The following is a 138,966-nucleotide window of genomic DNA, read 5'->3' on the forward strand; positions in this document are numbered from 1 at the left end:
CAGTCTGCCTTCCAATGTCCTGACTGCTTGCAGATGAAACACTTGTCCTTCGGCTTCTTCATTCCAGCTTTTGGTCCTATACCTTGAGGTTTATTTACCTTCTTTGTTGAGACAACCTATTTCTTCTTCTTCTTGCCTTTCGACTTAGACGTAAAACCATTTTTAACATAGTGAATCTGAGAATTATGACGAAATAGCCCTTCTGCTGCCTGAAGTTCTGTCAGTAGTTCCGCCAATGAATACATCCTTTTATTCATATTCTAGTTCAGGCGAAATTGCTCAAAACTTCTAGGTAGCGTTTGGAGAATCATATCGATCTGGGTTTCCCCATCAATTTCTCCTCCAAGGATTTGTATTTCATTCAAATAAGTCATCATCTTTAGGATATGATCCCTTACGGGAGTCCCCTCTGTCATGGTGGTTGTCATTAATTTTCTCATAGCTTCTTGCCTAGAGGCCCGATCCTGGTGACCAAAGAGATCCTTGAGATTGTTCATTATATCATAAGCTGTTGGTAAATCCTGATGTTGATATTGCAGCACATTTAACATTTAAGCCAAAATGTAACACCGCGCCATCTCATCTGCCTTTACCCATTTCCTATATATGATTCTCAATCTCCTCTTGGGTAGATTCACCATTAGGCATATTAGGGCAAACCTCTGACAGTACAAACTTATAGCCCTCAGCAGTTAGGACAATGTCCAGGTTTCTTTTCCAATCTATATAATTTGGACTAGTAAGTTTGTTCTCTTTCAGTATAATGAACAGTGGGTTGAAAGTCATCCTAATAATCACAAAATAAACTTTGGTCAATACTCTAAATTTAGAATAATATTGATTCCTCAAATAATACTATTTAAATTAACCAACACCTCAAATCATCGTGAATTTTGTATGCCACGATAGTGTGGACGTATACAAAATCAAACATTTGTAAGAGGAGGTTTTACCCATTAATTTTATTCTTGTCAACCTAACTTTATGATAAATAAATAGTTAGTTTTCCTTTGATCACACAAATAATAGCAGTGATTCCGATGGGGAGGATACTATTAGACGTGCCTAAGTGTATACCATTACTTGACACTTAGTCCATTAAATAAGATTGTGCCCCTTCCGATGGGGAAGATCACACGCTCCTAATTAATTTCCTATAGTAATCCAAAATGGAAGTTTGATCTAGTGATCCACAAACAAACTCATCCGATATGGAGGAAGGCACTCAGAGCCAACGTGCAAGTTTGTTTGCATCACTTACAAACTAGTAATGGAGACCGTGGAATTTATTAAAAAATCCCTCTCCCACTTAGTTATTTAAGGTGAGGAATTTTAACCTAATAAGCACACATGACACACATAACAGTAAATAAAAGCAATAAATATGGAAATTATTTTCCAACTATTATGACATTTTCCATCACTATCCTTCGCGTGCTGCCAGCCCTAGGGTTCATGCTGTCGGGTCTATCGAGCTTCCTTTTTCCACTGCGCTTCTGGTCCTCCAATAGTACCACATCTTGCAAGGATACGATCCGCGACAAAAATAGAATTTTACATATATCGATCCTATATTCCACAAAGGAAAGTACATGTAATCTAGATCGAAATAAAAATGTAAAATCCTAATAACTAATACAGCTCCTGCTGTATTTAATATTATAATCATGCACACACAATAAAATGCCCTTGACATGTCCAAGGGTCCAATCACATACAATATCTATAAGTCATAATAGTAGGAGCCTGCAACCACAGAGTTAACACATCCTACTATTATCCTGCGTAAATTATGTATAACATGTGCATAATTAAACTGAAAACCAAACACACAAAGGCAAACTCTAGCTCTGATACCAATTTTTGGTTGGTCCTAGGAAGATTGTACCGGTTCCACTGTACAAAAATTTTGTACAAGTGTCGAACCTTTCCTAAACAACCTATTGTGTTCTTTAGAAATTAAATTAGGAATCGCAAACGGAACTTAACATTATTGATTCCAAATTTAACTTATCTATTCTTAATGGTTTAGACTTGGATCGCAAACGATACTTAACATTATTGATCCAAATCCACCTATGTTATAAATTCAATTAAATATTAATTCCTAAAATTGGCTTCTAGGACTGTATGACGAGGCACTAGTCCTTCTTGGATATGGGATCATCCACCACCGCCTAGACAAAGCCTTTTAAAGAAATATAATATTTAATTTCCTTATATAACTCTAGGTTTAACAAAAAAGAACAATCAAATCACAAATTCGAAAAACAAAAAAACACAAACTCGAATCACAAATTCGTAACTCTAGAATCATATGTCTCTTGTGTTTGGAATTCATACAAAGAAAAACTAGCATGATGTGGAAAATAATTACTAGTTATACCTTTCTTTGTATGCAACGATCTCTTGATCTTCTGCCATATTCCTCGCCTCCTCTTGGACGTCGTGTGGGCGACGATTCTCCAAGACGAACACCACCCAAAAGCTCCTCCTCCTTCTCTAAGTTTCGGCCACAACCACCACTAAGGAACAAAAGAGAGCAAGGGAAAAGGGAAAGGGAGAGAGCCGACCACAAGAGAGATCACAAGCAAGAGAATAAGAATTGATGCATCATGAGGCCTCTCCTCCCCTTCTTTTATAATACTTGCCCAAGGCAAATAAGGAAAGATTTTTACAAAAAAATTAAAATCTTCTTCTTGTTTTCCTTTTCTACTTTTTAATTCCTTTTTCTCCTCTTAATTGATTTAATGGCCGGCCCCTTGCTTGGACACCAAGCAAGGGTGGCCGGCCCTTAAAAGAAGAAAAATAAATCTTGTAAAAATTTTATAAGCAAAGAAGGAAAGCTCTTATAAAATTTTACAAGCTATCTTTTAATTTCCTAACGTGGATGTTTTAAAAAAAGAAAGTTTTAAAAATTAAAACCAAGTTTTAAAATTTAAAACTTCTCTTCTAAAATTTCCTTTTTTAACATGGTTACAAAAAAAGGGAAAGTTTTAAATTTAAAACTCTCTTTTTAAAAACCATATGGATGGTTAAAAAAGGAAACTTTTAAAACTTTTAAACTTTATTTTAAACCATGTGGCCTAATTCAAATAAGGAAAGTTTTATAATTTTAAATCTCTCTTTTAAAACTTGTAGATATCTACAAAGAGAAGATTTTAAAAATTCAAAACACCCCTCATAATTTGAATTATATGGTCGGCCCCCTTCAAATTGCTTGTGGCCGACCCTTGGCTTAGTCACCAAACCTTGGGCCGACCCCCTCTTGGACACCAAGATGGGCTTTTCATGGGTGGATATGAGACATTAATGAGGCTACGACAGGGACCTAGAGGAGAAATTGGTTTTGGCCTCCCGACGAGCTCGAGTATCTCGTGTTCGCCCCGAACACACAACTCAAGTTCATCAATAATAACTCATTCTACTATAGAGTTATTATTGTACTACCGCACCAATCCCAAATTACATTACAGACTCCTTCTTATCATGAGTGTGTTAATCTCCCTGTGTTTAAGATATCGAATGTCCATTAATTTAATGAGTTACTGACAACTCATTTAATTAATATCTAGCTCCGAGAGTAGTACCACTCAACTTTCACTACAAGAAAAACCCTCATAGACATTGGTGGAACAACAGCGATTTTAAGCAAAAACCGATGTCTTTGAGTATTTTACACCAGTTTTTCCAAAAACCGGTGTCTATGAGCGCAGATTCTCGCTCATAGACATCGGTTTTTTAGGCGATGTCTATGAGCGCCTTTTTTTCGTTAATAGACATCGATTTTAATAGCGGTTTTTAAAACCCGATGTTAATGAACCAAAATAAAATATTTTAATTTTTCCCACTAGCCAAAATTTGCAACACTTCACAAAGTTCCCTCCAAACCTAAACCTATATCACGCCCCTTCCTCCGACCATCTCTCTCAGCCTAAACCTAAACCTAAACCTCCGACCATCTCTCTCAACCTCATCTCCCTCTTCCCCTTCCTAGATCGACGCCCCTTCCTCTCCCGATCAGGATCAAGACACGACGCCCTTGCTTCTCCGTCCAACCACACCGCATCTCCTCCAACTCCTCCCTTTGGGTGAGAAGAGGCTGCCTGTGTGGCTTGGAGTCGTCTCCGGGTCGCTAGAAGTCGTCCTCCTCCACCCTTTCTTGATCCCATATCTGGTAACCTCGATTCCTCATCTCCTTCTTCCGATCTGATCCCTCCTTGTCGATCCTTGGGTGGCCAGGATTGATCAGAGCTCCTTGCTCGCTGATTTTGCTGCTTGCGGTAGGATTCGGTGCTGCCTCCGGGTGTGTTATCGACTTATCGGTCGACATGGTGAGGGGGAAGACGCAGATGAGGAGGATAGAGAACCTGGCCAGTCGGCAGGTGATCTTTTCCAAGCACCGGAGAGGCCTTCTGTAGAAGGCCTTTGAGCTCTCTATGCTCTACGATGCCGAGCACCAAATGTCAAGTATTCCCCAAGTACTCCTTATGGTTATCGATTTGTGAACTAGGTAACAAATGTCAAGTATTTTTGTCTTTCATCTGAAATGAAAGTACCTGCAGTGCTTCCATACTTGACCAATTTGAGCTTGATCAGGAGTTAAATGCATATTTTGCATTTTTGTTCGAACTTATTGCTGAGAGGGGACCTTCTGTGGGTTTGAATGTTAACCTTAGCCAATATGATCTGTTTCATGGTCATCTCTTCATTGGTCGACTCTAGAAGACTTGGCATTCTGTAAGTAGAAAATGATCTTCCAATTTCTCAGTAAAGTTATAGCTTTCTTATTGTTTGAAATGTTGTGTTCTTCTGCAGTGCTCACTCTATTTTCATGCTCATTTTGTCAGAGTGACAAGTGTTTTCAAGGAATAGTAGCAAACATAAAACGTGTCTTAGTGTTGTGATGCCTATACAAATTTAAGTAGAAAAAAAAATTAAACAATTAAACTAAAGTGATTTATCTCTTGGTAAATGATCACAGGGTATTGAAGTCGCTACTGAAGTCCTTCCTCATCTTCGACAGTTTCATCTTCTTGATCTCTTGATTGCAAGTAGTAATTGATTGATGCATGCAATGTGTTTGATGAATTTCCTCAAACACTACCCTGAGTTGATTTTATCATTTTTGTTTGCATGATTCTCTTGAGTGGTAAATGCTAGCTACTGTCACTTGTGGTATCAATTCTAGTTTGCCCCTAACACAATTTCATATGCCAATAGTAGTTTTTGTGGTTGTTGTTGTTGTGATGTAGCTCAAGGAGCGGCTATGAGGCTACTTGTGAAAATGACACTTCCACCAAAATCACATGAACAAAGAAAATCCGACAGATTTAGTTCATTTAAGATGCAGAGAGGGTGCTATACCCATCAACAAGATGAAATGATGACATTTAACTTTTCCTTATGAGATGAAATATTCTAGTTGGTTGGTTAGTTATCTTGAAGTGTCGTGTTAATTTTAATTAATTAGATAGTTGAAACTGGAAGGGTTTAAAGAAAGTTTATTGGTGTGTTATGGAAGAGTCTTGACAAAATGAAATTTCTCAAGTTAATGGGATATTTTACCAGCTCACTGTTGACTCAATTAATACCCTCAATAACACCATGTCAACCTCATGCCAAGGTATATATCTCTACTTAATTATTGAACAATAGTTCCCTTCCAAGTATTCAATTCTCTGTCTAACCCAGTTTCCACTTGCAAATTTCAGGTGCTCATGGTGGATTTTTTCATGGCTGATCAACTTTGCAGCCAGGTATAATAGTATATTAATCAATCATTCAAAAATGACATTATCAAATTTCTATCCATTAACCATATCATTTGTGGAAAATTAGGTCCCAATGCTCAGAAACATGAAGTATGTGGCATGCTACTACATAACTGGGAGTTATAGAACACAAGACTATGGGCTTTGCATGAGATCCAAGCATTACAGGGACTTAGCGTACGTTGTCTCCTTTCTTCCTTACTACTGGCGAGCCATGCAGGTTTAATTAGTTTCGCACACTCTCCTCCTTTCTATGCATCTAGATTCTGATATGATCTGGGCGTACAGTGTGCTATAAGATGGTTTGATGAAGGAGAAACAAGCCACTTGATCAACCTGGGAAAGTATGTTTCAGCCATGCTGGCTGCTGGTGCCAAAGTAGCTTATGAAAAGGAGAAGAGTGCAGGCTGGCTTGCACTTCTTGCAGTAATCTCAAGTGCTGCCACTGTGTACCAACTGTACTGGGATTTTGTTAAGGATTGGGGATTGCTCCAACTCAACTCCAAGAACCGATGGCTTCCGGAATGAATTGATCCTCCGGTGCAAGTTTGTTTACTACTTATTGATGGTATGTCATGAGATCATATACACTAATCACATCTAATGAAGTCTTAAGTATGATATCGGTTTGTTTATCTCAAACACAAAATTACCAGACCATAATTTTACTCATTAGATCAACGAAGATGTTCCACAATAAATTTGCAGGCTTTGAACTTTGTTCTACGGCTCGCTTGGTTGCAAACAGTTCTGCACTACAACTTTGCGAGTTTGGATTACAGAGTGACTTCATTCTTCTTAGCAGCCCTCGAGGTGATTCGGCGAGGGCATTGGAATTTTTATAGGTAGATTTTTTAGAAGAAAAAAAACTTTTCTTTTCTATTGTTGTTTTCTTTCTTAAATGTTAATCTCTACTGATCGATGTTTCAGTTGGAGAATGAGCACCTGAACAATGCTGGAAAATTTAGGGCTGTTAAGACAGTTCCACTGCCTTTTCATGAAGTGGATAAGGAAGGATAGATCTATCACTATATGATATGGTTAAGATAATTGATGAACGTTTCTTTTTTAAAACATTTCAATTAATTATCTTGTTACCTGGTGCTCTTACTACTTTTTTAACTATGATTTTTTGTCTTGATTTACTAATATATTATTTATGTATTTTTACAGTTTACAAATCTCAAATACTCCAGAGTTGAAATTCATGAAGTGCGGTTCGAGTGGGCTGAATGCATGCTAATTACATTTGAGTAGGAAAAGTATTTGATTTTTGAAAACTTTGGATGATGCATGCATTTGCATGGAATGTAAATTATGGATACTACCTTGATGTGTACAATATCAATTACCTTTTGAAGTTGTAAAAAGAATATTTGTATATTTTATGAATATAAAAAGAATAATATTAACTAAATTTTGTACTATTAAAATATTGTATCATATCGGTTTTTCACTGTTTCGAAAATCGAATCGGTGTCGTTAAACAATACTGATATTACATCGGTTTTCCACCGCTGCCAAAATCGGTGTCATTAACTGATATTACATCGGTTTTACACCGTTGCTAAAATAGTGTCGTTAAGTGATACTACACCGGTTCATAACCGATTTAAAAACTGGTGTCGTTAAGTGATACTACATCGGTTATAACCCGATGTCTAAAATGGCAAACCTTTTACATCGCTTTCATAGACATCGGTCAATTTTGTAATAGACAGCGGTGGAAAACCGATGTCTATGAGGGTTTTTCTTGTAGTGTTTATTATCATGTCGGACTAAGTCCACATGCAGGATTTAAGATGACAATCCTTATGAGCTCCTCTTGGGGACATTATCAACTTAGATTACTAGGACACAGTTTCCTTCTATAATCAACAACACACACTATAAGTAATATCATTTCCCAACTTATCGGGCCTTTTGATTTATCGAACTAAATCTCACCCTTTGATAAGTCAAAGAAATAAATACTAAATATATGTGTTTATTATTATATTAGGATTAAGAGCACACACTTCCATAATAACTAATGTCTAGTTCTTTTATTAAGTCAGTATAAAAAGAACTTACCTTAAATGATCCTACTCAATACACTTAGAGTGTACTAGTATAATTTATTAGTCAAGATAAACTAATACCTAATTACACTACGACTATTCCAACGGTTTGTTCCTTTCCATCTTAGTCGTGAGCAATTGTTTATAATTTATAAAGAACTGATAACATGATCTTCTATCTATGTCTCCACACACTATGTTATCTACAATATAAATTAATTGAACAACTACACTTAGTAAATAAATGTAGACATTTGACCAATGCGATTCTTTTATTTCAAAATAGATGTTTACAAAAAACTAGACTTTTAGTATACACTCTAACACAGATAAGGACAAGCAACAAAGATCAATCACAAGAACAATATAGAGTGGATATAAGGTAAGCAAGCAGTTACTGCATAATCAACACATAATAATAAATAATCATGCACTAAGATCAAAAAGACTATAGAGGACAAAACAAGAACTACCCACCTCTAATGTAGCTTGTGTCAGACAATTCCCACGTCGAGATGCTCGTCTCGCATCAGAGTCCTGCATTAAAATGTACAATTTAACTAATTCCATCATGCATCAACCAACTAATGCTAAATCTCAAAACCAATTAAGGTAACCCTAATCGAAATGATCATTAGTTAACCCTAATTATTGATTAATTTCAATTAACCTAATACCTTGATTGAATTAGGTCTAGGCCACATTAACCCTCATTCTCACTAATTCATCCAATAATCGGAATCCACGGTTAATTAATACCTCCATGAATCTCTTATCACCTTAATTAATTAAGTATCATGAATCATTAACCAAATAAATTCTCAACAGTATCTAATTAATCTAAATGAAAAAATCTAATTAGGTAACGAAGTTTGTTACCCTACGACTTCTCCTTATCTCCGGCGGTGGTCCACTATTGCACACAGGAAAAAAAAAAGAGCAGCATCGGGTGGTTCAAACAATGGCGACCTCGTTGTGGCAGCAGCAACAGCTACTCGCGGTGACCGTCATGGAAGAAAATGGTAGCATTGACTCTCCAACAATGTCCCAGCCCTCTTGTGACAGCCCACAACAACCGGCGGTGGCCCTTAGTCCGGAATAAGAACTCTAGGGGTGGGAGGTGTGGCGGTGCAACGGTAACAGCGACACCGGCTTATTAGGCGGTGATGGCTCCAAAGACGCGATGGGATTGCAAGAGAGTAAGGGAGATGGTGATGGCGGCTCCCACACGGTCGGCAGCGGGATAGGCACGGCTAAAGGGGGCGACGGCTATAGTGTCACAGCACTAGACTCACAAGGAAGGGGCGGCTAATACCTCTCGCAGTCGGTGGGGAAAGCGTCGGGAGGTGGCCATGAGTAGGGCGACGATGGATCGATCGATGTCGCGGTGAGGTCAACGGTGATCGATGACAACGAACGGGGGGTAGGGCGAGTGGCGGTGGAATCGGGAGAGGAAGAAGGGATCCGACGAAAATAGTAAGGAGAGAAAAATCAAACTTAGGGTTTAAATTAAAATCTTATATTAATAATTCCAATCAACTTTCAACTTAAATAGATTATCCAAATAGGCTTTCATAAACCATAAGCAATTCATCCATTTAAACGTGTCATACGATTTTGGTTTAAATCTCGAAAATTTTCAAAAAAATCCTATATAGGATTATTTCTTAATTTATATTCCTTATTTTTATATTTATATTTTTATTATTAAATTATCGTATCTCACAAAATCAACAGAAAATAGGATTATGATGTAAAATTGTCTCACGTAATCCTTCAAAATCATCACGAATGGCCATCAAGAATGGGATAAGGCATTCTTTTTTACGAGTGACATAAGCTGGGAATGCTTGCAATTCCGAGGATTCTATGAGTGTCAACTGCCATAGTTATGACATGGAAGAATAAAAATCTTGTACGCCTATATATTTTTGCCAAAGTGCATAGATGTTTGCTTCCAATTGATATTGTTTAGCAAAGTTAAACTACATATATAATTTTGCTAGATTATCCTAAATCTCTTTGACTGTCTCATACTTGGCTAACTGAGCACCAATGGAGTATATAATAGAATTATTGATCCACTTAATAATCTTCGCATTATTGACCTCCTAAATATCCAACGACTTTGCACAATCAGTAGTTTTGTTGTCCGTAGGTTTAACTCGCACACCTAAAACACATCCCCACATATATTTTTCCCGCAAGAAGTTTTTCATAACATATTCTCAATACGAATAATTTTTTTCATCCAGTTGGATACTAATTGATTGAAGTGAATCATCTGTATGACTAGTTAAGGTGACAGAACGAATAGTGTTCACGAATAACTAAACAGTAAATAAAACCAAGTTGATGCGAAAACAAAAAATGAAAAATTATACGGATGCACCAAAAACATGAAGATGAAGGCCCCCTGCACCGCCAGCAAACTCACCGCGGAGTTCGATCCGTGAAAGCTACGGATGTGATTAACAATTCTTCAATCAAACTATTAAAATCATGAAGATGAAGGTTCTGATACCATATAAAAATAAGAGAGAAGAAAATTAGGGCTAGCTTTATTATGTACGTCAATAAAATAAAAACTACACAATAAAATATTTATATATTTGGGTTAAAGATCAAGAATTAGAAAAATACTAATCTATCCTTAATAGGTAATAAATAGAAAAACCTAATAATAATAATAATCTAACATGGCCATAGGAAGATCATCCAGTACTACAAGCATGATAATTTTTCCCACAAGTTCAGAATGCAATGGAGAAAACCCAAAAACGGGAGTAGGTTTGAGGAATTTTTTCAAATTAGGGTTCGAATTGAGACAGGTATGAGAATACTATCATCATCTTCAAACCCACCCGATATGACATGATGGGGGACAGGGATAGAAATTCCCTAATATCCTTTTAAATTTATTCTCGATAATGGAAAGCAGGAATGTGGATAAGTATAGGGGTTTAATCTCCGTGGGTCGGGAATGAGGATTCCCCGATTAAATATAACCGAGGATAGGAGCGGGGATGTAATTCGGCGACGGGATTGGGAATGGCAAATCGGCCTCCGTCTTGCCCCATTCCCAACCTTACTCCATTATATATATATATATATATATATATATATATATATATATATATATATATATATATATTATTTTTGGTATTCAGTTTTTGAACCGATTAATTTTAGAGGTGTACTCTACTTTAAAACTTTTTATTTGTCATTAGAGTAAATTAGGAAGCATTTATAGAGATTTATTTAAACGATCAATGTTCTTAGATTTATTGTCTTATCAAAAAAAAAATCTTTACTGTGCGTTGTAGCTAGAATTTGAATATTAAATATTTGATTAACTGTTTGAAGAATCTAACTAACTAATCATTTGAAGTACCTAAGTATTGCACCGTAGCCCCAAGTCCACCAACCCTCTTGTTCGATCTTTATGTCTATAGGATGATAAATCTTTAATTACTTCATCCTTAGACAGAGTTAAAATCATTAGAGAAAAGAAGAAAAATCATTCTCATGCAACTACTCAAAACGATCTCAATCTCAACTCTAAGTGATCATTCCTCTACGAAAGTAAGACGAAGCTTTTGGAATCTCTAACAATTCAGCAATTTTTATAGATTTATATTTTTTTTAATACTCTTCGTTATTTAAAAAAAAATACGTTATGTCCATAATCCCACGATTTTAATTAATTATGAAATAAACCGACTTTATGTAGAAACTCCCTGGAAGTGGGGACTCAAGTCCTAAAACGGTCTACATGAAATCCAAATTTCCTCGATCAGACATCATAAAGTCCTGTTCGGCCGTTGACTTAATCGATGTCATATTAAAATGCATTATATTCGACGCTTTGTTCAGCCGTTGACTAAATGTTATATTAAAATACGTGTTTGCCATTGACTTCTTAACCGAAAGAAATAATAATTAATAAAAGATAATTATATTCATCTAATTAATATTTATTGTCAAAACAAATTTGGACACTTACAACCATTTCCAAAGCACGCCAATCTAACATTTGACTTAACCATAACATTTTAAAAGAGTCATACATCACTTTTGCCTATGTGTTAACTCTATTTGACAATCAACTAAATATATTATTATTTTGTTAATATTCAACCAAGGTTTAATTAAAACGTAGTAGAGTTATAAATTATAAATCCCATTTTGTTTAGGAGCAATAGTAATTTAGAAATGAAGATCCTAAAAAACCTTGGCCGCTGCCGACTGCTTCCAACTTCCACAGCTCGTAGTCAAAACATACGAATTGCGGCTGCGTTGCTTCCAATGTGTTGGAAGAAATGCCATCCCGTTCCCTCATCCCTTACCATGTCAAGCTCCCATTTGGTCGTAAAGCCAACCATTTTTCAAATCTTTGATTTGTTTGATCGAAGACTTTTTTGCTTTCGCAATTCACCCACCGCTCCTGCACTTGCATTATATGCTTCTCACGCAATCCAATTCTTCCTCCAACTTCAGGATTATAATTCTTCTTCTTCTTCTTCAACCAGAGTAAACTTGCAGGATGGCGGTTCGAAGGACTCGCATGATGCTGTTTCTCGTGGTGGTTTTTCTCATCGCCATTTCGTCAAGCAGTTGGTGCGCGGCGAGGCCGGTGCCCGAGTGTTCCGAGTTCTGCGAGGAGGGCCCTCTGGCGGCGTACCCGAGCGTGTACGAGAAGGCGAAGGCGACGATGGAGACGTTGATAGCGAGGTTGCCGTCGGGGCCGAGCCCCAAAGGCCCTGGACACTAAGGCTTCCGGCCATGTGCATTGAAGACACCAAAGTTCTGTAAAATGAGAATAAAATTATACACGAAAAATAAACAGGAAATGTAAAGGACTCTACTTTTCTTTATTCTTCTTCTTTTACGTGCTGATTATCCATCCAATCTGATGTAATCTTCAAAGGGGCTGCTAATCGATTATAATTAAGGTTATTTGATTTTTTTGGTTTCTCCCTCAGCATTAGGAATTTTAAATTAACATAAATAATTGGAAGGTACTTCGTTCCTTCTCCGATAATCAAGATCTAAAGGAACATATTGTGTGTGGGAATAAAAAAGAAGTTTGAAACAATAAATCCTTGAAACTCACCTAGTTAATGCAATATGAACAATTGAAATTTCATGTAGATACGTTCTAAAAAAGCAAAAATATAATTTTCTATCCGCTACAGTATTAAAGCGACAGATCAATTAAACATGGAGCTTTCAAATTGCAGATGCACCACCACTAGGCTTCACCTTTTCCCTCAAGAACTGTTGAATGTGTTCACGCTTCCAATTGTCGATTCTGTTTATTGATGGGAGAAATAAGGAAATGAGTTACAAATCTCCACAGGGAAAAAAAATGGTGCACAAATAATTACTAAACCAAACAGAATAATGTTTTACTAAAGAAAAATCTTATATTGAATTTCTACGCTTGCATCATGTAAATGGGAGCAGATCTCCTGGTCCGCAAATTGCGGACCAGGAGATGGTCCACTACATGTGGACCTTTGATTTGAATGAACCCCACTTATTTAAAGATGGGGTCCATTCAAATCAAAGGTCCAGATCAATGGACCATCTCTTGGTCCGCAATTTGCGGACCAAGAGATCCCTGCTGCATGTAAATAGGCAACTAGTTGGCACGGAGAACAGGGTACGATTCACCAAGTTAACCAGGCTGTGATGTTATATAATTTTAAATTTCAGTATCTAGAGTCCAACAACAGTCCCAAACTTAGCTCGAGAGGAAAATATCAGGAATTCAGAGGAATCTAACCAATTGGAATTTCTGCTGATACTATGAAAGCAATAAAAACAAGTATGCAACACGTTCTCTAAGGGCAAGTAGAAATAGAACCCCTATTGGTTGAGATAAGAGACAGTTTTGCATGCCTATCATCCTCTCCTGAAAATAAGACACAATCATGGAGAGTTTAAGGCAAAAACAGCCTGTTCAGAATTCTTAATATGAGGTCATATAAACTGGCTGACTTAACTATCTTGGAGATGATCACTTTACATAAATATACAAATGGTCGGTGTGATTTAATGACGTAGCTTGGCCCAAAAACTTTCATAATTGGAGATGTTGATAGGTCAGTTACAGGTACATTCTTGTAAGCTAATGCATAATAATTGCTTGATGGAATAATATCGAGTGTGAAGAAATATTGAACATAGATACCATAAAAGCAAAATATAGCAGAAATATGAACAAGTGTCATGTCTGAGTCAGGGAGGATGAGTTACATCCCCGCTGATATATGGCAGAGCACAGACAAAATTGTACCAAATATGACAATGCATGGGCATTATAGAAGGCGGTTACTAAGAAAGTATATGGATGATCTGATGAAAAATAATGCAGATGCCTATGGCCTGAAATGTTTTCTCGTTCAAGGAAAAACCAAAAAATATTCAGAATAATAATGAAAGTTACGAGATATCTCATATGACACCATTGTGCAATATGATAGATCCGCTGGTTTTACTAGTTAGTGGACTAGATATTTCTCTAGTGTACAAACTCAAATGGAGTGAAATTTATTAAACTGACCTTATGGTTTCCTTAGGATTATTATCACTGTCCAGCATGATAAGTTTTGGTGGAGATGCATAAGCATATTGGATTTTGACATATGGGAATTTATCCTTTTCTTCTTCTATGAATGATACAACTTCAGGATAAAAAACCAGCTTCCTCATGCAGACCTCTAAAATTGCACCGGAAAATGTAACCTGCAGTCCAATTTTAGCAAAAATTTGAGTTTATGAAGAATGTTGCTTATCTATGACTTAAGAAAGAAACCATGCCCATGCCATACAATTTTCAGTATGATACTAAATAGAAAGAATCAGCATGGATAAACATGACATATGCTACATAAAGAAACATTGGAACACAGTATATTTGATTAAAAAACCCATTTCTATTGGGTGAATTATATACATTAACAAAATGTATGTAAATTCTTGAGGAAGCACTTAGATTCTTTAAACAGGCTATGAAATCCCATGGATAAAAAAGTTCAAAACTCTTTTATTGTAACGTTCTGCAGTTCCTTCAACTTCATTATGCATCCACCAGCCACATAATCCCTATCCTTCCTCCAGAATAGGTTCTATGTTCAGATGTTATCTTTCATAAAATTCAAATCTTAGTATGAGTCAACCTCCATTTTTTTTTCCTGGGAAATGGAACAGAGACTTACACCACTTCAGACCATTCTTTACAAAACAAACCAAACAATAAACAATTGATTTTTCAATGAAAGTAGTAGTGAATGATCCACAAAATTTAAAATTCACAAATAATTTATTACAGTACAAAAGAAATTTTAATTCGTTGATGATATGCCAATGTGTATCAAATGGCATTTATTAATTCCTAGCCACAGCAAGACGGTATGAACTCTATGGACAAGCATTTCCAGAGTGGAACGGCAAGGATAACAACTCAAAAGAGCTCCAAGTGCCGCCTTAAATTTTGAACTCACTTTCAATCATACATTTTAGGCAATCTAAATCGAAAAAGGTGTGCCGAATTGTCAACAGGTAAGTATGCAGAAAAAAGTAAACAAGAAATCAATCATATAGTAGGGGCACAACTTTTAGGAAAAATGTATAAACTATAGTGTTAGCCCGATATCCATAAAATTTTAACAAAAAGAGGTTTGATTTATATTCATACCTTACTGATGGAATCATCAGAATCCTCTGAGCAGCATTTACGACAATCAGATACCAGTTCTGCAGTAAGAAACAGATCACTTGGCATGCCATCTTAAACCATTTGGCTTTTTAGGAGCCATTTTAGTCTTAAAGTTTGCAACCTAGCTTCCCAAACAATGCACTTAGGATCTCAGCTGTTTGCGTTTATCCAAGGGAATTAAATCGAGAACTTACAGAGTGAAACAAACAAGCCTAGTAAAAGAAAACCCTTCAAGCGAAACTAGAATGTGTCTTGATCGAAACAACAATGTGAAGCATGGAACAAAGCTGGAGACTTGCACTGGCTGAGAACGAATTGAAACTGAAAACAAGTTAACGACGACCTAGATCCAACAATTCCCCAGCAAAAGACTGACTCTTAACATACATACACAAAATAGAGAGAGGGATCAGGTTAACAGAGGCATGCAACTAGGGGTCGCTCGATCTGACCTCCAGGGTCAATAGAAAGGAAATGAATCTCGGAAGATTCATAGATCCAATCAAAACAGAGGCCCGAGATTCAATCGGGGAGGAGGATCTAAAAATGGATGATGGTCAGGGAAATACCTTCGTCCTTGACGTACTCGGCAAGGGTGTTGCAATCGGAGCATAGGGCAAGGCCAGTGAACCCTAAGTCCTCACATTCCTTGGCGCCTAGGCGCTCGTCGGCGCTGATAGCGGCGCCGGCGAGCAAAAGGACGATGAGCGGGCACAGGGCGACGGAGGATCGAATCATTGCGCGTTCGATTGAAATGGCTATTGTAACGGTGTTATGATGTTAATATCAGACCCTTGCCCCCCGGGGCTACTGAACCCGGTTCGATTCCAGAATTTTCCTCTAAATCCATGCCATCGCCCGTCGGCTCCTCCCTCCATGGACATCGTGATCGGTGATCCCCCTCTTGCGGAGATGCAAATCCATGGGCCAGTTCCTCCAAATCCATGCCATCGCCGTCAAGATCGTCCAGGACCGCCACGCCCTCGTCCTCTTCAATCTGCTCCGCGTCTCCTCCTTCCTCTGCTCCCTCGAGTACGTCACCCAAATCTTCGACAAACAAGTCTCTTTTATTGAGAAAAACAAACAAGAAAATTATTGTATTTGAAAGGTGACAAACAAATGTATGGTTTGCAGATGCAACCTTTCAACACTTCCAATCTATAAACTCACAGGATGTTGATCAGAAAAGCATGTTGTTTTCTGTATGACAAAACATAGAGAGTTATGAGGATTTGACATGGATCTAATTGTTGAACTAGCAAAACAAACTAAACAAACTAAGAATTGTCATGAAGCATACTGAAGGAACAATATACAGAGCCACTTCCTGTTCCCTCATTTTAAACTTTAAAGTAGCTCGGTCCTTGTATATTTGAACTTGAATTAGAATGTTGTGGTTGGAGCAACAACCATCTGAAGAAATTTAAAATAATCCATCACCTTCTCCACCTAGATGCGGATTATTCATCTAAACTGCTGAAGTCTTGTAGGCAGCATATATTAGAAGTACTGGAATCACAAAGCAATAGATAGGGGAATCGATAATAGGATTCATATCATAAGCCCTCACCAAATCTCTGCAATTCTGCAAATGAATTAAGAGGAACAATGAATGAAAACTATTTAACAAAATTACTAATTGGATTGCAATAGGCACACTTTTTTTCTGCACAAAGTTCTGGCTTAACCAGCTGCAGCGACAGGTTAGGACCTACTTACATCTACAGAATGATATGGTTTTTATGTTTCAGTTCACTGATAACTCCAAAGAATGAGAGAACTTTACCTTAAAGTGCTTCCACAAGATTAAAGCAATGACCAGAAAAAGTAACTTTCTAATCCACCTTCCATGACATATTCGGTGTGAATAGCAAGAAGTCACATTCTTAGGCTGCCCATTTTTGTCTCTAGAAAAACCATCATCCTTCTTCCCAGATAGTAATAGGAAATACCTTCGATGTGTTGTTCTTTCTGCAACCATTGCTCCGACAACTAAAATAGTTGGTAGAACAACAAAGCAAAGATGAGGTAATACAACCACCATGATATCAGGTACCCCAACATAGCGGAGATCAGGATTTTTGTCAGATTTTGGAATAAACCAACCTTGATAACTCATAGAAGCTTTAGCGTCAAGTTCACCAAATACATGTCCAAAGAACCAAGGGAAAAATGACAAGTAGAGCAAATATAACAGGAACCCCAACCATACTATGGTCATCCTGGGGAACTCCATCAACGCTAATAATGCAGCATCAACTAAATGTTCCTTGTTACTCCTTGCATTTGTAGGTCTAACATACTCATAAGTGAGAAGTTTATTCCAGAATAGAAATAACACTTGTGGAATAACAAGTAACAAGAACATAAATGAGAGGACAGACCAAAAAGCAGGATGGTAAATCGATGGCCAATGTAAGCCCATTACGCGGAACTCTTTCCAGCTCCAACTAACTTGTGCAGCAAGACCATTGATAGAGAATGGTCTTAATTCGCTGAAACTGGTTTTACCAAAATTGTCTAAAGCTGTTATTTGCAGCCAATAGCGGCTAGGAGATGGATCTGCAAACGCTCTCCAGTTCCATGGAGCCACATAGAGATCTCCTCTAGTTCTATTGCCTTCAACCTTTTCCATGTTGGAATCTAGAACGATATTAGGAGTTCCATACTGAGTGTCATATATCTTCACAGATACCAACACAATTTTCTGTCTTGAAAACACTAGAGTTCTCACCAACTCATAAGATGAGCCTCTCTCAGGTTGACATTTGAAATCACGGACTGATGAAATTCTTTGCATGAACCTTGAGTCCAAAGGAAAAGTAGGTAATATAATGGTATCCTTAGATCCCAATCTGAAATCTATATCAACATATGAAACATGTCCAGAATCAATAGCCAGTACTCTCATAGTTCTACTCCTTCTCCAGTCACCCATCTCCCATTCCCAAAATTCATTGAGGGGAACACTTTTGCTTGAGCAATTATGATTATCATTATTACTGAGAAATCCTTCTTGATGAATGTTTTGAAAATAATTTACTGAATGGTCTAATTGATGATGGCGCTTCAAGTTGCCAAATTTTGTATGAAGATGCCCACAGAGATAAGCTGACAAAGAGTGCTTAAGGAATACATCTCTTAAGCTTTTGCCTGCATCTGTTAATGTTGAGAAAGATAAAGGGAAGTGCCCAAAGGAAATTTTTGTTACTAATGATTCAGCATCCCATTGTGAAAGTTCGAAATCTATATCTACAAGTAATTTGTCGGTTGGATGCCCAAACACATTTGTTGGCCCACGGAGACTAGTTTCCATCGTGCTATCAAATCCAACAAAAAGATGCCTCCATCTTCCATTCTACATTTGAATTAGAACCCGTTTGTATTAAAATATATCAAGGGAATATGCGATATTATGACTATTTGACAGGAAAACCCTTATGAACTTTGACACTATCTGAATTTGCATGAATATATAAAGTTAAAAAATTACAATACATTGAAAAAATCTTTTGATATATTGAATATTTGTCATAGTTTCATGATTTCAATGTTCTCATTAACCATTTCTATAAAAATGTCCACTGTATAGAAAGAACAACAGAAGTGTTCAAAATTTTGCTAACACTGAAAGGGAAAAATGAGGAATCTCAAGTGACCAATGACAATATTGGTTGACATATGCCCTTTATGAAAGTAAATAGGAAGGGAAATTTTTTAAAAGGTGAAAGCCAATGCTGGTGATCTAACCTGTAATGTAATGCTCTGGACATTTCCTTTTCGCCCTGTTCTTGCATTTATACTGTACTTGTGATAGTAGTCATAAGCACCACCAGCCTTGGGAACACCAAAACAATCATGGTTCCCTCTAAGGTCATAGAAGATGTCCTTGTTAAGCCCACTTCCTTGAATAATATTATCAACAACGTTCTGATACTCCTTCCACTCCACCTCATCAAGCTTCATGGTCAATAGATCTTTACTCTTCCCATCTGACAGATAAAGAGAAACAGATAACAACTAGTTAGTTGGAAAGGCCATGTTTTGATGTTAAATCATTAATTTACCTAAAACCACCACTAGGGATGGCAACAAGTTAGATACCCTACAGTTTTTACTACTATGTGAACCGTTTGCATTTAAATATCCATTACTCAAACCATTTAAATAAACATTTGGGATAATAATGGGTACTGAGAAACATGAAAACACCAGATTGAAATGGGTAACAAATGTAGGGCCTTCCACAGGTACCCACAAACTAAAGCAAATCCAAACCCACCTCAAATCAAACTTAGATGGGTTAAGTATCTGCAAATGCAGATACCCAATTATTAAGTACTCATTCCCATCCCTAAACACCATACTTCTAGTCCCACCCCAAATCAGGATCAAGATTTGGGCAATGAGGTTAAATCTCTTCCCCACCATTTTGAATCAGCATTTTAAACCTGGAACAGACTGACTGATTCAACAGAAAATCAGGTGTTACATAAACCATTAAAAATGGATTAGCCTAGTTGACTGTTCTCAATTTTCTTTAACCAGTTGCCCATTGTTTGAAAGCTAAGGCTACCGATTGTATTTTATCGAAAAAAAAGTTTGATTCAATACAATTGCCAAAAAAAATACATGTCTTAGCTATATGATATATATACCATTGTTGGGTTCTACGAAAAGCCATATATTGTTAGAATGTTAGTAGTAGTCAAATAATTCCAATCTTTTTTAATTATGTTGAAGTGAGTTCTCCATAGCCTCCTTTTACCCTCATACCTTTAACTCAATTGATTTATCAGTCATTATTCATCAGGGTTATACTGATCTTCTTGCTAACAATAGTCTAAAATTTTAAGAAGTGGGTTACTTAACAGAAGCTAAAAGGCTTCTTTGATACATAAATTTGATAGTTGACTCACTTTGAGTTATGATGAATATCATTACCAAGCCGGTTGAGTCTCACATTTTTACATTTGATTGAAAATTTTCAACCTAAAAAGCCACAGGTCAAACTAAAACCAGCCAAATCCAATCCAACTTGTGAACACCATAAGAGATAAGTGAAGTTGAATCACATTATTTAATGAAAACAAAGTCTAAGTTAAAAGTGGGAGATAATTGGACTGATGACTTTTTTTGGCCACTTTTCATCTCTTCTTTCCCTCTTACTTTGTACCAACTTTTGGGGGAAAGTGTTTGTGAGTTTTGAGTGACATGAACTCTCTTCTATCCTTTTTCTTGATATTTGTTACTCAAGCAATGATCCTTGAATTCCTTTCTCTCTTAATTATAACCAAAAAATGTGAAAGCACTCCCTTTCACCTACTCTTTCCTATCTAAACAGAGCCCAGGTTACTGATACAGTGATAGTGATAAGTTATACATTAAAGCACCCCTGGAAAAAAAATGCAATAGAAATGTGCCAACATATGCAGGAGTTATCACCCTCCCTCCAGATTCACATTTGAGGAGAGATTCAAAGTGATGAAGGAAAAGCTTTCATAAATAGAAAATGACAAATGAAGTTACAAAGGAATTTGTAAAAAAAAAAACACCAGAGAAGCCAATTTTTCACACATACATACTTACATTTTTCATTGCTGAGAAACACTAGCAATCAATTTGCATTTGACGCATTTAATTGCAGAGAAACACTAGAACTAAACTTTCCTTCATTACAGTAGAAATCAACTTTAATTTTTATATATCTAAAGCATTTGAGCGTTAAGCTATTTAGAGTCGTAATGGAAACAAAGGTTTTTATGCCCACTGCTAGACTCGGAGCTCGGGTTGCATTGGCGTACTGAATACAAACAATTTGTATCTTAATGCTAATAAATTAGTCGAAGCAAATAGTTGTGGACACTGATCTGATCAAAATATATTCACTGTAATTCCAGGCCCAAATGAACACTGCTGCAATAAATCTGGTAATCTAGGACACCACTTTGAAAAACGGCACACAGTGTGATTCAAAATCACAGTGTTCTAGAAGCAATACCGCATGATGCACCATCAAAATTCCTACAACTTGGAGAGAGAGAAAAAAATCCGGGCAAAAAAAAAAATACCGGTGAGATCGCCGGTGATGAGGACGAGGGAGGGGTTAATCATGGCGAGGGCGGGACCGAGGTAGCGCTGTAGGTCATAGGCCCTTTCCGGGTGGTGGACGCTTATGTGGAGGTCGGAGAGCTGCACCACCCACACCACCGACTTGGGCCCCTCTTCCACCTCGATCACCCGCCCCCTCGGCGCCGGCGAGTCTTCTCCGGTATCCATCGGAAGCGTCTGCGCCGCCGCCGCTACGAGCACGAGGAGCAGCGCCCATTCTAGCGCAGCCATGGAGGGAGGAATCGGAGAGGAAGCGGAAAAGAATCGAAGAAACCGAAACCCAAGCTTGGGTTCATGTTTGTGCGGTGACGTCACGCAAGACGGGTGAAGTGGGTGCTTGTGTCGATGGCAATCAGATAAAATCAAATATATTGACGAGACTTATTCCGTGTAATGAATTGTTTCATAATTAATCTAACAATATTGGATTGGATGATGATTGGAAGTATGACTATTAAAGTTTGAATTAAAAAAATAAATTTAAATTTAAACTTTTGAACATGTATAAATTGTATTTATCCGGTAAACAAAGGAGAAGGCTACATAAAAGATATGCTAAAATTAGATAAGTACTATGTATTAACCTTACGCTTTTGGTAATTAGAGGCGTGATTAACTTTCTCATTAATCTGATAAAAATGTTGGTAAACATCCTAACCAACAATGTCAACTCCTCCGAGCTTGACGTTCGAACGAGCCATCAACTCCTCACCTGAATGTCAAGATATCGTATACATAAGAGTATACCTTCAACAATGCCATCCCCCATGGCTAAACTCTCCTGACCAAAGACCTTTCAATTGGCCAGAGACATCAACCTTGCAAGGCAAATGAAGGCTGTAGCTGTAAGATCGATCTCTCTTCTTCTCATCTTGCAATTAGTCATCTTCTTCGCCTCCGGCGAGGGACGGCAGCTGAGCGAGCGGCGGCGGCCTTGCGACGAGTACTACGTGGCAGAAGAAGGTGACACACTGCAAACCATCAGCGTCATGTGCGATAACATCTTCATCTTGGAAGACAATCCGCAGATCGATGACTCAGATGATATCGGACCAGGGACGGTTCTGTATATGAGGCAACCATGAACTGGCCGATTGGTGATGATCTCCTCTCTCTCTTTAAGGAAAAAAGATATACAAATGTTGTTCTGGAAATAAATCGAACTGGTGTCTGGAATACTTATACAAATTAATGTTTGTTCTATTTTGTATGTTGTCAATGTAAAAAAAAGTGAATGAAAAATTTATTAAAATTGATTAATTCCACTTTTGATTATACGATAGGATTAATTTATATTCGACTGTCAAATGACTAGAGGGTAGGACAATTCAGTCACACAATGAATCCCACATTTATTGAAGTTGATGGATGATAAATATGGACTCCCATATGAATGGAAGATTAATCCAAGTTTCGTAACAATAAAGATAATATATATGAGTGGGTCCAGAGAGAATAAAATGTCTCATCATTTCCCTTCTTTATTGTAAAATTTAGGGTGCAAGCAACAGAGATGGTCGAGTTGCCAACCGAGACAGGCGACCTAAAAAGGATTTTGTTATATGATAATAAACAACAAACACTTCAATAGACTTAATTAATGCATGTTTGTTTAATGCATGTTTGGGAGGATATGACGGTATCCCACTAACGAATTTGAATTACTTTTGCCCCATATAGGATGATTCTCATGTTCGAATTATTGGTGACACTGGGATATCATGTTAAGACCTGTGCTTTCCGGATTTAATTAGGGTCAGGCCGATCATTCTAGTAGAATTAATGGTGATACTAAGGTGCTATATTAGGACATGTGCTTCCGAATTTATTCTGGTCAGAACTTGTGCTTCGACCAAGCCGGCTTGACTGATTGGACTGAAGGCATTTGGATGGAAAAAAAAAACAAATAATAACAAAGGAGGAGGTTTGAGCTGCTCGCCTACAACAGAGAAGGCTTCCTCACGTTGGCTGCCGTTGGTGCCTAAAACATGCTTGTGTATAGTAAAATAGAAATACAGCAAGGGTGAAGAACGTGGAAGCACATTGTCATGGGGGTAGGCGAATAAGTGATTATTAAATAGAAAAGAAAGGTGGGATGAATTACATGAACATTTAAATGGTAATTAACTTAATGGAAAAATGAGATTACTTACAAGTCAACACTTGTTCATGAACATAGAAATCCTTCTGCCCAATCTGGCTATCCACTATAAATTAACCTTATAATTTATCTTTTTTTTCATATAATTTAAGGACAAATAATGAAAAATATCTAAAGTGAGTTTAATCACATTTGATATAAAAGTGAAGAGTGAAACAATTCTCTCTAAGGGAGTGCCAATTAATTAGAGTATGGTAGATTTATGGGACAGATCAATTTTTAGAAGATGTATGTCTTGAAAAAACTCCCTTGATTTACATCCCTTCACGTACGACGTCGGGGTGAACACAAAGAAACAATCAATCGACCCATTTATAAAGGTCCAGCCCGCTTAACGTGAAGCCCTGCCCTTTGTATGCTATATTAAGTAGACAGTGCAACGAGGGCAGTGGTGTGCTGCGAGCAGCCAGGGCTATAAATAAATCGAGTTGAGTTGAGCCGAGTATTGGGATGTTCAAGTTTATTTGATAAAATAATCAAGTCAAGATGAGCCGAGTTTAAAATGAACCAAGCTTTTAAAATGAGTGTTAAAGTTTGACTTGATTTAATTTTTATAAGTTTGAGCTTATTTGAAGTTTAGCTCGAGTTTGATTTGTTTAGATATTATTAAACTTGGTTTGAACTTGGTTCGAGCTTGATTTGTTGAGATGTTATCAAGCTCTCAATTCAATTTTATTTGATTATTTAAAACTTTTAATTATTTGATTGATTATTGTACTTAATAATTTAAATTTATTTATTTTATTATTTATTTAGCATATTGAAAAGAGTTTTATTAATGAATATAGTTTATGAAAATTGTTCATGAATATTTATAACGAGACTTATTTATTTAATTAATCTTATGTATATTAAATAAACATAAATAAATTTTTATCAAATCAAACACCAAATTTATTCACCACCACTTGATTCATTTACCGTCCTACGAGCAGCAAAGCAAATGAAATCGGGCCCCTAGCCGCCACCGCCGTTGCTCAACCCAGCCTCCAATCCTGATCCAGGTCACTCTGACCCGCTGCCACTTGCCGGTGCGGTGGAGGACGCAGCGCTTCTATCCTCGGAGTTCCTATCCCGGGAAGAGGTCCTCCGCCGCCGCTCCCGGCGGGCGAAGCAGCTCGCCAGATACTACAGGGATCAGTATTGGGCGCTCGTGGAGGAGGTCCGCGTCAAGATTAGTGACTACTACAGGAGCTTCGGCATCGGTCCCCGCGTGGTGGACGCGACGCCGACGCCCGCAGTGGCCGAGGGGAGTGGCGATAACGACGAAGGGGCTATGAATAAGGTCTTTTGCCGATTCTCCGACTGCCAATCCACGGCGATGCCACTCACGAGGTACTGCTATCTTCACATACTCTGCGACAGCAAGCAGACGCTTTACAAGCCTTGCACGTTTGCTACCTGCAGGTTTGACCTTGTTCTTAATGTTGTTTTGGTAGAAGCTTTTGGGTGACGGATCATCTATTTTTGTAATGTATATTGAATGCTCTCAGGACGTAGTGCAGACGATGGGCGCATTGTATCTCTGGCGTAATGGTCAGGGATCGATTCTCAGAAACTGACGACCTGAAATTTAACCCGCCATACGCCTATGACTTGTGTACCTGTATGAACCTCCCTCCATATCCGTGGAGCCGATATTAGGAGGGTCACTAAGGTAACGGATCTACTTTTTTTTGTAATGTATATTGAATTGTAGTCAAAATTCATGATTCTCCTTCGACATAGCGAGATTGATGCAATTTTTTCAATATTGGCAGTGGACATCCTTGCGGGAAACCAGTTCTTCGAACTGCAGTGCCTTCTTTCTGCACATTTCACATTCATAAGCCTAAGAAGCATGTCTCAGAAGCTGTCAATAAGGCAGCTCTCAGGTTCTGTTCTTCTGGCAATTGTGCTCCCAATTTTCAGGTTTTAGTTATTGAATATATCCACCAGATCCAGATCAACAGAGGAAGAGCACTGAATGCTTCTAATACGAATAATATAATATAGTTAAGCTCGATAATGCTGGTTGAAGACTCTTGTGTTTATCAGTTTAAAGAATGAAGTGTCTGATTTTTCGGTACAGAAGCTTATCTAATTCTATAGATGGAGATGATCTCATGAAATGAGAAGGTTAATTGTACAAGGTATGACAATGATGTTCTTGTTCTTCAAATAGACTTTTGCTTATTTTTCTATACTATTTGTCTCATATGTCCATTGAATGAACTTGGCTAAGGTTAGAGTAAAAAGAGGAAGAAAGTGTAGTTGTTAGCAAGGATGATCATTAACATTGCATTCTCAAAGATTTGTAGTCTAACAAGACATGATGCTATCCTTCTCTACGCAACAATCACCCGCACATTGAAGACGCGAGAAATCACAAAGAATATGAATAAGAATAAGTGAGATCTAAAGAGGGACAAGACTGGTTCCACAAGCTTGTCACCTTGTTTAAGATATAACATAAATTATAATACATATCATTGCCTAATGGTAGGAAGTATATACAGCCAACACAGAGTAAACACATCCAGAAGTACCCTTTAATATTCATAATATCTTTTTTATCTAGAGTTTCTTTTATTGAGAAAGAAACAAGAATGAGACAATCCATTCCATTACAGCATTATCAACCAAAAGAGTTTGAGCTAGTTCTCAATCAGTCAATCTTCTCAATGAGCTGCAGTTAATTTCCATGTGAACTCTTTGAGCTCATCAAATTATTGGGGAAAAAATAAATTAAAACAAAAGGCTTAGACACAGACGACATGATGAAAGTTGCTACCTCACTCAGTAGCCCCATATATAAGAACAGAGCATCTGTTCCATATATAAGAACAAGCCGGGAGTCCTACCTAGTTAGGATTACAAACTCCTGCAAATGCTAAATTGGTAACTGATTGACCATTTCAGTAGCCACATTCTTGTTCTACACTCATCAATTCTCTTCATATGCTTTCATTTCGAAATTCAGCTTCAAAGCAACACATGAAACACTGCTCCTTATTGCAAAGGATGGCCAAGCAATGGCTGCTCTTGGATGCAAACTTAATATTTCTGAAATTATTTCTCATAAAAAAAAGATTTAATTTGTTCAAGATGGAACCACTGATCATGAAAAGAGAAGACAATTTTACAAGTCTGGGAACTCATCTGTCGCAGTTCTTAGGTTTTTCCTGTGATACTGTGGGAAAAGCATTTTTTTGATCTTCTTTTCTGCTCCACTTTCAGAAATTACCTGTGTTGATAAATGGATCAATTATAGATTGATACAGACAATTAAAAATATAAAGTAGTTAAGCAGAATATATAAAACTAACTAACCGAGAGCATGTTGAGTGAAATTGGGATGGAGTAGGGATTCTAAAAAAAAATTGATTAACGTCGAGCCTAGGGTGCCCCACCGAAATTTTCCACTAGCCACCAGTTGAAAAAAAATCCATGTAAATACGTCATAGCTGGGAATCAAATCGGCTTAGAGTAGGGATTCTAAAAGTCTATGAATGGAGACTCTTCGTACATGAATCAGTTTGGCATTTTTCCAACTCAAAGCAAACTAACATTAGAGGAGATTGTAGTTGCCCATTAACATGGATCCTCTTGCGTTTTACCAATATTGGATAAAAAGAATCACTATCCATATCCATTTAGATGCTTGAATATCATCACTAAAGAATGCTACAAGACTGCATAATTGTATAAATCTATGCAGACTATCTTTGACATGAAATAAACCCTAGGTGAAAACATCATCACATTGATTGCAATTTGCACAAATTCAATAATACAAGCACAAAGGAGGGTCATTCAGGATATAGTATAAAGTAGTAAAGAAAATGAAGAGATCGTATGGCTAATGCAATTAGTAAATATTAACTCGACTTGAAGAAACATACATGGAAAAACAATGTTACGACAAATAAATAGGTCCCCACTATGAAAATGCTTACTCTAGCACTAAATGGAAAACGAAGAGTGTGAGCTTCCATCCCACAGTATACTCTTACATCTATGCCAAGACTATCAACGCCGATGAGATTTGCTACCTGGAAATTAACAAAAGGTTAATCAAGAGAGATTCAGGTTCATCCAGAACATGATACTCAAAATAGTGAACAAACTTTAACATAAAAAAGATTCAAACTCCATCTTTATAATATGTCAGGATGACCTTGTAAATATAAATGGAGTCATGTGATAGTATGAAAGAGAACTCCCAAGATAAAATTATCGTTGAACATCATATACTCTATGTAACTTGAGACCTATTCTCACTCAGCAACCATTTTACTAGTTAAAGGACAGCAATCTAACAGACTTATATCACCCGCAAAAAAAAAAACAATGCCAAAAAAAGAAGCCAACAGCTACAAATTCAATCTGCCAAAGTCAAAGGATATGTCTTTCGTTCAAAAAAGGAGTCACCTCAACATTAAGCCCTTTCCTCCTGCGACAGAGAGCTTTCAGAGCAACACTGCTCTGTGCTCCATATTCGCTAATGCGTTCCATAATTGCTGATGCAGAATTTGCAAGCAGATCAGGTTCTGCATCTTGAAAATCTTGCAGATTAATTGTTGACTGCAAGAATTGAACAGCTGTGTTGTTTAAGAATATGGACCATGGACTTGCAAAGATAATTGTTGTAAAGATAGGTTTTGACAAATCCAAGAAAAAATAGCTCATCTACCAAACTTATAAGTGATCATAGATGATAAATCAGTATTAGAATTATTAGAGTTATTAGGAATTATGTAGAGTGGGTTCAGCCCCACAGCAAATGTTTTTAGGATTTAAGCAGTCCTATATATACTATGTAATAGGGCCAATTCATGCATCTAACTTAAATTTTAATAATTATTGCTACCTCTTTATTTGTAAATCATCCACAAGTAAAATCCAACTGACTGAAGATATTTCATTTTTAATTTTTTAGAATATGTAGAGATCACTTTTTCTACATTCAATGTGACCTTTTTTATACCTTATCCAAACACAAATGTGACCTTTTTTTTATTATTTTTCATTTAACGGAAATCATAAAGAAAATTTTCCCATTATAAATATTCCACATGTTTGGCACTATTTTTTGCCCTAATCAAAGATTTATAGTACTCAAATGTAATTAATGACAAGAGTTGCACCTGCCAAAATTCTAGTTCCCACATATATAATAAAACCTGATTTCGAGGGGTGAATTTGACAAAGGTCACCACAATTGAATTGTCAATCTTGAATTATTCGCTTCAAAGTGGAGGGTTGAATTTTACCATGTCCTCTAATCATTTGAAGGTGATTAAAGATGAAGTTTCCGCCCATCAAAAGGCCCAGGATCAACATCAAGTAAAGCTCCATACGAGGGGTAGAATTTGCAATATCTTAAATTCCCCAACCCTTTCTGGAAAGGAGATAAGGTTGAATTCCCTATCTTGCATTCCTTCACCCATGTGGTCATCTCCTGTAAGATTTCAAGTAATCACCCACTACAGCATAACACCGTGGATGCCTTCCTCATGCTCATCTTCCTCATTGTTTTCTTCTGTTGCTGCTTTAACAGGATCCTATCATCCTCCATCCTTTGAACTGACAGTTTCCGGTCCTCCCATATTAATCTAGCCTTAAGCCTTTCGAGCCCATTCTCCTTGATAGGCAAAAGATATCCTAGCTTCCCACTGCCAGCTTCTTCATTTGATATAAATCCCAATCCTCCATTTATTCATCCAGAGCTCACAACTTTCCAGGCACTGTAAAACTTCTTTAGTCTTTTAACTCTTGGGAGTCTTTCTGAAACCTCCTCATCTTTCTTCTCTATGCATTTCATCTGCTTAGCAAACAACCTCCTCGCAGTTTTCTTTCCTACTTACATCTTCAACTGTGGAGTTTCCTGATTGCATTTTCAGCTGAGCAACTTCCACTGTGCCAATTATCAAGCAGTTGTTGAGCCTCTCTTGTTTGCTGTTGGCATCATTCAGACCTCACCTCATCCTGTCTATAAATGTGTGGATCAATCAACACATTGATCTGAACTACATTGTTTTATTTTTTTTATATATATCATTTCTTAGTCAGTTTATGTTCTTGTAATTCTAGTTTATGTAACAAATCGGACACAAATAATTTCTATCCTCCAATTTAAGGGGCTGTAGAGTTATGTAGTAGGTTTACTCTCCCATTGAATGTGAGTTTTAGAGTCATGTTTAGTCCTACATTTTTTATTTTTTTTTAATTGGCACCAGGTATCTTTTAAACGAAAACTAAGCAATAGGTGTCTTTTAACAATAGCACCAATATCATTATTTTTTCATCCCACTTGACACAGAAAGGATAACTTGCCTGATCACCATATACAGAACTTAAATCCATTGTCATGATCTCCAGCTTGTAAAATGTTGAGCTTATTGTTCTGCCGACATGTTTTGAGTTAAAATTCAGCAAACCCACATCTACATATATATATAGCAGATCAGTTCATACAGCTAGTAGATAGTTGAAAGAAAGGCTTTTTGGAATATTACACTGATGTTGTGCTCACTATATTTTTTACCATAACATCAAAACTAAACTATATTAGGAATAATACAAGAAAATAACAACCATATTTTTTTATCGGAATATTGAATTCACCACCAACCAAAACTTTGAATGAATTACCTCTCCAATCTGAAATATAGTTGTCCTCATCATGGTAAAATAACCTCCTCAGATAAGATTCTTCATCTATAAAAGCAGGTCTTAGACAGCCAAGAAGTTGAAGCCCATTTGATGGAAAGTCCACCTTCTCAAATTTTGTCTGCACAACCTATAGATAATCATATAAAAAAATTTATTGAGTTTACCCTTGATGACATTCATCAACAAAATTCTCAATGTAAGCAATGTGATAAATCTACTCCTTGAAAGAATCAAGTTACTAAGGTTTTCTAAGATTATACTAAGAATTTGATCGCATCAACTAATCTACTTAATCTTGCCAAGGAAACCATTGGAACACATGCAATCACAGTATTACAATTTGTTCACAGAGAATATCAGCACATAATTAAATAAACTTGATAACTACAGATACTATGACTCAAGGAACTTCTTGAATGAACCTATTGGTGAACCCATTGGAAGGTCACTTCATTTCAAATATCTACAGATTAAGCATTTGCAGCACATCTATGACAAAATGAATTGCTCTGTTACAAATAGAGGGGAGAAAAAGTAACACATGGCACAATGTTACCTATGTGATTTGTTTATTGAGTACTTCTGTCAGAGATATGTTAACAATGCTCCAATGATCCATAAATAAGTACACAAACCGACATGAAAAGGCATGTCTGAGTGAGTAAAGGGTCAAGAATCAGGTTTGCAAGGTTGGAAAAATAAATTCCACTTATGAACTAGGCATCCATTTTTTACCTTGGTTATACATTTCGCAAAAAATAGAGGATGTGTGTAACGCAAAGTATCTGGCATGCCCCAACTTATAAGAGTATCAGTTATTTCTGTATCGTCAATCTGTAATACATGCCGAGAAATGAGACTGAAATAGTTTTAATTATTCAGATTTAGCAACAAAATATTAGTCAGTAAGATTGCAGGCAGGTATTTTGACTGCATAAACCTCCTTGAACTCGGGCAACTCAATACCATCTTCTTCATCCATTTCAAAGGTGTCAAAAAGTGCATTGTTTGCTCCATATATAAGGGAATCATAGCCTATCAGAACTATCTGCAAACATAATTCAACTGGGTAAATTGTAGCATGCCCTTTCCAAATACAAATTACAAAACAGTGATCTATTAGTGCCAGAAAAATTGCTTACCACTGGGCTGCTTGCACTGCGATCTTGCAAAATATTTTCATCATCAAATAACTCAAAAAATATATCTGGAACAAATAGAAGAAAGATGTCAAAAAAAATTGTGTACCAGCTAGGAAGGATGTTAATCAAGAATCCAACCTCCATAGTCATCAATGACATAATGAAATTCTGCCCATGAAACATGGCTATGCGGTTCATTATGTACCCCTCCAGGAAATATTAGCAAAGCCTTGTTATTAGCCTAAAAAAACAGAAATCCTTAGACCTTGGAAATCATGAACTTTCTCCAATCGAGTAGTCAGATCAGCACATCTAAAGCATTCACACAAAAATAAACTTTACAATTGCACTTTCCAGTATTAAACATCTTTTTAAATGTGCTAATGTGCTAAAAGAAGAAGAATCAGAACAAACAATATGATACTATGGTAATGGAGAACATTCTGCCTACCATGCATTCACCATAAGAAATGCACATGTTTGGGTAAAAAAAAACCTAGCACATCCACAATGTGGAAATTTCCACATCCAAAAACTACAGAGTACCTCAACTACTGTCCTAGCTATTTCGGCATCTGAAAGCTTCATGTTCTTGTTTTTGTTCTTCTTACGTTCTTTCAATTCTTCAAGTGGGTGGTAACCATAATTTCTGTTATCCTTAGATGAATCAGGTACCGAGTCCGAGAAATCTGCAGCAACCTGGACTCTTGAAACAGAAAATTCATTTGTCGTGTGCAACCAATAAGATTGCATGGATGTGAAGTAGGTCCTCCTGCATCTAAGATTAAAAAATATATATTTAATATTTTTTTGGTGAATTAACATGAATATGTGGAAGAACTCCATGCCAGCACAGCACAAACTTTTTTGAACAAAATAACAAGCAAATATAAATGAACCTAAGTCTTAGATCAAAAGGAAGCTGTAGCTCGAGAATATCTTGTAGAATAGTTTATCAATGCTTACAGACATCTAAATTACCCAACGATGAAAATGATTACTTAGAAAGAATCTCAAAATTCAATCTAAGTAAACAGAAGAGACTAGTTGAAGAGCCCAAAGGGGGCATAATAATTGCTACAAATATACTATCCGGTTAGACCAAGAACAGATATCCTCAATTATGCGCCAGATAAGTTAAGAACAGGCAAATCCAGAGAACCTAAAGAAAATCTTTGAACTCAAGCCACATTAGTTGAGAAAACTTGCTAAACTTTTATTTTTAAAATTTTTAATTTGATCTGATTGAGTCAGTTGAAGAAGAAACTATCAAGTTCAAAACTAAAAAAACATATAAGATAGAACAGAGTAAACTGGATTATCATGAAAAAATGCATAATATTTACAACAAGAGTTCATTGTAATTCTAGGTTTTAAAATCTCTTTCCAAACCTGAGTTTAGGTGATCAGTCAGAGTAAGATGACTTAGGTACCATATTGGATTACTGACACATGGTACCAGTGGCAAATTGGAGGTGGAGGAAGGAAGAAGACGAAGAAGGGAAAAAAAAACAAACTCCCATGCTCATGCAGTCCTCCCAAAGCTATTTGCGAGCTAAAGAAACACTCATAGAGCTACATTGCAAGTTGTCCAGTCTATATAGTGAGTTGACACGATGTCCACAAAGTTGTACTAAGTAGTAGCAGAACCAGCCTGTATAGTGAGTCGACATGATGCTTACAGAGTTGTACCCTGTATAGTGAGTCAAGATGATGTTCACAGAGTTGTACAGAGTAGTAACAGATCTGGTCTGTATAGTGAGTCAAGATGATGCTCACAGAGTTGTACCGAGTAGTAGCAGAGCTGGTCTGTATAGTGAGTCAACATGATGCTCACAAAGTTGTACTAAGTAGTAGCAGAGCTTGATGAAGCCCCCTCTGCTCATAGAAGATATTCACGACTCACGAGTTATGTAGGGTTATTCTAAGTTATAATAGTGGAAAAGACGTTACATGTCCTCTCGCTCACAAAAAAATTGTTTCCAAAGTGCTCACATGTCATGGAAGAAAAATGATTCCATCTTTTGAAATTGTTGCATATTTATTAGATTGTCAACTGTTTGGACCTATGACTGACATCAGATATGTACAAATAATGGGTTCAATTATACTTCTTTAATTTCTTTACTTCATACTTTGTTGTTTTATTTCAATCCTGCAGTGCAATTGACAACATTTTAACTAAAGAGGCATTATGTTGGACCTGCAAGACTTTTTGAAAATTCTGCAATATAAAAACATGCTATTACTTAGTGACCATGTAAACTATCCCTAGATTCAAAGTTCTTAACATGGTCAGTCATTTGGTCAAAGAGAAAGACAAATACATTTCTAAAGAAAATTTTAAATGGACAGCCTCGTTAATGTAAAATGTCCCAGCCACAGAAAGTGAGCACAATAATTCTCAACATAATAGACAGTTCTTGCCAATTCAATTTAGAGGAAGGAAGAAACCTCAACTAGGCAAAGGAAACCTAAACAGTCAGATGCATTTTATTTTCTACTGTGGTTGTATTGCAACAATAAATCTTAACAGCCGTGATGTTTCTTTTACTATTACATTTTTGTATACAATAAATCTATTACGAGATAGTGATAGAAAACAACAGAAGTTATAGCTTGCTAACTCAGGTGGTTCAGCACCCAGATGTCTATGACAAAGATCAAGGGTTCAATCCTGCATTAATCTTAAATATTGTACCATTTAATATAGTACTTTCTTTTAAAAGCAAATAGCACACCTGAAAAGTGAATAATCAGGTCCTCTTCGACCATCTAAACTAGTGTTGATCCAGCTAGCTGAAATCCCAGCTGACATTGAGCATGAATGCCTTCCAAACCACAGAGGGCAGATACTGGATAAACATGAGTTATGACTTATGAGAAAAAAACGAGATGGAAAATAAATTACATTACGCGCAGAAAAATTTCAATACAAACAACAAAATGACTAACGCTTGAAGTAAAAAAACCAAATCAATAACTTAAGAAGTAAAGTTTCATCATATCAATCATCCATAGACAAAAAAAAAATGTATCTATGAAGAAAGTAAAATAGCTCCATTACATCTGTTCAATTTCTCAAATTGTGTTGTGTCCTATGAATTGTGTCATAAATATGTCATTCATTTCAATATAAAATCACGTACAATAATTATATAAAAACTAATTAAGCTTTTAAAGAAATGATTTTACATTATAAACAATTAATTAATCTTTCTAAAAAAAATGTTTTCTATAACATAAGAGATTAAAGATTACTACAATTTTAAAATTATTAATTTTAAGTGAGTTGAGTCACCTATTTACTATAATCAGTTTGTGCCATGTCATTTCTGGGTTTTCTCTTTGTAAAATATATTTAAGTAGGGTCTTATTATTGGTTGCAAATATTGTAAGCCATACTTACATGAGAATCAGTTACAAACTGACTGGCACTTTCTCACGGTGCCTAATAAGAATGTTAATTTGCATAGATTTTGTGTGCATCCTCCAAAAGGTGCACCTAGTAGCAAACCCACCTATTGTTGTCTGATAAGTGGATAAATATCACTTGAAGCTTCAAGCCTAACTAAGAAGAGCACTGCCAACTATCACAAGATCAACTGATTCCCCCAAGGATGGCTCACCACCCACCAGCATGCCTGCTTAGCAACTCCAACTCAAATTCACCAACTCGGGCCACTAATCGATAATTTCCTTCAGGTGACTTACCTAGGCATCATCATTAAGAAGTGCAAGGCTCATCCATTGAGACAGCAAGTCTTGATATATAACAGGAGGGACGGTGGCAGACAACTCATAAATGTTATCTCCTCCAATTGTCTCCAAGCACTCCAAGTACAAAAATGGGCTTGACTTCTCTATATTATGTTGAATAAAACATTGTGTCCTAAAGATTCCTTATTCTAATTATCTTTGTGCAGTATCGTCTTCTCAATGGCTAACCCATTCTACTATAATCTGATAATATCAAATGCCAATAAATTATAAAAAACGTCAGCTCAGAAGAAATGGATTATTTTTTCTAATCCATTTTTAATCAACCACAAAGGATCAGACAGCTCCATCCCGATCATATCGAGTATCAATGAATTACAAAAGTTCATTACTTTCTTTTTATTTTCGTTGGCTCAGAAAAAAAAATGGAAATTAGTGCAGAAGAAATTACATCTCATCGATAGAAAAACAGAGTAGACCAAAGGAAAAAAAAAAAAACTTGTTTTAATCAACTGCAGATGGATCGGCCACGGAAAACTTCCAAAGGACGCAAAGTGGAATCTTTTTTCATTCCAGCAAGACTCTGGAAAGTAAAGGCTCTGACTTCAGCCCTTCGTTTCGGGAGTCATTAACAATGGCTCGGGGTGGCCCTAGAAAGATAGAGAGGAGCCATTACCGAGGTAAACGGATCCGGAAAGAATCAAAGGAAGGAAGAGAGATCAAGGGCATCCGCGTTCGCCTCAGCCGCCGGAGGAATTCGCCCGCCACTGCACTGCAGTGCAGTGCTGCCGCCGTTATCTAGCATTTGGGTTTTTCTTTCTTTCTTTTTTAGTAGAAAAGGACGATGGACAACAGGAAGTAGTTTCCTTTTTAGCCCTTGTTTTTTCTTGTAGACTTTTTTGCATATACATCCCCCTAAGTTTTGTTATATGTAAAACAGACGATTCTATCGTCATTTATTTTTCCGCATTTTACTGCTGGAGGAAGTTTTCATATTATTCTTCATCGTAATTTGAAAAGCACATGTCATATTCCAGTTATACCCCTTCCTTGTTTCTATATTTATTTTTTTATTAGAATTCATTATTCTTAGTTTCTGAGGTCCAATTCAGTTACAAGAGCATGAATAATAAAAAAATAATAAATTTAGTTAATCTTATTAACTAATTATAAGAGTGATTAATTTAATTTTATAGAATTTTTTTATTGGTCATTAGAATAAATAAAATGGGAATTTATCCTTTTCTTCTTCTATAGATGATACAACTGAGGATAAAAAACCAGCTTCCTCATGCAGACCTCTAAAATTGCACCCGGAAAATGTAACCTACAGTATTTTAGCAAAAATTTTAGTTTATGAAGAATGTTGCTTATCTATGACTTAAGAAAGAAACCATGCCCATGCCATACAATTTTCAGTATGATACTAAATAGAAAGAATCAGCATGGATAAACATGACATATGCTACATAAAGAAACATTGGAACACAGTATATTTGATTAAAAAACCCATTTCTATTGGGTGAATTATATACATTAACAAAATGTATGTAAATTCTTGAGGAAGCACTTAGATTCTTTAAACAGGCTATGAAATCCCATGGATAAAAAAGTTCAAAACTCTTTTATTGTAACGTTCTGCAGTTCCTTCAACTTCATTATGCATCCACCAGCCACATAATCCCTATCCTTCCTCCAGAATAGGTTCTATGTTCAGATGTTATCTTTCATAAAATTCAAATCTTAGTATGAGTCAACCTCCATTTTTTTTTCCTGGGAAATGGAACAGAGACTTACACCACTTCAGACCATTCTTTACAAAACAAACCAAACAATAAACAATTGATTTTTCAATGAAAGTAGTAGTGAATGATCCACAAAATTTAAAATTCACAAATAATTTATTACAGTACAAAAGAAATTTTAATTCGTTGATGATATGCCAATGTGTATCAAATGGCATTTATTAATTCCTAGCCACAGCAAGACGGTATGAACTCTATGGACAAGCATTTCCAGAGTGGAACGGCAAGGATAACAACTCAAAAGAGCTCCAAGTGCCGCCTTAAATTTTGAACTCACTTTCAATCATACATTTTAGGCAATCTAAATCGAAAAAGGTGTGCCGAATTGTCAACAGGTAAGTATGCAGAAAAAAGTAAACAAGAAATCAATCATATAGTAGGGGCACAACTTTTAGGAAAAATGTATAAACTATAGTGTTAGCCCGATATCCATAAAATTTTAACAAAAAGAGGTTTGATTTATATTCATACCTTACTGATGGAATCATCAGAATCCTCTGAGCAGCATTTACGACAATCAGATACCAGTTCTGCAGTAAGAAACAGATCACTTGGCATGCCATCTTAAACCATTTGGCTTTTTAGGAGCCATTTTAGTCTTAAAGTTTGCAACCTAGCTTCCCAAACAATGCACTTAGGATCTCAGCTGTTTGCGTTTATCCAAGGGAATTAAATCGAGAACTTACAGAGTGAAACAAACAAGCCTAGTAAAAGAAAACCCTTCAAGCGAAACTAGAATGTGTCTTGATCGAAACAACAATGTGAAGCATGGAACAAAGCTGGAGACTTGCACTGGCTGAGAACGAATTGAAACTGAAAACAAGTTAACGACGACCTAGATCCAACAATTCCCCAGCAAAAGACTGACTCTTAACATACATACACAAAATAGAGAGGATCAGGTTAACAGAGGCATGCAGCTAGGGTCGCTCGATCTGACCTCCAGGGTCAATAGAAAGGAAATGAATCTCGGAAGATTCATAGATCCAATCAAAACAGAGGCCCGAGATTCAATCGGGGAGGAGGATCTAAAAATGGATGATGGTCAGGGAAATACCTTCGTCCTTGACGTACTCGGCAAGGGTGTTGCAATCGGAGCATAGGGCAAGGCCAGTGAACCCTAAGTCCTCACATTCCTTGGCGCCTAGGCGCTCGTCGGCGCTGATAGCGGCGCCGGCGAGCAAAAGGACGATGAGCGGGCACAGGGCGACGGAGGATCGAATCATTGCGCGTTCGATTGAAATGGCTATTGTAACGGTGTTATGATGTTAATATCAGACCCTTGCCCCCCGGGGCTACTGAACCCGGTTCGATTCCAGAATTTTCCTCTAAATCCATGCCATCGCCCGTCGGCTCCTCCCTCCATGGACATCGTGATCGGTGATCCCCCTCTTGCGGAGATGCAAATCCATGGGCCAGTTCCTCCAAATCCATGCCATCGCCGTCAAGATCGTCCAGGACCGCCACGCCCTCGTCCTCTTCAATCTGCTCCGCGTCTCCTCCTTCCTCTGCTCCCTCGAGTACGTCACCCAAATCTTCGACAAACAAGTCTCTTTTATTGAGAAAAACAAACAAGAAAATTATTGTATTTGAAAGGTGACAAACAAATGTATGGTTTGCAGATGCAACCTTTCAACACTTCCAATCTATAAACTCACAGGATGTTGATCAGAAAAGCATGTTGTTTTCTGTATGACAAAACATAGAGAGTTATGAGGATTTGACATGGATCTAATTGTTGAACTAGCAAAACAAACTAAACAAACTAAGAATTGTCATGAAGCATACTGAAGGAACAATATACAGAGCCACTTCCTGTTCCCTCATTTTAAACTTTAAAGTAGCTCGGTCCTTGTATATTTGAACTTGAATTAGAATGTTGTGGTTGGAGCAACAACCATCTGAAGAAATTTAAAATAATCCATCACCTTCTCCACCTAGATGCGGATTATTCATCTAAACTGCTGAAGTCTTGTAGGCAGCATATATTAGAAGTACTGGAATCACAAAGCAATAGATAGGGGAATCGATAATAGGATTCATATCATAAGCCCTCACCAAATCTCTGCAATTCTGCAAATGAATTAAGAGGAACAATGAATGAAAACTATTTAACAAAATTACTAATTGGATTGCAATAGGCACACTTTTTTTCTGCACAAAGTTCTGGCTTAACCAGCTGCAGCGACAGGTTAGGACCTACCACATCTACAGAATGATCTGGTTTTATGTTTCAGTTCACTGATAACTCCAAAGAATGAGAGAACTTTACCTTAAAGTGCTTCCACAAGATTAAAGCAATGACCAGAAAAAGTAACTTTCTAATCCACCTTCCATGACATATTCGGTGTGAATAGCAAGAAGTCACATTCTTAGGCTGCCCATTTTTGTCTCTAGAAAAACCATCATCCTTCTTCCCAGATAGTAATAGGAAATACCTTCGATGTGTTGTTCTTTCTGCAACCATTGCTCCGACAACTAAAATAGTTGGTAGAACAACAAAGCAAAGATGAGGTAATACAACCACCATGATATCAGGTACCCCAACATAGCGGAGATCAGGATTTTTGTCAGATTTTGGAATAAACCAACCTTGATAACTCATAGAAGCTTTAGCGTCAAGTTCACCAAATACATGTCCAAAGAACCAAGGGAAAAATGACAAGTAGAGCAAATATAACAGGAACCCCAACCATACTATGGTCATCCTGGGGAACTCCATCAACGCTAATAATGCAGCATCAACTAAATGTTCCTTGTTACTCCTTGCATTTGTAGGTCTAACATACTCATAAGTGAGAAGTTTATTCCAGAATAGAAATAACACTTGTGGAATAACAAGTAACAAGAACATAAATGAGAGGACAGACCAAAAAGCAGGATGGTAAATCGATGGCCAATGTAAGCCCATTACGCGGAACTCTTTCCAGCTCCAACTAACTTGTGCAGCAAGACCATTGATAGAGAATGGTCTTAATTCGCTGAAACTGGTTTTACCAAAATTGTCTAAAGCTGTTATTTGCAGCCAATAGCGGCTAGGAGATGGATCTGCAAACGCTCTCCAGTTCCATGGAGCCACATAGAGATCTCCTCTAGTTCTATTGCCTTCAACCTTTTCCATGTTGGAATCTAGAACGATATTAGGAGTTCCATACTGAGTGTCATATATCTTCACAGATACCAACACAATTTTCTGTCTTGAAAACACTAGAGTTCTCACCAACTCATAAGATGAGCCTCTCTCAGGTTGACATTTGAAATCACGGACTGATGAAATTCTTTGCATGAACCTTGAGTCCAAAGGAAAAGTAGGTAATATAATGGTATCCTTAGATCCCAATCTGAAATCTATATCAACATATGAAACATGTCCAGAATCAATAGCCAGTACTCTCATAGTTCTACTCCTTCTCCAGTCACCCATCTCCCATTCCCAAAATTCATTGAGGGGAACACTTTTGCTTGAGCAATTATGATTATCATTATTACTGAGAAATCCTTCTTGATGAATGTTTTGAAAATAATTTACTGAATGGTCTAATTGATGATGGCGCTTCAAGTTGCCAAATTTTGTATGAAGATGCCCACAGAGATAAGCTGACAAAGAGTGCTTAAGGAATACATCTCTTAAGCTTTTGCCTGCATCTGTTAATGTTGAGAAAGATAAAGGGAAGTGCCCAAAGGAAATTTTTGTTACTAATGATTCAGCATCCCATTGTGAAAGTTCCAAATCTATATCTACAAGTAATTTGTCGGTTGGATGCCCAAACACATTTGTTGGCCCACGGAGACTAGTTTCCATCGTGCTATCAAATCCAACAAAAAGATGCCTCCATCTTCCATTCTACATTTGAATTAGAACCCGTTTGTATTAAAATATATCAAGGGAATATGCGATATTATGACTATTTGACAGGAAAACCCTTATGAACTTTGACACTATCTGAATTTGCATGAATATATAAAGTTAAAAAATTACAATACATTGAAAAAATCTTTTGATATATTGAATATTTGTCATAGTTTCATGATTTCAATGTTCTCATTAACCATTTCTATAAAAATGTCCACTGTATAGAAAGAACAACAGAAGTGTTCAAAATTTTGCTAACACTGAAAGGGAAAAATGAGGAATCTCAAGTGACCAATGACAATATTGGTTGACATATGCCCTTTATGAAAGTAAATAGGAAGGGAAATTTTTTAAAAGGTGAAAGCCAATGCTGGTGATCTAACCTGTAATGTAATGCTCTGGACATTTCCTTTTCGCCCTGTTCTTGCATTTATACTGTACTTGTGATAGTAGTCATAAGCACCACCAGCCTTGGGAACACCAAAACAATCATGGTTCCCTCTAAGGTCATAGAAGATGTCCTTGTTAAGCCCACTTCCTTGAATAATATTATCAACAACGTTCTGATACTCCTTCCACTCCACCTCATCAAGCTTCATGGTCAATAGATCTTTACTCTTCCCATCTGACAGATAAAGAGAAACAGATAACAACTAGTTAGTTGGAAAGGCCATGTTTTGATGTTAAATCATTAATTTACCTAAAACCACCACTAGGGATGGCAACAAGTTAGATACCCTACAGTTTTTACTACTATGTGAACCGTTTGCATTTAAATATCCATTACTCAAACCATTTAAATAAACATTTGGGATAATAATGGGTACTGAGAAACATGAAAACACCAGATTGAAATGGGTAACAAATGTAGGGCCTTCCACAGGTACCCACAAACTAAAGCAAATCCAAACCCACCTCAAATCAAACTTAGATGGGTTAAGTATCTGCAAATGCAGATACCCAATTATTAAGTACTCATTCCCATCCCTAAACACCATACTTCTAGTCCCACCCCAAATCAGGATCAAGATTTGGGCAATGAGGTTAAATCTCTTCCCCACCATTTTGAATCAGCATTTTAAACCTGGAACAGACTGACTGATTCAACAGAAAATCAGGTGTTACATAAACCATTAAAAATGGATTAGCCTAGTTGACTGTTCTCAATTTTCTTTAACCAGTTGCCCATTGTTTGAAAGCTAAGGCTACCGATTGTATTTTATCGAAAAAAAAGTTTGATTCAATACAATTGCCAAAAAAAATACATGTCTTAGCTATATGATATATATACCATTGTTGGGTTCTACGAAAAGCCATATATTGTTAGAATGTTAGTAGTAGTCAAATAATTCCAATCTTTTTTAATTATGTTGAAGTGAGTTCTCCATAGCCTCCTTTTACCCTCATACCTTTAACTCAATTGATTTATCAGTCATTATTCATCAGGGTTATACTGATCTTCTTGCTAACAATAGTCTAAAATTTTAAGAAGTGGGTTACTTAACAGAAGCTAAAAGGCTTCTTTGATACATAAATTTGATAGTTGACTCACTTTGAGTTATGATGAATATCATTACCAAGCCGGTTGAGTCTCACATTTTTACATTTGATTGAAAATTTTCAACCTAAAAAGCCACAGGTCAAACTAAAACCAGCCAAATCCAATCCAACTTGTGAACACCATAAGAGATAAGTGAAGTTGAATCACATTATTTAATGAAAACAAAGTCTAAGTTAAAAGTGGGAGATAATTGGACTGATGACTTTTTTTGGCCACTTTTCATCTCTTCTTTCCCTCTTACTTTGTACCAACTTTTGGGGGAAAGTGTTTGTGAGTTTTGAGTGACATGAACTCTCTTCTATCCTTTTTCTTGATATTTGTTACTCAAGCAATGATCCTTGAATTCCTTTCTCTCTTAATTATAACCAAAAAATGTGAAAGCACTCCCTTTCACCTACTCTTTCCTATCTAAACAGAGCCCAGGTTACTGATACAGTGATAGTGATAAGTTATACATTAAAGCACCCCTGGAAAAAAAATGCAATAGAAATGTGCCAACATATGCAGGAGTTATCACCCTCCCTCCAGATTCACATTTGAGGAGAGATTCAAAGTGATGAAGGAAAAGCTTTCATAAATAGAAAATGACAAATGAAGTTACAAAGGAATTTGTAAAAAAAAAAACACCAGAGAAGCCAATTTTTCACACATACATACTTACATTTTTCATTGCTGAGAAACACTAGCAATCAATTTGCATTTGACGCATTTAATTGCAGAGAAACACTAGAACTAAACTTTCCTTCATTACAGTAGAAATCAACTTTAATTTTTATATATCTAAAGCATTTGAGCGTTAAGCTATTTAGAGTCGTAATGGAAACAAAGGTTTTTATGCCCACTGCTAGACTCGGAGCTCGGGTTGCATTGGCGTACTGAATACAAACAATTTGTATCTTAATGCTAATAAATTAGTCGAAGCAAATAGTTGTGGACACTGATCTGATCAAAATATATTCACTGTAATTCCAGGCCCAAATGAACACTGCTGCAATAAATCTGGTAATCTAGGACACCACTTTGAAAAACGGCACACAGTGTGATTCAAAATCACAGTGTTCTAGAAGCAATACCGCATGATGCACCATCAAAATTCCTACAACTTGGAGAGAGAAAGAAAAAAATCGGGCAAAAAAAATACCGGTGAGATCGCCGGTGATGAGGACGAGGGAGGGGTTAATCATGGCGAGGGCGGGACCGAGGTAGCGCTGTAGGTCATAGGCCCTTTCCGGGTGGTGGACGCTTATGTGGAGGTCGGAGAGCTGCACCACCCACACCACCGACTTGGGCCCCTCTTCCACCTCGATCACCCGCCCCCTCGGCGCCGGCGAGTCTTCTCCGGTATCCATCGGAAGCGTCTGCGCCGCCGCCGCTACGAGCACGAGGAGCAGCGCCCATTCTAGCGCAGCCATGGAGGGAGGAATCGGAGAGGAAGCGGAAAAGAATCGAAGAAACCGAAACCCAAGCTTGGGTTCATGTTTGTGCGGTGACGTCACGCAAGACGGGTGAAGTGGGTGCTTGTGTCGATGGCAATCAGATAAAATCAAATATATTGACGAGACTTATTCCGTGTAATGAATTGTTTCATAATTAATCTAACAATATTGGATTGGATGATGATTGGAAGTATGACTATTAAAGTTTGAATTAAAAAAATAAATTTAAATTTAAACTTTTGAACATGTATAAATTGTATTTATCCGGTAAACAAAGGAGAAGGCTACATAAAAGATATGCTAAAATTAGATAAGTACTATGTATTAACCTTACGCTTTTGGTAATTAGAGGCGTGATTAACTTTCTCATTAATCTGATAAAAATGTTGGTAAACATCCTAACCAACAATGTCAACTCCTCCGAGCTTGACGTTCGAACGAGCCATCAACTCCTCACCTGAATGTCAAGATATCGTATACATAAGAGTATACCTTCAACAATGCCATCCCCCATGGCTAAACTCTCCTGACCAAAGACCTTTCAATTGGCCAGAGACATCAACCTTGCAAGGCAAATGAAGGCTGTAGCTGTAAGATCGATCTCTCTTCTTCTCATCTTGCAATTAGTCATCTTCTTCGCCTCCGGCGAGGGACGGCAGCTGAGCGAGCGGCGGCGGCCTTGCGACGAGTACTACGTGGCAGAAGAAGGTGACACACTGCAAACCATCAGCGTCATGTGCGATAACATCTTCATCTTGGAAGACAATCCGCAGATCGATGACTCAGATGATATCGGACCAGGGACGGTTCTGTATATGAGGCAACCATGAACTGGCCGATTGGTGATGATCTCCTCTCTCTCTTTAAGGAAAAAAGATATACAAATGTTGTTCTGGAAATAAATCGAACTGGTGTCTGGAATACTTATACAAATTAATGTTTGTTCTATTTTGTATGTTGTCAATGTAAAAAAAAGTGAATGAAAAATTTATTAAAATTGATTAATTCCACTTTTGATTATACGATAGGATTAATTTATATTCGACTGTCAAATGACTAGAGGGTAGGACAATTCAGTCACACAATGAATCCCACATTTATTGAAGTTGATGGATGATAAATATGGACTCCCATATGAATGGAAGATTAATCCAAGTTTCGTAACAATAAAGATAATATATATGAGTGGGTCCAGAGAGAATAAAATGTCTCATCATTTCCCTTCTTTATTGTAAAATTTAGGGTGCAAGCAACAGAGATGGTCGAGTTGCCAACCGAGACAGGCGACCTAAAAAGGATTTTGTTATATGATAATAAACAACAAACACTTCAATAGACTTAATTAATGCATGTTTGTTTAATGCATGTTTGGGAGGATATGACGGTATCCCACTAACGAATTTGAATTACTTTTGCCCCATATAGGATGATTCTCATGTTCGAATTATTGGTGACACTGGGATATCATGTTAAGACCTGTGCTTTCCGGATTTAATTAGGGTCAGGCCGATCATTCTAGTAGAATTAATGGTGATACTAAGGTGCTATATTAGGACATGTGCTTCCGAATTTATTCTGGTCAGAACTTGTGCTTCGACCAAGCCGGCTTGACTGATTGGACTGAAGGCATTTGGATGGAAAAAAAAAACAAATAATAACAAAGGAGGAGGTTTGAGCTGCTCGCCTACAACAGAGAAGGCTTCCTCACGTTGGCTGCCGTTGGTGCCTAAAACATGCTTGTGTATAGTAAAATAGAAATACAGCAAGGGTGAAGAACGTGGAAGCACATTGTCATGGGGGTAGGCGAATAAGTGATTATTAAATAGAAAAGAAAGGTGGGATGAATTACATGAACATTTAAATGGTAATTAACTTAATGGAAAAATGAGATTACTTACAAGTCAACACTTGTTCATGAACATAGAAATCCTTCTGCCCAATCTGGCTATCCACTATAAATTAACCTTATAATTTATCTTTTTTTTCATATAATTTAAGGACAAATAATGAAAAATATCTAAAGTGAGTTTAATCACATTTGATATAAAAGTGAAGAGTGAAACAATTCTCTCTAAGGGAGTGCCAATTAATTAGAGTATGGTAGATTTATGGGACAGATCAATTTTTAGAAGATGTATGTCTTGAAAAAACTCCCTTGATTTACATCCCTTCACGTACGACGTCGGGGTGAACACAAAGAAACAATCAATCGACCCATTTATAAAGGTCCAGCCCGCTTAACGTGAAGCCCTGCCCTTTGTATGCTATATTAAGTAGACAGTGCAACGAGGGCAGTGGTGTGCTGCGAGCAGCCAGGGCTATAAATAAATCGAGTTGAGTTGAGCCGAGTATTGGGATGTTCAAGTTTATTTGATAAAATAATCAAGTCAAGATGAGCCGAGTTTAAAATGAACCAAGCTTTTAAAATGAGTGTTAAAGTTTGACTTGATTTAATTTTTATAAGTTTGAGCTTATTTGAAGTTTAGCTCGAGTTTGATTTGTTTAGATATTATTAAACTTGGTTTGAACTTGGTTCGAGCTTGATTTGTTGAGATGTTATCAAGCTCTCAATTCAATTTTATTTGATTATTTAAAACTTTTAATTATTTGATTGATTATTGTACTTAATAATTTAAATTTATTTATTTTATTATTTATTTAGCATATTGAAAAGAGTTTTATTAATGAATATAGTTTATGAAAATTGTTCATGAATATTTATAACGAGACTTATTTATTTAATTAATCTTATGTATATTAAATAAACATAAATAAATTTTTATCAAATCAAACACCAAATTTATTCACCACCACTTGATTCATTTACCGTCCTACGAGCAGCAAAGCAAATGAAATCGGGCCCCTAGCCGCCACCGCCGTTGCTCAACCCAGCCTCCAATCCTGATCCAGGTCACTCTGACCCGCTGCCACTTGCCGGTGCGGTGGAGGACGCAGCGCTTCTATCCTCGGAGTTCCTATCCCGGGAAGAGGTCCTCCGCCGCCGCTCCCGGCGGGCGAAGCAGCTCGCCAGATACTACAGGGATCAGTATTGGGCGCTCGTGGAGGAGGTCCGCGTCAAGATTAGTGACTACTACAGGAGCTTCGGCATCGGTCCCCGCGTGGTGGACGCGACGCCGACGCCCGCAGTGGCCGAGGGGAGTGGCGATAACGACGAAGGGGCTATGAATAAGGTCTTTTGCCGATTCTCCGACTGCCAATCCACGGCGATGCCACTCACGAGGTACTGCTATCTTCACATACTCTGCGACAGCAAGCAGACGCTTTACAAGCCTTGCACGTTTGCTACCTGCAGGTTTGACCTTGTTCTTAATGTTGTTTTGGTAGAAGCTTTTGGGTGACGGATCATCTATTTTTGTAATGTATATTGAATGCTCTCAGGACGTAGTGCAGACGATGGGCGCATTGTATCTCTGGCGTAATGGTCAGGGATCGATTCTCAGAAACTGACGACCTGAAATTTAACCCGCCATACGCCTATGACTTGTGTACCTGTATGAACCTCCCTCCATATCCGTGGAGCCGATATTAGGAGGGTCACTAAGGTAACGGATCTACTTTTTTTTGTAATGTATATTGAATTGTAGTCAAAATTCATGATTCTCCTTCGACATAGCGAGATTGATGCAATTTTTTCAATATTGGCAGTGGACATCCTTGCGGGAAACCAGTTCTTCGAACTGCAGTGCCTTCTTTCTGCACATTTCACATTCATAAGCCTAAGAAGCATGTCTCAGAAGCTGTCAATAAGGCAGCTCTCAGGTTCTGTTCTTCTGGCAATTGTGCTCCCAATTTTCAGGTTTTAGTTATTGAATATATCCACCAGATCCAGATCAACAGAGGAAGAGCACTGAATGCTTCTAATACGAATAATATAATATAGTTAAGCTCGATAATGCTGGTTGAAGACTCTTGTGTTTATCAGTTTAAAGAATGAAGTGTCTGATTTTTCGGTACAGAAGCTTATCTAATTCTATAGATGGAGATGATCTCATGAAATGAGAAGGTTAATTGTACAAGGTATGACAATGATGTTCTTGTTCTTCAAATAGACTTTTGCTTATTTTTCTATACTATTTGTCTCATATGTCCATTGAATGAACTTGGCTAAGGTTAGAGTAAAAAGAGGAAGAAAGTGTAGTTGTTAGCAAGGATGATCATTAACATTGCATTCTCAAAGATTTGTAGTCTAACAAGACATGATGCTATCCTTCTCTACGCAACAATCACCCGCACATTGAAGACGCGAGAAATCACAAAGAATATGAATAAGAATAAGTGAGATCTAAAGAGGGACAAGACTGGTTCCACAAGCTTGTCACCTTGTTTAAGATATAACATAAATTATAATACATATCATTGCCTAATGGTAGGAAGTATATACAGCCAACACAGAGTAAACACATCCAGAAGTACCCTTTAATATTCATAATATCTTTTTTATCTAGAGTTTCTTTTATTGAGAAAGAAACAAGAATGAGACAATCCATTCCATTACAGCATTATCAACCAAAAGAGTTTGAGCTAGTTCTCAATCAGTCAATCTTCTCAATGAGCTGCAGTTAATTTCCATGTGAACTCTTTGAGCTCATCAAATTATTGGGGAAAAAATAAATTAAAACAAAAGGCTTAGACACAGACGACATGATGAAAGTTGCTACCTCACTCAGTAGCCCCATATATAAGAACAGAGCATCTGTTCCATATATAAGAACAAGCCGGGAGTCCTACCTAGTTAGGATTACAAACTCCTGCAAATGCTAAATTGGTAACTGATTGACCATTTCAGTAGCCACATTCTTGTTCTACACTCATCAATTCTCTTCATATGCTTTCATTTCGAAATTCAGCTTCAAAGCAACACATGAAACACTGCTCCTTATTGCAAAGGATGGCCAAGCAATGGCTGCTCTTGGATGCAAACTTAATATTTCTGAAATTATTTCTCATAAAAAAAAGATTTAATTTGTTCAAGATGGAACCACTGATCATGAAAAGAGAAGACAATTTTACAAGTCTGGGAACTCATCTGTCGCAGTTCTTAGGTTTTTCCTGTGATACTGTGGGAAAAGCATTTTTTTGATCTTCTTTTCTGCTCCACTTTCAGAAATTACCTGTGTTGATAAATGGATCAATTATAGATTGATACAGACAATTAAAAATATAAAGTAGTTAAGCAGAATATATAAAACTAACTAACCGAGAGCATGTTGAGTGAAATTGGGATGGAGTAGGGATTCTAAAAAAAAATTGATTAACGTCGAGCCTAGGGTGCCCCACCGAAATTTTCCACTAGCCACCAGTTGAAAAAAAATCCATGTAAATACGTCATAGCTGGGAATCAAATCGGCTTAGAGTAGGGATTCTAAAAGTCTATGAATGGAGACTCTTCGTACATGAATCAGTTTGGCATTTTTCCAACTCAAAGCAAACTAACATTAGAGGAGATTGTAGTTGCCCATTAACATGGATCCTCTTGCGTTTTACCAATATTGGATAAAAAGAATCACTATCCATATCCATTTAGATGCTTGAATATCATCACTAAAGAATGCTACAAGACTGCATAATTGTATAAATCTATGCAGACTATCTTTGACATGAAATAAACCCTAGGTGAAAACATCATCACATTGATTGCAATTTGCACAAATTCAATAATACAAGCACAAAGGAGGGTCATTCAGGATATAGTATAAAGTAGTAAAGAAAATGAAGAGATCGTATGGCTAATGCAATTAGTAAATATTAACTCGACTTGAAGAAACATACATGGAAAAACAATGTTACGACAAATAAATAGGTCCCCACTATGAAAATGCTTACTCTAGCACTAAATGGAAAACGAAGAGTGTGAGCTTCCATCCCACAGTATACTCTTACATCTATGCCAAGACTATCAACGCCGATGAGATTTGCTACCTGGAAATTAACAAAAGGTTAATCAAGAGAGATTCAGGTTCATCCAGAACATGATACTCAAAATAGTGAACAAACTTTAACATAAAAAAGATTCAAACTCCATCTTTATAATATGTCAGGATGACCTTGTAAATATAAATGGAGTCATGTGATAGTATGAAAGAGAACTCCCAAGATAAAATTATCGTTGAACATCATATACTCTATGTAACTTGAGACCTATTCTCACTCAGCAACCATTTTACTAGTTAAAGGACAGCAATCTAACAGACTTATATCACCCGCAAAAAAAAAAACAATGCCAAAAAAAGAAGCCAACAGCTACAAATTCAATCTGCCAAAGTCAAAGGATATGTCTTTCGTTCAAAAAAGGAGTCACCTCAACATTAAGCCCTTTCCTCCTGCGACAGAGAGCTTTCAGAGCAACACTGCTCTGTGCTCCATATTCGCTAATGCGTTCCATAATTGCTGATGCAGAATTTGCAAGCAGATCAGGTTCTGCATCTTGAAAATCTTGCAGATTAATTGTTGACTGCAAGAATTGAACAGCTGTGTTGTTTAAGAATATGGACCATGGACTTGCAAAGATAATTGTTGTAAAGATAGGTTTTGACAAATCCAAGAAAAAATAGCTCATCTACCAAACTTATAAGTGATCATAGATGATAAATCAGTATTAGAATTATTAGAGTTATTAGGAATTATGTAGAGTGGGTTCAGCCCCACAGCAAATGTTTTTAGGATTTAAGCAGTCCTATATATACTATGTAATAGGGCCAATTCATGCATCTAACTTAAATTTTAATAATTATTGCTACCTCTTTATTTGTAAATCATCCACAAGTAAAATCCAACTGACTGAAGATATTTCATTTTTAATTTTTTAGAATATGTAGAGATCACTTTTTCTACATTCAATGTGACCTTTTTTATACCTTATCCAAACACAAATGTGACCTTTTTTTTATTATTTTTCATTTAACGGAAATCATAAAGAAAATTTTCCCATTATAAATATTCCACATGTTTGGCACTATTTTTTGCCCTAATCAAAGATTTATAGTACTCAAATGTAATTAATGACAAGAGTTGCACCTGCCAAAATTCTAGTTCCCACATATATAATAAAACCTGATTTCGAGGGGTGAATTTGACAAAGGTCACCACAATTGAATTGTCAATCTTGAATTATTCGCTTCAAAGTGGAGGGTTGAATTTTACCATGTCCTCTAATCATTTGAAGGTGATTAAAGATGAAGTTTCCGCCCATCAAAAGGCCCAGGATCAACATCAAGTAAAGCTCCATACGAGGGGTAGAATTTGCAATATCTTAAATTCCCCAACCCTTTCTGGAAAGGAGATAAGGTTGAATTCCCTATCTTGCATTCCTTCACCCATGTGGTCATCTCCTGTAAGATTTCAAGTAATCACCCACTACAGCATAACACCGTGGATGCCTTCCTCATGCTCATCTTCCTCATTGTTTTCTTCTGTTGCTGCTTTAACAGGATCCTATCATCCTCCATCCTTTGAACTGACAGTTTCCGGTCCTCCCATATTAATCTAGCCTTAAGCCTTTCGAGCCCATTCTCCTTGATAGGCAAAAGATATCCTAGCTTCCCACTGCCAGCTTCTTCATTTGATATAAATCCCAATCCTCCATTTATTCATCCAGAGCTCACAACTTTCCAGGCACTGTAAAACTTCTTTAGTCTTTTAACTCTTGGGAGTCTTTCTGAAACCTCCTCATCTTTCTTCTCTATGCATTTCATCTGCTTAGCAAACAACCTCCTCGCAGTTTTCTTTCCTACTTACATCTTCAACTGTGGAGTTTCCTGATTGCATTTTCAGCTGAGCAACTTCCACTGTGCCAATTATCAAGCAGTTGTTGAGCCTCTCTTGTTTGCTGTTGGCATCATTCAGACCTCACCTCATCCTGTCTATAAATGTGTGGATCAATCAACACATTGATCTGAACTACATTGTTTTATTTTTTTTATATATATCATTTCTTAGTCAGTTTATGTTCTTGTAATTCTAGTTTATGTAACAAATCGGACACAAATAATTTCTATCCTCCAATTTAAGGGGCTGTAGAGTTATGTAGTAGGTTTACTCTCCCATTGAATGTGAGTTTTAGAGTCATGTTTAGTCCTACATTTTTTATTTTTTTTTAATTGGCACCAGGTATCTTTTAAACGAAAACTAAGCAATAGGTGTCTTTTAACAATAGCACCAATATCATTATTTTTTCATCCCACTTGACACAGAAAGGATAACTTGCCTGATCACCATATACAGAACTTAAATCCATTGTCATGATCTCCAGCTTGTAAAATGTTGAGCTTATTGTTCTGCCGACATGTTTTGAGTTAAAATTCAGCAAACCCACATCTACATATATATATAGCAGATCAGTTCATACAGCTAGTAGATAGTTGAAAGAAAGGCTTTTTGGAATATTACACTGATGTTGTGCTCACTATATTTTTTACCATAACATCAAAACTAAACTATATTAGGAATAATACAAGAAAATAACAACCATATTTTTTTATCGGAATATTGAATTCACCACCAACCAAAACTTTGAATGAATTACCTCTCCAATCTGAAATATAGTTGTCCTCATCATGGTAAAATAACCTCCTCAGATAAGATTCTTCATCTATAAAAGCAGGTCTTAGACAGCCAAGAAGTTGAAGCCCATTTGATGGAAAGTCCACCTTCTCAAATTTTGTCTGCACAACCTATAGATAATCATATAAAAAAATTTATTGAGTTTACCCTTGATGACATTCATCAACAAAATTCTCAATGTAAGCAATGTGATAAATCTACTCCTTGAAAGAATCAAGTTACTAAGGTTTTCTAAGATTATACTAAGAATTTGATCGCATCAACTAATCTACTTAATCTTGCCAAGGAAACCATTGGAACACATGCAATCACAGTATTACAATTTGTTCACAGAGAATATCAGCACATAATTAAATAAACTTGATAACTACAGATACTATGACTCAAGGAACTTCTTGAATGAACCTATTGGTGAACCCATTGGAAGGTCACTTCATTTCAAATATCTACAGATTAAGCATTTGCAGCACATCTATGACAAAATGAATTGCTCTGTTACAAATAGAGGGGAGAAAAAGTAACACATGGCACAATGTTACCTATGTGATTTGTTTATTGAGTACTTCTGTCAGAGATATGTTAACAATGCTCCAATGATCCATAAATAAGTACACAAACCGACATGAAAAGGCATGTCTGAGTGAGTAAAGGGTCAAGAATCAGGTTTGCAAGGTTGGAAAAATAAATTCCACTTATGAACTAGGCATCCATTTTTTACCTTGGTTATACATTTCGCAAAAAATAGAGGATGTGTGTAACGCAAAGTATCTGGCATGCCCCAACTTATAAGAGTATCAGTTATTTCTGTATCGTCAATCTGTAATACATGCCGAGAAATGAGACTGAAATAGTTTTAATTATTCAGATTTAGCAACAAAATATTAGTCAGTAAGATTGCAGGCAGGTATTTTGACTGCATAAACCTCCTTGAACTCGGGCAACTCAATACCATCTTCTTCATCCATTTCAAAGGTGTCAAAAAGTGCATTGTTTGCTCCATATATAAGGGAATCATAGCCTATCAGAACTATCTGCAAACATAATTCAACTGGGTAAATTGTAGCATGCCCTTTCCAAATACAAATTACAAAACAGTGATCTATTAGTGCCAGAAAAATTGCTTACCACTGGGCTGCTTGCACTGCGATCTTGCAAAATATTTTCATCATCAAATAACTCAAAAAATATATCTGGAACAAATAGAAGAAAGATGTCAAAAAAAATTGTGTACCAGCTAGGAAGGATGTTAATCAAGAATCCAACCTCCATAGTCATCAATGACATAATGAAATTCTGCCCATGAAACATGGCTATGCGGTTCATTATGTACCCCTCCAGGAAATATTAGCAAAGCCTTGTTATTAGCCTAAAAAAACAGAAATCCTTAGACCTTGGAAATCATGAACTTTCTCCAATCGAGTAGTCAGATCAGCACATCTAAAGCATTCACACAAAAATAAACTTTACAATTGCACTTTCCAGTATTAAACATCTTTTTAAATGTGCTAATGTGCTAAAAGAAGAAGAATCAGAACAAACAATATGATACTATGGTAATGGAGAACATTCTGCCTACCATGCATTCACCATAAGAAATGCACATGTTTGGGTAAAAAAAAACCTAGCACATCCACAATGTGGAAATTTCCACATCCAAAAACTACAGAGTACCTCAACTACTGTCCTAGCTATTTCGGCATCTGAAAGCTTCATGTTCTTGTTTTTGTTCTTCTTACGTTCTTTCAATTCTTCAAGTGGGTGGTAACCATAATTTCTGTTATCCTTAGATGAATCAGGTACCGAGTCCGAGAAATCTGCAGCAACCTGGACTCTTGAAACAGAAAATTCATTTGTCGTGTGCAACCAATAAGATTGCATGGATGTGAAGTAGGTCCTCCTGCATCTAAGATTAAAAAATATATATTTAATATTTTTTTGGTGAATTAACATGAATATGTGGAAGAACTCCATGCCAGCACAGCACAAACTTTTTTGAACAAAATAACAAGCAAATATAAATGAACCTAAGTCTTAGATCAAAAGGAAGCTGTAGCTCGAGAATATCTTGTAGAATAGTTTATCAATGCTTACAGACATCTAAATTACCCAACGATGAAAATGATTACTTAGAAAGAATCTCAAAATTCAATCTAAGTAAACAGAAGAGACTAGTTGAAGAGCCCAAAGGGGGCATAATAATTGCTACAAATATACTATCCGGTTAGACCAAGAACAGATATCCTCAATTATGCGCCAGATAAGTTAAGAACAGGCAAATCCAGAGAACCTAAAGAAAATCTTTGAACTCAAGCCACATTAGTTGAGAAAACTTGCTAAACTTTTATTTTTAAAATTTTTAATTTGATCTGATTGAGTCAGTTGAAGAAGAAACTATCAAGTTCAAAACTAAAAAAACATATAAGATAGAACAGAGTAAACTGGATTATCATGAAAAAATGCATAATATTTACAACAAGAGTTCATTGTAATTCTAGGTTTTAAAATCTCTTTCCAAACCTGAGTTTAGGTGATCAGTCAGAGTAAGATGACTTAGGTACCATATTGGATTACTGACACATGGTACCAGTGGCAAATTGGAGGTGGAGGAAGGAAGAAGACGAAGAAGGGAAAAAAAAACAAACTCCCATGCTCATGCAGTCCTCCCAAAGCTATTTGCGAGCTAAAGAAACACTCATAGAGCTACATTGCAAGTTGTCCAGTCTATATAGTGAGTTGACACGATGTCCACAAAGTTGTACTAAGTAGTAGCAGAACCAGCCTGTATAGTGAGTCGACATGATGCTTACAGAGTTGTACCCTGTATAGTGAGTCAAGATGATGTTCACAGAGTTGTACAGAGTAGTAACAGATCTGGTCTGTATAGTGAGTCAAGATGATGCTCACAGAGTTGTACCGAGTAGTAGCAGAGCTGGTCTGTATAGTGAGTCAACATGATGCTCACAAAGTTGTACTAAGTAGTAGCAGAGCTTGATGAAGCCCCCTCTGCTCATAGAAGATATTCACGACTCACGAGTTATGTAGGGTTATTCTAAGTTATAATAGTGGAAAAGACGTTACATGTCCTCTCGCTCACAAAAAAATTGTTTCCAAAGTGCTCACATGTCATGGAAGAAAAATGATTCCATCTTTTGAAATTGTTGCATATTTATTAGATTGTCAACTGTTTGGACCTATGACTGACATCAGATATGTACAAATAATGGGTTCAATTATACTTCTTTAATTTCTTTACTTCATACTTTGTTGTTTTATTTCAATCCTGCAGTGCAATTGACAACATTTTAACTAAAGAGGCATTATGTTGGACCTGCAAGACTTTTTGAAAATTCTGCAATATAAAAACATGCTATTACTTAGTGACCATGTAAACTATCCCTAGATTCAAAGTTCTTAACATGGTCAGTCATTTGGTCAAAGAGAAAGACAAATACATTTCTAAAGAAAATTTTAAATGGACAGCCTCGTTAATGTAAAATGTCCCAGCCACAGAAAGTGAGCACAATAATTCTCAACATAATAGACAGTTCTTGCCAATTCAATTTAGAGGAAGGAAGAAACCTCAACTAGGCAAAGGAAACCTAAACAGTCAGATGCATTTTATTTTCTACTGTGGTTGTATTGCAACAATAAATCTTAACAGCCGTGATGTTTCTTTTACTATTACATTTTTGTATACAATAAATCTATTACGAGATAGTGATAGAAAACAACAGAAGTTATAGCTTGCTAACTCAGGTGGTTCAGCACCCAGATGTCTATGACAAAGATCAAGGGTTCAATCCTGCATTAATCTTAAATATTGTACCATTTAATATAGTACTTTCTTTTAAAAGCAAATAGCACACCTGAAAAGTGAATAATCAGGTCCTCTTCGACCATCTAAACTAGTGTTGATCCAGCTAGCTGAAATCCCAGCTGACATTGAGCATGAATGCCTTCCAAACCACAGAGGGCAGATACTGGATAAACATGAGTTATGACTTATGAGAAAAAAACGAGATGGAAAATAAATTACATTACGCGCAGAAAAATTTCAATACAAACAACAAAATGACTAACGCTTGAAGTAAAAAAACCAAATCAATAACTTAAGAAGTAAAGTTTCATCATATCAATCATCCATAGACAAAAAAAAAATGTATCTATGAAGAAAGTAAAATAGCTCCATTACATCTGTTCAATTTCTCAAATTGTGTTGTGTCCTATGAATTGTGTCATAAATATGTCATTCATTTCAATATAAAATCACGTACAATAATTATATAAAAACTAATTAAGCTTTTAAAGAAATGATTTTACATTATAAACAATTAATTAATCTTTCTAAAAAAAATGTTTTCTATAACATAAGAGATTAAAGATTACTACAATTTTAAAATTATTAATTTTAAGTGAGTTGAGTCACCTATTTACTATAATCAGTTTGTGCCATGTCATTTCTGGGTTTTCTCTTTGTAAAATATATTTAAGTAGGGTCTTATTATTGGTTGCAAATATTGTAAGCCATACTTACATGAGAATCAGTTACAAACTGACTGGCACTTTCTCACGGTGCCTAATAAGAATGTTAATTTGCATAGATTTTGTGTGCATCCTCCAAAAGGTGCACCTAGTAGCAAACCCACCTATTGTTGTCTGATAAGTGGATAAATATCACTTGAAGCTTCAAGCCTAACTAAGAAGAGCACTGCCAACTATCACAAGATCAACTGATTCCCCCAAGGATGGCTCACCACCCACCAGCATGCCTGCTTAGCAACTCCAACTCAAATTCACCAACTCGGGCCACTAATCGATAATTTCCTTCAGGTGACTTACCTAGGCATCATCATTAAGAAGTGCAAGGCTCATCCATTGAGACAGCAAGTCTTGATATATAACAGGAGGGACGGTGGCAGACAACTCATAAATGTTATCTCCTCCAATTGTCTCCAAGCACTCCAAGTACAAAAATGGGCTTGACTTCTCTATATTATGTTGAATAAAACATTGTGTCCTAAAGATTCCTTATTCTAATTATCTTTGTGCAGTATCGTCTTCTCAATGGCTAACCCATTCTACTATAATCTGATAATATCAAATGCCAATAAATTATAAAAAACGTCAGCTCAGAAGAAATGGATTATTTTTTCTAATCCATTTTTAATCAACCACAAAGGATCAGACAGCTCCATCCCGATCATATCGAGTATCAATGAATTACAAAAGTTCATTACTTTCTTTTTATTTTCGTTGGCTCAGAAAAAAAAATGGAAATTAGTGCAGAAGAAATTACATCTCATCGATAGAAAAACAGAGTAGACCAAAGGAAAAAAAAAAAAACTTGTTTTAATCAACTGCAGATGGATCGGCCACGGAAAACTTCCAAAGGACGCAAAGTGGAATCTTTTTTCATTCCAGCAAGACTCTGGAAAGTAAAGGCTCTGACTTCAGCCCTTCGTTTCGGGAGTCATTAACAATGGCTCGGGGTGGCCCTAGAAAGATAGAGAGGAGCCATTACCGAGGTAAACGGATCCGGAAAGAATCAAAGGAAGGAAGAGAGATCAAGGGCATCCGCGTTCGCCTCAGCCGCCGGAGGAATTCGCCCGCCACTGCACTGCAGTGCAGTGCTGCCGCCGTTATCTAGCATTTGGGTTTTTCTTTCTTTCTTTTTTAGTAGAAAAGGACGATGGACAACAGGAAGTAGTTTCCTTTTTAGCCCTTGTTTTTTCTTGTAGACTTTTTTGCATATACATCCCCCTAAGTTTTGTTATATGTAAAACAGACGATTCTATCGTCATTTATTTTTCCGCATTTTACTGCTGGAGGAAGTTTTCATATTATTCTTCATCGTAATTTGAAAAGCACATGTCATATTCCAGTTATACCCCTTCCTTGTTTCTATATTTATTTTTTTATTAGAATTCATTATTCTTAGTTTCTGAGGTCCAATTCAGTTACAAGAGCATGAATAATAAAAAAATAATAAATTTAGTTAATCTTATTAACTAATTATAAGAGTGATTAATTTAATTTTATAGAATTTTTTTATTGGTCATTAGAATAAATAAAAAACTACACACAATAGGTAGCCTAAGAACACAGTATCCTTTAGTTGTGCATTCCATTTAAAAACAAAAAATCAACAAATACGTCATAACTTAAGAGCGAACTGTAGATACCTAAATGACAATCTGGATGTCTTACCATAGCACTATAGCTCTCGAAGGGCGAGACCTTGAATGATTCAAGAGACTTGTAGAAATATATTAAATTGATTTGAAGTTAAGTTTTCTACATCCATCAATCAATTTCAAATAAAATTGATTAATGGACTTAGAAAACTCTTAATATACTCCTTGTAAATCTATTGAATTTATCCATACCTTCAAATATGAATTCCACATAAAGAGTTAATAAAATTTATCATAAATTATTATAAAATTTAAGACTGATATTTATTAACTAACACCATCAATAAACTTCTAAAACTCTCTTCAGAAAATATTAAATTTTTAAATGATATAAATTCATCAACCAATTCCTTTCAAAATTGACAATCTAAAATTTTTTAAATTATTTTAAATTAAAACTAATATATTCTTGTAATTTTTTTTTAATATATGTCTTCGTATTTAAATTGAACAGTGTAAAAAAAAACAATAAATTTTTGAATAGGTAAAATAAAAATTTAAGAAATGAGGGGTTTAATAAGATTATGATCCGTACTTTTAAAATTATGAAAGTTGAATATGATAAAATTTTCTGACTCGATTAACTAAATTTCCATTTATTTTTTAAAAAAATCAAAGGAATTCTTTGTTTTAATAAATGCATTGCATTTTTTATTAATATCAATATTCCCAATTCATAATAATATATTTTCACATATGTACTATTAAAATATCGAATTTTCTTTATAATCTTCAATTCTCAAGATTGGCTTTGCCTTTTTAATTTATCAAATAAATCTTTAGATTTCAAAGGTTTAAAATTTTAATTATATCAAAGAATCAAGCAAAACAATCCACTGTGTCATTATAATTTTTTTAGCCAAAAATTAAAAAGAAGCCTAGTTTTTTTATGGGAAGGATGATTACCCTTATAAAACATAAAGAAATAAATTGTTTTACTAGTCCCATTCGCAAAAATTAAAAAAAAAATCTTAACATAAATTATAATTTTATAAAAATAAATAGTTTCGTAATCTCCAATTAGTCCAATTAGAATAAAATTTTAAATTTATAAAATAAAAAAATAAAGAATTCTATTTAGCACAAAAGAATTCAAGTCCATTAATTAAACAAAAGTGTGGGGGATTTTAGTGATTTTAAAAACTATAGGCGTTTCTTGGCTTACTATTTGTTTCTTAGAACAAAGAGGTTCTTTAAAAAATAAACAAAAAAGGACAAGGAAAAAGTTGGCTCTTGGGATATGAACAATTGGAGATTGGATAGGGGAAATTTAATCCAGCAAATGAGAGCCATTAAATCTGCACAAAGCTCACCTTGAGGAACCGTTGTATGCCATCCGATTGCACTGTGTGACATGGCTTGCTCTTAAACATCTTCTTGATTTATCTGCTTCCTACTCTGACAAATAATATTTTGAATAATAATAATGCATCTTGTATCAGTGATATGGAATACTGTAGGACATGTCCTTGATACTTCGTTGGATAAGGTTCCAAGTTCTTGGAACCCAATTTGAGCATTCTAGATACAATGAACAAGGTCTGGATTACCTGAAGATATCATGAATTGATATAAGCCATGTTGCCTAGGCATGTGCTTGTTGTCTGCCATTGTTCTTTTGGATTCATTGGCAGTATCTGAGTTGAGGATCCTGAGAACATTTACTTGATTAAACAAAAAGTATAAATCATTAGTATTCATAAAATGGTTGTGATTTGAAACATGATTTCTTGAGAAAGGACCTAACAAAAGCATCAATTTTCTCACCTGGTAGAAATTACAGCTTTTTTGAACTACTAGCAGAAGATAGCTGAGAAAACTGATACACACTAGCATAAGGCCTGTACATCTTTTCTATTCAGGGAGGCAAAGGGAAAATGCCAATTCCCCTTGATTGAAAAGAAAAAGAAAAGAAATGAAAGAGAAAATGCTGACAGAAATTTACATGATTGAGGATGACCAAGGACTCTAGCATTGATATATGGAGAAATTCTTCTTCTTCCAGATCGAACTCAGTGTCCTTCCGAGCTTCTTTGATCTTGATTTACAGAACTTGGTTTCTACAGTCACTTGAAGACCACCGTTGCTGTCGATTGGCTGCTGTTGCTGCTTCAGGGTCGGTGGCTCTTGCTGCCGCTGGTCTCTGAAGAGCTTCAATAACTTCTCAGATTTCTCCCTGCCTTTTACTGTTCCATTCACTGATATTGAAACAAGGGATGGTATCACCCCTTCTTGCAAGACCATTTGACTGCACTTCTCATCATCGCAGCACAGAATCAACAGGCAAGACAAGGCCTGCTCTTGTTCTGCGGGCTCACCGAAGTCCAAGACTCCAGCAAGAGCTGAAAATATAGCTGGATCCGAAACAATCTCTCTTCTTCCTGCCTGGCTTGATGCTAAATTTATCAAGACTGCTAGGGCCTTCTCGGCCCACATAATGCCTTCAGATGCAGAAGGCAGTCCGAGGAGTGGATGAAGACTCGTGATGATGCCTGACGATACGAGGATAGTGATGTTGGGTGGATGCGTGGAAAGATTATATAGTGTGTACAGCGCATCATACTTGCAGGTGCTCCCATGGTTTCCATCATCTTGTAAAAGATGAATGAGGAATGGAACAGCTTTGCTTGAGCAAATGAGGGGCTTGGCTTCGCTGAGACGTGAAAGATTGAGGTAGAGAGCTGCTACACAATCACACATTCCAGAATTTGAGATCATTTGTTCTAGCAATGGTATCAATCCAGCTGCTATGAGCATTTCCTTGTTCCTAATATGAAAGGAGCTGTATCAGTGCTTGAAACCAATAACCAAAATAGGCGACCACAATTAATGAGGATATGCCCAACAACCAAGGTGCAATCTGAGATTGCAATGAACATGCTACTAAGATCCAGAAAAATACTGGTACTTAATGGCAAACGGAAATAGCCACAACTAGAATAGCAGGAAAAAAAACTACTATACCAAACTAGTATATCAAGGAACAACCAAATGAGCTTTAGGCTTTAGTACCTATTGCTGTTGACTGCCAGGTTGAAAAGGGCCATGGCAGCAGCTTCTTGAGCCTTTTCATCACCATCGTATATGGATGTTCTCAGGAACAGAATGAGTGGATCCACGGCTCCATTAGCACCCATGAAGATCCTAGCTTCTTCATCTTCCTTCAGTAGATACCTTATCTGCTCCACCACTCTAAATTGCTTCTGTGTACTTTTAGTCTCACCAAGTGCATCTAGTATTCTTCGGTATTTGTCAAACTCATCTGTTCCACAATCCTGATAATAGTTGTTTAAAATTTCAGAATCATTCTCCTTGGTCTCCTCTGGGATGCTACTGCCATCATAAGGAGAAACACTAATACTTTTTGATTTACAAGAATTTGAACCAACAAAGGAACTTGAATCCATAGCTTCACATTGAGAGAGAGACAACCTCCAATAGGTAAAATCCAAGGACCCAGGGGGGGCATTAGGAATGGGAAATCCATTCTGCTCACACCAACTTCCAATCAAGCCTTTGACACAATAGTTTGGCGTTAAACACAAATGAGATAGCTGCTGCTGAGTTTTCGGACAGGTACTATGACCATCATTGAACCATTTCTCAATGCAGATACGCTCATAGGTCTGTCCAGATGAAATAATGACAGGATCAAACATGAGCTGCAACGAAATGGGGCATATGAATTCTTCAGGAGGGATTGGTATATTGCCAGACTTTCCATTTTGTTTGAAATTGAAAGACCGTAATTTAGATAGATGTCTATCAAACGTCTGACTGCTCTTATCAAATGTGTAGCTGTTCCGATGTGGACTAGACACCTCTTCAAATCCCAGTATGGAAGGAGAGCGTGGAGTCGATCCCTGAGAGTCAGTATCATCAGCATACTCACTTCTGAAAAGCTTTGAATACTTTCTCATTAGGTGATATAAGTAAGATACAATAGATTCCTTCCGTTTGTCTTCTTGAGCGCGAGCTCTCTCGATAAGTTTTTTTAGAGATCTCCTTTCGGTCAATGCTGCTCGAGAAGAAGTAATCCCTAGCCTTAAAGCAGCTTGGTGGAAAATTTCAAGCTCTTCACTATCGCTTGAATTACTCTTAAATTTACTGTCTTTCTGAAGCAATGATATGACTTCATCACCTGCCTGCTTCTCTGACTGGTCCAGCTCAAATACAGTTTCCTCCAGCTCCCCAACAATTTCCATGATCTGATATGAGAGGGGGAAAACAATACAACCTTTAGACAAAAAAAAAATTACCATCGGTAAACAAAATACTTGAATTCAATAATTCTCTGATTTTGCAAGTGTTGGGCTCATATTGATATGTTCCAATGCTCAGCAGAATAATCCATGGCCTATGATAGGTAAATAATCAAAAACATGATAATAGACAAGGATCAAATGCAGAACGTAGAACAATATTGCTTATTTCTTTATGTGCATGTAGACATGGACATGCAATCTTTTTGTTAGCAAGTGAACTTCAAATTCAAATATTCAACGGAACTGTCATGTCTTAGATTGAGAATGAAAATGTACGACAACAAAAAAATAGAAAAGAGAAATGCCCGCAATTGATAAAGGACCACGACACCAAATAAGCATAGAGGGAATGAAGGCAAGAGAATAGCGCAACCATTAATTCTTAAAATCCAGAAGGTGATGGAAGTGATCTAATTATTTTCCAACCTATTTTAGAATAATATTTTATAATTGAACTGACAGTATTTTAAAGTTTACATTCTCTACTGTAGTATGAATTATTTCTTCAGAATCTGCAGCTCAAACTGAACTGTATAGAACTTCTTTTTTTTCAGAAAAGAGTTGTATAGATGACATCAAATTTCAGAGGCTTCTATATAAAAATCCAAAGTTCAATATTGTTTTCAAAATGACTCTCTACAAGTTGAACTTCAATTCGCTCGGCCAGATTAGTTTTATTGTTGCAATAGAAAGCAAGGCAGATCCAGCATAAAAAGCCATTTCACATATAGCATATGGTCACAAAGCCTTCAGGAGATGAGGAAAGGAAAGATGGAGAGTACTAAAGATAAGGGTGGGACCCAAATTTCCTCCGTTGTTTCTCAACAATGTGGAGGGAGGAAGGGAAAAAAGCAGGGAAACATTTTTCCCAGTTTTGAAAGCCCGGACTGGGCAAAATGATGCTAATATTATGCAGAAAAAAATCAAAATTAAAATATTTTTTGTTTATCTTTTTTTTTAGAAAAAAAATCAATTTCACAAAATTATTCCTTCTTTCCCCTCTAAGAAAACAGAATGAGCAAAACAACCATGAGTTTAGATCCCTCCCAGAAGCACAGATGAGGGATTGATTTACATCTCTCCCTCTATATTTCTCTTCCCTCAGTCACTTCTCTTTATGATACTTTGCTTCCCTTGTAGGAAACATGACCAAAGAGATCTTATGCATGTGGCTATATATGAATACTTTGACAATAATAACGAATGAAATAGTTCGGACTAACATGGTTTGGCATGATGATGTTCATATTTTGACAATGAGAGAGCAATTTATAAAGTGTGCAAACATGGCTGGAGCATACCTGACAGTTAATTGGTTCTGGCACAATTTCTTCAACTCGTCTAAGACTTTCTCCAAGAGCACATTTTACCTTTTCAAACTTTACTAGAATCGATTCTCCAGTAATTGCCTGTGGGTTCAACACATATGTGTGAAAACAAGTAACAACATCATCAAACAAAAGCTAGCTTATTAACCTGATATAATGTACATTCACAATCTAGTACTTCATGAAGGAAATGCATATCCAGAGAGATGCTCATGATGGCAATTCTGTTTTGATTTTATATAAAGTAGCTATGTGACAGACAGAAAAAGCCCAGTTTGAGCAACCATAAACAGAGCATGTACAAGGTAGAAGATTGCAGAAGAACATTCATTTTATTAGATCAAAGTAATTGATTAGAACTAAACATATAAGCAGCATGTATGCATCAGAGCTCAAAATATGCAACCTATAATAGGTACGCAATTGAACTAATTTTTGTTACTTAAATTAATAAGTGAATTAAAAGAATCCGAGATGTAAACCCACTTGTTACAAAAAAGAAAAAAAAAACTCTTCGAGGAGTGTTGATTTGAGTATATATCTAAGCAACCATATTCAGATCAATTTAAGCCGAGATAAACTAAACATTTTCTCTTTGTGTTTTGCTAGTAGCAGGAAGTTAATGAAAAATTTAAGTTCGTGACATTGTGTGTGATTTGAATTCAATATGTTTGGGGAACAATTGTGGAAAAGAAAATTACCAGGTAAAGCTTACTACAGTCTGAGCAATGCTGAAGAAGGCTTTTGGCTTTGTCAAGAGCAACATGCAACGAGCACAGTGCCTGTATGCCAGACTTACTTCTGGGTCTTGCAGCTTCTATAAATGGAAAGATCTCCATTACCCTGCTAACAAATGCATGAAGCAGCCTAAACATTCCCCCGTGTACCTGTTCATACAAATAAATAGATTTAGTTTCATTTTCCAATAGTACTAAACATTAAAACATTTTCTCAAAGCTGATCATTCCTTTTGAGATATTAAAATCTAACCACATAAATAAATACGACACTTTGTGACGCTCTCTTTCAATTTCATCACAATATTCTTTACAAGAGTTATTAACTATTTTAGGTAGAAACGTTAACATTGCATAACTAGCCGACATAGATGGCTGCCAGAACATAACACTTCCTTTAATGAAGCTATGGACACAACAAATAGCAATGGCTGTATTGCTAAGGCAGGCTTTTCAAAACCTTTATTCGGGGTGATCTTGCAATGGAGAAAAACAATTTTATATATATATATATATATATATATATAGCTGAGCTAAACCAGTCAAGAGAGACTAGTATTGACGATATTATTCCCTTTTTTTTTAAGCCCGTGCTCTTTGGAATCTCATTTCCGTTGGAACAGATTAACAGTAATACCTTTGGATCACCGGCAATGAATATACGCCCTTCCACTTCAGCCGAATCCATCACTCTCAGCGAAGAGATGAATCAACTGCGTTGAGGAAACCGAAAGCAACGATAAGAACAACAAAATTAAACCCCTCACCCAAACTAAAATCCTAATCCCTCGAAAACCAGCTTCCAAAATTTTTTTGGGTTAAGAAATAGCACAACTGCAAATACAAAAGGCATCATCTCAGATCCAAAATCAAAAAGATATTTTTTTAAGTATGAGAAACACGGACAGGAGGGTGCAGGTCCTCCCATCCTCCAGAACCAGAGAAATCCTCGAAAGAAAGAACACCAAGCTCGAAATCTCATAAAGAAAAATTTTCGGCTAGTCAATCCAAGACCTACCAACAAAATCAGAATGTCCCAATCATCAGCACCGGAACAGTCGATTCCGCTGAATCTCACGCATTGAATGACATGATCGGGATCTCATCTCCTCCACCTCCCTCGTTAGGGAAAGGGTTTCGAGGAACGTACAAAACAAAACAAAAAACAAACGCCCTTTGCGAGGAGGAGGGAGAATCGAGCGATGCAGAGAAGAGTGAGCACAAAGCGAGAGAGATTCCATCAACCATTCTCTCTCGCTTCTCTCTCTCTCTCTAATATATAGCTGATAAACTTATCGCCATTGATTAACACTGCTAATAGAATATATTTATTGATTAAACAATTATTAATCACTTAACTAAATTAAATTCCCATCAGATCTCTTCACCACAACACTACAATTCTTTTCTGACGTCGACTTACTCTACCTTAGTCTTACCGGCACTTCCATTAGGTGAAAAGATGGGCCTCCTTGGTCTGCACGTAGACCACGTGTTGGGTGAGTCGAAATAGGACGTGTCTTGTTTTGATTCATCCTGACCGTCGACTAGCACCGTATATCAATGATTGATGTGGGGACCTGGGAAACTAACGGTCAGGATCGCATGGATGAGCCAATTTCAAAGCACAATTTGCAATTGTCGGTTGGATTTAATCATTTATTACCGCCTTATGTCTCCCACTACTGAACTTGCCGACCTGCTCGTCGTTTTCTCGGCACGAAAATGCCACTTGAGGTTATTATAATAACAGGTGATTTAATATGGTATTACGTATATTTACCAAAAACATATGGGTAAAATTGGAAACTCAATTTCTAATCACTGGGTACGAAGACCCGGAGATTACGCTGTCGGCTGCCATCGGTTCCTTCAAATTGCTCTATCTGCCACGTGGCATCTACCTCGTCGCCTGTTTTGGCGGGGATCGTTCCCTTTCGTCGCCATCGACGCGCGGATTTCGCTGGACGAGTACGGCTTCGATCGGACGGCTGGCGGTGCAAAAAACGAATCTGCTTCTCTTACGTAATTTTCCGTACTTACAAGGTTACCCGCATCGTGATTCCCGAACCAAAGTCGGCCTGGGAAACTCAACCAATTCCGAGGCGGGTTTGTGTTTGAGTGATCGGATTTTGTTTACCGTTAATACTTGGACGCTGAATCTCGGCCGTTCATCTCGGAGGTGGGTCCGAGATCTGAACAAGTACATGTGTCCTCCATAAAGGCGGCCTTTGTTTGTGGCTGTGGGAGATTAGTTAGGTTAAACAACATTCATAATTAATTAAGTTGACCCATTAAGATAAATATTATTTTTTATTCTTTGGTGATTTAATACCATATTAGGGAAGATGTTATGTCAATTCTCGAAAGCAAGATGCCAACAAATAATTTTGAAACATCATGTATTTGAGAGAAAATATAATAATAATGGAACTTGAGCTTGATTTCCTTTCCCTTTTTAGTTAATTTTCCTAAAGAATTAAGTAAAGCATAGTTATTTGCTCTTTTGAAGAAAGATAATAAATTATGGTTAGTAAGCTCTTATCTATCCTAACTTAGCTTATACTTGATTCAATTATATAAGAAATGAATTTGAGATTGGGGATATGAATTTCTTAAATATGAAAATTATATATTTATATTGTTTTTTGAATTTATTTGGCCTACTCATGAGGAATGAAGTGGTTTCCTTCACAAAGTGTTTTTGGCATTTTGCTTTTGGAGGGAAAAGTAGCACCCATCACATGAAGTGTGAGATTCATGCAATTAAATTTATGGTTTAATTAAAAAAGGTTTGTAATTATTTAGATATGTCACATGGAAGAATTAGGGATTAGGCAACATTTGGTGCCAAATCGGGTCATTGTTCTAAGTAAGTATGGCACCAAATGTGCCACCACAGTTGTTTTAATGGTTGATATATAAAAACATATTAATTTTGTTTTAATTATTGAGGTTCATGTGAGTGCCAAAAGATTTCATATAATGGTGGTACATGTTAGGCAAATGGAAGGAAATCAATAGATTCAATATTTATATTTGTAGGTGTTTTTTTTTTAAAAAAAAAAAAACAAACACAAATTTATGTTATAAACAACAAGTGCCTCCATTGTGCACTTGTTCTTTTGCATATAATAGTTAGACCAAACACAAGTTTATTTTATATCCCAATAGGTCGCTCGAGCCACATGATGACCAAGTTAGAGTAGGAGGCAATAGGCATGATCTTTCTCGTGCATTCCTTCAAGCATTGGAACCGAATGTGGTTGAAGGCGCGAAGTTGGAGAGCTTAGCAATAAACATGAAAATCACTTTATGAGATTTCGGAAAATAGAATAAGTGCTTAGATATCACATTATAGCACACCAACTTATTCATGTTCCATGTGAGTAGCTATAGACCAAGAAGTAATTAAAGATTCATGACATGTGTGTGAGAGAGAGGGAGAGAGTGAGATAGAGGCCAATCAATTTGAGGTTCTTTTAATTTTAGTGTTTGAGGAATTCATTAATGGCTTTGAGCTCCATCACCATGTGATCCATATGATCATGTTCCCCTTGCAATTCATCCATCTCTCCATTTTCTATATGAATGCCCATCTATCTTTCAATCAATTTTATTTTTTATTTTTTATTTTTTGAAATAAAACTTTAATCAAGATAAATTAAAGGAATTTCAAGCCTAAATTGTAAATTGCCATTTATGTATTTTTCCCAACTCCCTAGGTTACTGAGTATTGGGCCTAAATGGGCTGGGAACGTGGCCGCAGATTGTAATTTGTTTAATTTTTTTTTTTCGAATTTTTTACTTTTTAAATTTTATTTAATTGGTTAGCCAGTCTAATATTTATAAATTTAATTATTTATTTTGATAATTTTTAAAATTTATTTATAAACTTAATCAAAGTTTTATTAATAAATATGATTTTTATATATTTGAAATATTATTCCTAAATAATGCATAATATTTGTACACTTTAAATACTTATGAGTTATGGATATGAAAATTAATTTATCACATGTATAGAATGCCTAGGTATATAAGTATTTTATTTTTTATTCACCGGGAGATGGTCGACCCAACTCAAATTTTCTATTGGGCATCGGATAAATCTGAGAAGTACACATGAGTTATGAAGGACGATCCAACAACGCGAGTGATTTAAGCATGACATGCGTTTATTTAAACTAAGTGGGAATAAAAAAATATTTAATAGCATATAAGATATGATAAATATATAAGATCGAAATGAATGAAATAGGAGAGGTGAATCTCGTTTTAAGATCAATCAGCTGAGGAGCCTCTTGTTGGCACACATCAAAGTTAGTATATTGTGTTTCTACACACTTTTGTACAACGAAAAAGTTAAAATATATTTTATGATTTAACAATTCAATCAAAGGATTTAATAATTAAATCAAATGAGTGTTCATATGGAATTTCGAAATAAACACAAGCATGATCTTTAATCAAGGTATGATTGTCCTCAAGATTGGCTCAGCTAGTGGCTGCATGGGTAATAATCATAGAGGTCAGGAGGGTCAAATCTTGGCAGGGGATTTCATCACCCTTTGATGGACCTCTATCTATGCATTTACTAGTTTGAGTTCCCATATTTACCTCCCCCATATCTATGGAACTGCTCCATAAGGATGTTGATGTGGTAGTTCTGTATTTTTTAACCAAGGTATGCATCGTCCCAAGGATTGGCTCAGCTGGTGGGTGCATGAGTAATAGTCGTAGAGGTGAGGGGTCAAATCTTGGCAGGGGATTTCTGTTGGTGCAGGAAGCATCCGACGATCGAACCTAAATTTTGATAATGGCAAAGGGATTCAAAGTTAAGATTCTCTGTCATCTAACATGTTGAATGAGTGTTTCAGGAAAGTCCTAACTGCGGTTAGGCAGGTGAAAACCCTAGGGGGTGGTAACCCTAGGTGGAGAAAGTCCTAGCTGCGGTTAGGCAAAGGGAAAACCCTAGGGGGTGGTAACCCTAGGCCACAGGGGGTGGTAACCCTATGCGGAAAGTCTTGGCAGGTCGATGGCTTAAGGCAAAAGTCCTAGGGGTGGTAACCCTAGGTGGAAAGTCCTGGTGTCGCGAACCAGGTGAAAGACTGGACTAGCCGGGGAAGCGGATGTCCAGCAGAAAGTCCGGAAGCATCGAGTGCTGAGCAAAAGTCCAGTCGATCTGGAGGATCGACTGGCAACAGGTAAATCTCCTGAGTGGAGTAGGTGAGGACGCGTTCCCCGTAGAGGGAACAGTAGGCGTCGGGTCGACCTAGGGTTTCCGGATGGAAATCCGAAGTCAGACCCGGACAGTCCGGAGACTGTCATAAACATTCTTTTATTATTCATACTGTTATTTTGTGCTAACTTTGTGTTGCAGGATATTGTTTGGGACTAACAAGTCTTGTAGGTACAAAATAAGGTAATTTTCCCTCGGATGAACAGTGTCTGAGGCGCCTCCATGGAGCTTGGAGGCGCCTCGGGTGCAAAGGATGAGCACCATTGGAGGCGCCTTGGAAGGCGCCTTGAGTGAGGTTTAAGGCGCCTTGAATGGATGAAGTTCGACCAGATCAGATTTGATCCACGCGGAAGACCAGGCAGCATGGAGGCGCCTTGAACAGCCTTCCAGGCGCCTTGAACACCCTTTATAAGGGGGTTTCGACCAGCACTTCAGAACAACGAATACCAAGTGATCTCTCATCAACGTGCTGCTCCAAAAGACGTTCTGAAGTGCTGCTACAAGTGCCCGACGACTCGAAGCTTCAAATTTAGCATTTCTTGTTGTCGGTATTATACTTATAGCTTTTTGTACTCATAAGTGTAATCTTTTAACGAGCTTATAGTTGTTGCCCACGGAAAGCGATAAAGGATCGCGGGCCTTCGAGTAGGAGTCGCCTTAGGCTCCGAACGAAGTAAAATCTCTCGTGTCTCTCTCTGTGTGTTTGTTCTTTATTCCGCTGCTTGTTTTAAACTCCGATAATCTTCCGATTTGAAAAACGAAATAGCCACGAGCGCTATTCACCCCCCCCCCCTCTAGCGCGGTCTCGATCCAACAATTGGTATCAGAGTGGGGTCGCTTTGAACTGGTGCAACCACCATTCAAGCATTTTTTTTGTGGCTTTTTCGTCTTTATAGGGTAAAAATAAAACCTTACGCCTTTCGTTTTTTCCCTCCAAAATTATTTTCGAAAAATTCATTTTCATCCTTTCACGGTTTATTAGTATTGATAAAATATTGAATTTGGCAAAATTTGAAATAATATTTTTTAATAATATTTTATTATTATTTTATTATTTTTTCTCGAAACTGGTGAACTTCTATTTCTATCCTTCCATACCACACTGCTAATCCAGGATCAAGTCCTGGTACATTTTTTTTGCTATTTTTTGTGTGCAAGGTTCTTTTAAAATGTCATTCCAAGAAGGATTCTGCACCGTCCGACCACCGCTCTTTTCTGGTGAGGACTTTGGATACTGGAAGAACCGGATGGAATACCACCTCAAGACGCAAGTCGAGATGTGGATCATCATCCAGACCGGACTCGAACTTCCACGTATCGACACCGGAGAACTTATCTCATGCATCAACTGGGATTCTAGCACAATGAAAAAAGTTGAAGCCGATGCCAAAGCAACCTGCATGCTACAATGTGGCCTAACCAATGAAGAACTGAACCGCATCGACCCCTTCGCAAGTGCAAAAGAGTTGTGGCAAAAGTTGATAGAACTACACGAGGGCACTTCCGACGCTCAAGTAAGTAAGCATAATTTAATAAATGATTTATTTGAATTAGATGAGCAGAATAATACTACTTCGGCCGAGGAAGGTATTACGATGGTTGCAGGTACAAGTAAGACAGAGAAAAAGATATGGTCCGAGTCTTCAGATGAATTCAGGTCCGACGAAGAAGAACCGACGAGCTTCCTCGCTCTACCAGTACTAGCAACCGTGGCGGAAACTGAGTCCGAGTATGAGTCAGAAACCGAGAGCGAATCCGGGACTGAGTCTGATCGAAGCCACGAATCCGCATTCGTTTCCGAAGGACCAAAACCCACTGTAAGTTCACTACTCGCAGAATTTCAATTAGATAACTTGCATGAATTATTACCTTACTTAGTAAAAAAGTTGGCTAAATCCAACGTCCAGGTTAAGTCGCTCCAAAAGGAGGTAACAGCCCTTAAGGAAGCGACTGACTTGAGTGCTTTAACTGAGCCAGTTTAAATTGGAAGTTCGACTCAAGTCCAACAACTTGAGGAAGAATATTCTAATTTGAAAACTCAAATTAAAGAACTCAAGGACACGTTGGAACGGTTCACCTTGGGTTCCAAGAATTTGGACCTAATTCTTGGAAAACAATGAGCCGTTTATAACAAATCCGGACTTGGATTTAGAACCAACAGAAAATATAAACCATATCTATCTCTAGTTAATAGAAATAATAAAAACACAATTCAAGCATGGGTCCCCAAGTCAAACTTGATTAATCAAGTTGGACTTGGCCAATACTGGGTCCCGAAGGATCAAATACACTCCCTCGATAGGCCATATCGAGGCTATGATCCAGGGGGAGTTAACAGAAAAACCATTAAAATTCAAAATTAAAATTCAAAATTCAAATTATAAATTCAAAATTCGAAATTAAATTAAAATTCAAAATTCGAAATTAAATTAAAATTCAAAAATTCAAAAATTCAAAAATTAAATTACAAATTCAAAATTAAAAATTCAAAATTCAAAATCAAATTAATAATTCGAATTCAAATTAAATTAAAATCCAAAGGAAGGCTCCAGAATAGCTGGCACCTCCGAACTTAATTTACCCGAAATGGGTAAACAAGAGTAGACTACCCGGCAGGGTAATTAAGGTTAGATAAAATGGGCTAGGTTTAACTTGACCCACGGTATTGGTGAAGTTTTTGGATGATAGTACGTTAGGGAAGCTTGGGCATCGCATGTCTAGGAAGATATGACTTCGACCTGGTGCATTTGGCCAAGTGGAACTGACCGAAGCTACCCTTAAATGGATCCTAACTAGTTAAACCATGGTTTAGTATTAAGTTCAATGGGTAGGACTATTTGGAAAACCTCGAAGGCATGGTTACTTTAATGAGTTCCTTGTGACTCACCATAACCCAGAAGTTTATCCAAAAAATACTTACTTGTTGAACCCAAAGTTAAACCTGAATTTAACACAAAGTTAAACCAAGCCCTTAAATTGAACCTTAATTCATCTCACAACAATTATAGGATTACCTGATTGAAAACTTAGATCGGGTGAGATGACTAAGAAACTTAAAATTTCAAAATTAAATTCGTTATTATAATTCTATAATTAAATTCTTAATTAATATTATTCTTTTAAAAATCTTAATTATTAAATCTTTCCAAAACTAAATTTCAAAATCATTTTAAATCTTTTCAAAATCAATTTCAAAATTATTTAAAAATCTTTAAATATTTAATTTTGAAATTATTTGAAAAATCATTTCAAAACTAAATTTCAAAATCATTTTAAATCTTTTCAAAATCAATTTCAAAATTATTTAAAAATCTTTTCAAACTCAATTTCAAAATCATTTTAAATCTTTTCAAAATCAATTTCAAAATTATTTAAAAATCTTTTCAAATTTAATTTCAAAATTATTTGAAAAATCATTTCAAAATCATTATTAAATCTTTTCAAAACTAAATTTCAAAATCATTTTAAATCTTTTCAAAATCAATTTCAAAATTATTTAAAAATCTTTTCAAAATCATTTTAAATCTTTTCAAAATCAATTTCAAAATTATTTAAAAATCTTTTCAAACTCAATTTTAAAATTATTTAAAAATCTTTTCAAACTAAATTTCAAAATCATTTTAAATCTTTTCAAAATCAATTTCAAAATTATTTAAAAATCTTTTCAAATTTAATTTCGAAATTATTTGAAAAATCATTTCAAAATCATTATTAAATCTTTTCAAAACTAAATTTCAAAATCATTTTAAATATTTTCAAAATCAATTTCAAAATTATTTAAAAATCTTTTCGAACTCAATTTCAAAATTATTTAAAAATCTTTTCAAACTAAATTTCAAAATCATTTTAAATCTTTTCAAAATCAATTTCAAAATTATTTAAAAATCTTTTCAAATTTAATTTCAAAATTATTTGAAAAATCATTTCAAAATCATTATTAAATCTTTCCAAAACTAAATTTCAAAATCATTTTAAAAATCTTTTAAAACTTCTTTTCAAAATTATTTGAAAAATATTTCAAACTCATTTTAAAAATCTTTTCAAAATTTAATTTCAAAATCATTTTAAAAATCTTTCAAAATTATTTTAAACATCTTTTAAAACTTCATTTCAAAATCATTTTAAAAATCTTTTAAAACTTCATCTCAAAATTATTTCAAAAATCTTTCAAAATTATTTTAAACATCTTTTAAAACTTCATTTCAAAATTATTTCAAAAATCTTTCAAAATCATTTTAAAACTTCTTTTCAAAATTATTTGAAAAATATTTCAAACTCATTTTAAAAATCTTTTCAAAATTTAATTTCAAAATCATTTTAAAAATCTTTTAAAACTTCAAAATCATTTTAAAAATCTTTTTAAAACTTCATTTCAAAATTATTTCAAAAATCTTTCAAAATTATTTTAAACATCTTTTAAAACTTCATTTCAAAATCATTTTAAAAATCTTTTAAAACTTCATTTCAAAATTATTTGAAAATTTTTTCAAAATTATTTTAAAAATCTTTTAAACTTAATTTCAAAATCATTTTTAAAATTATTTTAAAATCTTTTCAAAATTATTTTAAAAATCTTTTAAACTTAATTTCAAAATTATTTTCAAAATCATTTCAAAACTCATTTTAAAAATCTTTCAAAATCATTTTCAAAATCATTTTTAAAATTATTTTAAAACTTCATTTCAAAATTATTTGAAAAATCTTTCAAAATCATTTTAAAAATCTTTTTTTCAAAATCATTTTAAAAAGCTTTTAAACTTAATTTCAAAATTATTTTCAAAATCATTTCAAAACTCATTTTAAAAATCTTTTCAAAATTTAATTTCAAAATTTTAACTTTATGAAACTTTCTCAAACTTAGCCACCTTATAAATTTTAACTCTAAATGCTAAAATACTTTTCTAAGTTAAAAGGGTTAAAAAGCATATTTCTTTACTTGCAAAATTTAACTCAAAAGACTTTTGCTAAGTAAATTGAGACTTCAAATTTCTTTACAAACAATTTGGCTCCAAAATTTAAAAAAAAAAAAAAATCTAGCTAAGTTTTTCTAACTTTAGTTAGGTATGTCTTTCTAAAAACAACCAAGTCTCAAAAGTGGCTAAAGGCATCATTCGAAATCATCCATATATTAGCCTTCTTCTACCTTCTCTTAAAAAGATTGTTTTCTTAAAATCTTAAAACTTGCTTTCAACTGATTTTTGATATATGGCAAAGGGGGAGAGTAGAAGAAAATTCAAAGAATTAAAGAATTAAAGAATTCAAAGAATTCAAAAGAATTAAAGAAAATTGAAAGAAATTCAAATTTTAAAAAGCGAGCTTTTATTAAGGGGGAGTCTTTATATTAAGGGGGAGCTCTGCACTTAATTTAGCTCTGCACTTAACTATCATTATGCTTGTATTTTCATGCTTATCTTTTAATGGCATTATTTTCTTAACTTTGAATTTTTGTTACCATAATCAAAAAAGGGGAGATTGTTGGTGCAGGAAGCATCCGACGATCGAACCTAAGTTTTGATAATGGTAAAGGGATTCAAAGTTAAGATTCTCTGTCATCTAACATGTTGAATGAGTGTTTCAGGAAAGTCCTAACTGCGGTTAGGCAGGTGAAAACCCTAGGGGGTGGTAACCCTAGGTCCTAGGGGGTGGTAACCCTAGGTGGAGAAAGTCCTAGCTGCGGTTAGGCAAAGGGAAAACCCTAGGGGGTGGTAACCCTAGGTCATAGGGGGTGGTAACCCTATGCGGAAAGTCTTGGCAGGTCGATGGCTTAAGGCAAAAGTCCTAGGGGGTGGTAACCCTAGGTGGAAAGTCCTGGTGTCGCGAACCAGGTGAAAGACTGGACTAGCCGGGGAAGCGGATGTCCAGCAGAAAGTTCGGAAGCATCGAGTGCTGAGCAAAAGTCCAGTCGATCTGGAGGATCGACTGGCAACAGGTAAATCTCCTGAGTGGAGTAGGTGAGGACGCGTTCCCCGTAGAGGGAACAGTAGACGTCGGGTCGACCTAGGGTTTCCGGATGGAAATCTGAAGTCAGACCCGAACAGTCCGGAGACTGTCATAAACATTCTTTTATTATTCATACTGTTATTTTGTGCTAATTTTGTGTTGCAGGATATTGTTTGGGACTAACAAGTCTTGTAGGTACAAAATAAGATAATTTTCCCTCGGATGAACAGTGTCTGAGGCGCCTCCATGGAGCTTGGAGGCTGAAGCACCATTGGAGGCACCTTGAAGAAGGCAGAAGGCGCCTTGGAAGGCGCCTTGAGTGAGGTTTAAGGCGCCTTGAATGGATGAAGTTCGACCAGATCAGATTTGATCCACGCGGAAGACCAGGCAGCATGGAGGCGCCTTGAACAGCCTTCCAGGCGCCTTGAACACCCTTTATAAGGGGGTTTCGACCAGCACTTCAGAACAACGAATACCAAGTGATCTCTCATCAACGTGCTGCTCCAAAAGAAGTTCTGAAGTGCTGCTACAAGTGCCCGACGACTCGAAGCTTCAAATTTAGCATTTCTTGTTGTCGGTATTATACTTATAGCTTTTTGTACTCATAAGTGTAATCTTTTAACGAGCTTATAGTTGTTGCCCACGGAAAGCGATAAAGGATCGCGGGCCTTCGAGTAGGAGTCGCCTTAGGCTCCGAACGAAGTAAAATCTCTCGTGTCTCTCTCTGTGTGTTTGTTCTTTATTCCGCTGCTTGTTTTAAACTCCGATAATCTTCCGATTTGAAAAATTAAATAGCCACGAGCGCTATTCACCCCCCCTCTAGCGCGGTCTCGGTCCAACAATTTCATCACCCTTTGTCGGAGCTCTGCCCATGCATTTATCAGTTTGAGTTCCTGTATTTACCTTCTTCCATATGTATAAGACCGAATTTAAGGGGATGTTGATGTGGAAGTTTCATATTTTTTTAATAAAGATATGCATATCAATCTAACCATTCAAGGGAAATCATAAAAACATAATAAAGATAAACTATTGTATAATTGGTGGGGGGGGGGGCTAATATGGACCCCTACCAACAAATATGATGAACCCCAAGACAACGATGGATAGAACCCCAAGAACTAGAAGACAAGAGTGTGAGCCTTGACCCGCAACTAAGAATCAGTACGAACCAAGTCTACAAAGGAAATGCCACATCCAAGGGCGATAAGTTTTGATGAGTTGAACGTCATGAGAGTAAACTCAATAAGTTCAGAAGTTCTTACAAGAACTTAGAGAGCACATGAATCTACCAAAACCAACTTTCTCATATTCAAATTTACCTCCCTTATATAATGGGAGTGACTAAGGAAGAGTACAAAATGTATACAAACAAGTAAAATCCCAATATCGCATGTCTCATGCAAAAAATCTAGGACTAGGTCATGCCTAGTACTTGGGATTATCTTGGTCTCTCCTTCTTCATAATCTACCTAATATTTTTTAATTATTCCATTTAACTCTTCCTTGAAACGCTTTGCCTGAAGTCTTATAATTGGGTCTTCCGAAAGTGACAAATGATCTCCAGTAGCTTTAGTACTTGGGCATACATCATTCTCCCATTTTTAAAAATGATTTCCCTCAAATCATCACCTGTATCAAATGGGGACAGATTAGCAACATTAAAAGTAGAATGTACATCATACTCACTGATGCGGATGTCTTATATGGCATAAGGGAGATTACATAGAAGGAGGGGGGCATTTTTTTCATTAGGGCTGGTTAGGTCTTTAAGGGAGGAACACTGTTGAGGGCAAGAGAGGGAAGCGCTTCATGTAGTTCAGGTCGTCGCCACAAAACAGGAGGGTGGCTTTGATGGGTGCTAAGGCAGCCGACTCCCATTCTTCTCCTCCTGGCAACGCCGTTTACTCCTCTTCTCCTCCTCGTAGTGTCGCCAACTCCTCTCCTCCTCCTCGCACCACCGCTGACAGGAACGAGGAGACCTTTCTTCCTGCTTCCCACGTTCCTCGTCGGCCCCCCGACGTCGGCTGTTGGCCGCCACCTCTTCTCCTCTCGCCTCTTGTGCGCTGAGATTGCCTCCTCGCGGTGCCGCCACTGGACGGACTCGACGCCCCTTTGCCCTCACGTACACCACCAATCTCCTTTTTCGACGCCGCCCGGGTTGTCGACGCTGCCAGGTCGCTTCTCACCTCCGACGCCACCAGCGTTGCCTCCTCCAGCGAGCATTGACGCTTCCTCCAGCCGCCTCACGCCGCCACTGCCGCCTCTAGCGGTTGCGTAGGCCATCGCCGACGCCCCCGGCGGGGCGTCGACACCTCCTCCATCGGCCGCTGGTGCCTCCCGCCGCGGCCACCGACACCTCCAGTAGCTGCTGACACTGCCTCCAGCGAGTGTCGCCTTCGGCAACCGCCGTCGCCTCCTCTCACTGTCACAGCCGCCATCTCCAGTGGACGTCGTCACCCTTCGGGCAGTCGCCGCCTGCATACTGTTTGTTTGCTCCGACCTTCGAGTCGAGATGGGGTTCTGGCCATCGAGTCGTATTATGTTTCGCTATTCATATTGTTATCATGCTTGTAAGTTACTTGTATCATCCGGCCTGCGAGCCGCTATCATGTCCGGCCTATATGCTGCATGCCGGCCTGTGAGCCTTTATCATATCTCGGCCTGTGAGCCGTTGTAGTATTTCGGCTCAAGAGTCGCCGTCATATTTCGGCCGACATGCCGCCTCTGGGATTCATGCTGCACTTGATTCCATGTCATCGCCCTCAGATCCGGCTCCTCAGCTAGCTCACACTCATCTACTCGTTCGGGCCGCTACGACTCGATCAACACCGCGATCAGCTCACCGACCCAGCCGAGGGCGCCCCCCCCCCTCCCCCGGGGCCAGGGTACGTCACTATACTCGTCTTGTATTTATTTAGTTGTGTTATCATTATTCGGCTGCTTATATATTTGTGGGACCCGCCTCGAGCATCGGGGTACCAGAGACCGAGGAGACCCGGTCGTTGGCTACAGGTAGTGTTGACCAGAGGACATCGAATGACTTGGTCAACATAGAAGACAGCTCACCATCTGGGTCATGGAGATGCGATCAACATTCCAAACGCGTCATTCCGGCAGGTTCATCTTCTCAGTTTCCTGACAGGAACACTCACCTAGTCGTTTAAGTTTGTAGGTATTATTATTGATGTGCTCCAATACTTGAAATGGGTCATCACCTTGAGATAGAAGTTTAGAATGACATCTTTCCGAGGAATCACTCCTTTTGGAGGTGCAACCAAACTCATTCTCCCGGTTCAAACATAATTTTCTTATGCCCCTTATTAGCTTGTTACATGTATTATTAAATTTTTTTCTCAATATTCATGAAATGGGTAAATGTATAAATCTACTTTGAGCGGTAAAATTCTCAATCAGCATATCCAAATGTAAAACCATAGGAGTTGAGTCCTCTGTAGATGAGGTAAACGCCACACTCAAACTTGCATGCACACCTAAAGACATGCATCATACAGGCACAAGTCCACAATCAGCATCACACGGACATAAGTCCGCAATCGGACTTATATGCACACCTCAATCCATGCATCACATGGACACATGTCATCCGTTGTGATGTTTCTTTATAAGTACATCCAATCACAAGCACAAACACAACTACCTCTCACAACACTTACAAAAACACACACACAAACTACATCACACGAACTGAAAATATAGTCAACACTTACAACGCAAACCAACACAATAGCACAATCAACAACCATGCCATGCATAGACAATTGTTATACCAAATATAAGTCTATGAACCAATGCATATGGATCTGAATTTTATGGAACATCCACTCAACATCTGGAGCTATTCCTTCATAGCGGCATCTATTGCAAGCTTCCCACACAAAGTAGATTCTGCTAGATACATCAAAGTACTGGGCCTTCATCTTCTGGCTGTCACCTTTATAGTGCTTTCCAAAATTCTAATGGTACTCATCCACTGAAGGGAAATCATTACCAATATCCAACCATTGCTTCATCTTGCCCCAAAGAGTACAAGCTACGAGGCATTCAAAGAATAAGTGTTGGTTTGATTCCTCTTGATGTTGACAAAGCATACATGTTTTATTTGGTTCATATTCCATCCTATATGTTGTTCTTAATTTTCCATGTGCTAGCATCCATAAGATAAAGTGATGTTTCGGTATAATTTCAGGTCTCCATACCACTAATGTCCATGTTACCTCAGTGCCTTTAGGCTTGAAGAATCAATATGCTTTTGAAGTCCCTTTACTTTCTGACACAAACCAATCAATCAATCTCAGGTTTGTTGCCTCTACTCCACTTGAGGCCTTTAAAATCATGTTTCAGATGTTAATAAGCCTTTTGATCAGCGATAAAACCAAAAGTTTAATATCTCATTGTCAAAAAAATCAACCCCTTTAATATAATGTTGGTGTACCCATTTGACCCATAAGGAATCCATATTGGATTATATTTTCCATAGAGTTTTGCTTAATAATGCTTCATTCCATGCTAGAAGGTCTCAGAATCCATATCCTCTATCTTGCTTTGGAAGGTAAATTTTGGCCGATGATATAGGTGAATATCTGAAAGACCATACAGACATAAGGTAAATAATGTTGATCTTCTCAATTACTCCAGCATATATAGGAAGTATTGAAAGTAAAAAACACTCTATCCCTTGGAGCACTGTATCTACCAACTCTAATCTACCTGCATATGACAAAGTATGCTTTGACCACACATTTATTCTTCTTGTAATAGTATCAAGGAGGAGGCATAGTTTGCAATCCGTAATTTTTCCGCCACTAATGAGATCTCCAAATATGGAAAAGGAAAGCTTCCTTCTTGAAAGCCAATGAGATTAAGCAATAGATCTTTCCTGCTTGCATGAACCTCTGCCATGAACCTCTGCTATGTATACTTGTGACTTTGAAAGGTTAGCTTGCAGCCCGGATTCCTTACCAAGAGCTCCAAACAATTTGCAAGCTCCTTGATTGAGGACTAATCCGCTCAAGCAAACAACATTAAGTTATCAACATACATTAAGTGTGTGATTCTAACCTCTTTACATATTGGATGAAGGTGGAATGATGTCAAAGAGGAGGCCACCTACAATCTTTGTGATAACACTTCTAAACATAAATAAATAGCAAGGGAGATAGAGGATCACCTTGTCTTAGGCCTCTTCTTCCATTAAAAAAATCCATAAATACCACCGTTAAGGGAGATAGAATAAGATACTATTGTAACACACTCCTAAATTCATCCATAATATCGTTGGGAAAAATCAAAGCCAACGAGGGCAGCTATAAGGAAATCCCAATCCATCATATCAAAAGTCTTTTTTAGATCCACCTTTATCATGCATCTTGGTTAAATTCTCTTACGAGCATACTTGTATAGTAACTCTTGGGTTAGATTGATGTTATCCCCTATAGATCTCCGATGTATACAAGTCGCTTGTGCTAGATCCAACAAGTACCACAACACCTCTCCTAACTGATCAGCCAATATCTTAGCAATAACCTTATAAAAAATATTGTAGCAAGAGATAGGTCGATAGTCCAATACACTGACAACATGGTCGGCTTTTGGCACAAGTGAGATTAAAGAATGATTCCACTATTTAAGTAGTTTACCATATTGAAAAAATTCTTGCATAACTATCATAAAATCATCACCAACAACATCCCAAGTAAAGGTAAAGAATTTCGAATCATAATCATCCAGATCTGGCACTTTACCCCACCTAATGTCATATAGGGCATCCTTCATCTCCTCTATCCTAATCGGTTTGCACAAGTCCATAGATTGGCCTCCTTCCGAACAGTACATTACTGTCCATAGGGTTGCACATATTCTTTTGGCCAAGTAACTCATGAAAGAAGTCAATGAACTCATTTGTCACTTCACCCAATTATGTTGTCTGGTCACCATTCCTTTTTGTGAGTGTAATGATGACATTTTTTTGTTGTTTATTTTCACCACATCATTAAAGAACTTGGTACATTTATCAACACTCTATAACTAGATATTTTTCATCCTTTGTTGGTAAAATTACTTTTCCACTTTGGCTAGTAGAATGACTTGCCTTCGGATGTGACTATACTCCATTGGGCTTGGTCCTCCATCCAAGATGCTCCGTTATACCTCCTCTAGCTTTTCTTTAACTTTTCTTGTCTTTTTAGAAATGTATCTAAATTATTTTTTTGTTTAACTCTCTCAATTGCCCTTTCAATCTATACAACTTAATCTTAAAAATAAATTGAGTGTTGCCAATAGTCGGGGATGCCCATGAGTCATTCACAATCCTTTTGAAATCTTCACGCAACAACCACATGTTCAAGAACTTGAAAGCACGATTTGAAGGCCGATCTTTCACTAATGTGTACACTATAGTACAAGAGTGGTCCGAAAGGCAACCGAGAGCCGTGAACTCCGCATATGCATCAAAATCTATAATTAACCAAAAAGAATTTACTAAAGCTCCATCCAACTTGCAAAAGACATTACCATTGAACCAAGTAAGCCAACATCTGATGTATCGAAGATCCACTAAACCGCATGCTTGTGCAAAAATATACAAATATCTCATTTCAAAAGTTATGATTAGAGACCCTCTTTGCCTTTCATGAATAGATAAAAGTAAGTTAAAATCCCCCATAATCATCCATGCATCAGAAATGATACCACCGAAATCAAATAGTGCTTCCTATAATGGTCTTTGTAAAACAATAGAATGCAATCCATAGACAAATGTCACCAAAAAGCTCATATTGGAAATGTAGCATCGAACATGGCAATAAATATATTGATCGGTAGTCGTAATGATATTATATCCACCTTCTGTAAGTCCCAAAGAAGTAATATACAATCATGGTTAGAAAAGTCAAAGTTGTTTGCATGCTCTATACCTGAAAATCTTCTTTGTAAAATCGACCTTAGAGAATTTTCATTGAGCTTTGTTTCCATTAAATTCATAATTTGAATATCTTTTTGCTTGAGGAGGTGTTGCACCCCTCCATGTTTTAGGCATTTATGGAAGTCTCTAATGTTCCAAGCGGCTATCTTCATTGACAACCCACACGGATTGCTCGCACCCGAAGTTGTCGCCTACTTCGAGGGTCATTGCATCACAGATGCTAGTCTCTAACTCGAGCAACCTTTTATCCTTATTTATTAGACAACCCAATTTACTAGGACATATTTAGAATATCTAGTGAATATTGATATATTTCATGATGGTCATCATATGTACCACTATATCTCACTATACTATATTCAAGTGTTTTTTTTATGCATCTAGCATGAGTATAAAGATAAAATAAATGTCATACTGAATTAAAATATATTAAAATAAATATTATTTATTTAAGGAGTCCATAAAGCCTTAACTAATAGTTGGCTTGTAGGTCACCTACTCTAACAACTCGAACACTGCTCATCCAAATTTCGTTTTTTGCTCTAAGTTCTTGTAAAACATGTTAGTCCAAAAATAACAAAGATACTTGCAAAATAGAATTAGCATATATAATTAAATTATAAATTAGATCCTATCTAACATGACTATGATATAGTCTTGATCTCAACTTAGATTTTCAAAATAGTATGCATCAAAACATGAGTTTGATTATTAGTGTTGACTGCATCAACAGAATAGTTATCACATTTATTGCATCACCAGTTTCCATCTAAACATTTGGTTCACTGGTGACAATGGATAGGATTTGGGTCAGATTTCATATCCTTTGTATCCATCCCCATCAATTATATTCATCCTCATACCTATCTCATACCCGTCAGTTATTTAACTTTCATATCCTTCCTCATACCCATCAGAGGATCGGGTATCTATACCCTACCCATTATTATATTACTATATACAATTCTTTTTTTTTTTAAAAAAAAATGAGATACGTGTTGGTGATAGGGAAGCGAGCTAAAGTTTTATATATATATATATATATATATATATATATATATATATATATATATATATATATATATATATATATATATATAAAATGAGATAGGTATGAGTAGGGTATAAGTAGAATTTTACCACATCTCCTCCATACCTGAACAAAAAAATATCCATACCGGATTATTTAATCGGGTCTAAAAATTTTCTCCATACCTTTCTCAGTTTGGGTTGGATATTAGATTACTCATCGGATTCGGAGGAATTTGTCATCCTTACTCATAATTTCAAATTTTAGAGGTGTCTCTCAATTTCATCAAAAGAATGCATATATTTTCACAATAATATAATATTAATCATTTTGGGCCTAAATTTTCATAAATTTATTGTTGGGCTCTATACAAAAAGTCTCATACCAATAAAGATATCTTCTATTTTTAAACTCATGATCTTTTTCATATATATCTAATATGGGACTTTAATTGTAGTCCCAATAATCATCCACTTAAACGAATGACCACCATTATTCTCATGATCCAAGCCTCGCATCAAATATTTGGTTACTCTTGACCTATTCCGCACATCCTCTTAAGTATCCAGCCACTATTGGCCAACTCCATGTCTTCCCTCAAATATCTAGTCATTATTAACATGCTCCGATCCTCTAAAACTTTTTCACAACTTAGGATTCACTCCCTCAGGATTTTCGCTAAATATTCGATCATCCTTGACCTACTTAAACTTTTCACCACTTCAGGTATGCTCCTCAAGGATTTCGGCCAAGCATCTGGTCATCCTTGATTTGCTTAAAATTTTCATCACCTAGGGTTCACTTCCCAAGATTTCCGCTAAGCATCTAGTCATTCTTAAGTTGCTTGGACTTTTTATCATCTCAGGTTCACTTTTTCAAGATTTTCGCTAAGTATTTAGTTATCCTTGACCTAATTGGACTTTTCATTTAGACTTCACTCCTCTAGGAGCTCTCTTTTCCCTTATTCAAGATTACTTTATACTCACATGACTTAATCTAGACCATGATTCTTTTTTTTGGATTATATCCAAAAAGTCTCATAAGAAACTATGATTCTAATACCAATTGTCAGGATAAAAAGAATTTATATATTTTTACAATAATATAATATTATTTATTTTAAAATTAAATTATCATAAATTTATTTTTAGACTATCCCGAAGATGTTATATTAATAAAATATCTTTTATTTTTTTTTAAACATATACTTTTTATTTACATTTTTAATATAAGAGTTTAATTGTATTCCAATAAATTCTTTACTTTTAATTGTCTAATAAAAAACCTTAAATATTTTCCTTATTTTGTCTGTAGTTGTAGCAACAAAAGGAAGCAAATCTTACAAATCTCCTTGGCCTTCTGGGCGCCCCATATAATTATGCTAATTAAAAAAAGGGTAAAAATCAAAAGAAATCTTCTTACTTTCATTATTGTCTTATATTGGGATATGTAATAATAATAATAATAATAATATTTTTTTTACCCTAAAATCATTCTACTTAGTGGGTACACCGTGGGTTACCATACGTCGAGTGGCGTTCACTGCAGGAGAGGTTTCTGGGCCGTCTCCACCCACGCTGGGAACGGAATGTGGTACGTGTAAACTGGATAGAGATATGCGCCCTTTCTGTCTCTCGAGATGTACTGGAAACCGAGGGACCGTCTCATCTATACATACCTCCTCTCCTCGCTCTCGATCTCCTCCTCCTTTTCCGATTCCGCTTCGCCGGATTGATTGACGAGTTGTTACGGCTTTCGATCCCCTTCGCCCCCTCTCCCCTCTCGATCCAGGTCCACTCTCGATCACGTTCTCGGTTCGTTTTCTTCCCCTGGTTGTTGTTGGGTTCTCGGAGGAGGATTTTTCTGTTTTTTTTGGATGCGTAGGTTGGCTGAACCATCGGGGAGAGGAGATGGCGTCGCCAAAGAATGAGGGGTTCTTGACGGAGGAGCAGAGGGAGACGCTGAGAATAGCGGCGCAGAACGCGGAGTTGCTCTCCTCGTCGCCCAGATCGCCCAACAAGACGGGGATCCACGAGTTCCACGAAAAGGGCAAGGGCGGAGGCGGTGGCAGGAGTCCGGTCGCCGGCGCGCGTCACGTGCGGCGCACGCATTCGGGGAAGCTTGTGCGAGTGAAGAAGGGTGAGTGATGATATTCTGTCTTCGCTCTCACTTTGTTTGCTGTTAATTTTGGATTAGGCTCGAGGGAGATGGACAAGATCTGAAACTTGAAATTGCTATTAATACAATTTCGATTGCTGTCACTTAATGTCTGAGGTTGGGCGGATGATTGAGGTATATAGTTTAATTTCTGATTCCCTGAAAGACATGTGTTGTTCATATCTTTGCACGAAATCTGGTTATATTGCCTGATCTTTACTTGAAATATTTTGGTGGTGAAGTAGGTCGATAAATTGAGAAATAGGTGGTGCAAAATACAAAATACATCATATTTCATGCATTATTCACTTGGCTCAGTTGTTCAAAGACCATTGCAAATGTTTGATGGTAGTTTTTGGTGACACTGGTGCATGGTTTTTCTAAAACTCACGAGAGTTGAACTTTGGAACAAACGCAATGAAGAGAGAACCGAGCAAGTGAAGACTGAGAATCACATCATTTTCAACTTATAAGAATTGCATTAACTCTCCTTCAATCTAAAAATTACTAGAAGATATCCATAATATGTAAGTTCAACACTGGAGGACAGTACACACTAGATTGTTGAAGATTTCAACATTTATAAGACACACATATCCAAACAATTGTAGAATTCTATCTTTGTAGCACTAGGTTACTTCCTATCATGAACTTTGTCTTCAAGGGCACATTAAAGTAGTATCTAATGGTCAAGGAATAAATTATTTGTAGCAGTAGACTACTTTCTATCAACAACATAGTCTTGTAGGGCACCTTAAAGTAGTATATAATGGTTAAGGAATAATTGTTACATTCTCAAGTATTGTGACTTGGTCTGATAAGGATGAAGAGTGATCTCTGGAGCAAAGAGCTTGGATAAGGTGCAACTCCTGATAGGCATCTAAGATGTAGAGGGTAGGGACATATTGAACAAAACAAAGATGGAAAATATGACTGATCCATAAGTGTCTAATTGGTTGGGTAGCAACTTCATGGTTAAGCATGCTTCATGTGGAGCAATTCGGGATTAGTAACTTTTGGGAAGCTTCTCATTTTGAAGTAAAATTTCAGCGTGGTTTAATTCTATGAAGCTAATGGTATGAGATATCACCCAAAGTATGACAATACCTCAAGCAGGACCGTTCTATAGGTGTGTAGTTTGAGGATGAACCAAACAGAAGCTGGCGGGCTTGTGGCAACTATCTAATGAGGGAGGGGAGTGATTGTTGGGGCATAAAGCCCAAACAAGGTGCGGCTCTTGGCAAACTTTTGAACAAAGAAATTTGACTAGGTTATAAATAGATTTAGTACTTGGTCTAAATAATGAGATGCCTTTTGGTACAATTAGTTTTCTATAAGAACTCCATAGTCAAGCATGCTCCACTTGGAGCAATCTGGGATGGGTGATTTTGCGGAATTTTCCTCTCAGGAAGCTCCTCACCTTAAAGTTAAATTTCACCATCATACAAAATTGTGAGGATGATAGTATGGGATATTGACCAAAGCTACCCCTGTGCTAGTGAATACATGGTGTTACGTTATCTAGGTTTAGGGTTTAGGCATGTGATATAGAACCATGTATAACATTTGATTCACAGGCATATATTCTAAGGTTTCGTTTGAAGGACTATGAGATAATGAAGTCAAGATTTATTTGATCTAATCAATATATAAACGTTCAGAAGTTTTTGAAAATATAGCTCTTGGTTAAATCAACTGAATGAATTGTAAATCCATTGTCCTATTGCTACGATGCCTATCTTTGCTATGTTATGATATGCTTCATTCTACTACCCTTTTATTACCTTTGGTTCTTTAGTGCTATAACATAAAGACTAATTTAGTTATACTTCAAGGATAGGAATAAAAAAGAACCTGCAACCATATAGGCATGCATTAATAGCAATCATTTTAAACTTATTTTATCCCCCATTAAATTCTTATTAACTTGAGTCTAAGTATTAGGTACCTCTAAGGTCTCATGTCCTTTGTCTTGATTCATTGGAAAATTTACATCATTAATAATACAAGTAACTTGTTCTATTTTTTTGCTATCTCAAAATTAATGGTGTAGTCTGATTGTCTGTGTTTGACATCTATATTCTCCATCCATTATTATAGAGGGTGCTGAGGCATTCTCCCAAATTCAAAATGTTGAGCTGGGAATCATACAAGACTACTTGTCATATCCCCTAAAGAATGAGTAATAAATTTTATGAGTTGCTGTCATCATAATAGAAAATCTACTCTCATCTTATGGTGTAGGCATTAATCAAATCTTTTAGCACTCATCCTTTAAATTCTTCAGCTCTGGTATACTCCACATATTCATTTTGTTAATTCAATTTAACATTCCATACAGTGAGCTAGAACTTGACGATCACATCCCTTACAAAGCTTGGGTGTCCTTTGAAGCATGTTTATGAATTGATAGGACATCTTTTAGTACAATTCTATAGGCTGTGTTTTTTCTCCAAAGAATTTCTAAATGACTTCTAGGTTTCTTATTTATAATTAGTCGTTGACATAGTCATTTCCATGTAAAATATATTTGTATTCATCTGTAATAATTGAATTTTGTGTTGTTCTACTGTATTTCAGGAACATATTAATTTCTACATATATTTAGTGCAAAATATGTCATTATGTTTTCATCTACAGTTGATCAAGTGCTATACTTTTGACGATAGCTGTTATATATTTGAAAAACATCTGAGTCACTCAGAAAATATAAATAAAATTATCAAATCCATTTCAACATGGATTTGGATCATTATCGATCCAATTTCCCATCTCAAACCATCTAAAAGCACCAGGCTGGCTAGTTCTTCTATAGGCTGTGGCCAGAAATGGTTTCATGCTGCTTGTATTGGTTCTCAAAAAAAATTCTAATTTTATTAGACAACTTTTAGATCACATTTCAATCATGTTCTTTTCAATGTGAAAAAGACAGATAACAGTTTTGCAAATTGAGCTAGATCAAAATTGAGTCTGACGTCCATTTTACTTGACAACAGGGTTAGAAAGAACCCTGCTCACCTCCCAAACTTTGTTAAATTTTCCATTAGGCCGAGAATAGTGTCCTAACTCTTTGTTCTAGTTACTTAACATGGTTATAAAGCCCAGAAAACACTAGCCACTTTCATTGGAAAACTCAGACATAACCTTGATCAGATTGGCTGTGGAACAATAATATGCTTCGTTTGTGCCGACCAGCATGGAACATTATTTTAGACTGTGATATAGGCAACCCAAACATCGTAATTGTGATTTATTCAAATCTTTCTTGATTGAACACAAGCTGAACAATATGCTTTGTTTGTGCTGACCAGCATGGAACATTATTTGAGACTGTGATATAGGCAACCAAACCATCGTAATTGTGATTTATTCAAAGCTTTTTTATTGAACCAAATCAAATAAAATTCTCAACTAATACTTGCCATAGTCCCTTCTCTATAATAAGGACCTTCATGATATATTATTTTCTTCTCCGTGGAGGATTAGTTTTTGTAATTGTAAAACATTTTATAAGATGATTCTTGTGTGTGTGTGTGTGTGTGTGTGTGATGTAACTTGTAAGCGCTAATTTAATCACATTTTTTGCAATTTATTCAATTATATGCATGTTGCACTTACACATATGATATGCTCTACAATATTGATTAATGTTAGATTGTTATATATTATGTATTGTACTTTGTATGGTTAATATGTTTTCTATATGAAATTATGATGGGATAACTTGATAATATTGTTTGCTATACATTGTATTTTTATCGACATGAATAATTATTTTATGTTTTTAAAAATGAACTGCATAAGCGCCCACACGCCATGTTTGCACAATCCAATTAGATTGCTAACATAGTGCTTGCATGTGCTTTTAAAAATTTTTTAAGTGCCTAATAATCATTATTGCTAGAACTACTTTTGGTCAATGGAGTTGATCTCTAAGATAGCAAGATGTGCATGTGTGTGTGCATGTGCATATATCCATATTGTATTGGCTCTAAATCAAATCTAACTATGGTAATAGATATTATTTGAGCAATCGATATTCTATTATAATTTCTTCTGAGGAATGTATTGCCATTAGCATTCCACGTTTTGCTCTCAAAATTGCAGTTTTACAATCTGATAAGTTCTTGTCATAGCATACATCCAATTACCTTTAATGCAATGATGTTAGTGCTCATCATTCACCTGCCAAATTAGAGTCTACATGCTGAAAAATTGCCATCATAGATATATGTCCAATTACCTTTGAAGGTTTTTCATGTTTTTTATAAATGCTGTCCATATCCATAAGAACAGAAACGATAATTTTGGTGTTTAAATTTATCTATAGGTTCATATGCATTATAATATGACTAGTAAGTTATATGCTTACTATTGTTTACCATTATTACTTTATTAATCTATTAGAAGAGATCTAATTTATAGCAATTTTAATTTATAAAAATAATGTGATATCCCTGTTATGTTTTTTGATATGAATCATTCCTGCAGTTTGTTGATTATTCTGCTGTTATATTATATTTATGACAAGCATAATTTTGTCATTCGTCCTATGATTTTGTTCTTACAAATTGGAACATTTGTATCTGGGTTATCCTCAGATGGTGCTGGTGGCAAAGGGACTTGGGGCAAGCTCTTGGATTCTGGGCCTGATTCATACATTGACCCAAACGATCCTAATTATGACAGTGGTGAGGTAATGGCTTTTCTTATTCATTCTCTACTTATGTCAATATATACTGATGTAAAGATGTTTAGCAAATGTTTTCGTTTATACCGTATTGTATGATTTTTATGTTCATTTATACTTCTTACGCTTGTGGTTAATTATTTGATACAATTTCAGGAGCCATATCAGCTAGAGGGTGCCACTGTTTTAAATCCTGTACATGACTATAAGAAATCTATATTAACAATCATTAAAGAGTACTTCAGCACTGGTGATGTAGAATTAGCTACAACAGAACTTAGGGACCTTGATTCTGATGAGCATCATCACTTGTTTGTTAAGAAACTCGTTTCCATGGCAATGGACAGGCATAACAAAGAGAAAGAGATGGCGTCTGTTTTGTTATCCGCTTTGTATGCCAATGTGATAAGTTCAGCTCAAATCAGCCATGGTTTTTTCATGCTACTTGAGTCTGTTGATGATTTGGCACTTGACATACTTGATGCTGTTGATGTGCTGGCTTTATTTCTAGCCCGTGCCGTTGTTGATGAAATCCTACCTCCTGCATTTCTCACTAGGGCAAAGAAAATGCTTCCCGAATCTTCTAAAAGCCTCTGTGTTATTCAAACTGCTGAAAAAAGTTATCTCTCAGCTCCCCATCATGCAGAGTTTGTTGAACAAAAATGGGGTGGCACCACCCATAATACTGTTGAAGAGGTCAAAAAGAAGATTTCAGTATTGTTAAGGGAATATGTAGAGAATGGAGACACAGCAGAGGCTTGCAGGTGCATTAGAGAGTTGGGCGTCTCATTCTTCCATCATGAGGTAGTGAAACGTGCTCTAATCCTTGCTGTGGAAATTCAGACAGCAGAGCCTCTCATACTAAAGCTTTTAAAAAAAGCATCAGAAGAATTCCTAATTAGTCCCAGTCAGATGGCCAAGGGTTTCTCTCGGGTCTCTGAGAGCCTCGATGATCTATCTCTAGATGTTCCTGCTGCAAAAGTGTTGTTTGAAAATATAGTAAACAAAGCAATTTCTGACAGATGGCTTGACCCATCGTTCTGCAAGTCAAGTGGCACAGATGATGAGAAGAGAGATGAAGGTTATGATAAGTCAAGAAAGTATAAAGAAGCCGTTGCCGATATAATCCGTGAATATTTTCTCTCTGATGACATACCAGAGCTTATTAGAAGTCTTGAAGACTTAGCTGCTCCAGAATACAATCCTATTTTTATCAAGAAACTGATAACACTCGCTATGGACCGTAAGAAAAGGGAGAAGGAGAAGGCATCTGTTCTTCTCTCAGCACTTAGCATGGAAATAATTTCAAGAGATGACGTTGTTAATGGCTTCATAATGCTGCTTGAATCAGCTGAGGACACAGCATTGGACATTTTGGACGCTTCAAATGAGCTAGCTCTATTCTTAGCTAGGGCTGTGATTGACGATGTCTTAGCACCGCTCAACTTGGAGGAGATCAATAGTAAACTTCCAAAAAATTGCAGGGGTAGAGAAACTGTCTTGATGGCTCGCTCGCTTGTTTCTGCTCGACATGCTGGTGAGAGACTTCTGAGATGCTGGGGAGGCGGCACTGGTTGGGCTGTAGAGGATGCAAAGGACAAGATAATAAAGCTTCTGGAAGAGTATGAGAGTGGAGGCGATATAGGAGAAGCCTGTCAATGCATCCGTGATCTGGCAATGCCTTTCTTCATTCATGAAGTCGTAAAGAAAGCATTGGTTATGGCCATGGAAAAGAAGAATGACAGGTTATTGGATTTACTGCAGAAGTGTTTCAGCGAAGGGCTGATCACCATATACCAAATGACAAAAGGGTTCTCAAGGGTCAAGGAGGGGCTTGACGATATAGCTCTTGATATTCCTAATGCACAGATAAAGTTCCAATTCTACCTGGAGCACGCCAGACAGCTCGGTTGGCTTCTCCCCACTTTTTAACACAATGCAGCACTAGTTACTTACCTGCCTACTTGTTGGAAGAGAGGCAGCTAGTGGATTCCTATTCATGCGGTTTTCTGTTATATGCTCGTGTTATTGCTTTAAGTTGTAGTAGCTGTGTTTGGAATCCGATCTGTTTCCTGCAAGGGGGGTACATGTAATGGCTTTGTTGGGACCTTTGCGTCTTTGGTGTGGGTTAGAATTTCACTTGGTTTTGATTCCGGTAGCATACATTAATTTTTGATAGATTTAAGATAGGGAAAGTTTCATTTGCCCCATGAAATTTCCTGTTTCTTTTACCCGCTTGAATTTTGGTTTTGTTGCACAACTGACATGTTTGAATTAAACTCATTCAGAAATTTGTTTGTGCATGAGTCGTGTTTTTAGTTGGTAGGCAAAATGATGGCATAAAGAGAAACTAAGCATCTATATCAATTTCCTGTTTTTTAAGATAAAAAAATTATTTTATTAAATTTGGATATCTATTTTTTCATTATATCATATATTAAGAAATAAAATTAATTTTTTAAATTTAGAGAATATTATTTATAAATATAAAATTTAAGAAATGAATAGGATAACCAATATAAAAAATTTTTAATTAATTTATTTAAAATTTAGGATAAAATTTTTAATTAATTTATTTTTGGACCATCTGAGCCCTAGTCCCATGATTTCTTCATGGATAAATATGTATATCCGGTTCAATTTAGTGTTTGATTGCGATTCAGTTTGCCAATGGATAAGATTTCTCACGACGATATGACCTCTTAGCTTGGTCTACAACTATTCATACCTTGGTCTAATATTGTTTCGTTAAATATAGATCATAATAAATTTTATATATATATATATATATATATATATATATATATATATATATATATATATATACAATGTAAGACTATTGCCAACAAATTTTGAAACTTGGAGCTCCAATGTCCAGTAAACATATTCAAATCTCCCTACTAATTTAAGATTCTTTGAGATATTCAAATTCACGATCAAGTTTTAAAGAAAAACGTCGACCAGAAGAAATTTTCTAACAAGAAATAATCGATGAGTTCGTGTTGAATCCGAATCCGGCATATGCGGCTGAAAAGAGAGCTCAGTCCAGCGGTCTGGTAGAAAAATTCCGGTCCGTCCACGAAAAAATTGCGGTCTAAATCGAATCTGGCACCCACCCACCCCCACGCTCGTGACCCTTACGAAAATCACGTGATTTTCGATCGCACACCACCGACGAAATCCGGATAACCTCTCGATTTCGTCTCCTGATAACCAATGCCTTAACGCCACGTGTTCATTGAAAGCCGTCGGCATTTCTTTACCCGTCCTCGTTGGAAAACCACGTCAGCCTCCGCCGCCGCCACCTCGCTCCTCCTCCGCCGCCGCTTACTCAGCCGGATCCCACCGACATGTCCTCCTCCGCCGCCGCGGCCGAAGGTGAGTGGATAGGTGGCCGACACCAGCTGGACCTCTTCCCGCTTCAGCCGGATATCATCGACCGCGACACCCCCGTTGCCTCCCTCCTCGAAGACTGCGGCGGGGACACGAATCCTACCCTCGCGGCCGTCCTCGGCGGCGGCGACGGCGGCGCATCTTCTTCGTCACCGTCGATTCGCGGTCGATGAGCTGGGAGGATGATGTCGGAGGTGACGCGGATGTGCTCGCGAGGCGAGCGCTCCGGGGCCGGGAGCGGTGGGCGTCCTGGCGCTCCTCCTCGTCTGACGAGGAGGTGGCGACCACCGGCGCCGTCGCCGTCGGAGTGGATCTGTGGCAGGGCGCCACGACGCCCTGATTCCTGGCGCTCAAGCTCGACTACCAGGAGATCCTGGCGGGGTGGTCAGACCGGGGCCCGCTCTACACCGACGGCGTCGACAGGCCTCCGGCCATCGTCCCAGCCCATCGCGTCCCTCGTTTAGTTCAAATCTCCTGTCCCCAAATTTCTCTATCCCCGTGTCCCACATGTCGTCCCAGCCCATCGCCGACGGCCTCCGGCCGTCATCCCGATCAACACTATAATCTTTGGGGAAGATGAACCCAAGGGGGTCGTCATCAGCACGATCGGCGTCGGAATCAAGCCGAATCTGAGTAGGGACTCAGATCGACGGCAGAAGAAAGTCTACTCAGATCCGGTCGGATTTCGACACCGATCGTGCCGATAACGACTCCCTTAAGTTCACCTTCCCTAAAGGTTATAGTGTTAATTGAGGCGGCGACAGGAAGGCGACACGAAGCCGCCGGTGGTGGGCAAGGACAATGAGTGGGATACAGGGAAGTTTAATATAATATTAACCATGTTAATCTGAGCAGGGACTCAGATCGACGATAGAGGAAAGTCTACTTAGATCCGGTCAGATTCCAACGTCGATCGTGCCGATGACGACTCCCTTGGGTTCACCTTCCCTAAGGGTTATAGTATTGATTGAGGTGGTGACAGGAGGCCACCGATGGTGGGCAGGGATGATGAGTGAGATATGGGAACAGGTGATATTGGGGACAGAAGATTTGAACTCCAAGTAATTTAATATAATATTAACCATGTTAATATTATATTATTGAATAAATTGGAGGACAAATTTGATTAGGTTAATTAAAAAATTTGAAAACAGAGAATGGTTATTATTCAATTCTAGGCTACGCATAACAAGCAGTTTAAGATTTCACTTTGAACTTAAACCAGGATAAGTAAAAAATAATAATAATAATTAAAAAGAGGTATTAAGATTAGGAACATCTGGTTCATAATTTTGCTTAGCCACATGTGCAGTTTATTTTCAAAATACCAATACATAAGTGTGCATATGAGTTACAAATACCAGTGGGTTTAACATCAAGTGCTGAGACACTAGTAGCTAGTATCAATTTCATTGAACCAGAGATGCTTACATCGAGCTCTTTGTAGCAGAACTATCTTTGATCTCATAACCAAGATGGAGGGAAGTCTGATCTTGATGCTGAGAATAGTGAGAGGATCCCTCCATCATGTTGACATGGTAATAGTTCCTCGAATCATAAGTTGGAAGAGTATCAAATTCCGTGCCAGTCGACACAATAATCTCTTGCTGTGCTCGATCACTCTCTGCTACTGCTACCTGAGAGTTTCCAAGCAGATCAAGATATAAGATAGGCAGAAACATCTCAGTTTTTTTTTTTTTTTCAGTTACAGCATTTGCTTGATGTTACCTTGGCTCTTAAGTATACATTATCATTCTGAAGCTCCACTTCCTGTATTATTTTGAAAAGAGAAGGAAGAGCAAGAACAGATGAAAGCTTTTGGATTAACTAATTAAGCGTAACAAAGACTGAACAAGTTTACCCTTTTCCGCATGTACTCAATCTCTGCAAACAACAGCTCGTGCTGACAAGAAAAATTGTACTTGTTAAAACAAGTCATTGAGATACAATAAATGTTACAGATTTTCTGTAATGCTACTACAGACATGATTTCTTCTTACAGTCCAAACGTTGCCAAGGGTAAACTGGAATACCTTTTTTGATCTGATCCTTGTGATGCCTCTTTCAAGTCTGTTTTCCAGTTGCTTTAGCTCTTTTACACTGAGTGAGCTCAAGGATTCACTCATCAAGTGCCTGAAGCCAAAGTGGTAGTAAGTTAAATAACATTTTTTTTTAAGTGTTTGGTCAGCTACAATTTGCAAAACTACAGTCTCTTTGCAATTCTGACTTTAGAAGTTGCAGTTTAAATTGGTCAACTCAACTTTATCAGACAAGCCACCCTATCTAGCAACCTACATCAACGCCCTTTCCATCTCATTTATTGAGCATTTCAGAGTTAATCCTCAAAGGCTATGGCAACCATTCAAACTAATATGTTATTCTTCTCTCTATCATCTATCACTCAAAGCTTTTCTTATTTGTGTTTTTTTGCTTTCTCCTTTGGTCCATCAAATTTTATATGGCATTAGAGCCCTAATTAATGATTTTGGAGGAGATGCAATAGAAGTCAACAAGAGAAAAGGATGAAAGAAATAAAATTATTAATTTTCTAAGTCTGATGGAGAACAAGGAAAGGGCAAGGTATGTGCGACTATTTTGAAAATGGTGGCTCAAGAGGGAGACAACTACAAACGTTACACTAGCAAGCACAAGTGAATGATGAGATGAGTCGATCAATCTCACCTCACATAAGGAGTGGTATAATGCTAAGTTTTAATAATAGAAAACATTATATTGAAGGTAATTAAAGTAGTGGATAGTTATATTATAGGCACAAAGAAAACTAAGTATCTTGTCTAATAAAAAAATTGAAGAGTTCTTAACTATCCAATAACGGGTTATTAATCTCATCAGAAAAATCATAACAATTACCTATATTAGAAGATTAGAAGTTAAAGTAGACCTATGGATCTAAGATGTGTCCTATGGCCTTGTTTTCCAATCTAACTTGATAAGTTGATATTCCTTGTAAAGATGCCAAATGATCATACCCTTAATTAATATCATTAATATTCATCAGGGTTAACTTTAGGCATAAGCCATTAAGGTATATACCTAGAGTCCCAATTTTTATTAGGACATATTTTTTTTTAATATATTAGATATATTTTTATGTATTTTTTAAGAGAATGGAAAAGAATATGATTCAATAAAATATTTGCACGATCTCATTCTTTAAAAACTAGGATCATTATTTTAAATATAATATATATATATATATATTGTTGAAAATGTGAATGGAATAAAGAGGTGGAGACGAAGAGACTCTATTGTGCATGGGTCTAGTCCCACATTAGAAGTCTCTTGGCTTTATTGTTGATTTAAATTATGACACATGCATTGACGTTGTAAAAATATGCATGGGGAGAGACTCTCTCACGCGTGAGTGCGCAGGAGTGGGTGCAAATCCAGGGCCCGGATTGTACTGAACCAAGGTTAACTCGTGCGCGAGCACGACTTGCGCATGTCGAATATCGGACCTGTTGAGGTAAAATTTACCCAAAAGAATGAACCAACATATTGCCACTTGAATCTTGCTCAAGGGTGTAATGGAAGCATTAATGTGAAATTAATGCTGATTGCGTAACGTCTCGACATTAATGGCGACATTAAACTCATTAATGGTGATTTCGTAACGTCTCAGTATTAATGGCGACATTAATCTCATTAATAATGATTCTGTAACGTCTCGACATTAATGAAGACATTAAACCCATTAATGACGAAATTAAACTCAGCATTAAATGATCATAATTTGATCATTTATTGCAGGCAAGATGAGAACTCCTATATAAGGAGGCTGGATCTTGAGCAAAGCAAAGCGAAAAAGTGGAAGCGAAAGCAAAGCAAAAGCAAGAGAATTCCTCCACCTCCTCCCCGATTCTTTTCTCTCAATCATGCATCCGCTCGGCTAAACTACTTGTGATAGCACTCAAGTGCATTCTCAGTTCGCCACGAACAACCAGTGCTTGGTTGCGTTCGTGGTTTTGCCGTTGTATCCTAGGAAACAGACGATCCGAGAAAACCTCGAAGCACAGTCGGAGGTGGGACGAATCTGTTTCAAGGAAACTGCGTCTATCGCAGGCCTTGGTCCGCTGCTCTGTTTGTCCGCTCGGTTGGACTCTTCATCTGCTGGGTCGGCCACTCGCCCTTCTGATCTGCCCGACCGGTCTCCCACTCTACCTGTCTATCCTTCAGTCTGCTCGGACGCTTTGATTGCTCAGACTCTGAGGTCAGAAAATCAGCCCCTGCTGGCAGCCTAAGATTATTTGCTCAGGTCATCTTAACTGTGAGTTGAATTTAATTCGAGTATTTAGATTCAGCTAATTTCTTGTAAATCTCCGTCTACAGATTGTTTGGTTTCCAACAATCTTGAAACAGATTCGATTCTGTTGAGATGGCCACGAAACGAAATGTTGAGGTGCAACAGACTCAACACGTGCAGGCCCCCTCCGCCCCGATTGGAACTGTGCCAATCAGTCATGGGGAAAAGCCAGAGAAGTTCAGTGGACTAAACTTCAAGAGATGGCAACAGAAGATGCTCTTCTACCTGACCACGCTCAATCTGGCTCGGTTCTTGACCGAGGACCCTCCCAAGCGCACTGAGGATGCTGATGCGCAAACCATCAGTACAGTGGAGGTATGGACTCATTCTGAGTTCCTTTGTCGAAACTATATCCTCAACTGTCTTGCCGACTCGCTGTACGTTGTGTATAGCATGAAGAGAATGGCTATGAAGTTGTGGGAGTCCCTAGATAAGAAATACAAGACGGAGGATGCAGGGGCAAAGAAGTTCATCGTGGGTTGATTCCTGGACTACAAGATGGTTGACTCCAAGACGGTGATCAGCCAAGTCCAGGAGCTTCAGGTGATCTTGCACGAGATCCACTTAGAAGGGATGGTTCTGAGTGAAACCTTCCAGGTGGCTGCTATCATTGAGAAACTGCCTCCCGGCTGGAAGGACTTCAAGAACTACCTGAAGCACAAGCGGAAGGAGATGAATGTGGAGGAACTCATTGTTCGACTTTGCATCGAAGAAGACAACAGGAGTTCAGAGAGGAAACTGTTCTCTCAGGCTACTGTGAAAGCCAACGTGGTCGAGCTCGATCAAAGCTCGAAGCGGAATAACCCCAAGTCTTCCAAGATGGGACCCAGAGGAGGCATCAGCAAGAAGAAGTTCTATGGGAAGTGCTTCAACTGTGACAAAGTGGGTCACAAATCTTCGGAGTGCAGAAAGCCAAAGAAGAAGCAAGAGGCTAACCTAAACGAGGGACCAGAAATGGACGACCTCTGCGCTGTGGCCTTTGAGTTGAACCTGATCGGTTCAAACCCGCGGCAATGGTGGATCGATACTGGAGCCACCAGACATATGTGCTGCAACAAGGAGCTGCTCCACAACTTCGAGGAAGTCACTGAAGACAAACTGTTCATGGGGAACTCAGTAACCTCGGACATCATGGGCCAAGGAAAGGTGGTGCTGAAGATGACCTCGGGCAAGGACCTCACTCTGAACAATGTGTTGTATGGAGATTCGGAAGAATCTAGTGTCCGGATCACTGTTAAGCAAGCATGACTTTCGCATTGTTTTTGAGTCGGACAGAGTTGTATTGTCCAAAAATGGAATGTTTGTAGGAAGAGGCTATGTATCTGATGGGTTGTTTAAGCTCAATGTAATGGCCATTAGGCCCAAGATAAATAAAAAATGAAAGTTCTTCCACTTATATGCTTGAGTCTTCGTATTTGTGGCATGGTAGACTAGGACATGTTAACTACGATGTGTTGCGTAGATTAATAAACATGCTGATCCGGCGGTAAAAATCCGGAACCCCATAAGGAGTCAACGCCGAGGGGAGGTCAAAGGGTCTAGTGGTTCGCCAGAAAAGGGCAAGCTGACCGGACTCAGAAGAAAGGGAAATCTGATAGTAAAAGGCACCCTGGTAGGGACCAGGGTTTCGACGCTCAAATAAAACAGTGTATAATGACCGAGCGGAAGGAGGTGCCGCCCGGACGGCGCAAAGAATCAAGCCCGTCCGGACGACGTTCATCGCCCGCTCGGCGGGCCGGGCACCCCCGTCAGACGGTGGGTAAAAGACGGGGACGTCTGCTGACAGCCGTCAAGTCGTATGGTTATGCCATACTTCTAGTCTGACAACGGGTGGTCCTGCCGTCCCATCAAAGGACATGCTCGACGGTGGCAGCATGGTGTCAGGTAAGCTCTCTGACAAGTGCATACCGTGGTATGGGTTGTTGACACGTACGCACCTCGGTAGGCGTGCATCAGTTCCTTCTCCATCCTATATAAAGAGGCTATTACTTCGTCGAAGGTACGCATAATACAAATTTGGCAGCCACTTTCTCCACCACTTACCTGACTTGAGCGTCGGAGGGTCGTCGCCGGGAACCCTTCCCGGCTAGACTTTTGTGCAGGATCGCCGGAGCTTCGTTCGACCAGCCGGAAGTTCACTCCAACGATTGGGAGCGTGCCGCGTGCCCAGTGTCCCTTGGTTCAGCGATTCGGACAGGATCACATGCAAAGCATACCTACATTCCACCTTGACCCAAAACACAAGTGTGAGATTTGTGTTGAAGCGAAAATGACAAGGTCATCCTTTCAACATATTGAAAGAAATAATGAACCACTTGACCTAATCCACACTGATGTGTGTGACCTAAAAGGTATACCAACACGTGGCGGTAATAAATACTTCATCACTTTTGTAGATGATAACACAAAATATTATTATGTGTATCTTCTCAAAAGTAAGGATGAAGCTATAAAGAAATTTGCTCTCTATAAGAATGAGGTTGAAAATCAACTTAATAGGAAAATTAAGGTGGTTTGAAGTGACCGAGGCCGTGAATATGTGTCACCATTTGTTGAGTTGTGTGCTGAACATGGGATCAGACACGAAACAACAGCTCCATATACTCCTCAGAAAAATGGAATTGCTGAGCAAAAGAATCGAACTCTTAAGGAGATGATGAATGCTCTTCTATTAAGCTCTGGATTGCCAGAGTCCATGTGGGGGGAAGCTATGTTAACAACTAATTACCTTTTAAATAAGGTGCCCCGGAAGAAAATAGATAAGAGCCCTTATGAGTGTTGGTGCAATATCCCTTAGGTCAAGGTTGACTGGTTTGACCAAGCTTGAGTCTTGGTCATAGTTTCGATGTTTGACAATACATGTAGACACATGGACAATGCAGGTGCAGTTGTTCATATGGGGAGATTCTGATCAGGGACTGATCAGTGTGAATGAAGAAGAGTCAAGTAGGTATACCTGACTGGAAGGAAATCCTTGTGAGTGAAGCCAGGTGAAAGTCCTAGTGAGTGAAGCTAGGCATGTGAAAGTCCTAATGAGTGAAGCTAGGCAGATGGAAATCCTGGTGAGTGAAGCCAGGTGAAAGTCCTAGTGAGTGAAGCTAGGCAGATGGGAATCCTGGTGAGTGAAGCCAGGTGAAAGTCCTAGTGAGTGAAGCTAGGCAGATGGAAAACCCTAGTGAGTGAAGCTAGGTGAAAGCCCTGGTGAGTGAAGCCAGGCAAGGGAAAATCCAGATGGATCAAGGATGATCGGATATCTGGTGTTAGGAAGTTCTGGCAGGTCAAGGGAGTGACCAGATGCTAGGTATGATGGACTAACAGGTCAAGGATGACCGAATGTTGGTTTGAGAGGCTTGGGACTTGGTTTTGGGCAAAAACCAAGAGCTGGATCGATCAGTGGATCGATCCAGGCCTTTCCTAGCGAACAGAGAGCCTCTGAATCGATCAGTGGATCGATCCAGAGGTCCCAATCGATCAGCCGATCGATTGAGACGCTGCTGCTTCGCACGATAAGCGCTGGATCGATCCAAGCATTTTTCCAGAGCACAGAGGCGCTCTGGATCGATCCGTGAATCGATCCAAAGCCTCCCCGATCGATTGGGAGTTTTCGAATCGATCGGGATCCGACCGTTGCGTCGTATTTGAGCTGCAGGCGGGCGTCTCCTTCAGCACTTCTTCACCGATTCATTTCAGATCTTCACCAGCTCCTCCATAGCTCTTCTCAAGCTTGAGATCGCCAGTTCTTGAAGGTTCTTGGAGGTTCTTCCAAGTCAAGAGGCGGATCAAAGCAAGGAGAAGAAACTAGGGCTAGGGCTTTTGCACTCATTGTAAGCTTGTGAGCTTGTATTTCATTACCTTTCCCTTTCTTCTTGTATTGAGTTTTGTAGGGTTTCTCCGCCCTTGGTAGTTACCATAAAGGAGAGTTTTATTAGTGGAGGGTGTGTGTGTAGGTGTGGATCCTTGGACTAGTCACCTCTTGTGAGGTGGATACCAAGTAAACCAACCGTGTTAGCGTTGTGTGATTTGTTTCTTGTATTTTCTGCTGCACATCTTTGAAGAAACAAGCAACGACGAGCACCTAGCGAGCGACGAGCTATTCACCCCCCCCCCCTCTAGCTACTTTTCGGTCCTAACAAGTGGTATCAGAGCCAGGTTGCTCTTCACCGGAATCATCGCCGGAAGGGGCAAACAAAACAAGCAAAGCTAGAGGGTGAAGAAGTTGGAGCAAATTCATCACAGTCAAAGAATTCAAGAAGCTCAACTTCAAGATGCAATTCCAAGATGGACTTGGATTTGACACAAGGGTGGCTCCACCGTACACATCCACAAGCTTCGATTCTTGGAAATCAAGAATCGAAAATTTTCTTATGATGGAGATAGAGCAATGGTTTGCTCTAATGGAAGGCTTCAAAGCTCCAACAAACTCCAAGGGCAAAGCTCTCAAGAAAAGCAAATGGAGTAAGGAGCAACTCCAAAGATGTGAGGCAAATGACAAAGTGACCAAGCTTTTGGTCAATTTATTGCCAAGCAACATCTTGGAGCAAATTGGAGAGTTTGAAGATGCCAAGGAGCTTTAGAGCAAATTGGCAAGGATTCATGATATCCCCTCCACTATACCAAATCAAGGAGAATCCAAAGAGGGCGACTCAATGGATCAAAACCAAGAAGAGGAGGACTCCGAGGTTGAGAGATGCTCAACCTCCGAAGAGGAGGTCCAAGAAGCTTCATCCTCAAAGGAGAGCAATCAAAAGAGCAAGGAAGGAGTATATTCCTTGTTTCATGTACAAGAGGATGAAGATGAAGAAGAAGGTGAAGCCTCCACCTCTAAGATTGAGGGGGAGCAATCTTCATTGACACCGGAACAAGAGCAAGAAGAATCCTCCACATCCGGGTCAAGAGAAGAAGAGGACGAAGGAGCTTCCACCTCCACAAGTCAAGCAAAATCAAATGGAGGAATATCACCTTCGGATCAAGAGGAAGTTTCTACCTCCGGATCCAAAGGAGAAAGTGTCATCCCTACACAAAAAGGTATAAACATTTTAATTAATAATAAAAATCATATTACATGCTTTGAATATAGGGAACATGGGCATTACAAAAGTAAATGCCCTAAATTGGCCAAGAAGAAGGGACAAGTGGCACAAAAGAGCAAGGAGAAGCCTAAGGAGACCATTCCCAGAACAAAGAAGAGCAAGGAGCACATTGTGTGCTTCTTGTGCAATCAAAAGGGGCATTACCGAAGTCAATGCCCTAAAGGGAAGAAGGTGGTCAAGGCTCATGGAAGAAGCTCAAGTCAAGGGGGAGCCTCCAAGGTAAAAAGAAAGGTAACTTTCATTGAGCCTACCCCTTTAAATTATGGTAAAAAGCATGATAGTTCTAACTTATATCATTTTAATGCTATTTACCATAAAAATAGGAAGCATGATAGTGTTAAGGAAAAACATATAGCTTTTCATGCTAAAACCACTACACCTAGGGCTAGGAATGTAGGTAAAAGTCTAGGCAAGAACTCTAAGGATTTTAGCTACAAGCCTAGAAACAAAAATGCTCATGGATTTAATGGAAAATCAAAAACTAAGGACTTAGTGATGGAAAATCAAGTATTGAGGTCAAGACTTGACAAACTAGAAAAGACCCTAAAAAGGATGGAAAATATCCTTAAAGGGCAAAATGAGCAAAATCTAGGTTTAGGACAACAAGGGTCATCTAAGGGCCATAGAGGTTTGGGATACAAACCTAAAATAAAAAAGGATGTACCTGTTGGAACCCCAAGGTTGGTTTTGGTGTGATCAACAAGTTAAGTTAGGTTCTGTTGTTTTCTAACCTTGTGTCTAAGTGTGCAGGAGCTTAGGAGCACAGGTACTCGAGCGGAAGACGCAGCTAGCGAGAAGGACGGCACGCTGTGCGTCCGAGGGACGAGGCGCTGCGGAAGAGTACACCGGCGGACGAGAAGGAAGCGCGCGGTGGTTCCGAGGGACGAAAGCCAGAGCGGAAGATTGCTCGAGGAGCAAGAGACGCAGCTAGCGAGAAGGTCGACGACCGAGGGACGAAGACTGCGGATGAGTACGCTGGCGGACGAGAAGGAAACACGCGGTAATTCTGAGGGACGAGAAGCCGGAGGGAAGCACGCTCGAGAAGACCGGAAGTTGGGTTCGGGTGAGCCCTTTTCCGGAAGGCAGAGATCACCCAAACGAGCGGATCCGGAGCGGAAGAACCGGACCGAAGCGGGACTGAACCAGAGAAGCGGTCCCGGATGAAAAAGTCAACTGTGTTGACTTTCGGGGTCCGGGGCGCCCAGAACTGACCGGGGCGCCCGGAACAGTAATTTTGACCAGATCGAGAATTATCTCGATCTGAACGTTGGGGGATAAATTTTATCCCCCCCAGGGCGCCCGAAACCTTTCCAGGCGCCCCGACCAAGGCTATAAATATAGCCTTGGTCCAGAAGCTCTTCATCAGTTCAGAAATTGTAAACAACACTTGTGTGCTTCCACTGTTTAGATTAGCTTCTGTCTTTTTGTGCTTACACTGCTGTAAACGAGGCTTCTCCGCCTGAAGGAGCTCTTAGTGCGATCTTCATCCTTGGATTAACCACCTCCCCGGTTGTAACCAAGTCAAATTCGGTGCCTCGTTTTTATGCTTTATTTTCTAGTTAATCTATCTTTTATGTGTTAGCTTAATCGTACGAGAAAGGGTTGTGCTTGATTTTTCAGGGCTATTCAACCCCCCCTTCTAGCCGGCCGCATCGGTCTTACAAGTGGTATCAGAGCCGAGACGCTTCAGGAGGACTAACCGCCGAACGAAGCAACAAGATGGCAGGATCCAACATCCACGCACCAAAATTCGAAGGGGACTTCGCTAGCTGGAAAAAGCGAATGGAGGTATTTCTTGAAACAAATTATGATTTATTACTAACAATGGAATTTGGCTATGAAGCACCAGAGGGCAAAGCAAGAAATCAATGGTCAAAGAAGGAGCAGGCTGACCACGTGGCAAACAAGAAAGCAGAATTTCATCTGCTAAGTGTACTTCCAACACAAGAAGTCAATCGAGTCGGTACCTACAACTCGGCAAAGGAGCTTTGGGAGAAATTTCTTGAGTTACACGAAGGAACATCCGAAGCCAAACTTGCAAGACGGGATTTACTTCGTAACCAGCTTACAAACCTCCGATTTGAAGAAGGTGAAACAATTGCACATCTACACTCGAGGATTCAGGAACTCATCTCCAGACTTACGAATCTCGGAGAAGAGGTAAGTAACCGAGATTCACTAAGGTATGCCCTAAATTCCTTTCCTAGAAACTCAAAATGGGCATCACTAGTAGATGCTTTTTACATTTCAAAAGATCTAGGAAAAATTTCATTAGACGAATTCTTTTCAACTTTTGAAGTGCATGAGTCAAGATGTGCAAGTCCGAAGGAGCCCAAGAATAATGTCGCCCTTAAAGCTTCGAGAGACGAACCTGAGTCAGAATCTTCTCTCGACGACGAGGAAATGTGAATGATGGTAAGACGATTTAAAAATATTTGTAAATCTAGGAAATCTAACCATCCGCAGGGAAGAAAGAAAAGAACCATCCGCTGCTACCATTGCGATGAAGAAGGGCACGTCAAGGACAATTACCCTAAACTGAAGAACAACGGGAAGGACAAGGGTAAGAAGCCTATCCAAAAGCGCAAGGCCCTAAAAGCGACGTGGGACGATACGTCGTCGGAATCGGAAGTCGAGGAGTTCTCCGGGCTCGCGTTAATGGCGAGTCATCAAGACGACGACTGCGAATCAAGCTCTTCCGAAATGAGCATCGAAAGCATCAATGAAGGGGGAGCCACGTCCGAAGAGAGCAGCAGTTCAGGGGGAGAAACCGACAACGAGATCGACAAGGTAAGTGAGGTACGATCTCTTCCTCCTGATAAAATGTTTAAATTCATTAAAATTTTAACAAAAGATTGCTGCAAATTAGAAAATGAAAATAAAGATTTAAAAGCAATATTAGCTACATCTTGTCCGTTAGAAATGCTAGATAAATCAAATTTAGAAAATGAAAAATTAAAATTAGAAATTCAAAATTTAAAAATTCAAGTAGAAAACTTGGAAAACTCTGCTTGCTCATCTAAAACCAATTTTAGAAGGTTCAATAATTTGAATTGGTATTATAGATATCACCAGGGGCAAATTAAAAATATCTCTAGAAAATATGTCCCTAAGAAATTTTTAGTTAATCCAGTAGGTTGGAACCTGTATTGGGTTCCTAAATCTTGCTTAGTGTAAATTTTAAAATCAAAGTTAGCGCTTTAAGTGAGAAAATTAAACAAAAATTTCTTTATGAGCTTTGACTAGAAAGTGGTTGTTGCTCCAATAACCAAGAAGGCCTAGTGCCTCGCCACTGCCTGGAAGCCAAATATTGAAATAAATGTTTAATTAATAAGTTAAAGCTTTTTAATGCTTTAAAAAGTTATTCAAACATGTTTCAAAATTTTGACTTAAATTTTTTTTTAAAATAATTATTTATTTTTTTTAAATTCTATTTTCGAAAATACCTTTTACTTAGAGTGTTTTCAAATTTTTTTTTTTTTTCCTAAGTTAAAATCTAAAAAAAAAAAATAAATAAAATAAATCTTAAAATTCTTTTACTTAAAATTTTACTTAGAATTTTTTTTTGCTTTTATTGATTCAAAAATATTTTTCAAAATATTTAATTAAGTTTTATATTGAAAAATTCCCTTTCTAACTTAGAATCTTTTGACTTAGAATCTTTAACCCTTAGATTTTGTCTTGGAACCCCATTTTTTGTGATCAAAGGGGGAGAAGAATAAGTATAAGTCTAGGGGGAGGTAGCCTAAAACTATTTTTTTTCTATCTTTGTGCACTAAATTGTAAATTTAGTTAGTTTATTTTTTGTCTAGTTAACCCTAGCTTAACTTGGGTTGATCACACCAAAAAGGGGGAGATTGTTGGAACCCCAAGGTTGGTTTTGGTGTGATCAACAAGTTAAGTTAGGTTCTGTTGTTTTCTAACCTTGTGTCTAAGTGTGCAGGAGCTTAGGAGCACGTACTCGAGCGGAAGACGCAGTAGCGAGAAGGACGGCATGTTGTGCGTCCGAGGGACGCGGAAGAGTACACCGCGGACGAGAAGGAAGCGCGGTGGTTCCGAGGGACAAAGCCGAGGCGGAAGTTTGCTCGGGAGCAAGAGACGCAATAGCGAGAAGGTCGACGACGAGGGACGAAGATCGGATGAGTACTGTTGGCGGACGCGAAGGAAACACGCGCAATTCCGAGGGACGAGAAGCCGAGGAAGCACGCCGAGAAGACCGGAAGTTGGGTTGGGTGAGCCCTTTTCCAAAGGCGAGATCACCCAAACGAGCGGATCCGAGCGGAAGAACCGGACCAAGGCGGGACTGAACCAGAAGGGCCTGGATGAAAAAGTCAACTGTTGACTTTCGGTCCGGGCGCCGAATCGACCGGCGCCGGACCTCCGGCGCCGGAACCTTCCGGCGCCTAATTTTGACCAGATCGAGAATTATCTCGATCAACGCTGGGGATAAATTTTATCCCCCCCAGGGCGCCCGGAACCTTTCCAGGCGCCCCGACCAAGGCTATAAATATAGCCTTGGTCCAGAAGCTCTTCATCAGTTCAGAAATTGTAAACAACACTTGTGTGCTTCCACTGTTTAGATTAGCTTCTGTCTTTTTGTGCTTACACTGCTGTAAACGAGGCTTCTCCGCCTGAAGGAGCTCTTAGTGCGATCTTCATCCTTGGATTAACCACCTCCCCGGTTGTAACCAAGTCAAATTCGGTGCCTCGTTTTTATGCTTTATTTTCTAGTTAATCTATCTTTTATGTGTTAGCTTAATCGTACGAGAAAGGGTTGTGCTTGATTTTTCAGGGCTATTCAACCCCCCTTCTAGCCGGCCGCATCGGTCTTACAGTACCTACTTACCATAAGGTTCCATATAGCTATGGAACCAACCCTAAGTCTAGAAGTCAAGTTAAGGATACAAGGGAAGTCATCCCTAGAAGTATCTTTGCAACAACAAATGTGACTAAGACTTCTAAGAAGTCTAAGAAAGTCACTAACAAGGTCACAAGGGAGGCTATCCCTAGAGTTGACCTAGAAAAAGTGATCAAGGCTTCTAAGAAGCTAAACAAGGTCACTAGGAAGGTATCTAGGGAAGTTTTCCCTAGTGAATACCTAGAGCATCCAAGGAGCACCAATAGGTTTTGGGTTCCTAGGAGCATCTTCTCTACCTCATAAATGGGTTAGAGAGTGTCAACTCTAAGAAGAAGGGTAGTTAACCCAACTTTGAAGAAATTGACATTCAAGGAACATTTTCAAGGTTATTATTAACCTTTGAAAATGAAGTGGATTTATGTTTACTCTTGGGAAGAGTAAAATGTGTCACAATTTGATAAATTGGATGATATTTTAAGTGACACAAATTGGGAAAATCATAAGAACTACCAAGTTGGGATTTTGGTATGTTCTTATGAAATTTAAGGTCAATCTAAGCCTTAATTTAAAATGCTACTCTTGTGGAAGAACGAAATATGCCAACATTTGAGGAATAAGCTTAATTTCAATTGGCATAAGTTAATCAAGAGAACTAGAAATGCAAATTTAAGCTTTGGCATTTTCTTGGAGCATTTAGAGGGCAATCTAGGTTTAACATTTTAAGTTAAAACAAGTGGAAATAGCTAAGTGGTTAAGGATACTTAGATAGGCAATCTAGGTATATTTTATTTATGCTAAACCTTACCGTGATTGTTTGCCCATCATATGTCATGACATCATGTCTATTTTTGCATTCATGTTTTATTATGAAAAATCCAAAAATACCATGTCATGACACTCATACATCATGTAGTTATAGGATATTTTCGTTTGAAAAATTATTTCCTTTTGATGTATGTCATAACATAATCATGCATCATGTCTATTTCCTTAAAATTAAGGACAAATGACATTTAACAATACTTATTAACAAGTGAATTCCTAGGTGGATGTCTAATATCTCTAAAATGCCTAGATATATATGCATGATCCCTAGAATAGGGAAAAGCCAAAATCTCACATCTCACAAGGACTATAAGGTGACTTGTATGTGTTTTAGTGCACATCAGGTACAAGTGAGATGTTAGGAAGATGAACAAAACTCAAGATGTTGATTTAGTGCATTCTTTTGAGTTTTAGGTTCATCAAAACACATAGTTATGTGTTTTCCCATCATTGGGAAAGCTAATGTACAAGTCATATGCATTAAGCCCAAGGAACATGGTGGGATATTGGTTTTGAAAATGTTTTTAAAATAATTTTGAAAAACCCTGGTGAAGGCTATCTTTTGATAGTAATAACCATTGAATAGTTAGACACAAACTTGAAGAAAACACTAAAGTTTTTACAAGTTCTCAAGTTTGTGTAAATCTTTGAAAATATGATGTATTTTCATAGAAACCTATTTTTTCCATGATAAATTATACCCTAAATAATGTCTACACAAATTTTTACGATTTTTGGAATTTTGTAGAATTTTCTAGGGGTTTCTGAAATTGACTGAAATTGAATTTCAGCAATTTCAGGCCTTCAATCGATCAGTGGATCGATTGGAGTACCTCAATCAATCAGCCGATCGATTGAGAAGGCATTTCTCGCGAGCAGAAGCTCGCTGGATCGATCAGCCGATCGATCCAAGAAGACTGAATCGATCAGTGGATCGATTCAGCAAGGTTCAATCGATTGGAACCCAACTCCAATCGATCCAAGTTGCTGATTTTGGCTGGGAAGGCCTGATTTCAGCATTTTGAACCTATGTTAGTCTAGGTAACCATTCCAAACCCCTCAAAATACATTTGTATACATAAAAAGGGTGTTTTCGTGTTGAAAACAAGGATGAATTGGTTAAGGAAGACTATATTGAAGTCTTGGGTGAGGTTTGTTTCAAATTTTGAATATTTGAACCTCAAAGCTTCTAAATTTGGGTTTCCTAAAGGATTAGGGATTCCAAGTCATTGTTGGTACAATGACAGAAGTTACCACCATGTCTTTAGGGGGAGAGACTCTTTAAAGGCATGAAAATTATTTTTCATGAACCTTGGAAGGTGGTTAACCTTCCGTTAAGTGGATAATGCTCAAGGATGGATATTTGCCTACATTGAGGAAGAATGTAGGGTTAAGGATAAATGAAGGGTATGTGACCTTCATTTGGGTCATTAGACCATGTTAATGCTCCAGGGTGAGCATTATTTGAAAATGAAGGGAATGAGTCCTTCATTATCGTGTTGGTCACAACGAGTGAAGTTGTGAACAACGATGAGCAACTCTTCAGGGGGAGAGTTTTCAACAATGGGGCATTTGTTGAAGTGTGCCCAAAATTGAGGCACGGGTTGATGTGTGCTCAAAGATGGGTTGATGTGTGCCAATAGGGGGAGAATGTGTGGTTTAAGTTAGGCCTTCATTACCTATGGGGGAGGTCATAGGGGGAGAATGAAGGGAACCAACATTCATACTTTGGCATGAATGGAGTTAAGGCTATGGGATTAGCTTAACTCAGAATGGTCCAAACTTAAAGGTATTGTCAAACATCAAAAAGGGGAGATTGTTGGTGCAATATCCCTTGGGTCAAGGTTGACTGGTTTGACCAAGCTTGAGTCTTGGTCATAGTTTCGATGTTTGACAATACATGTAGACACATGGACAATGCAGGTGCAGTTGTTCATATGGGGAGATTCTGATCAGGGACTGATCAGTGTGAATGAAGAAAAGTCAAGTAGGTATACCTGACTGGAAGGAAATCCTGGTGAGTGAAGCCAGGTGAAAGTCCTAGTGAGTGAAGCTAGGGAGGTGAAAGTCCTAGTGAGTGAAGCTAGGCAGATGGAAATCCTGGTGAGTGAAGCCAGGTGAAAGTCCTAGTGAGTGAAGCTAGGCAGATGGAAAATCCTAGTGAGTGAAGCTAGGTGAAAGCCCTGGTGAGTGAAGTCAGGCAAGGGAAAATCCAGATGGATCAAGGATGATCGGATATCTGGTGTTGGGAAGTTCTGGCAGGTCAAGGGAGTGACCAGATGCTAGGTATGATGGACTAACAGGTCAAGGTTGACCGGATGTTGGTTTGATAGGCTTGGGACTTGGTTTTGGGCAAAAACCAAGAGCTGGATTGATCAGTGGATCGATCCAGGCCTTTCCTAGCGAACAGAGAGCCTCTGAATCGATCAGTGGATCGATCCAGAGGTCCCAATCAATCAACCGATCGATTGGGACGCTGCTGCTTCGCACGATAAGCGCTGGATCGATCCGTGGATCGATCCAGGCGTTTTTCCATAGCACAGAGGGGCTCTGGATCGATCCGTGAATCGATCCAAAGCCTCCCCGATCGATTGGGAGTTTTCGAATCGATCGGGATCCGACCGTTGCGTCGTATTTGAGCTGCAGGCGGGCGTCTCCTTCAGCACTTCTTCACCGATTCATTTCAGATCTTCACCAGCTCCTCCACAGCTCTTCTCAAGCTCGAGATCGCCAGTTCTTGAAGGTTCTTGGAGGTTCTTCCAAGTCAAGAGGCGGATCAAAGTAAGGAGAAGAAACTATGGTTAGGGCTTTTGCACTCATTGTAAGCTTGTGAGCTTGTATTTCATTACCTTTCCCTTTCTTCTTGTATTGAGTTTTGTAGGGCTTCTCCGCCCTTGGTAGTTACCATAAAAGAGAGTTTTATTAGTGGAGGGTGTGTGTGTAGGTGTGGATCCTTGGACTAGTCACCTCTTGTGAGGTGGATACCAAGTAAACCAACCGTGTTAGCGTTGTGTGATTTGTTTCTTGTATTTTCCGCTGCACATCTTCGAAGAAACAAGCAACGACGAGCACCTAGCGAGCGACAAGCTATTCACCCCCCCTCTAGCTACTTTTCGGTCCTAACAATGAGTTGTGTGTTGGATCGAGAAGCGCTAGAGGGGGTGAATAGCGCTCGCGGCTATTTCGTTTTTCGAATCGCAAAACTATCGGAGTGAAAACGCATCGGAATAAAACACACACACAAACACAGAGGAATTTACTTCGTTCGGAGCCTAAGGCAACTCCTACTCGAAGGCCCGCGATCCTTGATCGCTTTCCGTGGACAACAACTATAAGCTCGAAGAATATTACAAATTTAGAACAATTTGCTAACTAAAGAAATATAATACCGGCGACAGAATCCAAGGAAATCGAAGTGTCGGGTCGTCGAGTCGAGTTGAAGCTTTCTTGGGGTGTCGCGTTTAGCAGCCAATTGAAGCACGATCACTTGTAATCAGATGAGTTGAGGTGCTGCTCGAAACCCCCTTATAAAGGGTGTCCAAGGCGCCTTGGAAGCCTCCGAAGGCGCCTCCATAGCTTCGAGTCCACCGTGCAGATGAGCGCTGACCGTTCTGCGCTTATCACCTTGAAGGCACCTTCATGAGTCTTCAAGGCGCCTTCCAAGGCGCCTCCATAGCCAATCGAGGCGCCTTCAACCCTGCTTCACGGCCAGGTCAGCTTTTGCACCCGACACTGTTCATCCGAGGAAAACTTCATTATTTTGTACCTGCAAGACATGTTAGTCCCAAACAATATCCTGCAACACAAAGTTAGCATAAAACAACAGTATGAATATGATAAAGAATATTATAACAGTCTCCGGACTGTCCGGGTCTGACTTCGAATTTCCGTCCGGAAACCCTAGATCGACTCGACGCCTACTGTTCCCTCTACGGGGAACGCGTCCTCACCTACTCCACTCAGGAGATTTACCTGCTGCCAGTGCGATCCTCCAGATCGACTGGACTTTTGCTCAGCACTCGACGCTTCCGGACTTTCTGCTAGACATCCGCTTCTCGGCTAGTCCAGTCTTTCACCTGGTTCGCGATACCAGGACTTTCCACCTAGGGTTACCACCCCTTAGGACTTTTGCTTGAAGCCATCAACCTGCCAAGACTTTCCGCATAGGGTTACCACCCCCTATGACCTAGGGTTACCACCCCCTAGGGTTTTCCCTTTGCCTAACCGCAGCTAGGACTTTTCTCCACCTAGGGTTCCCACCCCCTAGGACCTAGGGTTACCACCCCCTAGGATTTTCACCTGCCTAACCGCAGTTAAGACTTTCCTGACACACTCATTCAACATGTTAGCTAACAACAAACCTTAACTTTGAATCCTTTATCATTATCAAAACTCAGGTTCGATCGTCGGATGCTTCCCGCACCAACATTGTTGAATGGAAGACAACCGTCCTACAAATATTTACGAATGTGGGAGTGTTTTGCCAAAGTATTGGTACCTGATCCGAAAATGATTAAGATATGACGAAAGACTGTTGATTGCATATTTATTGGATATGCACATAACAGCAGTGCTTATCGATTTTGTGTGTATGAGTCACACATACCGGAGATACACAAGAACTCGATAATCGAATCGAGAAATGCCTCTTTCTTCGAGCATGTGTTTCCGTATAAGACCCGTGAGGATGCTAGCTCCTCAAAATGGGCAACCGAAACACAAGGTGAAGAAGAAGATGATGATGACGAGAAACCCGTGGAGGTTGAGCTTAGACGGAGCAAAAGAGCTCGGGTAGAAAAATCCTATGGATCGGATTTTATCACTTTCATGTTGGAGAGTGAGCCCCGAAGTTACTCAGAAGCTGTAGGCTCTTCTGATGGGCCTCACTGGAAAGAGGCAATTGCATCTGAGATAGAATCTATCTTGCAAAATCACATTTGGGAACTTGTGGATCTTCCTCCGGGAAGTAAACCACTAGGTTGCAAATGAATCTTCAAGAAGAAAATGAAATCAGATGGCACAATCGATAAATACAAGATCAGATTGGTAATTAAAGGATACCGACAATGAGAAGGCCTTGACTACTTCGATACATACTCTCCGGTATCGAGAATAACTTCCATTAGAGTATTGTTGGATATTGCCGCTCTATGGAATCTTGAAGTACATCAAATGGATGTAAAGACAGCATTTCTAAACGGGGATTTAGAAGAGGAAATCTACATGGACCAACCTGAGGGGTTTTCTGTGCCAGGATAGAAAAACAAGGTCTGTAGATTGGTGAAGTCATTATATGGCTTGAAACAAGCACCAAAGCAGTGGCATGAGAAATTCGATAATGCCATGAAGGAATGTGGATTCAAGATCAATGAATGTGATAAATGTGTCTACATGAGAGCCACAGAGAGTGACTATGTCATCTTGTGCCTCTATGTAGATGACATACTTATCATTGGGAGTAATGATAAGATAATCAAATCCACTAAAGATACATTGAACTCAAGATTTGACATGAAAGACATGAGTCTAGCTGATGTGATTCTAGAAATTAAAATTCTTAGAACGACAGAAGGACTTGCTCTTAGTCGGTCCCATTACGTGGACAAGATTCTTGAGAAATTCACCAAGGGTGATACTGTGTTGGCATGAACGCCGATTGATACGAGTCAATATCTATCAAAAAATCGAGGTGAAAGTATCTTGCAAATAGAGTACTCTCGAGTGATTAGAAGTCTGATGTACTTGATGAGTTGTATTCGACCAGACTTGGCCTACGCAGTAAGCAAACTGAGTAGATACACGAGTAATCCCGGTGTTGAGCACTGGAAAGGGATAACAAGAGTACTGAGGTACATGAGGTATACTCGTGAATATGGACTGCACTACACGAGATATCCTGCTGTGATCAAAGGATACAGCGATGCAAGTTGGATATCTGACATAAAACACTCTAAGTTTACGAGTGGATATGTCTTCACTCTAGTAGGTGCAGCCATTTCCTGGAAATCTTCTAAGCAAACCGTAATAACCAGATCCACGATGGAATCTGAATTTGTAGCTCTTGAGAAGTGCGGTGAAGAGGCTGAATGACTACGACAATTCTTAGAAGATATTCCTCTATGGCCGAAACTAGTGCCGGCGATTTGCATACATTGCGATAGTCAATCAGCAATCGGTCGGACACAGAGTCATCTGTATAATGGTAAGTCTAGACATATACGTCGTAGACATAATACCATTAGACAACTACTCTCAACTGGAATTATCACTGTTGACTATGTGAAGTCAAAGGATAACCTAGCGGATCCGCTAACCAAAGGGTTAAATCGAGAGTTAGTTGCAAGCTCATCAAGAGGAATGAGCTTGATGTCGTTGTCAGCGATCAGTGCAGAGGACACCCAACCTATGCTGACTAGAGATCCCAAGAACTGGGTTCAAAGGGGCAATTAATCTACACTGACTAGACACACTGTGTGTGGGGGGGGGGGGGAGCCTAATGAAACAGTGACTAGACCAGGATAAGCCGATGGGCTTTTAATGATCAAAACGAGTAGATGGTAACTCTTGAGGGATCACCTATGTGAGAAAGAAGTGGAGCCGCTTCGAAGAGAATTTGAGGCACAATTCTTAGAGCTTCTCACAGAACCAGGCGTGTTCATGGCCAAGAACGAACACACTCATGAGAACTGAGTTGTATCAGGGAGAGTCTTGGGTGAGATTTATCACTGCTTACACAGACGACAGTATAGTTCAAGGACATCGTGTCTACTATCAGCCAGTAAGTAATCAGATCTTCACACGGGAATGTTCAAAGGGTAAAACCTACCTATCCTATACTTGACTCAACTGTTGAATGATATCACATACCCTATTTTCCATTCATGTGGGGGATTGTTGAAAATGTGAATGGAATAAAGAGGTGGAGACGAAGAGACTCTATTGTGCATGAGTTTAGTCTCACATTAGAAGTCTCTTGGTTTTATTGTTGGTTTAAATTATGACACATGCATTGACGTTGTAAACATATGCATAGGGAGAGACTCTCTCACGCGTGAGTGCGCAGGGGTGGGTGCAAATCCAGGGCCCGGATTGTACTGAACCAAGGTTAACTCGTGCGCGAGCACGACTTGCGCATATCGAATGTCGGACCGGTTGAGGTAAAATTTACCCAAAAGAATGAACCAACATACGTCTCGACATTAATGAAGACATTAAACCCATTAATGACGAAATTAAACTCAGCATTAAATGATCATAATTTGATCATTTATTGCAGGCAAGATGAGAGCTCCTATATAAGGAGGCTGGATCTTGAGCAAAGCAAAGCGAAAAAGTGGAAGCGAAAGCAAAGCAAAAGCAAGAGAATTCCTCCACCTCCTCCCCGATTCTTTTCTCTCAATCGTGCATCCGCTCGGCTAAACTACTTGTGATAGCACTCAGGTGCATTCTCAGTTCGCCAGGAACAACCAGTGCTTGGTTGCATTCGTGGTTTTGCCGTTGTATCCTAGGAAACAGACGATCCGAGAAAACCTTGAAGCACAGCCGGAGGTGGGACGAATCTGTTTCAAGGAAACTGCGTCGATCGCAGGCCTCGGTCCGCTGCTCTGTTTGTCCGCTTAGTTGGACTCTTCATCTGCTGGGTCGGCCACTTGCCCTTCTGATCTGCCCGACCGGTCTCCCACTCTGTCTGTCTATCTTTCAGTCTACTCGGACGCTTTGATTGCTCAGACTCTGAGGTCAGAAAACCAACCCCTGCTGGCAGCCTGAGATTATCTGCTCAGGTCATCTTAACTGTGAGTTGAATTTAATTCGAGTATTTAGATTCAGCTAATTTCCTGTAAATCTCCGGCTACATATTGTTTGGTTTCCAACATATATATATATATATATATATATATAAAGAGAATAGAAAATAATAGATCCACGTGATTAAATATTTGCATGATCTTATTCTTTAATCAAAGCTTAGAATTTTATAAATATCTCATTATGGTTATAACGGATAGAGTTGTAAGAGACTTTTTTTTTTACATTTTAAATTTATTTTTAATTATGTATGTTCTTTTATAAGATATAATCTATTCCTTTTCAATATCTCTCAATCTTAATCTCTTCTCGTTACATTTCTCTTTCATTAGTGACACTTTCTCCTTTGATCAATAAGAACATGAATTATAAATTTTTTTTATCTTATTTATATAATGTAAAATAAAAATACTAATTTTTTTTAGTTTCTCTTTTCCAACTCTCCCTCTCTGTGCTTCTCTCGCTCGTTGAGATTGGGGAAGAGAAATCCCACCCAACACTATCACGTCGATCTGGTTGATGTCACTATGTTTCTTGCTTCATTAAATTCAAATGTTGATGTATTCGTCCGTATTGTGTCTTAAAGAAATGGAGGATTTTATTATTTTTGAGCAATAACGAGTTAGAAACCTTTACCATTTTACTTCCTTGATAGATATTAAGTTTAGCTTTTATTTAGATGTTTTTATAGTCATAAATTGTTTGATTTTTTCATTATCTCCATTCTATCATTTACAACTGTTCTGATTTAGATAATAAAAAATATGATTTTTTTTTGTTGCTTTGTACTTAAAAAAAGACTCTCTTTTAATTTTTGATAAATGATAATGACCAGTTTGGGCTAGTTGCTATCTTTATTTTATAATGATTGTATTGAGCTTTGTCATTTTGTACATGTAATTTTTATTTATTTGTTTTTTATTCTTCGCGGATGATAATGAGTTGAGCACGTGAGCATGATTTTTCTATTGTTGTTCTATTTCATTGTTCTTATTTCCTCAATTTTAATCATTTTTGTAATGATTATTTTCTCTATTTTTAATTTAATTAATTAGATATACTTTTATCTTTCTTTATTTTTAAACAATTCTGAATGGACTTATTTTTGACTAAGTGAATTCTACACTTATTATCTCCTTGAAATGTATTATTATATCTAATAATAATAATACAGTGTTTAACACTGTATAGGTTATCAAAACTTGAATATAAAAATTTGATTAATAATTTTACATTTCAAAAAGTGAGAAAATTTAATTTTTTATATATATTTTTTTAAATTAATATTTTGATTTGTTAAATTTTTTTAAGCCACCGTTTTTGGTATAAAATGTAGAACATTAAAAGAATAAATCATAATTTTATATGAATGTTGGGGCATATATGTTAAATTTGGAGACAGTTAAAAATAAATAAACAAAGAATTCAATATAATATTTGGTGAAATATGATATTTCTGTGAAATTTAATGGATGAAATTATAAATTTTTTTTAAAAAATACTAGGACAATTATCGAGAAGACAATTATAAATTTTGAACAATAAAGCATAATAATATAACTTTTGAAGAAAATATAAGGATAAAAATGAGAAAACTTAAAAACTATATATACTACATCATTTGTCATATAAATTGTTTCTAAAACTATAGATGTAAAAAAAATAATAAAGGATCTAAATTGATGATTGAATCTTTATATTAACTTTTTTATTTTTAAGAAAATTAAATTCAAAAAAAAAAAAACCATTTTCCAAATGGCTTTAGATCTTCTCTCTTTCTTAGTGCTTGAAGCTAATTAATGATTAGGAGACAAGTTTGAGTTAGAGAACTCACTTGTTTGCATTTTGCAGAATCTGTATCTGGTGGCGCAACTTTGCTGATTCCTGCTGAAAGTATTGCTGCAATATCCATGAATAAATCTTACTTTTATTCACTTGATATTTAATCTTATGATCAATTAAAGGTAATTATTATAAAATTTATAAAATGTAAGTACTGAGCTATGAATTACGTACCTGAGAGTTGGTGTCAATAGTGCAGGTTGCATTTGAAGTGTTGGCGCATGCCTTCTTGTACCTCTCTATTGTTGTCTTGGTGCTAAGTTTCAGAAGTTGAACAAAGTTAGAATCTATTGCAACCCTCGAGAAGCTTTGAAGTTGGAGCAAACTGTAGAGGGAATGGACAAAAGCTCTCTTGGAGAACTTTGAAATCCCATTAACTAGCATATAGCTAGAAAGGAGAGGTGAGAAGATCGAGCACATATTTCAAGATGAATTGAAACACAGCATTTGAGGTAAATGTAGTCATCATGCAGACATGCCCGTTCTCAAGCAATCTGACACTAAAAACCTGCAGAATATGAATGCTTCAAGGTGCATGGTAGGTATCAATTTAGCACCAGAAACGAAAACACTAAACAGGCTGGGAAAAGACTCAGTTACTTTCCATCTAGCTAATTAAAGACCAAGTTGAATTGTAAATGTGGTTGTTAAATTAATTAATTAATCTGTAATGGAAGATAAAGCTATTGCTTGTTAATCATTCTCACTTTGTTTGACGCATGCACTAAAGAAATATATGTAATTGAGTCAGTAGAAAAGTCACTAGCTCAAACAACAACAAAAAAAACCCTAAACTTTCAGTTGGTAACCTCACAAGTATTTGGTACTTAAGGTGGCAAAACCTCACAAATCCACAGTTCATCTTCTCTAACAAAAGGAAAAGCTATATAAAGTACTATTGTAAAAACAACAACATAATATGAAATCAAGAAAGAGGAAATTAAGCAAACATTGAGAATTCATTACCTATTGTTGGAGTACTCGTACAGGCGGCCGCGGCTGGAGAAGACGATCAGCGCAAGCTCTGCGTCGCAAAGCACAGACAATTCATAGGCTTTCTTGAGCAACCCGTTCCGCCTCTTGCAGAAGGTAACTTGCCGGCTCGTGTTGTTCTCGATACGCTTGATCTCAATCTTTCCTCTCCCCATGATGATTAATGTTGATTCAGTTTTCTCCATGGTCATGACATATATCAAACCAATTCATACGACAGCATGGATAGTTAGGGTTTCTCATACAACTCAAAGTACGTTGCAGCAATCCAACAATATCAGAATGAGAAAATGGGGGGAGATCATCATCAGAAACCCAAGCTAGTAAGTTGTGATAGTCAAGAAGAACTATTTTGACAAGATCTAAAGAGGAAAAGCAAGCTCTTTTTACAAAGGATCAAAGCATCAAAATCGTGAAGCATATATGCACATATTTGCCTAAATATTAAGAGACTATGAACAACAAATTAAAAGATGGAGTTAAAAATGGTCCAAAAAGGTTCACGAGAAATTAACCACAAGAGATCCCTTTCCCTTTCCTCCGTTAGAAGAACAAAAATAAAGGTATTCATTCAGTATATATTATTATAGCACAAAAACTAGCTAGCAAGGCATACAACAAACCTATATACACTTTTCTGAAGAATTAATAACAAATTTCAAGAACCAAATCCAAGAAAAAAGAAAGGGAAAATAAAGAGAAATTAACCAACTCTACACCATGGAGCTTGCTGCTTCAAACTACAAGAAGAATAATAATTTGCCACCTTTTTTTTTTAACAAAACAAGGGAATTAATTTAAAAAGGAAATTTGTAGCGAAGAAAATTGAAAGGGATTAAATTAATGTAGCATGCATTACCGGAAACAGAGAAGATGTAGAGCACAGTGGGTGGAAGGAGGGAAGGAAATGGCCACTGCATGAATATAGCTTTGGATCTAGTGGTTTTCCTCTTCAAGAAACCGGGCTTCCTCCTCTGCTTAGCTTGTTCCTGCGGCTTATTTTTACCCCGGCAAACGTGTAGAAGCGAATCTAACGAATTCGGGCGTCTGAATCAGAGATACAGATTGTTTTTTTTTATTAATCAACATCTTTTTACAAAAATCATATATCTAGCATTTAAAAATTTTAATTTTAAAGATGATAAATTAAAAAAGAACTTTAAATTAGAGAAAGAAAATTTATTAACTTAAATTCATTATAATCCAACCTCTAACTTCTAAAATTTTAAATCTTAAATATATATAATAAATATTTAAAATTTTTAATTTTGAACATTATAACTTAAGAAGGAAGTTTGAATTATAAAAAGAAAATCACTCAAATATATGATGCCGGTACAATTCATGTTAAAGTCCAATATAAATATAACTTCTAAAATTTTAAGATTTTTTTCAATCTGCTCATGATCAGCCTATCTAATGGATGAACTTTATTGGAGTTTGGGCACAAGTTTTGTTTTTGATATGCATTGAAAAAAATCATATTCGTATACATGTTATTCAATAAATATACACTTATTCTTTCCATAAAGTAAAATTAATTCAAAAAATTACAATGAATTCTTCCATTTCAAAATATAAAAAATAAAGACCAAAATGAAATATAATATTTCTAGTAATTAACTTGTCTATATAAAATTTAAGAACCTTGATGTATATATTTTTTATGTCATACACAAAGAATTTTAAAAATAAATATAAAATTATAAAAGCACAAACAAAACGAAGCACTTTTTTTAAAAAAAAATATACAATTTTTATTCTACCATTGATATTATTTTACAAAAATTGAAAACTCTTTTTGAGAATATTATTTAACCAATTTTTAAAAAGCAAAAAAAAAATCTACTTTGACTGTTGCAATCATGCTAAACTAAACCTGTTCTTCATATTAGTTTTTTATTTTCTAAAAAATAAAAACCATTTAAAGAAAAAAAAAACAATTTCCAAATAAGCTTTTATTATATTGTTCCATACTTGAACAAGGGTTTGATTACAAAAGGAAAGAATTTGCTGAACTTCGCTTAATTATCCAACTAATCAAAAACACCAAATTAACTCTGCAATAGCAAAGAATGCATCAGCATTTAGAGCTCCAACACAGCACAACTTCATTTCATTGCAGCCAATCTCTTTTACCAATTGTCAAGCTCAAATTTCCAGTTTCACCAAAGCAGAGTCTACATCACACAGAGGGCCACAGAGAACGAATCGATCTACACAAGGAAACAATGAAAAAGACTTCAAATAATTTAGATGGGTTAGAAGGGCAGTGATCAATAGCTTTTAATTCCAATCTGACAATGGAGTTGGCATTTCAGATTCCACAACAAGTGCATTTCTCGTGGTGCATTAATGGAAGAAGCTTGAGGGGACCAAGCCCTAACCACTGTCAAGAGATATACCAAGTCTGAAAAAATCTAATGGACCACTGACCAAAAGAATTATGGTGGAGGTTTCACCAGTAGGTGCATGAAGCTGACAGCAATTTGATGTTCCTACTGCAGAACTGGGACTCCTCATTGAGATTGATTTTGTTTTTTTTAAGAAACAATTATAACAGTGTTAGTCCATTACAGTGTTCAAAAGATTCAATAGTACTTAGCTTCTCTCAAAAATGATGTTTTATGTTGAGCAGCTGTCACCTTTGCGCTCTTACATTATGTCCTCTACTGTTTGGAAAGGAAGTTAATTATGAGGGATTTTTTCCAACAATAGTACATATGTAAGAAGGGGTTAAGGTAACTAGCGAGATAGTCTGTATCAGTTGAAAGTCGACTTCAGGTCTATTGATAATAACATCTTTGTACAAACCAAACTGCACTAGCATGTAGGCATGGGTAGAGCCATATTATGGCCTACTCGGGTTGTAGCCCGGGGGTCGACGACGTTGAGTAGGAGAAAAACTTGGATTTATGGTGGGAAAAAAGAAAAACATGAAAGAAAGATGAAGGTACTTAAGTAGATCATCTGGACGGGCTCCGCCATTATTTGTAGGGGCGTAATTTGCTGGTCATGGAAACGGAAAAATTGTTACTATGAGCAATCCAATCAAATGTTTCCGTTCGAGAAGGAATAATCCCTCCCGTTATCACTTATTCATTAGTAATGTTAACTATTGTTTATCGACGTTGATCCTTCATATTTTTATTAAATGTGTTTAATATTGTTGATCAGGAATTGACACCGAATGTATTAGGCATCTCCAATAGTTAGAATTTTACAAAAAATTTATTTTACAATCCCAATATGTCACATCAATATTCTAAAACTCTATTGAAACATCTCCAATAGTTAAAGCTCTAAATGATTTTTTGTATGATTCAATTCATAACATGTAATTATATGACTATATGCACATTACATCAATTTTAAGATAAAAAACTAGTTTTAAAATTTCACTATTGCTCATGAACTATATAAACTTCAAACCTTGTATTCACAATGATTAAAATTTTTTTATTCAGCTTTTTCATTTCACAAGCCTCTTTAAAAACTTTGCATTGGAGATGCTCTTAGGTGGTGTTTGGTTTAAAGCTAGTGTTTAGATTGTGGGTTTAAGAATGACAATTTGAGAATGATTTTAAGATTTATGGGAATCAATCAAATCTATATAACTAAATGGATTTCATTTTTATTTTTCATTCTCATTCTATTTTACTATCAAACTCATATCTATAGTGATTCTAATCATTTAATGGAAGACCACCTAAGCATATTTTCAAAGATATTTAAGAATCTCCAAATATATAAAAAAAACATTATAAATCAGGATTTGCCTATGCAACGAAAATGAGAAGATAAAAAATTTCTATATTGATGTAAGATGAAATCCTAAGTATTTTATATATTTTTTAACTGAAACATTTTGAAAAAGATATTTAATATGCATTATTATTGTATATGATATTTATTTATTTATTTATTTCTATACAGCAACACAGGAGAAGAAAAAGACCGTCAAAATTAAGATTGCTCCATCTTAATTTTAATGGAGGAGATATTCATATTGTGGTGTTTATTTTCTATGTTAATAAGAATGTTAAATTTTAGAATGAAGTTTAATTACAGGTTTTAAATATTAGTTTTACTTCCTTATTGTTGTTTGTTTCAGAAAATAGCACTACCTTTTTAAAGGATAAATAACTTTCTGAAAAAAATACTATCCCAAAGGATGAAAGGATCATACTTAATTAACTAAATTGTTCCCTCTTTGCCACAAATCTTTTGTTGGTCGCAAAACACTAATTTTTTAGAGGATAAATTATGATTTACATGTCATCCCAAATACCCATAGCCTAGTTACTTCAAATTCATTTTCGCTTAACCAAGCTTATTTATTTATTTATTGAACTTATTCAACCTTAATTATTAAGAATAATTTATAAAATATCTTATTTTAAAAAATAAAGATTTTTGAAAAATTATGTATATAGAAATTGAATAATATTAATTATAGAGCGTTCATAAAAAAAATAATTAAAAGCATGAATACTTTGCATCATAAAAAATCTAGGATAAATTTACATGTAGTCCCCAATCATAAACACAACTTTGTATGTAGTCCCCATTGATTAAATTCTTTGTTTCCACTCTCTAGTCCAAAATAATAGATACTAATTTACCTAATTGTCCATGATATTTTCAAGTATAAAAAATTCAAAAATGAGTATAATTTTTTAAAATTCAGCATATTAAACTAGAATTCAATATATTTTCTATCAAATTGAGCATGACTCTTTTTCAACTTTAATTAAATAAAAAATATACTAGATTTTCTTTAAATGATACTCAATTAGATAGAAAATATACTAAATTTTTTTTGAATTATGCTGAATTTAGAAAGAATTATATTAAATAGGAAAAATATTCAAGTTCAATTTGATAGAAAATATATTGAAATTTAGTTTAAAGTGACGAATTTAAGAGAAATTATACTTATTTTTATATTTTTTATACCTAAAAAATATGAGGAGCCAATTTTAACAGAAATATACTGTATTCTTATTTAAAGTGCTGAATTTTGATAAAAATATATTGGATTCTAGTTTAAAGTGCTGAATTTAAGAAAATTATACTCATTTTTGGACTTTTTATACTTAAAAAAAATCTGAAGGACAATTAGATAATGATATTTGTATGAGAGAGTTAAAGCAAATGAAACTTTACATGCAAGGAATGAAAACAAAATTTTTTAGACAGACTACATGCAAAGTTAAAATTGTAATTGAATATTTTTCTCTAATTTACCGAAAAATCTAATCGATCCGCTTTATTTAATTCATCGGAAGTACTTTATCATAATGAAATTTATTAGATTTTTTTTAGATAGTTGGTCAACTTAAGGAAAAGGAAAACACAATAAGCAGATCAACCAAGAATTCCAACAAGCGTATGATCCAGAATTCCAAAGCAAAACTTCAAGCACAGATATCGTCTGCAAGCAGATAGATAGAAAGAAAGAAAACCTAGTGCAAAACCTAGGTTTTCCTCTCGATCTTAAGACCCAACACCCCTTGTGATATGGTTTCAAAAACACATTTATCACCTTCTTCAAGCTTGGTCTCTCTCACCAACTGCTTCCATCCGGTGGTTATGGCGATTTGCTTGCCAACCCAGAGCCGAACCGGCCACAGCCTTCCAAGACAATCTAAGGAGATGATCTCTGACTTCGCTGCAGATACCAATCCTTGGGGCAGATACGGCAGATACTACAATGCATGCAACGAAATTGCACGAGTTTAATGCTGTCTAATGAATTAATATTGATAATCACTCACAATTTGGGCCCTGGCTTGATCAACGTTATAAGATCGAAGTATCCATTCAAATCTGGAAAGTTGTTTGTCTTTGTTCCTCACTCTCTTCTGAGATACCTTGGCCTTGACACCTGTGTTCTCCGAATTCTTCTTCCTCTCCTTGTTTGCAGTATTTGTTGCTTGCTTAAAACCTGTAGGAATCAAAATCACAAACAAAATTTAATTAACCGCGAACAATTAAAGTGTGTAGATTTGACTTACTTTCATGGTTAACTGTCAGGTCCTGCACAATACACCTTGGAGCAGAATCTAGATCATTGCAATCACACCAGACGCAACATCCGTCGGAGTGAAATAGTTTCACAGAAAATACCGTGTTGCCTTCGTAACGAAACAGAATAGCATCGCCAGGTTTGAGACGGTGAGCTTGCACAAATAACTCCCAACCTCTACCAAATTGCATGTCGAGCTCATCATCCTGATTATGCAGGACCTGGACATGCCAAAATGTGTGACATGGTGAAACCAAAGTGGCTGTTTTCAGTTCACTATTGGCCAGGTGCTTGACGAAATTACGAGGAATAGCCTGCAAAGAGAGATACATGTAACAAAAATGATGTTTACAATAAAGGCAAGCGCAACAGGTTATGTAGAGTAGGATGTTATACTTACAAGCATAATCAAGGACTTAGGAGACAGTATTTTAATGAAATGAGGGTGTGCTGAAGGATTTATGCCATTTCTCTCAAATGATGCAGCCATGGATGAACGAGGATCTCTTTCTCCCCCTAATGTAGTTCATATAATGATATCAAGATAAGGAAGAAGAAAAGCATGATGGTGTTGTATAGAAAGGAAAATGATTACTCTAAGTTCGACGGCAAACAGCCCCCACGATGGCCCTTGACTAGCGTGACTAGGGTTGAACGGAGAAGGGTTAGTCACGCCGGCGAGGCCAGGTTTGGCATGGCAATGGCAATGGCATCATATAATCTAAAACTTTAACAATAAAGAATTATAATATAATTTCAGAAGAAAATATAAGGACAAAAATGATTATCATTTGTGGTATAATTATCAACTATATATATTCTCAAAATTTTATAGACTTAATAATAATTATCATTTGTGGTATAAATTACTTGTCAAACAGCCATAAATAGCTAGTTTCTATATCGATGATAATTGCATCCCTATTAACTTTTATTTTTAAGAAAATAAAATTTGAATAAAAGAAAGAAAGAACGGTAAATTAGAGAAAAATCCCCAATGGTAATCATAACTTTGCATGCAATCCCCATGCCTAAAAAACTTTGTTTCCACTCCCTACATGCAAAATATTACTTGTTTCAACTCCCTCATGCAAATATTGATACCTAAATTGCCCCTCAGATTTTTTTAGGTACAAAAAGTCCAAAATTGAGTACAAAAAGTCTGAAAACGAGTATAATTCTTCTTAAAGTCAGTACTTTATATCGAGTATATTTTCTATCAAAATTATCCCTCTTATTTTTTAGGTATAAAAAGTCTAAAAATAAGCATAATTCCTGTTAAATTCAGCACTTTACACTATAATCCAATACTCTATACTACGATTGAGTATATTTTCTATTGAAATTAACTCATATTTTTTAGGTACAAAAAGTCAAAAATTGAGTACAAAAAGTCCGAAAATGAGTATAATTCTTCTTAAAATCAGTACTTTATATTAAAAATCGAGTATATTTTCTATTAAATTCAGCATATTAAACTAAAATCGAGTATATTTTGAGGTGAAAAAAGAATCGTACTCAATTTAATAGAAAATATACTATATTCTAATTTAATATACTGAATTTAAGAGGATTTATATTGATTTTTGGACTTTTTGTACCTAAAAATATCATGGCAATTAGGTAAATATGTTTGACTGGGGAGTGAAAAGAAAGTTTTTCATGGATGGGGACTGCATGTAAAGTTGTGTTTACTAATGGGGAGTGCATGCAAATTTACCCATAAAAGAACACAGTTCCAAATGGCTCTTAACTTCTCTCTTTCTTTGTGTTTGAAAATCGAGCACATGTTTCAAGATGAAACACAGCATTTTGAGGTAAATGTAGTCATCATGCAGACATGCCCGTTCTCAAGCAAACTGACACTGAACCAGCAGAATATGAATGCTTCAAGGTGCATGGTAGGTATTAGTTTAGCACCAGAAAGCAAAACAGGATGGGAAAAGACTCAGTTTCCATCTAGCTAATTAAAGACCAAGTTGAATTGTAAATGTGGTTGCTAAATTAATTAATCTATAATAGAAGATAAAGCTGTTGCTTGTTAATCATTTCTCACTAAAGTACTAATGTAAAAACAACAACACAATATGAAATCAAGAAAGAGGAAATTAAACAAACAGTGAGAATTCATCACCTGTTGTTGGAGTATTCCATGATCACGACATATATCAAACCAATTCATACGACGACACCATGTATAGTTAGGGTTTCTCATACGATCGACATGTTAGCTAATTTAATTTAAGATCGAATCAAAGCTGCAACAATATCAGTATGAGAAAATGGGGCCTAGTAAATTGTGATAGTCAAGAAAAGCACGCAGGAATTTCCTTCCATGAAGTTCATATCCGAGCATCTGCTTACATTTCGAGACGAACAGAGCTCTTTTTCGTTGAATACAACCCAGCTAAGATTTAGACGCATTTCGCCCCCGTCGAAACCCCATGCTACATCCTCAAATTTGTCTCAAAACTTTTCCAATTCCAGCACCAGTTCACTCAGTGATTCGAGAAATTGCTCAAAGAAAGGAGGAAAAGAAAATCGAGGATAAAACGACGAGCCAGAAAAATGAAACCCAAACTCCATGAATCACAAAGACGAGAAGAGACCATACTTGTTGCAATTTGACGAAGGTACACTCGGATCCAAGCCTAGGGATTCGAAATCGCTGCGGATTCCTTCATGGAAAAGGGCACGAAACCCCTTAAAGAAGAAGAACGGGAGCGCAGTGGAATGTGGGAAGAGATGACGACGACCATGTGGGCCTGCCGGAGGACTTTGGAAACGGGCTATTAATAGGGGAGTCGGTGAAAGAAGCGGGAGCAAGAGAGGGGGTAGCAATCTGACCGCCCATTCGGGCGATGCGACGCTCTCTTCCGTCCAATCAGAAGTCAGAAGACCCCACCTCTCTCGGTCTCTTGACGAGACTGCACGTGCCATGCGACATAAAAAATTATAAATAAAATAAATGCTGGAGAAAAAAAAATCTTCTTCCAAATTATAAGGGCATCGGACTCCCACCGTGGACGCAGCGACACAGGAACTCCTCCTTTTTTAACGGGTAATGGATCGGATTCAATTTGGATTTTATATCCTTATATATGATGATATATTCATACCTATTATTAAAGAATCGAATATTTTTTATAATTTTAATTTTTTTTTCTATCTAATTATTATTATTCAATAAAAATATATTAAAATTATTCTATTAAAAAAATCTATATATAATTTAAAAATTAGATTAAACATCTATATAGTCTCCTCCTGATATCAACAAAAATAATAAATTAATTTTAATTTTTTTTTAATATATATATATATATATTATTTAATCGGATATCGAAATCAGATATCGAGTATTGATAGTCTCTCCATACCTTCCTTCATTCGGATCGAATATCGAATCCTCCATCTAATTCGGTCCATCTAATCCGGATGAAATTGTTATCCCTACCTATTCCTTCGGCCAGAAACGGTTTCGTAATTTTAGAGCCGTCCTTTATATATATATATATTTTTTAATTTTTAAAATGGATGTTTTAATTTAAATTTAGTGGTGGAGAGGTGTTTTAATTAAGTCTCTCCGATCTGTCGACTTATGTGGAGACATAGAAGAAACTTACCAGACGCTGAGAAACTACGGGATCAAGCTCAACCCAATCAAGTGTCTGTTCGCCACTAAAGGCGGACGTTTTCTAAGCTATATCGTCACCGAGCGGGGGATTGAGGCGAACCCTGGCAAAGTGAAGGCGCTCCAAGACATGCCACCACCCCGCAATCTAAAAGAAGTGCAGAGGCTGACCGGAAGAATCACGACTTTATCAAGGTTCATTTCCAAGTCATCCTACCGGAGCCTGTCATTCTTCAAAATTCTGCGGCGAGCAACCAAGTTCCAATGGGATGACGGGTGCGACCAGGCCTTCGAAGAGCTCAAGCAATATCTTAGCTCCCTGCCCATCTTGGCTAAACCGATCGTGGGGGAGTCGCTTTGGATTTATCTATCATCTACCGAATATGCGATTGGATCGGCATTAGTCAGGCAAGAGGGGGGAATACAACAACCAGTGTATTTTTTGAGCCACATATTGAAAGATGTCGAGTCTCGCTACACCGGTCTCGAAAAGCTCGCTTATGCATTAGTTCTCGCCGCCCGAAGGCTCCGACCCTATTTCCTGGCTCACTCCATAATCGTAATGACCAACAGCGCCTTGGGTCGAGTATTGCTCAACCCCGATGCGTCCGATTGGCTAATCAAGTGGACCACTAAGCTCAGTGAGTTTGACATCCAATATCAACCCCGGTCGGCCATAAAAGCACAAGCATTAGCGGACTTCGTTACAGAAGTACAAAATCCAGAACCGGAAGCCTCATGGAAGGTATACGTGGATAAGTCGTCCGCTCGTCAGAGAAGCGGAATTGGCATCTTACTCATATCTCCGAGAGAAGACTTGATGCAGTTATCCATTCGGTTGGACTACCGAGCCACCAACAACGAAGCTGAGTATGAAGCACTCATAGCCGGCCTACAAGCAGCTCGACATGTCGGTGCCACCAAGGTACTCCTACATTCAGACTCACAGTTGGTCGCCCAGCAACAGAACGGAACGTTCGAGATCAATAGCGCGCAGCTCAGGCTATACGCGAAGGCCTTCGAGAAGCTCAAGGCGAACTTCCGAGAAGTTGTCATACACAAAATTCCCCGATTGGAGAACCAAACAACAGATGAACTAGCAAAGCTGGCCAGTGCAATGACGCCAATCGTCGCCAGTTGCCCAATCGAGCAGATCTCCCTAGTGGCGCACGTTGACCGATCAGGAGGGATACCCTTGCCGGATGATTGGAGGGCACCCATCATTGAGTTCCTCCAAGCGGGAGGTCAACCGGGAAACCATGAAGCTGATCGGACTCTAAGGAAGCGAGCCGCTCGGTTCACATTGGTGGGCGAACAATTATATAAAAAGGGATTCTCACGCCCTCTGCTCAAGTGTGTGAGTGCTAAGGATGCTGAACACATCCTTCAAGAAGTACACCAAGGTTCCTGCGGGGGGCATCCGGGTGGACGATCGTTGGCAAGGAAAGTTATCCTGGCAGGTTACTTCTGGCCAACGCTCCAGGAAGATGCGAATCGGGTGGTGGTCATTTGCTTGTCCTGTTAAAGGTACCACAATTTGGCACATCGACCGGCCGCCGAAATGAAAGCGTCCACTGTCGCATGCCCGTTCGACCAATGGGGAATGGACATAGTCGGCCATTTTCTTATGGCGACCGGTCAAAGAAAAGTTTTTGCTCGTAGCCATGGATTATTTCTCAAAATGGATGGAAGTCGAGCCACTAGCAAGGATAACAGAAAGTATGGTCAAGAAGTTCATATGGCAGAACATCATATGCCGATTCGACATTCCTCGCCGACTCGTCTCGGACAATGGGAGACAATTCACCGGCCACGAGCTAAAGGAATGGTGTGAGGGTTACGACATCCAGCAAGCTTTTACCTCTGTGGCCTACCCCCAAATCAATGGACAAGCTGAGGTCACCAACTGGGAAATCCTCTGAATACTGCGTGTCTGGCTCAACCACCTGGGAGGCAGTTGGGTGGACGAACTACCTAGCGTGTTGTGGGCATTACGAACGACCCCCAAAGAGGGAACCGACCTCACTCCTTTCCATCTAGTGTATGGAGGAGAAGTTGTCGTCCCTGTGGAGATTGGAGTTGAGTCCGATCAGGTGTTGCATTACGACAAGGGAAATGACAAAAGAAGACGGATGGAACTCGACATGATCGACGAGGCTCGCGACAAGGCAACTGCCCGGCTGACGGCATACCGACAAAGAATGCGGCAAAATTATAATCGGCGGGTAATCCCTAGGTCTTTTCAGGTGGATGATCTAGTCTGGAAAAGGGTTAAGCCAGTTGACGACGTCAAAAAGTTGGAAGCTCCACGGGCAGACCCATTCAAGGTAGTGGAGAAGTTGCGATCAGAAGCCTGCTATTTGGAAGATGCGGAAGGAAGAAGACTGGATCGACCGTGGAGCGCAAACCACCTCCAACCTTACAGAGCCGGATGAGAGGTGCGCGAGTAGATTCATGTACCCTTGCATGTATGTATTCTTGTTGGTTGCAGGAAGAAAACAATTGGATTTTTCCAAACCACCTCTTGACAAGCGCGTCATCAACGGTCGAGCGGCGACCTTAAACCCTCGCGTCATCGACGGTCGAGCGGTGACCTTAAACCCTCGCGTCATCGACGGTCGAGCGGTGACCTTAAACCCGCACATCATCGACGGTCGAGCGGTGACCTTAAACCCTCGCGTCATTGACAGTCGAGCGGCGACCTTAAACCCTCGCCTTATCGACGGTCGAACGACGACCTTAAACATGCGCGTCATCGACGGTCAAGCGGTGACCTTAAACCCTCGCGTCATCGACGGTCGAGTGACGACCTTAAACACTCGCGTCATCGACGGTCGAGCGGCGACCTTAACCCTCGCGTCATCGATAGTCGAGCAGCGACCTTAAACCCTCACGTCATCGATGGTCGAACGACGACTTTAAACCCTCGCACCACCTGAATCACACCCAAATTGTTGACTAGATAAGCGGGTATGAAGGCGATCACTTTGTCACATTTGGAAGACAAACGTAAAAACGGCAAAAAGAAGAATGTTAAAAAGAAGACGGGTCCCAATTTTGTCTTAAAGTTTACACCGATCAGATGAAGTCAAACAGAAAGTACTGTTGGAGTGTATACTGAAAGCCTAAACTTTTGTAAATATTTGTTTTGAATAAAGAATCACATTTGGTCAAATTATCTACATTTGTTTGTAGTTGTTCAATTAATTTATATTGTAGATAACATAGCATGTGGTGTCACATGCAGAAGATGATGTTATCAGTACCTTATAAATTATAAACAGTAACTCACGACCAAAATGGAAAGGAACAAATCATTAGAAGGTCGTAGTGTAATTAGGTATCAGTTTATCTTGACTGTATAATTACACTAGTACACTTAGAGTGTATTGAGTAGGACCATTTGAGGTCGTTTCTTTTATACTGACTTTATAAAGGAACAAAGACCTCAGTTATTATGGAAGTATGTGCTCTTAATCCTAATATAATAATAAGCATATATATTTGATATTTATTTATTTAATTTATCAATGAGTGAGATTTAGTTCGATGAATCAATAAGCCCATAAATTGGGAAATAGTATCACTTATAGTGTGTGTTGTTGATTATAGAAGGAAACTGTGTCCTAGAGATACTAGGTTGATAATGTCCTCAAGAGGAGCTCATAAGGATTGTCATGTTAAACCCTGTAGGTGGACTTAGTCCGACATGATGATAAGGTTGAGTGGTACTACTTTTGGACTAAGATATTAATTAAATGAGTTGTCAGTAACTCACTTAATTAGTGGACATTCGATATCTTAAACACAGGGAGACTAACACACTCATAATAAGAAGGAGCCCAAAAATATAATTTGGGATTGGTGCGGTAGTTCAATAATAGTTCTCTAGCGGAATGAATTATTATTGATAAAATTAAATTGTGTGTTCGGGGCGAACACGGGATGCTTAATTTTATCGAGAGACCAAAACCAATTTCTCCTCTCGGTCCCTATCGTAGCCTCTTATTTATAGAATACTATACCCACCTATACCCACCTTCTATACACACCTAAAGGGGGCCGGCCAAGCTAGCTTGGGAACCAAGCTAGGGCCGGCCAAGCTAGCTTGGGAACCAAGCTAGGGCCGGCCTAAGCATGAATTGGGGTGGCCGGCCCTAGCTTGAATCCAAGCTAGAGGGGCCGGCCATATTAAATTAAAAAGAATTTTAATTTTAATTTTTATTATGTGTAAGATATAATTTATTAAAGAGAATTAAAATTAAAATATCTCTTTTGTAAAAGATCTACAAAAGATTAAAGAAAGAGATTAGATCTCTTTCCTTATTTGTAGATTGGTGAGATATTTTATTTTTTCTTTAAAAATTATTCACATGCTGTAAAATTAAAATTATGAAAATTTCTTTTTATCAACTATGAAGAGATTTTTGAAGAAAAATTTTAATTTTAAAATTTTCGGAAACAAATTAGGAAGTTTTAATTTGTTGATTAAAACTTGTCTAATTTATTTCTCCATGTGGTGGCCGGCCAATATAGTTTAATTTGGGAAATTTTATTTTATTTTTCTCAATTAAATCATGTCAAGGAAATTAAGGAAATTTTATTGTAATTAAATTTTCTAATTTGCCTAGGCCAAGGAATATAAAAGAAGGGGTGGGGTGCCTTCATGAGTTGAACCTCTTTTATTTCTCTCCCTCTTTTGTTCCTTGGTGTGGCCCGACCATCATCATCCTCTCCCTCTCTTCCTCTTGTGGTGGCCGAAACTGTAGGATCGAAAAGAATTTAGATATCTCCACAATGACATGATATTGTCCACTTTGGGCCTAAGCCCTCATGATTTTGCTCTTGGGCTCTACCCAAAAGGCCTCATGTCAATGGAGATATCTTTCTCTTATAAACCCATGATCTTTTCCATGTGTTTTCAATATGGGACTATGTTTGCAACCTTGCAACCCCAACAATCCCCCCCTCAAATAAAGGACCATGGGCTTCCCACGTCCGATCCTTGACCCACCAGGTCTTCCTGCCCCTCGGTCTACCCGACCTACTAGGACTTCCTGCCCCTCGGTCCACCCGACCTACTAGGACTTCCTGCCCCTCGGTCCACCCGACCTACTAGGACTTCCTGCCTGGTGTCTGGTCCTCTTGATCCGAACATAGGAGCCCCCACTTTCTTTGTTCGAGGTCAATATTGTACTCACATGGTTCAATTAGACCATAGCTCTTGTGCACAGTCGGTGGTTAAACCTTCTAGCAGTCCGGGCTCTGATACCAATTGTAGGATCGAAAAGAATTTAGATATCTCCACAATGACATGATATTGTCCACTTTGGGCCTAAGCCCTCATGATTTTGCTCTTGGGCTCTACCCAAAAGGCCTCATGTCAATGGAGATATCTTTCTCTTATAAACCCATGATCTTTTCCATGTGTTTTCAATATGGGACTATGTTTGCAACCTTGCAACCCCAACAGAAACATCCCTATTGCTTGGAGTTTTTGTGGAGGCCGGATACTACTTGGAGAAGAAGAAGAAGAAGGAGAGAAAGCTAGCATCTCTTGGAGCTTGGTTGATGTTTTAATCTTCTTCCTTGGTGAAGCTTCCTTATTGTTGGCCGAACCTAGCTAGGAGGAGAAAACGGTGGTTGGTGGTTTCTCATCTCGGAAGATCGTTGCCCACACAACGTCCGAGGTTAGAAGAGGAATACGGTAGAAGATCAAGAGGTCTTTCTAAAAGGTATAACTAGTAATTTTTCTTTCCGCATCATACTAGTTATTTTTGGAAATAATACCAAATACAAGAGGCTTACGATTCTAGGATTTCGAATATGTTTTTCGATGTTGTGTTCTTTTGTTTTTTTTCTTTTCCTTGTGATTTGATTGTTCCTTTCGGTTAACCTAAAGTTATTTTAGGAAATTAAATATTAGCTTTCCATAAAAGGTTTTGTCTAGTCGGTGGTGGTTGCTCCCATATCCAAAAAAGGTCATGTGCCTCGCCACGTCAGTATTGAGAACCAATTATGGAAATTAATATTTAATGGAATTAATAACTTAAGGTGACTTGGGTCGAACGTGTTAAGTTCCGCAGGAGATCCAAGTCAAAACCTAAAAGAACAAATAGATTAAGTTTTGGATCAAACGTGTTAAGTTCCGCAGGCGATCCAAAATTTAATTTAAAAGAACACATAGTAGCTAGGAAAAGGTTCAGACCTTTGTACAAAATTTTTGTACATTGAAACCTCTAGGTTTTGCGAGTAGCAACCAACAAGTACAACCAAAAGACCCCCAAACGAGGCATACAAGGAGATGTCAACACTCATTCCAAATAATCCAGAGCATCGTCTGGAATGGAGTCGTTGAGCTGGTCACGGTCAATGATAGTGCTTGCCAGATCGGCGGGCAGGTGCCCCTTCTTTTTGAGTTGGTCAAAAACGTTGTCAATGGCAAGTCCGAAAAGTCGAAGAATCTGGTCTATGAACTTGTTAACGAAGGTATCAGACCGAATGTAGGCCACCTTCATCTCCTCGAAGCGGCTAGGCTCGCTTTCTTTATGCGTCTCTAGGGCCGACCGGGCGCTCTCCAGGTCTGTCTTCACCACCGCAAGATCGGCATCCTTATCGGGCAGCTGGCTCCTTAAAGTGGCTTCTTCGGACTCACGGGCTTGCCGCTCGGACGCTAACAGGTCCTCTGCCTTCTTCAAATCGTCCTCGGCCTGTTTCAGCTTCCACTCAAGAGCCCGGGCCTCAACATTCTTCTTTTCCAGATCGTCAACGACCCTTTGCTTGTGGTTAGTGGCGAGCGTGATTTTGCTCTCGAAGGTAGTAATCTCCTTCTTGAGTCGGTCGATGTACCCGACCTGCTTAGTACTCTTGCCTCGCTCGGCAGTGAGCAGCTCTTCACTCTTGGCCAAATCGACCTGCAGTTGAGCCACCTGAGTGTCGTTCAGGCCATGAGTGGTACCCGACTGGTCGGGAGTTTCCTTCAGCCGTCTTAGCTCATCCTCCACAAAAGCGAGCCTCTGGCACATAGCGAGGCCGTCTACCCAAAACTGCAGAAATCAAAACCTGGATTAGATCAGAGACAAGGCCAGATTAATTTATACAGGAACTGAAAGAGAAACTCACGCCGGTAAGTTGCCTAGTGTGGCTATCCGCTAATACACCCGGGGGCGTGACCGTCACTCGAGCACGTGCATCCTCCCACACCTCGGCCAATTGGCCTCGAATAATGATCCGGTGTTCAATCTGGCCTGCTGAGTCCCCCGTTGCTGAAAGCTCTTCGGTTGGAAGATGGAGGGTTGCAGTGATGCGTCTTCGGGCAGTGGGGGCTGAATGAGAGGAAGTCGACCGACCAGCGCGGGAAGAAGAGGGCGCAGGATTGATGCTTGATCTTAAGACGCGACCCTGACCCGATAGTAGCGGCAGACTGGTGATGGGAGGGGCGACAAGAGGGTCGGAGGGTGTCCGGTCAGAGGAGACATGAGTGGCCTCCGGCAATGTTGGTCTAGGAGCACCCATCCGATCGGCGATCCTCACCGCTGAAGAAGCTGAGCGAGCAACTTTCTCCGCTCGGCGTCTCTTGCGTGTATTCTCAAGCGGCGTCTTTGATAGTGAGCCCTCCTCGGGAATGGAATGAGAGGCCAGAGGTTCTGCGATCGGCGCACCAATCACCGCTCCTTCAGTCGGCACTTGACCCGACTCCCCACCAGCCTCTTGAATACCTACGGGCCTGTGATCGTGGGTGATGGCTCTGGAAGATCGTATGATCGGAACCAGCGCTCGGCCAAAACTTTGACCACTACTTTGTCGACGTCAACAATAGTAAGCTTCGATTGTCCAACCAGTCGTGCCCTCATCATGATGTCGGTTGCGAGATAAAAAAAGAAATAAGTTAGACAAAAAAGAAAAAAAAAATGAGTCAACAGTTTACCTAAGTTGACTGGCTCGGATGGGCCGACCGGGCGGGGATAGCAGACTCATATTCGGACGTTCCCTCATGCGCCTGCGAAGAAGCATATCCGACCAGAGCGCCAAGTAGGGAGTAATATTTCCGCACCATTTTGTCCAGTCAGTCGGACTTACAGCCTCCTTCGACTAGACTTAAAGGGGAGGCATGTGATCCGGTGGTGACTCGGGAAGGCCCACCTCCAAGGAAGATCAGCGCTTTGATGGTCGCCAAAATCAAGGGGTGGTCAACTAAAGGACTAGCCGATCGGAATGCCATTCGTCCCCGATCGGTCGGAAAAGTTCGGAGAGGGTTGGCCGAGCCTCCAACGCACCAAGGCAAAGGGCATTCAAGCCGATCAGCCCAGACATAGGCGTATGAGGTCAAAGAAGTGGTCGGTCGGACCGATCAAGAGGAATCCAGTCGGACTACTAGCCGACAAATAAGACTAAGGAGACTTGACAATATCCTTTTGGGAGTCGGTGCCGCCGACTGACGGCACAGATGTACAGAAGATCGTACGGAAGAAGATTCTGTCGCCTTGGCAGAGATGCGTTTGCCCCGTTATGGTAAGATGTCAGGGATCCTTTCCCGATGATAGCTTTTGGGGAAAGTTTGGGAATACGCATCCGTCCGGGAAGCGTGCAGTCTACCCGTCGAAGCTCTATATAAGGAGGAGAGCAGCCATCCGCGGAGGTACGCATAGACGTCTTCTGGAACCACTGCTTGCTGTTTCCTCTTTGCTTCCTTTGTTTTCCTCACTTGACGGTGTGTGACTTGAGCGTCGGAGGACCGTCGTCGGGAATTTTCTCCCAGCTTGGCACTAACAACTTATAGTTACAGGAGTAGAGGACCATCAGTAAAGACAAGGGGCCACCTCAGCATTATTTCCTGATTGCCATCGATTCAGCTTCAAGATAGGATCACTTAATTTTGCATGACTAAAGATGTTGAATATTGGACATGACAATTAATATTATTGTAGCTCTGTGATATTTTTCAATCTGCTCATCAGTCTATCTTTTTAATTGGAGTTTGGACAAGTGTTTTGAAAAAAATCATATTAATTCAAATAGTTTTTATAAATAAGGATGAGTAGAATAAAAATAAAATAAG

The 138,966-nt window shown here is 37.9% G+C and overlaps 10 protein-coding genes, 3 long non-coding RNA genes and 1 pseudogene across 21 annotated transcripts; 6 read left to right on the forward strand and 8 right to left on the reverse strand.

Annotated features, from left to right (window-relative positions):
- The first annotated feature begins 5,720 nt into the window (after nt 1-5,720).
- LOC121977236 lies at nt 5,721-6,794 on the forward strand (annotated as a pseudogene).
- Nucleotides 6,795-11,862: 5,068 nt separating this feature from the next.
- On the reverse strand, nt 11,863-16,508 carry LOC121974362 (selenoprotein F-like). 2 transcript variants are annotated; one of them, XM_042525382.1, is made up of 5 exons: nt 16,130-16,508; nt 15,540-15,598; nt 14,406-14,587; nt 13,100-13,148; nt 11,863-12,643 (listed from the first exon to the last, which is right to left on the reverse strand). In XM_042525382.1, exons 1-5 carry the CDS (start codon nt 16,296-16,298, stop codon nt 12,605-12,607), a joined length of 498 nt encoding a protein of 165 aa, XP_042381316.1. In that variant the 5' UTR covers nt 16,299-16,508; the 3' UTR covers nt 11,863-12,604. The 2 variants fall into 2 exon arrangements, with proteins under 2 accessions (XP_042381316.1, XP_042381317.1); XM_042525383.1 differs by lacking the exon at nt 11,863-12,643 and having other exon boundaries at nt 12,923-13,148.
- A 174-nt stretch (nt 16,509-16,682) lies between these two features.
- On the reverse strand, nt 16,683-22,019 carry LOC121974361 (putative metallophosphoesterase At3g03305). 2 transcript variants are annotated; one of them, XR_006109983.1, is made up of 5 exons: nt 21,632-22,019; nt 19,311-19,552; nt 17,347-18,918; nt 16,861-17,145; nt 16,683-16,760 (listed from the first exon to the last, which is right to left on the reverse strand). XR_006109983.1 is itself a non-coding variant. In XM_042525381.1 (4 exons), exons 1-4 carry the CDS (start codon nt 21,900-21,902, stop codon nt 17,029-17,031), a joined length of 2,202 nt encoding a protein of 733 aa, XP_042381315.1. In that variant the 5' UTR covers nt 21,903-22,019; the 3' UTR covers nt 16,683-17,028. The 2 variants fall into 2 exon arrangements, 1 of the variants encoding a protein (XP_042381315.1); XM_042525381.1 differs by having other exon boundaries at nt 16,683-17,145.
- A 2,751-nt stretch (nt 22,020-24,770) lies between these two features.
- On the forward strand, nt 24,771-25,990 carry LOC121977295. The gene is made up of 3 exons (XR_006110774.1): nt 24,771-25,239; nt 25,326-25,489; nt 25,593-25,990. It is a non-coding gene; the product is annotated as an uncharacterized LOC121977295 (long non-coding RNA).
- Nucleotides 25,991-26,372: 382 nt separating this feature from the next.
- Nucleotides 26,373-36,186, reverse strand: LOC121974363 (uncharacterized protein At3g49140-like). Of its 2 annotated transcripts, none has more exons than XM_042525385.1 (12): nt 36,028-36,186; nt 34,373-34,486; nt 32,178-32,403; nt 31,770-31,872; nt 31,632-31,696; nt 31,430-31,537; nt 31,225-31,323; nt 30,469-30,616; nt 30,151-30,260; nt 28,246-28,398; nt 27,771-27,866; nt 26,373-27,058 (listed from the first exon to the last, which is right to left on the reverse strand). In XM_042525385.1, the coding sequence occupies exons 1-12, from the start codon at nt 36,078-36,080 to the stop codon at nt 26,954-26,956; spliced, it is 1,380 nt and encodes a 459-aa protein (XP_042381319.1). In that variant the 5' UTR covers nt 36,081-36,186; the 3' UTR covers nt 26,373-26,953. The 2 variants fall into 2 exon arrangements, with proteins under 2 accessions (XP_042381319.1, XP_042381318.1); XM_042525384.1 differs by having other exon boundaries at nt 32,178-32,409.
- A 2,580-nt stretch (nt 36,187-38,766) lies between these two features.
- LOC121974364 (putative metallophosphoesterase At3g03305) lies at nt 38,767-44,099 on the reverse strand. 2 transcript variants are annotated; one of them, XR_006109984.1, is made up of 5 exons: nt 43,712-44,099; nt 41,393-41,634; nt 39,429-41,000; nt 38,945-39,229; nt 38,767-38,844 (listed from the first exon to the last, which is right to left on the reverse strand). XR_006109984.1 is itself a non-coding variant. In XM_042525386.1 (4 exons), the coding sequence occupies exons 1-4, from the start codon at nt 43,980-43,982 to the stop codon at nt 39,113-39,115; spliced, it is 2,202 nt and encodes a 733-aa protein (XP_042381320.1). In that variant the 5' UTR covers nt 43,983-44,099; the 3' UTR covers nt 38,767-39,112. The 2 variants fall into 2 exon arrangements, 1 of the variants encoding a protein (XP_042381320.1); XM_042525386.1 differs by having other exon boundaries at nt 38,767-39,229.
- A 2,751-nt stretch (nt 44,100-46,850) lies between these two features.
- Nucleotides 46,851-48,070, forward strand: LOC121977296. Its single transcript, XR_006110775.1, has 3 exons — nt 46,851-47,319; nt 47,406-47,569; nt 47,673-48,070. It is a non-coding gene; the product is annotated as an uncharacterized LOC121977296 (long non-coding RNA).
- A 382-nt stretch (nt 48,071-48,452) lies between these two features.
- On the reverse strand, nt 48,453-58,266 carry LOC121974366 (uncharacterized protein At3g49140-like). Of its 2 annotated transcripts, none has more exons than XM_042525388.1 (12): nt 58,108-58,266; nt 56,453-56,566; nt 54,258-54,483; nt 53,850-53,952; nt 53,712-53,776; nt 53,510-53,617; nt 53,305-53,403; nt 52,549-52,696; nt 52,231-52,340; nt 50,326-50,478; nt 49,851-49,946; nt 48,453-49,138 (listed from the first exon to the last, which is right to left on the reverse strand). In XM_042525388.1, exons 1-12 carry the CDS (start codon nt 58,158-58,160, stop codon nt 49,034-49,036), a joined length of 1,380 nt encoding a protein of 459 aa, XP_042381322.1. In that variant the 5' UTR covers nt 58,161-58,266; the 3' UTR covers nt 48,453-49,033. The 2 variants fall into 2 exon arrangements, with proteins under 2 accessions (XP_042381322.1, XP_042381321.1); XM_042525387.1 differs by having other exon boundaries at nt 54,258-54,489.
- A 2,222-nt stretch (nt 58,267-60,488) lies between these two features.
- Nucleotides 60,489-66,399, reverse strand: LOC121974367 (U-box domain-containing protein 45-like). The gene is made up of 6 exons (XM_042525390.1): nt 66,129-66,399; nt 65,748-65,823; nt 65,075-65,260; nt 64,347-64,454; nt 61,793-62,988; nt 60,489-61,547 (listed from the first exon to the last, which is right to left on the reverse strand). Exons 2-6 carry the CDS (start codon nt 65,796-65,798, stop codon nt 60,749-60,751), a joined length of 2,340 nt encoding a protein of 779 aa, XP_042381324.1. The 5' UTR covers nt 65,799-65,823; nt 66,129-66,399; the 3' UTR covers nt 60,489-60,748.
- Nucleotides 66,400-85,827: 19,428 nt separating this feature from the next.
- Nucleotides 85,828-93,327, forward strand: LOC121974368 (MA3 DOMAIN-CONTAINING TRANSLATION REGULATORY FACTOR 1-like). Of its 2 annotated transcripts, none has more exons than XR_006109985.1 (4): nt 85,828-86,056; nt 86,150-86,557; nt 91,024-91,118; nt 91,269-91,335. XR_006109985.1 is itself a non-coding variant. In XM_042525391.1 (4 exons), exons 2-4 carry the CDS (start codon nt 86,176-86,178, stop codon nt 93,042-93,044), a joined length of 2,100 nt encoding a protein of 699 aa, XP_042381325.1. In that variant the 5' UTR covers nt 85,833-86,056; nt 86,150-86,175; the 3' UTR covers nt 93,045-93,327. The 2 variants fall into 2 exon arrangements, 1 of the variants encoding a protein (XP_042381325.1); XM_042525391.1 differs by having other exon boundaries at nt 85,833-86,056; nt 86,150-86,404; nt 91,269-93,327.
- A 1,083-nt stretch (nt 93,328-94,410) lies between these two features.
- On the forward strand, nt 94,411-96,332 carry LOC121974370. Its single transcript, XR_006109986.1, has 2 exons — nt 94,411-94,490; nt 95,956-96,332. It is a non-coding gene; the product is annotated as an uncharacterized LOC121974370 (long non-coding RNA).
- On the reverse strand, nt 94,481-120,398 carry LOC121974369 (agamous-like MADS-box protein AGL11). The gene is made up of 7 exons (XM_042525392.1): nt 120,217-120,398; nt 119,425-119,506; nt 119,243-119,307; nt 96,539-96,638; nt 96,367-96,408; nt 96,234-96,275; nt 94,481-96,142 (listed from the first exon to the last, which is right to left on the reverse strand). The coding sequence occupies exons 1-7, from the start codon at nt 120,396-120,398 to the stop codon at nt 95,933-95,935; spliced, it is 723 nt and encodes a 240-aa protein (XP_042381326.1). The 3' UTR covers nt 94,481-95,932.
- A 5,186-nt stretch (nt 120,399-125,584) lies between these two features.
- Nucleotides 125,585-129,061, reverse strand: LOC121974371 (putative B3 domain-containing protein Os04g0347400). 3 transcript variants are annotated; one of them, XM_042525394.1, is made up of 6 exons: nt 128,889-129,061; nt 126,870-126,995; nt 126,675-126,790; nt 126,264-126,588; nt 126,024-126,193; nt 125,585-125,954 (listed from the first exon to the last, which is right to left on the reverse strand). In XM_042525394.1, exons 3-6 carry the CDS (start codon nt 126,762-126,764, stop codon nt 125,724-125,726), a joined length of 816 nt encoding a protein of 271 aa, XP_042381328.1. In that variant the 5' UTR covers nt 126,765-126,790; nt 126,870-126,995; nt 128,889-129,061; the 3' UTR covers nt 125,585-125,723. The 3 variants fall into 3 exon arrangements, with proteins under 3 accessions (XP_042381328.1, XP_042381327.1, XP_042381329.1); XM_042525393.1 differs by having other exon boundaries at nt 126,870-127,001; XM_042525395.1 differs by lacking the exon at nt 126,870-126,995.
- Nucleotides 128,115-131,433, forward strand: LOC121977237. The gene is made up of 2 exons (XM_042529826.1): nt 128,115-128,168; nt 129,832-131,433. The coding sequence occupies exons 1-2, from the start codon at nt 128,115-128,117 to the stop codon at nt 131,431-131,433; spliced, it is 1,656 nt and encodes a 551-aa protein (XP_042385760.1).
- Nucleotides 131,434-138,966: the final 7,533 nt, after the last annotated feature.

The sequence above is a fragment of the Zingiber officinale genome, chromosome 4B (genome assembly GCF_018446385.1).
Source record: "Zingiber officinale cultivar Zhangliang chromosome 4B, Zo_v1.1, whole genome shotgun sequence".
NCBI lineage: Eukaryota > Viridiplantae > Streptophyta > Magnoliopsida > Zingiberales > Zingiberaceae > Zingiber > Zingiber officinale.

Excerpts from the sequence above, each read along its gene's own strand:
- LOC121974363 (XM_042525384.1), bottom strand. The coding sequence starts at position 36,080 with ATGCCCTTGATCTCTCTTCCTTCCTTTGATTCTTTCCGGATCCGTTTA. Across the intron at positions 31,873-32,177 it reads TAGCTAGGACAGTAGTTGAG|GCTAATAACAAGGCTTTGCT; the intron begins GTACTCTGTAGT and ends CTGTTTTTTTAG. Across the intron at positions 27,867-28,245 it reads GGAAAGGGCTTAATGTTGAG|GTAGCAAATCTCATCGGCGT; the intron begins GTGACTCCTTTT and ends GTTAATTTCCAG.
- LOC121974371 (XM_042525395.1), bottom strand. The coding sequence starts at position 126,764 with ATGGCTGCATCATTTGAGAGAAATGGCATAAATCCTTCAGCACACCCT. Across the intron at positions 126,194-126,263 it reads CCTGACAGTTAACCATGAAA|GTTTTAAGCAAGCAACAAAT; the intron begins GTAAGTCAAATC and ends TGATTCCTACAG. Across the intron at positions 125,955-126,023 it reads ATCAAGCCAGGGCCCAAATT|TATCTGCCGTATCTGCCCCA; the intron begins GTGAGTGATTAT and ends CATGCATTGTAG.
- LOC121974362 (XM_042525382.1), bottom strand. The coding sequence starts at position 16,298 with ATGATTCGATCCTCCGTCGCCCTGTGCCCGCTCATCGTCCTTTTGCTC. Across the intron at positions 15,599-16,129 it reads CGAGTACGTCAAGGACGAAG|AACTGGTATCTGATTGTCGT; the intron begins GTATTTCCCTGA and ends TTCTTACTGCAG. Across the intron at positions 14,588-15,539 it reads CTGATGATTCCATCAGTAAG|GTTACATTTTCCGGTGCAAT; the intron begins GTATGAATATAA and ends ATTGGACTGCAG.
- LOC121974364 (XM_042525386.1), bottom strand. The coding sequence starts at position 43,982 with ATGGCTGCGCTAGAATGGGCGCTGCTCCTCGTGCTCGTAGCGGCGGCG. Across the intron at positions 41,001-41,392 it reads TCCAGAGCATTACATTACAG|AATGGAAGATGGAGGCATCT; the intron begins GTTAGATCACCA and ends ATTCAAATGTAG. Across the intron at positions 39,230-39,428 it reads TCTTGTGGAAGCACTTTAAG|AATTGCAGAGATTTGGTGAG; the intron begins GTAAAGTTCTCT and ends ATTCATTTGCAG.
- LOC121974361 (XM_042525381.1), bottom strand. The coding sequence starts at position 21,902 with ATGGCTGCGCTAGAATGGGCGCTGCTCCTCGTGCTCGTAGCGGCGGCG. Across the intron at positions 19,553-21,631 it reads CATCACCGGCGATCTCACCG|ATGGGAAGAGTAAAGATCTA; the intron begins GTATTTTTTTTT and ends TTTATCTGTCAG. Across the intron at positions 17,146-17,346 it reads TCTTGTGGAAGCACTTTAAG|AATTGCAGAGATTTGGTGAG; the intron begins GTAAAGTTCTCT and ends ATTCATTTGCAG.
- LOC121977237 (XM_042529826.1), top strand. The coding sequence starts at position 128,115 with ATGCCCGTTCTCAAGCAAACTGACACTGAACCAGCAGAATATGAATGC. Across the intron at positions 128,169-129,831 it reads CAGAATATGAATGCTTCAAG|TGGTGGAGAGGTGTTTTAAT; the intron begins GTGCATGGTAGG and ends ATTTAAATTTAG.
- LOC121974366 (XM_042525387.1), bottom strand. The coding sequence starts at position 58,160 with ATGCCCTTGATCTCTCTTCCTTCCTTTGATTCTTTCCGGATCCGTTTA. Across the intron at positions 56,567-58,107 it reads TTCCGGATCCGTTTACCTCG|TATCTGCCCTCTGTGGTTTG; the intron begins GTAATGGCTCCT and ends ATGTTTATCCAG. Across the intron at positions 53,618-53,711 it reads GCAGTGCAAGCAGCCCAGTG|ATAGTTCTGATAGGCTATGA; the intron begins GTAAGCAATTTT and ends TTATGTTTGCAG.
- LOC121974367 (XM_042525390.1), bottom strand. The coding sequence starts at position 65,798 with ATGGATTCGGCTGAAGTGGAAGGGCGTATATTCATTGCCGGTGATCCA. Across the intron at positions 62,989-64,346 it reads CAGAACCAATTAACTGTCAG|ATCATGGAAATTGTTGGGGA; the intron begins GTATGCTCCAGC and ends CTCTCATATCAG. Across the intron at positions 61,548-61,792 it reads CTGGCAGTCAACAGCAATAG|GAACAAGGAAATGCTCATAG; the intron begins GTACTAAAGCCT and ends CTTTCATATTAG.
- LOC121974368 (XM_042525391.1), top strand. The coding sequence starts at position 86,176 with ATGGCGTCGCCAAAGAATGAGGGGTTCTTGACGGAGGAGCAGAGGGAG. Across the intron at positions 86,405-91,023 it reads GCTTGTGCGAGTGAAGAAGG|ATGGTGCTGGTGGCAAAGGG; the intron begins GTGAGTGATGAT and ends GGTTATCCTCAG. Across the intron at positions 91,119-91,268 it reads CTAATTATGACAGTGGTGAG|GAGCCATATCAGCTAGAGGG; the intron begins GTAATGGCTTTT and ends ATACAATTTCAG.
- LOC121974369 (XM_042525392.1), bottom strand. The coding sequence starts at position 120,398 with ATGGGGAGAGGAAAGATTGAGATCAAGCGTATCGAGAACAACACGAGC. Across the intron at positions 119,507-120,216 it reads TACGAGTACTCCAACAATAG|CACCAAGACAACAATAGAGA; the intron begins GTAATGAATTCT and ends TCTGAAACTTAG. Across the intron at positions 96,143-96,233 it reads ATGTATACTTAAGAGCCAAG|GTAGCAGTAGCAGAGAGTGA; the intron begins GTAACATCAAGC and ends GGAAACTCTCAG.